This window comes from Labrus bergylta, chromosome 16 (assembly GCF_963930695.1).
Source record: "Labrus bergylta chromosome 16, fLabBer1.1, whole genome shotgun sequence".
Classification (NCBI taxonomy): domain Eukaryota; kingdom Metazoa; phylum Chordata; class Actinopteri; order Labriformes; family Labridae; genus Labrus; species Labrus bergylta.
In genome coordinates this window covers 8,927,488-9,042,657 of record NC_089210.1, presented here as the reverse complement: position 1 = coordinate 9,042,657, position 115,170 = coordinate 8,927,488, and the positions used below count along the sequence as shown (strand labels likewise).

At 42.3% G+C, this 115,170-nt stretch overlaps 3 protein-coding genes, 1 long non-coding RNA gene and 3 other non-coding genes across 9 annotated transcripts in view; 4 read left to right on the top strand and 3 right to left on the bottom strand.

The window, feature by feature from the left end:
- syt3 (synaptotagmin III) overlaps positions 1-3,791 on the bottom strand; it is a gene marked incomplete in the record, with an annotated part of 32,964 nt that extends 29,173 nt beyond the window's left edge. The window contains 1 exon segment of the mRNA XM_065964659.1: positions 3,535-3,791.
- An 18,155-nt stretch (positions 3,792-21,946) lies between these two features.
- si:ch211-51c14.1 (protein kinase C and casein kinase substrate in neurons protein 3) lies at positions 21,947-34,892 on the bottom strand. 3 transcript variants are annotated; one of them, XM_020645705.3, is made up of 10 exons: positions 34,666-34,892; positions 31,281-31,348; positions 26,570-26,726; positions 26,168-26,403; positions 25,263-25,418; positions 24,426-24,601; positions 24,172-24,292; positions 23,977-24,059; positions 23,769-23,848; positions 21,947-23,346 (listed from the first exon to the last, which is right to left on the bottom strand). In XM_020645705.3, the coding sequence occupies exons 2-10, from the start codon at positions 31,338-31,340 to the stop codon at positions 23,237-23,239; spliced, it is 1,179 nt and encodes a 392-aa protein (XP_020501361.1). In that variant the 5' UTR covers positions 31,341-31,348; positions 34,666-34,892; the 3' UTR covers positions 21,947-23,236. The 3 variants fall into 3 exon arrangements, with proteins under 3 accessions (XP_020501361.1, XP_020501362.1, XP_065821029.1); XM_020645706.3 differs by lacking the exon at positions 34,666-34,892 and adding an exon at positions 34,232-34,465; XM_065964957.1 differs by lacking the exon at positions 34,666-34,892 and adding an exon at positions 33,424-33,475.
- A 1,814-nt stretch (positions 34,893-36,706) lies between these two features.
- Positions 36,707-38,516, top strand: LOC109992956 (uncharacterized). Its single transcript, XR_010668852.1, has 2 exons — positions 36,707-36,841; positions 37,576-38,516. It is a non-coding gene; the product is annotated as an uncharacterized lncRNA (long non-coding RNA).
- Positions 37,411-37,507, top strand: LOC114920920 (small nucleolar RNA SNORD88). The gene has a single exon (XR_003809212.2). It is a non-coding gene; the product is annotated as a small nucleolar RNA SNORD88 (small nucleolar RNA).
- Positions 37,985-38,076, top strand: LOC114920919 (small nucleolar RNA SNORD88). Its single transcript, XR_003809211.1, has one exon. It is a non-coding gene; the product is annotated as a small nucleolar RNA SNORD88 (small nucleolar RNA).
- LOC114920921 (small nucleolar RNA SNORD88) lies at positions 38,264-38,351 on the top strand. Its single transcript, XR_003809213.2, has one exon. It is a non-coding gene; the product is annotated as a small nucleolar RNA SNORD88 (small nucleolar RNA).
- Positions 38,517-39,092: 576 nt separating the features above from the next.
- shank1 (SH3 and multiple ankyrin repeat domains 1) lies at positions 39,093-111,077 on the bottom strand. The gene is made up of 27 exons (XM_065964482.1): positions 110,621-111,077; positions 90,616-91,179; positions 79,428-79,631; positions 78,263-78,334; positions 77,903-78,011; positions 74,893-75,047; positions 73,884-74,051; positions 72,342-72,458; positions 71,695-71,772; positions 70,906-70,972; positions 70,451-70,620; positions 69,621-69,742; positions 68,730-68,881; positions 67,119-67,232; positions 66,204-66,279; positions 55,682-55,764; positions 55,420-55,544; positions 54,809-54,944; positions 54,613-54,693; positions 51,192-51,200; positions 50,850-50,876; positions 50,684-50,740; positions 50,369-50,484; positions 49,308-49,431; positions 45,171-48,672; positions 43,181-44,071; positions 39,093-42,424 (listed from the first exon to the last, which is right to left on the bottom strand). Exons 2-27 carry the CDS (start codon positions 91,126-91,128, stop codon positions 42,337-42,339), a joined length of 7,356 nt encoding a protein of 2,451 aa, XP_065820554.1. The 5' UTR covers positions 91,129-91,179; positions 110,621-111,077; the 3' UTR covers positions 39,093-42,336.
- Positions 111,078-115,170: the final 4,093 nt, after the last annotated feature.

Below are 115,170 nucleotides of genomic sequence, written 5' to 3'. Positions count from 1 at the left end.
ACGAGTCAGTCGGCTCTGACAGCGCCATGCCTAGAAATGCACATTCCTACTGTAGTGCACAGAGCAACACTAAACCTCCCACAGACACTCCATTGACTGCTGTTCTGCCTGGGATCAATACTCTCGGGGAACGGATACACCACAACACGGACCAGTCGACCAGTAAGGTCACTGTCCGATTGGGGAGAGGAGACAGGACAGAATGCAAGGTCACTGTCTAATCACACTACGGAGAACAAGAAATAAGTATTGGAGGTCATATCCAATCAGAGACAAAAGGCTCTGGAGAAGGTCAAGGCCCAATCATGGGAGAGGCAGCAGATTATGAGCGGGATGTCTCAGGGATAGAAGGCCAGTTTGACCAGTGGGAATGATCTGCTACCTGTCAGCTATTTAAAAACCAGATTCAAGGATCTTTTGGTGAGAAAACGCCTTACATACAGTGGGTGTCCTTGACCAAGTCTCTGAGCCCCTCCAAGGCTAGCCCCTCCTGTTAACCACTCAGGATCCGCTAAATGTCTCATTTTAACTGGTTCACTCGAGCCGTTACATCCTTAATCTAGCTTCTAGGCGAAGAAGAAGATGAGGTGTTTACGTTTGTATCCCCTTATAATGAAGGGATCATTCCTGTATTTGCACAGAGGAGGGGGGATTTGGAGCCACTCTGAGTTGCCCAGAGAGCTGTGAAGAAGAAGAAAAAAATCCAATACAAATTAGAGAAAGACAGCACATCCAAAAAAAAAACAAAAACATGACACCCAGTACTATTATTTCATACTGCTGCATGAACCAATAAATATTTATCTAATATCGAATGCACCCTTTTCTGACCGACAGTATTAGATTTTGAAGTCCTCGTCTAAAAAAATTCCAGGAGTTTTCGTCCTTGCTCAGATATTCCACCAAAAAACAGCGGCAAACAAACAGAGATTCTCCAAGCAGGGGGGCTGATGCGAATTTGATCAAACCTGTGGGGGGGGGGGGGGGGGGGGGAGGGGCAGGTTTTTCAGTAACAAGGATCTAAATCCAAAATCTGTATGTGCAATCTGTCTCCCAGCAATGAATCACACACCTCAGCTGGGTCTGGGAATTACAGTGATAAGGCCTTTGAAATGCTGCTGTCGGCTGAACAAGAAGCAGAAGACATCCGGATGCTGTACCACAAACCTGTGATCTATTGCAGCTCCATATCATCATCTGGCATTTCGTTTCCTTGTCTAATAAAATATTTGTCCATGTGTTGAGTGAAATATGAATAATGTGGGTCTGCTACAGTTTTAGCTTTTACTTCGTCAAAAACACTGAATCGATTTTATTTATAGGAGTACTGGAAGTAGAGGAGATAGTAGAAGAATCGGCCTTAGGTTCATTTTTAGAGTTCTCCTCATCAATCATCAATTCAAGATCATATTCTTCTTTTCATATATTTTCATACCTATGCCCTGTATTCAATTTATACTAATTGGGATTATCGTTTATTGCTATATTGTCATGATATCTTCATTGAAAGAAACTGAATACCTTCATAATTGCAACATTTCACTGAGAACAGTAAGAGCCTTTTTTATGTGAGAGCATAAAGCGTCTGCAGACAAAGGAGACTAATCCATTGGATATACCTAATAGGATGTTTCAGTCAGATCTCAGTGTACCTGCTTTCAAGACTTCCTATCAGCTGCCATGCTCATTTGTTTTCATCTGTACCTGGAAGTCATTATTCATGACTTTTGCATCCTTGCCCTGGAAGCATTCTTTTTTGCTTTTTGTTTCAAAGTCTGAATATTATCTTAAGTATTTAAGCGAATTCCACACTTCCCATATCTGATCTTGAATGAAATTTATTGCATAAACACTATTTCGTTTTTTTTAAAGGTGACTTTTCCTCTTGGTTGTCCTCATCAAATTGGCAACCAGTGTTCTCAGTTCCAGACTTCGATACTGTCTGGTCTGATGGACCCTGCTGGGCCATATCATGTTGTGCATCGTCTCAATTCGATGCACTCATGTGTCCTTAGATCATCGGCCCTTCATCGGGACCATACCCGATTCAAACAGGTCTTGACCTCTCTCCAACCGACGCTGGCACATCCTGCGTTTCGTTTTGCATCACTTCCTTTTGAGGGCACAGTGGTGTTTACCCGAGACAATGCCATCATCGCTCCTCTGTGCTCATTGGGCTGTGACAGATTGATGCACAGGGGTAAACAGATACGGCTACGACAACACGTCTTTTTGGTTACTCCAGGACGGCACCGTATGAGGCCAAGATTGAGCGTGTGGATATTAATGTCTATTGACTAGAGGTAATAGCTTTGCTGAGCCTTAGCCTCGAGGTTGTTCCAATTTCACCCGTCCTATAATAGCTTCTGGACACCCTTACAGCAAATAAATAACATGAAGTGGGAAAGAGTGGGCCTTAATATCTGCTTAAGACCATATATCTCTATAAACATGCAATCAAACACCCGTTCACAAACCAGCAGACGTTGCCCCCCCTTTTTATCTCTACCTATTTCTAGCCCACATTCACACATACCAAAGGTTGCTGTTCAGGATTTCACAGCTTCCTACCGATTCGGGCCTGTTGTAACTGCAAGTGTCTAAATGATCTATAACATGGGACAGGAAATAGAGAGCAAGTGGCCAGCCAGTAACCCTGGGATATCTGTGCTGCTCTTCCTGTCTCTTGCACAGCCAGTGGAGCTGCAGAGCCGGACCTATTTACAGACAGGGAGTGTTATAACACACACACACACACACACACACACACACACACACACACACATATACTACAGGCTGCCCTCACTTCATTTTTCACCTGCCCCTATGTCCCAGTCGGTGAGTCAGGGTGTCTCAGTGGTCGGGGTTTTTGGTATTTTAGCATAAGTATGTTTCTCTGTGGTAAGGAAGATGGAGCAACTGGATGGTAATGGGTGTGTGTGTGTGTGTGTGTGTGTGTGTGTGTGTGTGTGTGTGTGTGTGTGTGTGTGTGTGTGTGTGTGTGTGTGTGTGTGTGATTGGGGGGGGGGTGTAGGTGGGGTGTGGGTGGAGGGGGGGATTACGCACGTCTTACGCACGTCAACCTGTCTTCTGTGTGTTTTCTGCGTGCTCGTGCGCGCACCCCGCTGTCTGATCGTCTTATAAGCCTGTATCAAATAGCGTTTTCAAAAGTTAAATATCCATCATCAGTGTGCAGAGCTGCCATAGATACACTTGAGCCACAGAAACGAGCTACCCGCTAACACAGCCTGTACAGCCTGCCTCCACATAACATGCATCCCAATGTATGCTCGAAACAGAAACCTTCCGCTGACTGAAATGCAATATGGAAGCGCCAGGGTGATGCACAAATAATATCCATTAAATATTAATGGAAAACAGACACATGCTGCTAGATTTAGGGCACATTCAGCAGAGCCCAGTGCGGGATACAGGAGATCAAAGGAGATGTGACGCGAATAACGCGCACATCGCAGGTAGCACAGACCCGAATTCATGTTTGCTACAGGAGTAACAAAGGGAATTTCCTCCTACCTTGGCGTCTTCTTCTCTGACCAATTTCCAATTTATGAACCGCTCCGCTGTTTTAGTCAGATGCGACGCTTGTAAAGGGGCATTCCGCCCTCTTCTAGCTCGTCCACCCCCTCCTGTCTCTGTCTTTTTCTCCAAGACGCACCGAGATATAAGCCCCGCAACCGGGATGGCAGACTGAGCGCGAGAAATGCACAATATGATATCCCTGCCCTCCCCTCTTTTCCCTCCCGTTTCCCGTGTTCTACTCTTATATTTCCCCCCCTCCTTGTGTGTTTTTTTTCCCTTCTCTCTATTTCACTATCCCCTCCCTCTCACTCTCTCTCTCTCTTTCGCTGCTTGCTCTCTCGCTACCTCTCCTTTTTTTTTTCTCCTCCTTGTGCTCTGAATACTAATACTCTGTCTCTCCTCTCACTGCCTGAGCAGCCCGGTCAGTGCTAAAGACATACTGATGTATGTGAGGTGTGTAGAGAGAGAGATGGTGTGTGTAAGTGTGTGTGTGTGTGTGTAAGTGTGTGTGTGTCCTGGGGGTGTCCGAGGGTAATGGCCACTCTCAGCCTGGAGGGTACATGGGTGGGTTTGGTCTTATTAAAGCGGTGATTAAATAATGATACTTCTGGAAATGCCCCTGGAGAAGTGGTTGGTGGTTGGTGGTGGTGGTTGGTGGTGGGTGGATTTGTTGATTGGTAGCTTTTGGGGCACATAAAATGTTGCTCTTTTTTATGTAGCACACCTGGATCAGAGAGGGATGAGTTGAAGGTGGAGGTTGGGGAGTGTGAGGAGGAAGTGTTGCTTGGATGTCAGATGGTGGAGAGCAGAGATGAGGGCCAATGATGGCTCCTGTTGGCTCTGAGCCAAGAAAAGGACAGCTCTTAGCATGTTTGTATGTGTGCTGGAGATGTGTGTGTGTGTGTGTGTGTGTGTGTGTGTGTGTGTGTGTGTGTGTGTGTGTGTGTGTTGAATGTGTATATGTGTGTCCACCATGGAAACCTCAGTGAGCAGCTGAGGCATACAAGGACCATGATCTAGTTAGAATGAGACACAGTCTTACTGAAGCAATGATTGGATTATGATATTCCTGCAGGCCTCATATATGGAAAGAGGGGAGCACATGAAAATGTTTCTCTGTTTTATGGTCACTTTCCTGGCAGGGTAATGAGGACACTCCAACCTAAACCCGTAACGGGGCGGCAGTAGCTGGGAACTGGAGGGTCGCCGGTTCAAGTCCCGGTGCAGACCAAATATGGAAGTTGGTCTGGTAGCTGGAGAGGTGCCAGATCACTTCCCCTCCCCACCACCAGCTCAGGAGCGCCCGCTGTGGGCAGCTCCGTCACTCTGACATCTCTCCATTAGTGCATGTCCGTAGGATCCTGTTTGTGCATGTGTAAATTGGCACAAATAGTGTGTGTGTATGTGTGTGTTGCATGACTTGTGTAAAAACTGAAATTTCCACTTGCGGGGATCAATAAAGTAAATCTTCTTAACGCAGTACGTTCACTCTTTTGAGTCTCACATGAAACAAAAAATGAATATTGCGTTATTTCTTAACCAGCCACATCATATTTTCCCTAAATTCAGCCTCTTTATTCATCATGTTTAACACTATTTGAAAGTGCTAGTTGGACTACACAACTATAACACTGGGAAAAGGAAGTCTCAGCTGGAAGTCCTTAATTGCTAACCAATGGCCACACTGGTTGCCCTTCAGAGGTACACCACTGACTCAAATGCTTCTGAAAAAAGAATTGTAAATGAAGCTAGTGAGGGGTTGAATCTAAAATATAGCTTTGATTTCCAGAAATCCAATTCTGTTGGAATCTCTTCAAATAAACGATACATGATACAAACCTATTCGAAGATGGTCTGTGGCCTACAACCAATGTTATCCTTTGGTTGAACGTGATGAGGCCCCCATGATGTGTCAGCTCCTCCCTGCTTTACCACTTGTACTCTGCCTGCTGCTGAGACTGTGCCAACTTTAACAGTTATGTAAGGCGAGTCATCCCTCTGCCCCTCAAGATGTTCATTACATATGGGCCTGCTGCCATACTGAATTAACACTGTGAACAGTGCTTGCTCTTGATTTTTGTCCTCTAAATGGTATAAAGCTAAGTTTCCTGTGATTACAGATAAAACTCTTTCAAACTGTTGCGAGTCTGGTTGTTTTACTGTGCGAAGAAAAGGAGGACACAGGGTAAACCAGGAAGCTTTTGCAATGTCTTTTAGGTTTGTTGTGTTTCTTTTTTTGTTTTCCAAGTGATCATTTCCTTTTCTTCTTGCCTGTGTGGATTTGTACTAGGCCCTGATTCATCTGACCTGTACTTGATTAGCCTCTCCTTACCAGTGTAATTAGTTTCTGTGTTTCTGTGTCCCTGTGCCAGCTCGTCCTTAAACCATGTGCCAAGCTTTCAAGCCTTTAGGAGTTTTTGGCCAAAGTGCTTTTCCAACCTTTCTCTCTTTCATCTTAACATTCGACCGCTCCCTTGGTTTCAACATGTCGACATATAGGTACTATACGTCAAGGGAAAGTCCTCCTAATCAAGACAGAGGCAGACACCTTCATATTAAAGGACATCATGATGAATTTATCATTCTACCAGACACCTGATGGGCCGGACAGAGCCAAGAACATCCAAGACTTTACATACATTTGTTTTAAAATCTAATGTAACTAAAACATTATTAAGAAAATAGATAAAATCAACCTGTAATTTATTCATAAAAATGCTAATTATGGCCATCAGAAATGAGTGTAGTGGGGCTGAGGGCTTTTGCATTACATTAGCCTAAGTGATATCTGCTCTTGTTTTTTTATTATTATTATGATAATGGCGAGCAAAGATCAAGACAAGGATTAAGAAAAACATTTGAAATCTTCAAAACTTTTTGCAACAAGAGAACCAATAGGACTAATGCTCCTGCCATGAATTAAGTGGTTTACATCAAGGTCCGATCACACTGACAAAATAATACAATCTTTTCAGTCCTTAATTTTACAAATGGGCTAAATTATAACTCTAGAATCCCTTCTGTCTAATTATTTATTACACTGACCGCATAATAATGGATTCCAAGCCCCATTAATTATACATTGTCACGATGACAAAAATAATATCTTGTCAGCCGTTACACATTTCCTGAGAATTTAAGCAGTATTGGGCTCATGGCAGGCAATGATACAAAAAGAAAACACTTGCAATGTACTAAGCTGAATTAACACCCCATAATATTATTATATAATTGTCCAGGAAACTGTGGGGATAAAAGCGGGACAAAGGGTAGTGTTTGGAACCCTGCAGTGGCCGATGATTGACTGATAAATGCGAGTAAACAGTGACCTCTGTTAACTGTCACAGCAGAGCACAGAGAGAGGCTGAAACACAAAACAGAAGGAGACAGGACCACATAGGGAGGGAAATTGGGATACAGAGGAGAGGGAATGAGAGGAGGAGAGGAGAAAAGGAGAGTTAAACAAATGGGGTTGAAAGACGAGACAACTAAAAGCTCGGCCAGCGGCAGCAGCCACTGTCAGATCAAAGTCTTTGTTTCATATCAAACAGGAGCTGGCGTCGCGATATCTCTTGTATATTTTTTGGGGGAAATTATCCACCCTTGCAAGTGCACGCAAAATACAATTGCATTCAATAAAGCAATGAAAGTGCATTCATCTAAACATCACACATGTGCAGACATATTAGAGAAAGTAGAACACGAGATGCTGGAGGGGGAGAAGAGCAAACACAAAGAGATTAAGAGTGACTAAGGCCACGGGTGTCAACACAATAAGGCAAAATGTGTACGAGTCCAGATTTTAATGTAATGTGTTAAGGATTAAGAGCCTAAAAGAGCAAAGTCAAATCATTTGTTAAAAGTCTTTTTTGCAAATAGAAAACGGTTCTTAAAAAGGTGCTAAAGGCAGGAAGTGTCTCCCTCGAATGCTTCCTTAAAGCTTGGTACCCAAAAATGTCACAATGACCCACATAATAGATCTTCGTGAGTCTTGACTCATTTGGGAGGACAGATCTCACTGTTGTTATGCGGCTTCTGTCTTTTGCTTGCTCTTCTTCATCTCCAACCAGTATGTCAGATCTAAACCCAGAGGACAGAGCAGATGGGTGTATTATGAAGCAAGATAAATGTGTAAGTAGGAAATGCTGAGCCGAAGCCAGAATTTTCAGGGTCACATCACAGAAACTTATTCTGCACACCTGACTTGGTCCAGAGGAGGTTCTGTTCAGAGTGGTGGACTTCATTGGAATGTGGAGAAATTTCCTTTCATTAATTCTACACATGACTGCGAGCAATAAAGATTCCCAGCTAAATGAATGCGTTAAGTGTATACATAGAAATAAATTGCTGTCCGTAACGTTATGCTGTATTTGTCAGTGGAGGGGAATGTACCAAGCATTGGGCTAGAATCAATGATTTGAATGAAATATGTTTATGGTAGGTGGCGATATGCCCCCTTTCAGCTAGTCACCAATGAACCTTCCTCAGGGTTTAACTATAACGTCACATAAGACAAACATGACTTTGTTTTCCTCCATCCATGAACTAACAACTGTCCTCTCCTCTGTCCAAGAATACGTTGTTCTCGCTTTAGCACTCGCCATGTTGATACCTTCATTATTTTCTCGGCTGTATTCTACTAATTTATGCTGTTTAACTTGGGGTCAAAGCACGGCTCAGGGGTTGTGCAGCTTGCGCACAAAGCTTAGGCCAGTTTGGGTCCGATTGAGGTGTTTACATGCACGAGTAAATCAACCAACCTCTTGCTTATCTACAGTAGGTGTGTTAGTCCGACTTCAAGAAATTCTGATTAAAGTTGATAAATATCTGAACACAGTGAGTCCAGTTTAAGTTGAATTCTTTACATTATGTAGGCTATACTTGTAGTACACTTAATAAGCACTGTGATACCACTACCCTTGGTTGAATGTCATGTAGTGAGCTTAAGTTACATCTATCTCCTTACCCTTTAGATTTAGACTGTCAATTTAATAACCTTTACAAACTTTAAGGGTTCAGAGGGAGTTTCAAGGGAGATGGCTTTCGTTCTCAGAGATTTTCCCTAAAATAATGTCTCTCTCCAGACTCTTCAGGTGCTGTTTCGAGGGTAATATTTCCATTGGAGAGGCTTTTGGAATGCCTGGAAGTCTAATAACGAGACTCAATGTTACAATTAGTTTTCAGGATGAACGTTACTTCATATACATTTTGGCAAAAGGATAGCTCGCTACTGCACACATCTCTAGTTTCTTTCATACTGCTATGAACAGTTACGATAACATTTGTCAAAATTAAACAGCAGCTGGAGACAAGAAAAACATGGACATGTTGATTAATGAGATTTTGAATTGTTTCCTTTATGTGATCTTCTATCTCCATAAACAACACAAAATGGCTTTACCTTCAAGAAGGAGCAAAAAGCAACAGTCCATGTAGAAAAAAAAAGATAGTTTTCCACAGAGGTAACTGAACCAACACTGTTACCATCCATACAGACATCACACTAAACAGCAACTTACAGTACAAGCAGCTATCTGCCTTAAATATCCTCCCTGCTGCAGGTGATCTAGTGGGCTGGAACCATCTGGTGGGAGTACAAGCAATTGAAATTACAAATACTTCATCAAAAACAACATCATGCAGAAATTTGGTTAAAAAATGGCATTTACATAAAAAAAAAAAAAAAAAATGTCGAAACAAAAACAAAACCCAGAAAAACAAAAAAAGTAAAACATAATAATTAGTCATGCTACCCCCCCGTCATCTCAATGGTTCGCTCCTGGAGCTCTTAAGCAGGTGCTTTGGCTTTCCAACTGCTTTGACACCGCCCCCCCTACTGAGGACACAACCAGGAAGTGGTGAGTGCTGCAACTGTTAAAACTTGCCGTTTGCAATGGCTTGATGACTAAAATTGAGAGGAAATCTACAAAATAGTCGACACTGAACTGTGACTATGACTGATTGTGGTTATTAAACAGTCAACAGGGCTCATCCCCTGTGCTTGTTCTCTGTCACATATCTCACATGGATTGAATAAGGTAGTTTTAAGCAACTATAAAGGCCCTTGTGCTCCTCTACCTGACTATCTTTGTTGTTTTTTTAAGCTATTTTACAGTAAAAGCAGGGTGAATAATGCATTCTGCATCTTAATGGCTTAAGAGTGTAGAGCTAGCCCTCTAAATTCAGTGTTGCTCAAATCCCTGTTCATACACATGATATATGTTGGGTGATGTAAGCCCAGAGGCAGATTGTAGTTTATTACCATCATTACCTCACCTCGCAGGGGTCAATGGGGACAGGTTCCTTTTTCCAGGATGTATTTAATAATAAGCTTCTTCCCTATAGGGCTCTGTCCGCTGGATGCTGGCCCTCTTGATTGCCTTTCTTTGACTTTTGCCTTCATCTTTCTTTCCTCCACTTCCAACCTTGTATTTCCTTATAACAGAGACAGCATAATGCACTGACATCCATGACCAACCATTGTATTATCCGGGATAATTACAGCCGAGATGAATCCGGGCCTTGAAAACACCAAGAGATTTTGATTATCTCATCTCTCGGTAGGAGTATAGCTCATTAGCTCTCCGAGGTCCTCACATTTTGAGCAGCTATACCAACAGGATAACAATGAAAGTGTAGATTTGACCTTATTATACCTTGTAAGGTATGTACTGGTACCCTGCTGCATGGTCTTACCTAACCTTACTCTTTTGCTGTTTTTCCCCTGTTATCTTTTTGAGCTCCCTTTAAATACAAATGCATATCCCGACCAAAGGAACTTTTTAATAGATGGATCCCATCACCTCTTTTCTTTTTTGAGTTGTAACTGCAAGAAATGGACATAATTCATCATATTGACACAGCAGCCATTAGGTTAGAGTAACACTGCTACATGGTCAAGGTTGTTGGTTGTAAGTGAATCTGTCACATCAACATCATTCCATTGCTCCTCAATACAGCAACTACCAAATGCACATTGAAAGTAGGTAAACTTACCAATACTTAAATTAAAACAACATATTTGATGGTACATTATGTTACACAGCAGCTAAGCTAGCATCAGCAACTTCCTAGCTACCATCGGGTATACTAGGAATTTAATCACTAGCAAAACACTATGTAAGAATTCTTCTCCTTTCCTGTAATCGTGAACATAACCAAGGTGAAATATGAGCTTTAATCTATCCTAGCTAACGGTAATATTAGTTATTCGTTGAGGGCTAATGTTAGCTATTGTCTGACCACAGCTAATGGGTTATCAAACATGTTGTATGGCATTAACAGCATTTCAGCTTCCTGTCATTGTGAGTATGGTCACTTGTAGATCTTAACAAGACGAATGGACTTTTAATCCAGATGTTCAGTGTATGTTAACTTTTTCAAACATAAATCCATATGTAGCTATTTTTAAAAACCTGGGTTACCGGTAGTCATAGTTCACTTAATAATTGACGAAGGAGATAGACAAAATCTGCATTTGCATGTTTCCTTTCCACTTCTGTTATTTTAATGAAACCCATGCACAAACCATTCAGTTTAGTCTTCCATGTTGTTGTTGTTTTTGAATGAGGTGTCGCTAAGGACTGCCTGCTAGCTGTCGTCACTCTACCATTACCTTTGGCAGTTCAATGCAAACTTGGAGTTTAGTTCTTTGGGAAGAAAAGTTGTCCGTCGGTTAAGTATTTGCTAACTTTTTCTGCACCATGGTTTTTACCCTGTAAGTCATCCATGTTTCCAAACCCAAGACTGCTTTTCTTCAGAAGAGGTGGTTGTCCCTCTTAGCGAGGCAAGACAGAGTAGACAGACACAGACATTATTTAAAATGTAGAGTCAGTGTGTGTTTGCTCCGTCTTGTCTTGCCAGAGGGGACAGACATTCAAAGTCGCCTATAGCTCACTAAGTTTTATTTTCTCAGCAGCAACAGCAAAGCAGAACGTAGATAAAATTCAACTTCTGCCAAAGAAAGACCTGTGGCCAAACAATAAGACAGGAGCTCTCCAACAAGAAATAAACGGCAAGCAACGGTTATTAACTACTGGAATTCAATTCTGGAAATCTAGGATTATTTTCTATATGAAAACAATGAACTCACCTTAGTTATCACAGAATCTTAGAAGAACAGGCAAACGCCTTTTTTAGAGGGGCAAATTTATCACACTTTTTTTTATATGAAGTTAAGCTGTGGCATTAAGCAAAAGGGAAGCTATAACTGTCCTGATTGTGTGCTTTGGCATGGTCATAGTCATAGATTTTAGTATAGTGTTAGCACTTTTGAGATTTTAATAGTAAAGTGCGTTATAAATAAAAATGTATTATTATCATTATTAGACGCATGGTACGAGTTGATGGTGAAAACAGAGTGAAAAACTTCTACGCCGAGTTATCCTGGGTCAAGTGTAAGGCAACAAAAGGTTAGGACAAGATTATGGTTTAAGTAAAAGGTTAATTATGTAAACAGAATGTGGCTCATGTTTTTTTCAGTTAAAAACCAACACCACCATCCCTAACCCTTGGCCACACAGCAGCACTTACACTAAGTGCTGTGAGTTTTTTTCAAAATAGCCATGAGAAACAGCAGATATTGTATTGCAAAGGTGGATATATATATGTTAGGGCAATGAAAAAAGCTAAGATGTCGGTGAAAAGTTTGAAAAAACATCCTGGTATCACGATTTTGCAATTGCCAAATATGTGGAAAATTATAGTGAGAGCATGGAAATGAAAAGCAATATAACTGCTGTATTATATTTTGACTGAAATATAATCACTCTTTGCTATTTTACTAAAGAAATTGTGCCCAGTTACGCATCTTAAATAGATTTCTGTCTCGCCCTTGTGTTATATTATAACCAGACTGTTGGTTCTGTGGGATGGAGTGTGTGTCCTGTTTGAATTTTTAGTTTTTCTGCTGTAACAATGTTTATGCTGCTCTTAAGATAGAGATTCTAATCTTAATGAGGCCTCTACCTGGTTAAATTAAACGTAAATCTTGAGGAGCAGAGGTCGGAAAAGTCTGCTCAGTATAAAGACAACGCATGCAGCCTGTAACTCAATATTAATAAAGATCATCTGATTGGACTTGCAGACATATTATTTAGCAATAAAGCGTACATAGCGCAAAACAAACCCTCACATCATTTATGAAACTTTGATTATTTACTGAAGCAGTATCTCTCCTGAGAGTCGCTGCACTGAAGGTGGATCAGATGTGAATTCAACGGTTGTGCAATCTCAAGTTTTAAACTGAACTGAGACGATAAACTGTTGAATCACTTTCCATCGCATGTTGCTAACTCTTATCTAATTCTGCCCTGTGTCAGCATGTCTAATGAGATTATGTTGCCTCTGTATGTATTTGCACTTTCTTTTCAAAAGTCCTCTCTGATCATTTTCAACCTCATCATGATCAGCTGTTACCATGACAACTCTCTCATAGAACCAATCGCCCACCTCTCTCTCTCTCTTTCCTACTCTCTCTATCTCTGTCTTCTTCTTCTTCTTGTCTCTCACTCTTTCTTAAATTGCTCCTCACTGTCTTTTTCATGACTCCCCCTCATCCATCAGCCACAGCTATCACCAACTTTAAATTCTCACCAGAGAATTTAATTTGTACTTTTTTCTAACCAAATGTATTCATCTTTCCCTGGTCTTTTTTTTCCATCAGATACCTAAAATGGCAAAAAAAAAACTTTGCTGTGTAGCATCACACGCTAGAATGGTTGCAGCATTGTAGCAGTTTTTTAAGGCCGCATACGCAGCATGGTTTAGTGTCAGGAACCTCAAAGTCCTGTGGTGAACTTGAGTTACAGTCTCTCATGGATCTGGTTTAAAAACAGTTGGAGAAGCAGAGTTTATGCAAACAGCTAGCTCCTTCTAAGAACTTTGAGTTATTTAAAATCCTTTCAAAATATTTTTTTAGCATTTACTTTAGAGAGCGGCCTGCACTGTTGAGATTTGTCAAATTTGGAGATTTATAAGTTGCCCTATTGGTGAGGCTGTATTGAGTTCTTGTGCTCCTGAAGTTGTTCTAACAGCCTCAAAGAGGGTTTGAAAATGTTTTTCAGCATTTGTATAGTCTTACATTTTCTATACAATACATTTTATTGGATTTCTTTTTTTACAATTCTTTTGGATTATGATTTCCATATTCTGCCTGTAAGCAGCTAAAGCTTGTATTCAGTGAAACACAGAACTGTGTGTACTGTATGATTATCCAGAAGATTTATCACCCAGCTCTCAGCCTTTGCAGCTACAGTAGTTTGGGCTGTCGCGGTAGCCGCAAAAATGAATTACGTGATGTGAACAAGCCAACCGCAGAACATGGGAGCAACCATCACAACCATCGCATGAAGTCATCTCAGCCCAGCTCGTGTTCAGACAGAAACGATGGCAACTGTCCTGGCGCCCTAAACCGAAAGTCTCTTCAGCCCTTTGGAAACAGTTCTGCTTCCAGCCAAATGGAAGTTGGATGTAAAATCTATATAAAAAAGATCCCTGTGAAACGAGGAAACACATCCAATCTGAACTCTCGCCTCGCACGTAGTATCTGGCCCCGCAAGATTATTTTGATTGTGACTTTTATTTATTTGATTCTTTTCTTAACAACAACGCCATGACAATCAGTGACAGACACAAACATTCTCTCGCCACAGAACAGTGTTTGAGCAGCGCTGCAGACAGTCGACAGCCCCTGGGGCTCAAACAAAGCACCGTCATGGCAGCGACAGTTATCACCACGTGCGTATTTAAAAAACCTGGACAGATTTGTCAACAGAATACAGAACGTCAGGCTTAGTACTTACTTAATGTGGAAACTGGCATCTCCCATCTCTCTCTCTTTCTCTCTCTCTCTCTCTCTGTCTGTCTCATGCAGGTGTGTTTCTACTCTCTTGGCTTTGCTGCGTCTTGATAACGAGCCTCCCCACACGAGGCTCACCTTTTGTGATAACAGAGTTTGTTTTGTTGTGTTGCATGCCAGAAAACAACAAAAAAAACCTTTTGCAGATCCGTACCCAGGGTTTTTGCATTGGAAATCCGTGCACACAGTTTACAAATCTGTGTGCTCAGATCAGTGACAAAATGATATCATCATGCGTGCCAGATATGATTTCTGACGGGCCGGTTGCCGACGCCTGATGAACAAACAAATGTGCTGATTAAATAGAAAAATGGATGGTGCGATAATACGGCACACCCTGCTATTGAGCCACCCTTGATCACCGCAGGGGGTATTCCTCCTCCACAAAAGCCCTAGAGCTAGTCATTTTTACATCACAGTATTGTTTTGTGGCTTTTTTAAAATAATTCCCGTCATACTGTCATTAACAATCAAACATGACAGTTTGTTATAACTCACTAAATATAAGAACAAAGATAGAAACAGCTGATACAATCAGGACAGTTGAGCAGCTCGAGATTCAGATATTATAAGACAATGCTGCAGTGTCTTATTACAAATCAGATTTTTGACGAGGTTTTATCATTCTGTTTCCTAGTGCGGAACAGACAGATTACGATGAGCAATTAGCGTTTGGTCAATGAAAACAACTTGCTACGAGAGTGACTGTGTGTGATTGTGTCTGAGTGATGAATACCTACGGGGTGCAAACATCACCTGGTATGCTGGGAGAGAAAGCTCTGACTCACTGTAGACTGTGTTGCAGGTTAGTGAGGTTCATTTTAGTGCAATTCCAGTCTGTCTTCCTTCCTTTTTTTGTACCTTATCATATTTACTAGTTCTTTATTTTTGTGTGTCGTACCTCTTATGTTGGTGATGTTTCATCCCATCCCGAGTCTCAGCGATGTAGGAGCCACGGAGCCAGTAGACTAATCTAATCATTTAGGGCCTGCTCCTGGGTAGTAAATAATTTCTTGGCATATCACAAAGTTTGCAAGTGTGTGTGTGTGTGTGTGTGCATAACTACCATTGTGTTATTCTGCTCACTCTTTCTAGCGTTCCATCCCCCGATGCCCGCAGCAGCCTTAGACCAATTTTTTGTTCTTTCTTTCTTGCTCTACAGTGACACACTATGCTCCATATTTCATGTCACTCTGACTAAACTGCTCTGCTGTTGAGATGTCCACTTTAAAGCTTGATGCACTCCTTGTGTATGGATTTGGCCGCCATGCCAGCAAAGCACTTTGCCTTGAGAGAGGAATTAAACCCCTGAGGTTTTTTTTTTTTTTTCTAAGATAGATTAAATAGGGAGGGGAGCTGCGAAGGCTGGGCTCCTGGGAGGGGCGCTACCCAAATATAGAGGACCTGCCAAATGCCAGCGGGTGTGGGCGAGGAGGCTCACCCCTCTGATGTGTGTGTCTGCACAAGTGGGTGGGTGTTTGAATGCGTTATTAGGATTTCTAGGCTGTGTGTAATACAGTACATATGTCTTTTTATTGTGACTGTGTGAGTTATATGTGTGCAGAGAAGGTTACACAGCAGTAACAGTAATATTTAGAAAACAAGCATAAAAAAAAGGAATGTTTGATAAGTGGTTTAAATATAAAATGTTGCTGTTGATTTGGTTTACTTTGCACTCACTCACCTCTGCTTTTCAGATGTTTTTCAGGGTGAGTGAAGCGACAAAGTGAAAGATGAAGAGAGACACAGACGCAGGTATTGCGCAGAAAAGGAACCTGGTATGGGAATTGCGATGGGAAAAAAAAAAAACAGTGCCGAGACGAGCGAGAACCGGAGGAAGGTTTTGTTTGCTACGCATCACATGTTTGGTTACTCAAGCTAATGAGAAGCAATTAGACAGCAGCCAATTAACTCTGGCCATCAGACTGAGACCGAGGGAGATGAAAATAGGAGGAGCAAGGAAGTGAGAGAGAGAGAGAGAGAGGAGGAAAGTGTTGAGGAAGGGGGGTAGAGGGAGGGTAATGACCTGGGAATTACAGGCGCTGTTATCTGCCAGAGATGTTCATGTGTGCGTTTGCATGCTAATGAGTTCTGTGTATGTGTGTGTGTGTTGGGGGGGGGGGGTTCCAACAGGGGGAGCTGTGTAGGCCCATGTCACTGTAAGTGCTCTACATGACCATCTGGCTCTCTCTGTCAGACTGGATGCTGAACTTAGGCTTAACTCTTTCACTGCCAGCAGCTCCTTCATGTGCCTGGAAAAGGAAAAAGTTAACTCAGCCACACCATTCTTTCCACTGAGGACAGATGTGAAAAAGGCACATGACTGGCCAGTGTGATGTATAAACTCAGAGAATCTGAGATATGAATGATTGATGATGGACTGATGTTTCGCTGTGTGGGTTTGAATCTTCTCACTGCACTGACCAGATTGTGTCTCAGCTTCAGGCTGTGGAGGGGAGAAAGCAAACAGTTAATTTCTCATTCTGACTGCTGATGCAGTGTTCCAGCTGAACCCCTTGGAGAGGCTCTCGCTCTATCTCTCAAACACACACACTGGCACACACACACACACCTACAAATACACACCATACAGAAGTGCTTGCCATCCTTCAGAGTAGCCTGCTGCCCTCTCTCTTCTAATTAGGCTAATTGAAATGCGAGAATAACCGTTTTCTTGATTGCTCATTATTTTTGGGCAGTTTAAAATGAAAAGAATGCTTGCGTATTGAAAAGGCCAAAAGAGGTGGGTCTGATTCCTCTGTCCTTGGTTGACCCTGTTGCCTGGTGCGAGATTAGTCTTCTCACTGCAGACCTGGTCCTGAGAGCCTTAGCTGCAGGCCTTGGTCTAGAGGTTAGATTTGCTGTAACCCAGAAACAGAAGAGCGATGAGCGGTGAGTAACGCACACACACTCACACGCAAAGTCCAACGCAGAGAAACGTGTAACAGCCGACAGGGGACGTGGTCTGTGAAGCAGCTGGTTCGGCAACAGGGAAGTAGTCCAGAAGTCTCAGAAGGGGGAAGGCGGTAGACAGGTCAGAACCAGGCGGAGCGTCGGCTGGCTTTCCGGCAACACACGCAGGGACATAAAACCACAGGGATCCACAGCTCCGTGCTGAAACACTCACACTGATAGAGCTCCGCTTAGACACGCCAAACTGCCCGGGAAACAAGCACACAGTTTGTTGTCTTCATTCATTTATTACGTATCCTAATATATACGTTGTTTTTTATATAATACAAACCTTATTTGCTTTGTTCATTAGGATCTATCTTCTTTGTAAGAACTAACTACAATGAAAAAATATCTTGAGAAAAGAGATGGCAATTATTTGGGTTTCATAGTTTAACACATGTCCTACAACGAGAGGGCAGAGCTTATATCCGAAACTGGGGCCAGTAAGTAGGGGGAGCTCCAAATATGTTGGTTTCACTTTTGGTGAACTGCCTTGTCATCCATTGTTTTTTCATACAGCCAATGGGTATAATCTATTTAAGTAAATAGCTGACGTATTTATACATTTATGCATTTTCTTTTACTCCGGTGTCCTGTGTACATGTATAAGTACATTTTGGCAGGTTTCTCCACATCTCAATTTTTTTTATCTCGATATCTGTGGAAGTTAATTTCAGTTTTCTCAAGATCTCTAAGCCAAAAACTTGAGTTCTTGTGCTCCCACAGTAATACCAGCGTTATTATCCTGAGAGTATGGAAGATAATCTGTTTGGTACTTCCATAGAAGTACCAAACATATACCATATCAGAATGGAAAAACAGCAGAATACCACACCAATTTCACCTTTCATGCTTTATTCTTTGGGGACTTGAAAAGAAGTATCTCGTCAATTTAAAGCATAAACAACAAAAAGGTTCCTCATTGAGATGTTGCCTCACAGCAGGTTGCAACATGTTGTAAGTTGGTTTGTTTTTATGTACCACCTCTGGACAGGCAGATATCAATCATAGGATGGAACTTCCATGGGGTGATATGGGGGCAATGCCAAACCCTTGCCACCTCCTGGACGTGCTCTGGTCCAAAGTGTTCCCTCCTTGAACCTTTAGCATTCTAGTTGAAACCTTTCTGATGCATTTCAAGCGGGAGCGTCTCCTCTCAATCACCAGTGGCCTTACTGTTGTTTACGCAAGACAGTCAAGTGGGATTTCCAGACATCCTTGAGACAAATTGTGAGAGACGCTTTGTGCTTAAGTGCTCCCGGCATGTCTACAGGTGGTTGTGGCGGCTTTTCCTGTGTTCTTAGCAACCCTGGGAACCCCTGAGAAGGCCTTCTGTTGGCCCTCAGGTGTGACAGCAGCCTCCCCAGGGCAGCTTCAGCTTATGGAGAGCGAGGGGAGGGGGGAGAGAGACAGAAAAGAAACAGAGAGGGAGTGGGAGACGCCAGAGTACATCTGGAGCGGGAGGCTGGGGAGTTAAGTGTGTGTGTGTGTCTGACAGCTTGTGAAAATGTTCATATGTTTTGTGTCTCGCTGACAAGGCGGTGAGTCATTTCCTCAACACACTCCAACTCACATTAACGCACCCAACCAAGCATGCACACACTCATAAACACATACAATCTTAAACACACACACACACACACACACACACACAGGTATTGACTAGACTGCTCATCATTAGCCCTGCAGACCAGCACACAGTAACATTCACCTCATGATGTGACATTTATCACATGTACACATTACACACAGACGCAGCAGTCGTTTGCCTTCGAGGAGCTGTGTGATTTCCTCATTAACTCTTCCAAATGTAATGAATCATCGAACCAAGTTTCTGTGGCTCTGTTAATTATGGCCCCGTTTCAGCAGCCCTCGCCATGGCAACCTAAAGTTCTGCCTGTCACTGCATGAGAGATGAGGGAATAAAGACATTTTCCCATTATGCTGCCACCCCAGCGTGCATATTTCTTCTCAAGACAGGCCTGCTGCGGGTGGAGCTGCTGGTGCTTTAGCGCCCTCTGCTGGGGAACAGCATGACAAACCTTGATCGACATTACCTGTACGGATGTTGACCGTGCAATGCCAGTCCAAATATGACGTGTACATGAGCAAACAAAGTGTTGCATGTGATTTTTTTTTTTTAAAAAAGCATGTCTATACTGGCTGAAATATTTGTGTTTGAAACCTCAGTGTATGAAATAGATTATCGTCAGGCTGTTGTCGTGCTAATAAAGTGTTTCCTCTTGTTGTTGTTCAGGCAAACAAGCACTGTTAAAGGGGGTGTTTGCACAGCATGTAAGTACTGATTTAGCTTGTTTGTCAGAATCAGAATCTGTCAAGAAATAATGTTTATGATGAAAACTGTGAGGTCTTTGCCCCTCTGTATTGCCCCCTTCAGTTCCTTTACTGGTGTGACAGAAAAAATAGCTCTGGATGTAGATCAAGCGTCTGTCTTGTGTCTAAAGTGGCCTCCAGGTGAGTCTGCCATTTGTCTGTCATTTGTTTCTTACCGTGCCGTTTATTTTTCACATTTCTCAAAGTATGAATGAAGGTCAGATTCACGTCTCCCACCTGCAGAGAAACATTCATTTGAAGTTATGTGTGGGATCTCTCAGGAATGGTAGTGTTACCTTTTCTCTTTTCAGGGTTTGGTGAGACAAAATACAGTCTACACCTTAACAGAGCATAACACTGCAGGACACGAGCACTCAGACCGTCCACTCGGTTTGTCATCCTCCATAAACATGCTCCATGTGCTACTTTGAAACAAGATGAAGGATGACTTGTGATAAAATATCCTTTTTCCTATACCAGTCCATCAGAGCCAGGAGCCTTTATTCCTCTGCTCTCTTCAGTGCATTCTCAGGTGTTTATTATTCAGGTGGGGTTTATTCTTCTTACTGGCTGATTGGTGTGAAGCTTCTTTATTATCCCTTGATAGATAAAGTGTCAGCCTTTGTAATCTGCACACAGGTTTCCATTGATGTATACACCAAAAATGACAGTGATAATTCCAGATGTTTTCAGACATAAAGGCATGGCCTATTATTAGAACTACACACTTAAAGGGAATGCTGAAGTTGCGCTGTAAAAGCTGGAAGTGTAGAATGGCAAACTTAAAGCACAACCTCATTATATCTGATTATATTTCTAATCTAAGAATTGTGTAAAAAAAAAAAGTATTACTTTGCTTAGCTGCAGCATCATTATCCTACAGCTCTCACTTATCAACATGCATTTATTAAAAGCTTAAACACTTTGCTAGCATGTAAATGTACAAATATAAACATTTTTCAACTAAAATTCCATTTTAAACATTGTTTTCCCTGTAACGCTGCTGACAAATAGAATATCGGGAAGATACTCCAATTTTGGCAAAGGTAAAGACAAGCTGTAACCAACTTGTTTCTGCTGCCACCTAGTGGTCAGAAAGTCTGATACTACTGCTGCAGGTATAGACAAACATTTTAAATGTCAGGCTTTATGTAGAATTTACATTTTTGTAAAACTAATAGAAAAAATCTTCACACATTCATTTCATAAGATCTGTCCATCAAAAACTTAAAGGTAAACTCCCGCACACTGTCTAACTTGCCACCAAACATTTATTGGCAACCTTTCGGTACTAGACCTTCATCAGGCAAACGGCGAGACGCTGCCAATAAATGTTTGTTTGCATGTTAGACAGTGTACAGGAGTTTACCTTTAAGTAATACATTGTGACGCTGTCAGTTTAACTTCAGAAGAATCTGAATACTTTTACCCCTAAAACTGACCAAATGGATATTCTCACTAAAATCCTATTTAATGCCCATCAGCATCCTCAGTGAAATGTTTGATACCTGTTTACCGTATTATGCAGTAGGCCAACATTGGTTTCTCAAAATGTTCATATCATCCAGTATTTAGTCAGAGACATTGTAAGCTGCAGAGGGAAGGATTGTCAGAGCTCAGCTTAGACCGTCTTTGTGTTTACTTATCAGCCTGCTACAAGCAAGAAAACTGTCATCAGGTGGAGAAATTCCTTCCAGGATGACATCATTATCTCCGTTACTCCTGTGGAAACAGACATTCCTACATACCGCTGTCTGCTTATTTACTCCAAAAACTGTGTGTGTGTCCGTGTGTGTCCGTGTGTGTCCGTGTGTGTGTGTGTGTGTGTGTGTGTGTGTGTTAGCGTAACAATATACGAGGATTTGTCATTGCATTTCTTGCTTTCAGTCCACTCAAACAGTGTATTGCTTGGCTGATGTAATGCTGCTTCTGACTCTGTGGTGGCATCATGGGGATAAAGAGCAGCGTTTGACCTGCACACATTTCTCATGACACAGACACAAGGCCTTAAAGATGACTGTGGTGTGTTTGTGTGTGTAATAGCTGCCTGACAACTCGGTTCATGCAATAACATCTGGAGGGCATGGACTTCGGGACTCCAGAGGATGATGGCATAGTGATTCACAAATTCTGACACACACATAGAAAAACAATGTCGCTGAAGCAACCCCCCCAACACACACACACACACACACACACACACACACACACACACACACACACACACACATAATTTCCATCATAAATTCAAAAACACTATTCTTTGTGCGTAGCATTTTCAACTTTTATTTCCAAAAGACAGACGGTTTGCAAAAAATATATATTTTTAGGGGCAAATGCTACATTTTGACTTGACATAAATGAACATATGTGTAGAAAGAGGAGAAAGAAAACTAAAAAGAAAGTGAAGAAGGCGCAGGACAAAGGGAAGGCATAGCCAGCAGTTTCCCGAGGCTCTTTCTTTATATCAAGCTTCATGCAGAACAACAACTGATGATTAGATATTACACATAGCGAGGATAATATGTTCACCAGAGGTTAACTTAAAGGAACAGTGACACGCTCAGAAATGTAACTGCGTGGTGTCAAATTGAGAATCTGATTAAGAAAAGGATTAACATGTCTATAGTTTAGGACTTTGGGGGCTATTTTAGAGCTATTTGAGCCATTTTTATCTGGAAAAAGCTAACAGCTCTAGTCGTGAAAAAACTAAGAAACCGAGACAAGACGGAGCCGAAATGTTAAAGGGATAGGAAACCAAAACAGTTAGCGAATATATCTCTTAAATCTCTGTAGAGCTCCAGGAATTTGATGTTCCTCCGTTGGCACGATTGGGATCTTTAGCATTGGAGTTCTTGGAATGTGTGATAATGCTGCTAAGCTAGCAGTTCTCCCTTTCCTGACATATGGAGGATGAAACTGATGCCCATCGTTTTATATCATTGTGCATTCCACAGCAAAACCAGCACATTTCAACTGTTCCTTTAAAGCATGTAGACGGGCTAAACAAGTATCTTTTAAAGTCATTATAACAAGCGGACCTACTCACTGCTCTTGATGAATTACAGTCACAGTTTTGGCATCACATTTTACAATACAATAAGAGTCTTTGTGAGCATTTTATTAGCAATGTGTCCAGAAAAACCAGCTCAAAGAATAAAGCAGTCCTGTAATAAACTCTCAGCACCAATGGCTAGTTATATAATGTACCACACCAGCATTTTATATATTTTTTTAAAACATTAAAGCGCTGTCTGCTATATGGCTTTAATAGAAGTGTTCTTTGCATACTGTATATATTAAAACATTTGTCAAATCCTTCAAGAGAAAACACAACCTGTGTTGTTTAACAAAAAAAAAAAAAAGCTCAACTCAATCCTCCTCTGTTCACTGACAAGATCTTTGGCTAACAGCTACGTGATGTTTTTTTTTTCTTTACAGCATTGGTTTGATGTTTCAGAGATTTAGACATCTCACACAGGTTATAACGTCAATGAAATGAAGCATGTGATGTTACGTGATATCTCATCTCAAGTCTTAATGCGTTCACTACACCACCTCCACATAGTTGGCAGGGTAAAGCCCCTCCCACCCGTCGTCCTTCATCCCTCGACACCAGCCCTGGTCATCCTCATCCTCGACCTTCAAAAACTCTTCCCCTGCAGGGACAGACAGCCATTACATTTTGACAGTAAAGGTTGCAGCTGGGATTCTCTATCCTATCTAATAAACGCGTGTCCATTTAATCATTTAACAGCTTGGGTTATACGTGGGGGAGTAAATCAATCAATAAGTATTTTTTTATTTAAGTCCAGTCCATGTAAACATGATGTAAACACAGTTCTAACAACAGTGCTGGCGAGTCTTGCACTTCTCACTCATTGTAGACAGTCCTGACTCAGAGAGACATGATCTCTGCTGTATTTATGAGTGAAATGTGGCACATTATGCCTTTAAAATGTTTTAATTTTATTAGCTTATTGACTTTTTTTTACCTTTAAAGAAGGCAAAACATTTGAGACAGACAAAAAATGTTACCTTTTTTGCCACGAGAGCACTGTGTGTGTGTGTGTGTGTTTACCTGCTTTAAATGACAGCTCATCTGTCTCCTGGCCAACATAATCATACAGAGCTCGAACTCTCACACCTCCAATCATCACACTACGTGAGGAAACGGAGACAAGAAAGACACAAGGAAGAGACAGATGGATGTTTCATCGGCGAGCATTGATCTTTGTGAGAAGACAAACTTGAATAGAACATCTCTCCTGTGGGGTAAATAAACTCACCTCTTCTCTATTGTTCCTTTCTTCTTCTCTATGACTTTCTTGGTTTCTTTCCCCTTCTTGGTTTTCTTTTCAGGCGTCCATTCCTAAAAAAAAAAAAAAAAAAAAAAAAAGAACATTTGAATTTGAAGAGGATAATCAGATAAGAAAAACATGAAGACTTGAGATTATTTATAAAGAGAAAAAAAAGCTGAAAACCTGGAAGTGAGGCCAGTCTGTGGGCATTCCAGGCCCATGAGTGTTCTTCCACCAGCGGAGATCCTCGTGCTCGTCGATGGCCATCAGTGTGTTGTGGAGCTCGTCATACACGGCCCTCACACTTATAGAGAGGAGGGGGAAAAAACAAAAGAACACAAAATAAGATGAGGAGAGGAGTAAGAAAGATGACAAAAGTCAGGGTGTCAGAGGACTTGGACGTTCAACCTCTTTCCATGCAAAGCTCTGTGATTCACCTCTCATTGTTGGTAATGTCCAAATGTTTGTGGATGGAGTGAAAAGCCTGTTTGAGGAAGACGATTCTCTTCCGCTCCTCATCCTGTGATTGGTCGAAGATGGACTCCATCTCCTCCATGTAGCGTGGAGCGTAGCGGTTCACCTCCTCGAGGACTTTCTCATAGCGGCCACGGACCTGTGAGGGTGGAGAGACACTTTCACACACTGCTCAGGGACTCACAGGTCTCATTATATATTCAAGCTAATACCAAGTCACCAAGGTGTGTTTGGTACCCATACCAAATCTTAACCTAAACCCTCAGACAAGAAAAAGTGTTCCCCCTTACTTTAGTGTGAACTAAAGTAAAGAAAAATGTGTTGAAGTATTGATGGTTTGAGACTTTCATTATGATGCAGTTATAAGCTGCAGACTGTCCTCCTATTGTTTCTTCTTCTTGGACATTCACCCCCAAACTAATAAACTATTCTTTTTTAATTCTCTCTCCAAAAATATATTGATCACATTGATTTTTCTACCAAGCCAGCCCTGCTATTTTCTGCCTTTGTGGGCATCTTTAGTTTCTTGTTTTTTTTCTCTCTTTCAATCTATGAAAAAGTCTCTTTGTTGAGATACAAACAAGTATGAGACAATTTAAAAAAACAAAAAACACTGACACATTTTCACAGATTGAAAGTGAAAGAAACAAGAAACCAAAGACTCCCACTGAGGCAGGAAATAGCAGCGCTGCTAGGTGATGTAAATCTGGAAACAGATGGAACAGATCAAGACGGATCAACAGTTCCAGTTGAGAATGATAAATATCCGAGTAAAATAACATGTAGATGAGTTTGAGTACCTTCTCAGCCTCCTGCTGAGCCAGCTCCCTCTCCTCCTGGATTCTCTTCTGTTTGTCGATGGCGACGTCTGGGTTTCCCTGAGCGTGTGCTTCTCGCTCCCTGGCTGCCTGCTCCTTCCGGCTCACTTTGTGGTACGCCCTCCTGGCTTTATCCAGCTGTGGACCAACGACACATAACCTTAAATCCAGAGATGTGACCTTTGAGGACACATATGCCACAAAGAATGGTCCCTCTGCTATATGTGCAGCTTTCTTTCTTTCTTTTTTGTCAGTTGTGCTTGACTTTGAAAATCATCCAGCAGATACTCAGAATAAATCAGTGCTGCTTTATGTCTCTGTGGTCTAAATATAGATCTTGAATTGAGGCCATTTACATAATGAGGGTCCATTTGTGCCCTTTTCACACATATAAAATATTGATTCCCTTTGGGACCCAAGTACATTTCTGATGCAAATATGTCATGTAGCTTTCAATGGAGGTCCTCTTGTCCTCAGCTGCTCTTAAATCACTGGAACGCAAAGGTACATTCTTTTGAACATATTAGAGCAATCTTTGTGTTCAGGCCATGTGAGTAGTCCATTTGTGGCATCCATGTAAGATAGTGACCTTTCCATCAAATGAATCCATCACAAGAGGGGCCTTTCACAAACCAAAACGATCAAATCTGAAGTTCTCTCTTTTGATTTCTGATTATTTTCTCTAAGAGGAAAAAGTAGGGACGATTATATTTCAGTGCACAGTTTATCAGACATTTTTTTTTTATCTTGGAGATAAACAGTCATCCTGAAGTAAAGCCTGGATTCTTCTATTCTATACCAGTTTTTCAAAATCACTTTTAGATGAAAAGTTTACTGTAGTCCTGTCCAGAAAACAAAAAGGCTTTTTGCACTTGAATTAGTCTGACCTTTTTCAGACGTTTTGCCCATGGCTTCTGAGCCCTTATGAAGCCGGTTTCAACATCCTGGGTCTCCTTAAAACCTCCAAATAACTTCTTGTGAAAGGTGTCCTTCTGCCATGTTCTGACCCTGTCTCCATCCTCCGACACCAGGGAGCGACAGATGGACGCGTGCAAGGACGCCAGCCGGTCAGCGGAAGACAGAAAACACTGCCAAGCCTTCATAAGAGATCCGTAAAGAGGACCTAAAGGAGACGAGAAAAGAAGAGCAACATCCTAAAATGTTCTGATATACTTTGTTCTGCAGATGACTAAAACAGACGATCAAAACTCAATGGTACATTTAAAAATCTCTTGTCACAAACAGTAATATTTATGAAAACTAGCTGGACTGGCAGGTTCAGTACTTACTAGAGTCCACTACCGGCTTCCACTTGTTGCTCCATTCACTGAGCTGCTGGGCGTACTGCCGCTCCACGCGAGCCCTCTCTTGGAAACATGCCACAATGTCATTACAGGCCTGGAAGGCATCTTCTGTCCGCTTCACAGTGCGCTGATAGTTCCCAGGCTGCCAGGACACAAAGAGAGAGGAAGATCTGCTGTTAACACAAAACAAACAGAGCGAGGCTGGAGGCTGGAGCAGAGTGCTTTAAATCTTCGTACCAATATCAAAGAACCATGTTTCTGCGGACTGAAAAGGGTAAAATGACAGAAATTCTTGCCAGTATACAAAAGAGTTTTTTTTAGTTTTTTTTCTTTGAAATATTTTTCGGTGCCAGAGAAATCCAAACGGTGCCTCTGCTCTCAGTTTGTTCCTGGCAGAGGAGGCAGCATGTATCATGATATTGACAAGCCAAGTACAAGCCAGCAAGACTATCCTACCAATTGTGTGTGTGTGTGTGTGTGTGTGTGTGTGTGTGTGTGTGTGTGTGTGTGTGTGTGTGTGTGTGTGTGTGTGTGTGTGTGTGTGTGTGTGTGTGTGTGTGTGTGTGTGTGTGTGTGTGTGTGTGTGTGTGTGTGTGTGTGTGTGTGTGTGTGTGTATATATAACGGTTTACAGCGAGGGATATTGACTGATAGGACTTCACACACACATTTCCAACCCTCTACTCCATATTCCCTATACATAGTCCTCTTAGTGGGTTATGTAGTGCACTCATTTGGCCCAATAAGAAAAACATTTCAGCCATTACCATGACACTATAATAAATAAATATAAAGTACTGCGTATTTTATATAGAATGAAATGTATTTTTGCACCAAACTAATATTTGTGTTTACTCTGGTCTCTTTGCTTTCATCGTCATAAGGAAAAAAATCACTTTAATCCTTTACGCTTTATTAAAAAGACTTCTAGATTTCGCCACAAAAAAAAGCCCTTTTTTTTTCTTTCTGTGGTCTGTGTTCACGCTGGCCGCTCCTCCTGTCTGCATTGTGGGGTATCATGAGTTCAATATATAGGGTATGATAATGCTCACTCAGAATTCTGACGCCCCTACATAATGGCATGGTCACTTTATAGTGAACTATATAATTAATAGGGAGTAGTGTGTGATTTCAGACACAGCCACAGTCTTCTAACTTGCATCCCAGCCGCTCCATTTACAGCCGAACAATTGAAGACAAGATACTATAAACATTTTGAAACAACATTCAAACAAATATTCAGAGGTTAAACGTACTTCTGGTGTAGGATTCTGCTCCATATTGATTTTTAGGATGTATCTGTCTTGTAATCTAAAAAGGAACTAGTTCTTAAATGCTCTGTTCCATTAAGGTGTCTTTGAACTAAATGGAATGGAGCCATTCTTAATATTCACGTGAAATGTCGATGAGGAAGACTGCTTTCATTCCTTCTCGTCCTCTAACGACTGCTACCTGTTAAACAGTCATTTGTTGGTCTGGAGCACCTTCTCTGTAGGTCATAACAAAGCCCATCTTGCATCCTCATCTTCTTTCACAGCTGTGACACCTCTGCAGCCATCTAAGGTCAACCCCCACGTGCCACCACTGACATTTTACTGGCATTACGTTTCCTGTGGTAAACTTTAATACCAGCTGCAGAGCGGGGTGTGGTCAGGGAACATGACAAGCCCTGGCCGTAAAAAAAAAAAAAAAAAAAAGGCCCAGACAGTTAAGGGGTGGTAAGAGAGCAGCAGAGGAAGGCCCTGAGTATAATAACATATCTGAAGCAAGTGTGTTGTTTGTAGATGTGGTATTTGGAAATCTCTACAATTTTCCTGGCAGCTGCCTTCAGCTCTTACTCAGCACTCCCTCCTACTCTCTTTTTCACTTCTGTCAGGCCCGATCTGTTAGACGATGACACATTTAGACAGCTGCTTGAACATTTGAGAGAGACATTATAAATATATTTCGATCTTAATATTTTGAATGTGTCCAGACGAAGAAAAAAAATCATTTTAAAATTCTGCCAATAAAGTCTTCAGCCTCAGCTGAACATTCTGTTGATATGACAGGTTGATAAGATTCCACTTCATCAAACTCAGATACACAAATCTGACCTGAAAGTAAAACAGTTCCCTCTTGGATTCAAGTTCAGTCTTATTACAGACAATAGTGTTCTGTAACTATTAGTAAACCTACAGAAAAAATGGTTCACGGAAAAGTCTCGCTTTGCTGTTCAGCACTAGCATGTCTCCAGACTGTGTAGGCATGAGCAGATGATATCTCTCTGGTTTTGATTGACATCCTGCTCCGCACATTTGCAGCGCATGTCACACGAGATCTGAGTCAGTATTAACAGAGAACACAAAGACCAACAGAAAATATCGATTTGATTTAGTCACTGAGTTCTGACCTCCAGAATGCTGTTCTATCCAGGAGTAATGTACACACATGCGCTTTGCATTTCGGTGGTGACTTATCTCTGTACATGCAGGAAAAGACTTTGGTATGAGAAGTGTTCAGATGTGTTTTGTGTGACACGTTTGTAGTCGGAGTAGTTGTTGTTTTTTTAAAGCTAATTGACTGGCTGTTCAATCCTAACTGCACTCTTAATTGGTAGTTCATTAAACGCCGGTGCATCTGAAAGGTCAAGCAATTAAGGTCAACCGTGTTGTTAGAACAGACGTTCAGCCACAGGTAGCTCCAGTTAGATTCATCTGCGTGGCATCATGAAAAAATATCAATGAATAATTAATTTTTAACTTTGTAATTTAATATGACATGTAGTTTTCTAATTGTAGCTACTTGTGTTTCTGCTTATACAGTAGTAAATGCATTTTAATGAAGTAGTTTTGCTTTCCACTGTAGTCATATTGTCAGTCGTCCCATAATTGAGATGTGTGAAGACAGCGTGTTGAGAAGCTTTCTCTCATGTGTGCTTTTAATGAAACACTGAATGTGTGTAAACGCTTTAATCCCAATCAGTGTGTGCACTTCTCATCAGTGCCCCCTCTGTTTCTCTCTCCCTCCTTCCTCCTCACTTTCTCGTTGCTTCTGTTGTGGTTCGTCTGAGTATTAAACAGAAACAGCTGAGGAATCCACTTTGAGGCCAATGGCAACGCTGCTGAGACCCAGTTGGCCAATCTCTGAGGCAGACGCAAATCCGCTACGAGCGAATCTGTCCAAGCAACAAAAATTCTGCAGAAGAAAATGGCCACGATCCTACTTTGGAGAAAAAAAATCCCATTCTGCATATATTTAAATAATCCTATGCAGACTGTAGAGCATGTTACAGTGCGCAGAGAGGGGGCTGGGAAACTCTCGATGTAATACAGCATCAGCGATAATAATATTAGCAGATAGCAAGCTAAAAATAGTTTAGATGAACTAATGGAGGTGTTTCTAGCAGAAGAGGGATGAGTGGTGGTACAGGAAGTTATAGTCAGAGTAAAGAAACAGTTGTAGTAGCAGTCATATCAATAGTTGACACCAAATCCTTCCAACAAAACAACATAAGGATGTGTTCAGAAGACCTTAATTAGCTGAAAATATGAGAGCCTGATCAGGAAGTAGCTTGTCATTGGAGACAGTAATATTGTAATATGGGACCCAGGAGCAGGTCCAAAGCGTCACAGCAGCATGTTTATATCTGTTATTATGAACATTTGTATACTCTACAGCCTACTCCACTGTAATTCTCAGCCTATTAAAGTGGATGTGAATTTGCAATCACAAAAAGAGCTGGATTTTGCAGTATAATGACAGACAGCCCCTGAGCATGGCAGTTGGATGACACAGAACAGACGCTGGCATGGAAAACACATCCGGCACAGCAGGAGGCCGCCAAAATTACAGGAGGGAGGCGAGAGATAAAAGTGGGGCAACTCGTCGAGGCCAACAGGAGACAAAGCCAACATCAAAGTGGCAGCACACTCTCAATTTGACACACCTAATGTTGGAATTGTTTAGGGCCTTAAGACAAAGAGGTTACACACGGGGGAAGAGAGCAGAGACATCCAAAGAAAGGAAAGAAGAATAGCATGATGTTTGCTACTGGTGCTGAATTATAGTAGTAACAGGAGAAGTTATAAGTAAGTTGTAATAAGAATACAGTTGAAAATATTTCAATACAATATTACTGCTGAAGCCGTAACCAGTTTAAGTTTCACTGTAATTTTAAAAATGACACAACACAGTACTATATAATATAAAACAACACGTTACAACATGATAAAATACAACACGATTGGATATACTTTTTTGTCTCCTTGGGGAAATTTGTCTTAGACTCCAGTGCTGTTCACACTGAGCTGACTACAGTAAAAGAGACAGAAAGCAGCAGCAGCAGTTGACATGAGACAGGGTCATGAATAGAGCCGCATCATCTGCAGTTTGTCAAGTTAAAGACAGTTTTATGTATCGAAATGGTTGAGATATTATTTGAATTAAAACCCTTTTGTTACTGTCTATGTTTTTCCTCTGTTCTCACGTCTTTTATTTCTCTATTGTATCTGCCTTCTTTTTTGTTTTCTTTATCTTTTGCACCAGTCTACATTAGGGTAGCAAACACAGAAAAGGGAATTTCTAGTGCTTTTGCGTCTATAAATAAAAGCCCAGCCTTGGACACAGATATGTAGCCTGAACAACAAAACAGGAAGGTCATTCATCCTCAGGAGAGCAAGGTGAAAAGATAGCACAAAGCACATGCAAAGTCTTACCATCCAGAAGCTGCGATTGTTGGCATCTTCAGGACTGTTGTCTGATGGTAGCGTCGACATCCTGTTCTCTGAGAGAGAAAGAAGAATAGGATTAGTTCAGGGAATGATATCACTCCACCTTTTAATCTGCACACTGACCTTTCTGTAATTACCCTCTATGTGGTGGAAATAAGGCTTTGGGCTTTGTCGCTATAGAATGAACAATGTAATGTTACATAGTAGGTCAGATGTTTCTAAAATGACACGTACTTGAGGGACTATCAAAGCCCTGACATTATGTTTCAAGTCAGCAGATAACTTCACATGAGACTGTAGACTTTGTGACTTAGTTCAGAAATTGAACATGCATTCTGGAGAGCTCAAACATTCAGTCACAAATACTTCATCCATTTTCATGCAAAGATCCATTTGGGAGTCAGGAGGGATCACATCCTCTCCTTTTTGTTGACATGCTCTGCAGCTTGTCTGATGAACACATGCGCCCATATTTGAAGAAAACAGTGTGTAATTATTTGTAAAATGATAATGTATTCATTTTTTGTAAATTGATGCATAGCAGCCTTTTACACATTAAGAAGTGTCAGATTTATAACTTTTGGACCACTGTTATTCATCCATCACTTTAAGGTTACAATTCCTTGTACTAGCTTTGCCTACTCTTACTTATTCTTTGCCTACTTCCTTTCATAATCCACTTTCAGTTAAAGATTTCAACTGTTATCAATTAGACTTTTTTTTAGTTAAACATCTCGACTGGTTATTCCTCATTTTTTACCATTTTAAAAGCTAACTTTCAAATGTTAAATCAATCATAGGATAACTATTTCAACATTTTTTAAGGTTATTTCAAAAGGTTTTGCATTATTTTTGCAGTTAGCTAATGATCTTATAACTATCATTTCAAAAGGTTTTGCATTATCTTTGCAGCTAGTCTGTTCTTAAAAGTTTAATGATCTTATAACTAATCATTTCAAAAGGTTATCAATAACTTCAAACCTACTAATTTCACAAAACTTTCAACTGGTTTTGTTCAATTTCAAGCTAACCATTTCAGATTTAGCTATTTCCAACGTTGTTTCGACTTTTAGCTTAATCCACTGCTTAGTCAAGTTTAAGCTCAACAATTACCTACTTTAAGCTATATAGTTCATCTTTGACTGTAGATTTAGCAAAATATTTCAACTGCTTAATCTAGTTATCGCTAACTTTTTCAGCTAACTGTATGTATTTTATCAATGTAGGCTAACCATTACTTTTAGCTAACTGTTGCTTCTCGGCTGGCTTTTAGAGCATTTTTAGTATTGAGGTGTGACAGCTGAGACCAAATCTGGACATTTTCATTCAAACTATTATTTGTATTACTTTTATAATCTTCACGTATCCATTGGCTATCAAGTAACCCCTGGGTCTCTGGATGGGAATCATTGCTCTTATACTGGAGGGTCTCTGAAATGATAGCGTTCAATATCCCCTGAAGTAAATCACTGACACACTCTCATAAGCACTTATGTGAAGATATACTGCACGTGTAATGTGTCGGTGTCTGAATCGTATAATGGCTGCCCTGTAAACCCATTAGGGAGCCACAGTTGCTGTTGTAGGTTGACGTGTACAGTAAATCTGAACCAGGTGGTGTACTGTAAACCTGGGCAGCGTCTCTCATGCTGTAACATCAGTAAGCATGGCGTATCTACTCCCAGCAATCCCAGTTTTGAAACATGAGCTATCCTAAAATAAACTGAGGGTAAAGGTCGACACATCCTATCGTTTGCACTCACTTTTCATCCAATGTTGATGGCCTTGTCTGCCTTCATGTTATAATTAAAAGGAACACAGGCACTCAAGCTCATTAGCTCTTCCAAACAAGAGGCATAGAGGTGATAGAAATATGTTAAATGCTGTTTCTTACTCGAAACCAAGTGATCTAGTTCAGCAGGTGTCCATTCTTTTTTTACATTACTTTATGCTCATTTGGTTCCTCTTTCAAAACAGAAACATTTCCAGTTAAATATGTAAGCATCCAGCAGCTTTGCCTTCTGCTATGTCTAAATCCTTGTTGCACCCAAAGTTGAACTCGACCCAGACTCAGCCTTCATATCTGCCTAGTTTTTTCCTCCCTGCCGCCATCGCTTGCTTGACTCACACAATTAGATTCAATGATTTCCCTCTCGGCTGCTGTTCACGGGGCATCACATGCTTCTCAGAGAGCATAATGACATGCCTCTCTCCTCTGCCTGCGCCTTCCGTCTGACAGATCACACAACCCTGAGGTCTGCAAGGGTTGGGAAAAAATAATGAACAGCCGCCCCTTCAACTTTTGACCTCAACTTCCTGTCCCCTTGCTGGTTGTCTTTCTCGCTGGGTAGATCTCTGTCATATAGTTGTCTTGTTACTGTGAGGTTGGGGAGATCTGTTGTCCATGCCCTTAACTAAGATAATTCAGTGCATTTTGCAAGTTTAACTTAGTTATCTCCAATGTTTTAACACAATTAAACCAGCCCAAATCGTATTCAATATTTACCCTGTTAGTAAAATCGCCAACCTTGGATCTACTATCTTAGCTGTGTGCTCTACTTGCATGCCTCTATAGGATGTTCTGCTCTATTTTCAGCATTATGCTGTAGTTTATGCTGTATCAAGAAAAAGTTTGCTGTAACCTCCTTATCTGCTGGCGTGCATATGGCCCTGTAGGCTTTTGAAATTGATTTCATAGACTTTATAATCAATTGAAACTCTTTCTAAACAGCTGGATTTGGCCTCGATTTTGCCGTACTCTTAATTTGACAATGAAATTGTTATAATAAAAGCCTGAGTCAAACTTTCAAATGGTTTTCTGCGCCCTCTGTGATGTTTTGGCTGTATATGTTGATTTTCAAACATTTCAGTTGAGGTTAAAGTTACAATCAAACGAGTCCACCACAGAGCATACTGTACTATATCTTACCACCTACCAGCACAGATCTAATTCCACCATGAGTCCTCCAGACTTTTTATGACCTCCTGGCAGCTCAGACAGGAAATTAGTTCCACCAGTTTTCAGAAGTCCTCAAGCGTTCTACTTCCAGTCCTTTCCCAATCTAAATCTCTGTCTTAACATGTAAAAACGTTCTGGAAACTGGAGAAAAGTGAAGCGCAGTTTGGTCAAAAGAGCTTCCAACCAAGCAACTCTTTCACCCCAGTATCCCGCTCCCACCCTGGCACGCACGCTCACTCCTCCCCCTGTCCTCGTTTCATCTGTCACACATAACTCCCCACGCACACACATTGCATAGAGGAAATATATAGTAACAAATGAACACACAGAGCAGAAATAGGAGCTTGATCACTCCTTTAGATCACTGTGACGTGCCACTGAAGGGCTAACAAGCAGCTTGCAGAGCCTTACCTCTCTAAAAGTTGGGGCCCTCTTGCTTCAACCCCCTTTTTCTTCTCGTTCGACAGGTCAAACTTTGTTTTTCCTTAGTTGAATCTTCTTACAGACTTTCAGGCTCTTTTTCCTCTACGTGTTGTCTTCTTTGTACTTCTCCAAATTTGATTTTCCACTCGCTGTGGACAGTGCTGCTCCTGCTCTTCCCCTTTCTTTGGCCCACTGTTTGTGTCAGATGAGTTGGCTTCTTTTTTTTTTTTCCTCCCTCCTTCTCACCCTCCTCTTCCTCCCTCCCTCTCTTTCCCTCTCTCTCCCTCCAAAACAGCTGCAGGGGACTTCTTCTTCTTCTCTTGTTCTTTGTATTGCACCACTTGTTACTTTTTTTCTCCCTTTTTTCCTTCCCTTAATCACCCTGCTCTCCTCTCCCTCAAAGAAGTGTCAATGAAGTTGGCCAGTGTTTTTTTTTTTCTAGGTGAGTCTGACTAAAGCTGAGTCACTCATCCAGAGTGTGTGTATATACGTATGTATATATGTTTGTGAGTTAATTAGTCCATTAACCGTGTTTTACTCTTTGACAAAGACGCACAAAGCAGCATGACCAGATAAGGGAAACTGCATCCCTCTGAGCTTGTTTTTATACCCCCTCTTTCCTCCACTCCACGTTCCCTCGGGATCATTTGGTAGGCCTGCCTCCACAGCTGGAGGATACATCCGGTGTGTGTGTGTGTGTGCGTGTGTGTGTGTGTGTGTGTGTGTGTGTTTAAAAGCAGAGATTCTTTGAAGTCAAAGTCCCCTGAAGAAGACTTGTTCCCACTCTTGCTTCATGCTATGCTGAACTTGCGAAAGTCTTGCCACGACATGCCATGTAAACACACAGCTGTTGTACACTGAAATGTTTACGCCCAGATACAAGCTGCTCTGAGCATATAGTCATCCTGTAGCAGTGATCCTGTCATCAAACCTGGCTGGATAGTATGATATCATGATAACACTGTGAGATATTAGAATAATGATAGACAGAAGACACTAACAGGTGGGGGGGAAGATCCATGTTAGGTGATTAACTCTGTTGTAAAGGTCATTTTCTGCATTGTGTACTTGTACTTGTAATACTTTCAAACACATTTTCTGAACGTTACATACTTGTGAGTACTCGTAGTGTAGTACTTTTTACATGAATTGCTGTAAATGCTCCCTCCACCAGTATCGCATCTGTCAATGAGTCACAACGTGTGAAAGTACACTCTTCAGTTTCATCTTTTGTATTTTGTTAAATTGAAAATATATTTAGAAACAGAGTTGCTTCCAAATCTTTTAGCAGATTTTATAGTCCATATGTAAAGACAGCAGCATCATTTCTTGGTATGTGTGATATATTTACTTTGCTCAAATGATTCATTATTGACGCATTGGTACATCAGAGCTCAAAACATCCAGTTTAATAATAAATACTCTGTCAACTTTTCTGTTTCATGTCTCACTTAATTTATCTTGTAAGCATGATGTTTATACACTTGTTTCTTTTTTTTAATATAATTTTGTAAAAAAAAAACAAATTTGCTAGAAGCAGTTCAAGCCATGTCTTTGCTTCCCTCTAGTGTTCACATATAAAACTGCCTTTGAATTTGAAATTGTCACTGGAAACAGTGCTGAGTAGCTACTGCACTAAAGTAGGAACCACCACCGCCATACCCTCACTTAGGACCAAACAAAAACAAAACATGTGATACATTGCTGTCAAAATTGACCAACAAGAGTATTTTTTTTAATGAGAACCTTTTTAATTAGAGGCAGCTAAACAAGTAGCCTAATATTATCGAGTGAGGAAAAATATATTTTTTACAAAGTACTATCTGCAGAACTTTGAATAAACTATAATTGTGTCATGATTTTAGTTTATTTGTGCACATCTACTTTGGAGTTGTACTGCTACATAACTACTAATTACCTTTTCATGTGTGTATATTTCAGCCTATGTGTGTGTGGCGCATGACTTAAAAGAGTGTAAAAAACAGAATTTCCACTTGCGGGGATCAATAAAAGTAAATGTTAATTTTACTCCAGTCCACCAGGGGGAGGAATTCAGTTACAAGTTGTCTGCCGGTCGCCGCCGCCATTTAAAAACGAGGGAGCAAGTCCGGCGTGAGTCATTTGGACGCTGCCTACCTCCAGAAGATCATCGACTGTGGGATCGGTAAGAAAACTCGACAAATACTGCTAGTCTGTAGATTTATAAAGTTTAACAAGGCTGCTGTGTGATTACTGAAACGTAAAGTGTAGCCTAATAACACACTGCCTTTCTGTTTTCTGCATGAATACGATAATATATACAGTAGAGGATAAACTCTGAAGATGTTTTATGTCCTCGACTCACTTTTAAAACCTTGCAACTTGCATTATTTGTCTCGTTTATGGAAATGTAAGTTGTCTCTGGATGGATTTTGAGCTGAACTTAACACAGTGACACGTGGGTGTAGCTCGAACTTGTTCTCCCTCAAAATGATTAATTTCGCAATGTTGCTCAAACAACATTAAAGTAAGACTTTTTGTTTTTTTTTAATTGGATTTTGTTGTTGGCTATTTCTTCAGTTTATCATATCATACACGTTTAGTTAACTCGCCACATGAGACTGCAAAACTTCGGGCCCATGAACACGTGGTTAGCCTAACGTGTTAGCCGTCGGTGTCATAAACCAGGCTACAGTAAAGCAGTTCGTTGCTGTAGATAAGATGATCTGTCCAAACCGTGTTAAGTGTAGCCGTCCTCTCCCCTGATGACTTGCACTGGGCTCTTACATTGTTTTTGTGGAGATAAACGTGCACCTTTTGGCCCTGACAAGCCAGAGTATCTGAGGAGAAGACAGTGGCGCGGTGGTTACCATGTGGTTGCCTTGACAACACATTAACTAAAGTTTTGTCCTTTTTCAGGTGACGCAGAAGAAGTGAAGCATCCATGACTGAACACCGAATTTGTTAGAAAGGTATGTTTTGGACTTGTGCATCCTTAGAATCAGATTTATAATCTAAACAGCAACTCAGACCTTTTCACCTTTTTTTTTTTTTTTTTTTTTTTTAAAGTGAACACCTTCTAAAAAAAATGGGAGATAAAAGTGTACCTATAATGCAAAACAAAAGGTTTTAAACTCAAAGATGTGGATCTGGAGATTAGGTCACACTAGCACTTGAGACACTTGACTTTTAAGCTTACATTTTTGGGCAAACGTGGAAATGGGTTTATATGAATCAGATATTTGATGTTGCAGCAATCCAGTGACGCTCATGACCACAGTGACTACCGTCAAACTCTTAATGTGATAGTGTACACAGCCTCCCCCTCTCTCTCCCCTGATGACTTGCACTGGGCTCTGACTGTGAGTGGAGATAAACGTGCACCTTTGGCCCTGACAAGCCAGAGTTTCTGAGGAGAAGTTGAGCTGTTCATTCATTAGCTGTTGATGCTTCAGGGTGCTGATCTGACACTGACATGATGAAAAGATGCTGATGAAATCTTCTGTTTTTGTTTTTTAAGGTGTTTGGGAGGGGGGAAAAGTGAAGCAACTCCTGTACTGGACTTGAAAAGGTTTGTTACACTTCTACGACACACTAAAATACATGATCTCTTGTGATGTTTTGCACTGGGCTCAGAATATCAGTGGTGAGAAAAGTGCAGCTCTGCTCCTGACATGGCAGAGTCTGAAAAGAGAATCGTATACTTCACTTCTATTATGCAGATTTCTTCAACAGTTTTTCTGATTACTGTTCTCTTTCTTTCTTCAGGTAATGGTGCTTCGACAGACGAAATCTGCGCTATAGCATGCTATGTTTCTGTTTTAACTCTGAATAATCAATAAAGTAATTGATTTCCTATACGTTGTGTAAGAATTTTATTTTTTTATTTAATGTCTTGTTGCCTGTCTTTTGAGTTTATAAATCTGGTGGTTTGTTCATGGACATACTAACGCTCGGATTACTTTAAAATCTGAATGAGACCACATGCATTATGAGAAGAAAGTTTCTCATATTTCTGTGTAGTAAGAAATAGTGGGAAGTTTAATGTTGAATTAGAAAATGTCACATTCCTTTTGTGACGGTTTAAAGACCGTAAAGTCTGAGCTTTACTGTCCTGTCATTAGAGTTTGATGGGTTAATAAGAGATGAATGTATTTGTAAATCCGTCTTTTATATAAAATCACCACTTTCTTATTCCTCATACCCACTTCAAAATGCCTAAGCAAACTTCAGTACACAATGTACAAACTGAAGCATTACTTAACGGCTATCATTCATAGATTTGAAATGCTACATAATCCATTGGACTCCCTCAACGCTACTGCACGATACCTTCTCACTGAGTGCATGTCATTCGGGCTGGACAAAGAATCTGATATGTCAGAAAAACAAAATACATTGTAAACCTGTAAATTCAAGAAGTCAGAATGCATGAATTACAACTTAGTTTCTGTATCTTTATTATAATTCTAACAATGTATTATCTCTTAAAACATTTGAAATTCATATGTTTATATGAATGTGTATATGCTCATCACATATACATATATATTCTGTAATTGACCTTTCATCAGTTTATATTCTCATTTTTTTAAAAGATCTCTTAAAGGAAAATAAATGCTTTCTATAGAGTGCGACCAGTTCCCAAAGATCTTTTCTACTGACGGCGACGATGAGCGCTCACTCGGATTTATAATTTGTAAATGCAAAGAAAGACTTAAAATCCCTTACGGGTCACTTGACGAGGAAATTATTGTATCCGCACTAGATGTTATGGTAATGTTTTAAACGGCCCTTTTTACACTAGCATCTTTGTAGAGCCCTGATTAAAAACAAGACGAATCTGGTTGCGGATTCTGCTTGTTCACTTGTTCAACAACAACAAAAAAACCCGAACCTCTTTGGCTTCTTTATAATCTCTAAAGGGAAGCGTGAGAAGCCGTAGTTGCTAATGTAAAAAGGGACATTGCATAAGATGCTTGTCATAAACAATGAGCCTGCAGGGGGCGCTCTGCACACACAAGAAGCTTCAATGAATGAATCCTGTAAGCCCGTTAACGATAGGAAGGATCAGGTGGTGCAGAGAACAGGTCCAACTGTATAGAAAGCAGAACAATTAAATAAATACATTGTACCTTCTTCATGTTAAACATTATTTGGAAGACAGAGATTCTTTAGAACTTTTGAGACTTTTTTTTTTATACATCTTAAACCATAATTAGATGACCATTATTTTCATCGTCCTTATTGCTATTTCTCTTGCATTCAAATATAATCTCTCGACATAAAATCAACCCACGAGACAAATCCCCTTGAATGAGCTTTTACCAAAGTAGCCTTTATATATGTATCTGTGTGTGTGTGTGTGTGTGTGTGTGTGCACTTTAAGCAACATGATCTATGGAAACTAATTTATCTCCTCAAAGAAAGAAATTGAGTTTAGCCGGGCAGGAAGGAGAGTGAACTTGATGTAAAAAAAAAACGCACGCTTGATATGTGTTTGGAGGACTTGGAAGCAGCAGGAGAGGTGAAGTGTTGTTCAAGGTAGAGAGGTCATGAAGAGAGCCCTTTAGATTTGATCTCAGCAACAGTGAGAAAAGCAGGACTGAGCTTGTCATGGGATGGAAGTGTGCAGTGAAAAATGACAGGGAAATGAAAAGGAGATCAGTGTGAGCAAGCAAGCGATCAAAGAGGGCTTTTATCCGGTATTAAATAGAGTCTTTTTGAAATGTATTCATTTGAAAAATAGATTATTTACTTGCCTTTATTGTGGGCTACATTTTAAGCATTCGCATGTAACAAAATCACTTTTAAAGTTGTGATGAAATCATAATTTGAGGCTGATATTTTGATTAAAGCTTGTAGGTCTGACTAAAAGGAAAACGGAGTAGAAGGCAGAATAAGAAATGTGCTTCACATTAAGAGTTGCAATACTTCTTGACAGGAAGAAGCTATGATAAGGGTACAGTGCACAAAATCAAATGCATCTTTCGATTCAAAAATACCTACATATACATATATATTTCTTTATTTATATCCGATTATCCTCACTAGACAGTCAGAAAAGACTGCATGAGAGTGCCGGGGAACTCTCTATAATAACATTAAGGACGATGATAGTAATGAGAAATAGTAACAATAGATTCTTTTCATATCAATATTCCAGTATTCCCATTTAAAGTTTTAAAAATTGTAAGAAGAATCAGAGTATTAAAACTTGATAGAAGCGTTTCTCTCAGGTCCCCCTCTTGGCCGGGTTTTTTTTTTTTCCTCCAGGATTGAGTCGAGAGTGAGAGGGGGGGATTGGGTGGGAAAGAGCAAGAAAATGGCAGTTTTTCCTCTTCCCGTCCCCTCTCCTTAATTTCAGTCTCCCTCCAAAAAGCGAAAGGTCTGAGCGGGCGAACAACAGTTGCCTTGACGCTGAGGAAGTCTTTCTCGGTGGGTCAAATCCTCAGGGAGATTTCCTTTTGCACATTTCTCGCGTATCCCGTCTTAACAGTTGAAAGCACAGTCCGTCTCCTTTTTGTGTATCTTAGATCCGAATATAAAGTGTGTGTTTATATATAAGGTGTCCCATAAACTCTTAACACAACCACTTGTGAGTGCTTGTGTGTATATGTGTGTGTCTACATGTTGGTGTATGCATGCAGGCATGTATAGGAGTAACTCAGGTGCCTGTGTGTGGGTGTGTTTCTTTTTGTTGTTTTTCTTTTTGTTGGTCTGGGCACTTATTTTTGCTACAAATTTGTGATACAGTGACCAGTCTGTATATAGTCTGTCATTATAAGACTTAAGATGATAAAGAGCTATAGAGACGCACATAAGGACCTGCAGTGAGGACAGAGCCCTGCCAGTGGTGAGGTAAAAACAAGACCTAACCAATCGAAGCCAGACACATTAGGACACGAGTTATCTACCTGTGCTGACCACTCGAACAGACGAGGAGGCCGCCACGATGTGTCGTTCTATGTTCACCACACACGCAGACAGAAAAAAAGCCCCACTTCCTGCAGACATTCATTCTTTGATATTCTCTCAAGCATTTGTAAAACAAAAAATCCACTCATACGAGGAGGGTTTCTCATTGATTGCGTTCTTTTTTTCTTCTTCGTAAAATTCCATGCCTTGAACCTGAACAGATTTAACCGGCGAGCTGAGGGGACAGAGGATGACTAAAAACGATGGCACCACGATGAACCTTATCTGCTCCAGTTCTCCCAACAACACAACCAGCTTTACCTTAAAAAAAAAAAAAAAAAAAAAAAAAAAAGGGGGGGGAATGAAGTGGCTTTCGATTGTTCCTCTGAAGTATTTGGTTCGGTTTTATCGCCAGCCTTCGCTCAGGGTTTCTGCTGTAGCCAAGGTTTTCTCATTTTGGATGAAAGTGTGCGTCTTTGTTGGTTGGTGTGGCCATACACACATGTTGGGAGTGTGTAAATCAGCCCGCCACAACTAGGGAGGGCAAGCCAGTGTGTGTATGGATCGTCCACCCAATTTTGACTTGTTTCCATTCCCCTTTGGACCCTGACTCCCTCCTCAGTGTGAAATCTGTTCCCCCCTCATTTGTTGTGTGAATCCACCATGAATACCAGCAGTTGTGTCTTCCTCCCTCATTGACTCCAAACCCTCCTTCTCTCTCTTTATTTCGCTCTCTAGTTTGTGGCTCGGTATTTTGCAACTTCAGCTTCGGCTCCCGTCGTCCCTCCTCCTCTCAGTCTGTCCCTCCCGGGGTGAGAGGACAGAAATGGGAAATGGGCTGCTGGACAGCCTGAGGACAAAAACGAAAACAGGACACAAGTCAGTTTTTTAGTGGGTGGATGATGAGTGGTATTTGTGGTTTTATAACATAGTTTTAAGTTGTTCAGTTAGACTCTAATAACACTGCAATAACTGTCATGACAAGCTTACAGGTGGGTTTTTCTCAGGTGTGATACTTTTTGTCATAAATGTTGAAAATTACTGAAATGCTTTACAGCACAAAACAGGCAGAGGGCGCTGTTCTTCCACTGCACACAGAGCTTCTGATGTGTAAAAGAGAAGGGCAGATTATGAGGAGAAATATTCTCGCCAAAAGGGAGGGAGTGGTTAACCAATCAAACCTTTACCTTGTTGGCCGGTAATATCGGCTGGCTGATTAATCGGTCGGGCTCTCGTTTTTACTCATATTTATTTTAGGTTCAACCTCTAACATCACACAATTTTATGGTAAATTAGATATTTGCTGCATCTTCATTCAATCTAATTGCAACTACACATTTTGATGAATCCTTATTGGGCTTTAAAGCACCAATTATATTATTATAATATTATATTAAGCACCTCTATGTTAAACTGTGCCAGGTGAAGAAAGGGGGCAAGAAAGTAGAAAGTCATGGAGAGCAGTGCTGTATATCTAAATCTGAAGCTATCGTTTACATACATGTTTGTATCATGGATCTTTACGTGTTTGATTCTAAAAAAATCCAACAGAACACTTGCCGTGGTCATTTGTGTTTCTCTGCAGCCTCTTTATCTGAAGCCATACCTGTCCATTACACTTCTCAGGGCCCGCTCAATGTTCATGCGATGGCCTACACGCGTCACACCCAAATCCAGATAGTCATCCTTAGTTAGAGAGGGCAGATGGGTGCCATCGATCTCATTGTCCAGGAAACGCTCTCTGTGCTCGCCCAGGTTCAGGTATCCTAGCCAGTCAGCGACGTCATACTTGGTCCAGTAGGGCAGTGGCTTGGAGGCAAAAGGCTTTGTAGGGGAAGGGGGAGGTAAATGGGGGTAACTCAGGCAGGTAGGTGGAGGGCAGGGATGCAGGGGCGGTGAAGAGGTCCCAGATAAGAAGTGAGTTGGAGAGAGGGACCGAGACATAAGTAATGCGGCGTTTGGAGGAGGAGGGGCACCAGAGGGGGCGAACAGGGGAGGAGAGGGCGAGAAGTAAGGATCGCCGAGGGGGTTCCCGGGTGAGGGTGGAGTGATTGAACCTCGGAGGTCGTAGAGGGCACTGTATAAGGGTGTGGTGGGGAGGAGTGGGAGGGACGATGGCCGCGGTGGACCCAGCTTGGGCCTCTCTGAAGGGGAGATCAGGGGGCTGGGTGCTCGCCTACGCTGCAGTATGTGTGATTCTGCTTTACGGGACTCTCGACTGGGGATGAATTGGAATTCCAGGGCTTTGGTCCGGTAGACGGGTCTGTGTTTGGGGGAAGTGGGGTAAGGGGAATAAGTTGTGGGAGACAGTGGGGAATGGGAACGGGGAGGCTGAGAGGAAGCTGGAGGCTGAGGAGACGGAGATCGTCCCCAGATTGGATACTGGGAGGCGGGGGTCGGGGACGGGGATAACGAGGGCTGGGATAAAGAGATCGGAGATGGTGACTGAGAACGAACTGAGGGGGGGCTCAGAGCTGAGGCGGAGTCTTCTGAAAATCTGTGAATGAAAAGGGAGAAAAATAGGTTAGACAAGAAAATCGTTACAGAAAACAGTAAATTAAAAACATGCACACATTCAGAGAATTTTAACCTGGAACTGAATTGATTTGGAAATCCTTTTTTTTTTTTTTAAACCAGTTTTAGGTTATCAATTTTAGATAAGTGCTGTTGTTTTTCAATGAAACACCAGAGTGAATCACCCTTCTCCAGAATCTTTTCTAGATTACCAAACCGAGATTACAGGTGCTCTTGATGGGACTAGATATCACAATGAAGGGTAGCCATCCTACTTCATGTGTTTGAATTTAATGGTACAGAAAACAGCTAAGCTAACAATAAAATGTCTATGCTGTCTTCTTAATGCCGAAAGTTGTAACACCAATAAGCAAAAAATATAAGAAATGTTTGAAGTATAAAGAAGGATAGAAATCTTTCATCTTTTGAAAGAAACAGAAGGTGTTACTGTCTCCCTTAGAGCACCATTAAACTGGGGCCTGGGTGATAATTTGGTGGTTATAAGTGATGGTTTAATACCAGTTAAATCCAAACTGGATAATGAGTACATATCCTATTTCAAATGACTCTTTTTCATTTTGAACAAGCAATTTTTGAAGACTTGATCAATTGTAATACCTTAAATCATATCAGTTCACTTTTGACCAACTCCCAGTATATTAAATTGATTATAATGTCACATGTTTGTTGTGTCTCCTCAGTAAATACAAATTAATTCTAAATGTTCTAGGTTTCCTCTCCTCTTAACACTTTAGGAACAGGCTGTGAATTACACAAGGTGTCAGTTTTATGTTCTTCCTGACAGAAGAAAAAAAAGACAAGTGTGGAAGTGGCTCTATTACCTGTTTCTGCTTCTGAGAGAAACACGTGGAAAAAGCCAGAGAAATAAAAGAGCAAAGGTTTACAGAGTATAGACAACACTTACACAAGACATAAAGATGGAACATAGTTCCCCACAAAACATTCATTGTGAATGAAGACTTCACAGGTGGCACTCTGATACTAAGGACGACAATGCCATGCATCAAAAATAACACAAACATGTTGATCATGCTGTGACAGAGACCAGTTTTCATGACTACCTGTGCCTGCCCAGTGTTCTCTGGCTGCTCCAGCTGTCCTTGGTTCTTTGCTGCAGTTTGTTGTTCAGCTCATTTATGATGCTCGGCTTCATACTGGATGCGGGAGGATAAATCTTCTTCCCCCCCATAACTGTCCCTGACTGGCCGCCGTCCCCGCTCATATTCCCCTCATCCCACATAGGCTTCATCTCAGGAGTGCGTGGGCGGTCAAAGTAAGGCGAAATGGGACGTCCCAAATTCTGCATGTCCCTAACCCCATACCCATCATGGCCGCTTTCATCCTCCGTCACTCCCTCCTCGATCTCATCGTCCTCCTGCTCCTCCCTCCGTCTGTGGGAGTGGAAGGATGCCGGAGCGGTGCTAGTCTGTCTGTGGAAGTCACTTGTGCGACTTCCCTCTCTAAACCTGTTGCTTTTCGGGTAGGTGGAGGCTGCTGCTGTAGCGTTCTGCATCTCAAAAGTCTGTCCGTCTAGGTAGCTCATGTAGGACTCCAGAAAATCTCCCCCCCTTTCAGATTCCCCAGCCCCACTTCCCATGCGTCCGCCTCCTCTCTCCCCCCGGTCAGGCCTGTCCCCCCTGACACCAGCCAGGATGCTGTCCAGGTGGTGGTCGCTGCTGCTCCGACTGTCCAGCTCTTCGATCCCAGAGTCCACCACTGTCTCCTGGGACTCTCCTTTCTTGGTGGAGGGGGGAGGACGGTGGTGCTCCCCTGTCCTACGACTGCCTGTGATGGCGGCGGAGGATGGAGTATGTGCGGTGTGCGTTCGCTCATGATAGAGCTGAGTGGAGGTGCTTGTTGTGGTGGCAGCGGCGGTGGTTGTGGCGGCACAGCTAGCGGTCGTGGCGTGTGAGGCAGTGCCCCTAATCGGAGCAGAGGTGGCAGCGGTGGAAGAGGGCACGTGGGGGCCACGGTACGCCGGGGGAGGGGCAACCGTGTGTGGGGGAGGCGTCGGGGAAGAGCGCCCAGAAGTGTGAGAGCTGTTGTAAAGGTGATGGGGGTGCGACATAGAGAAGGGTCTATGATATCCGGGAGGGGGCGGTGGTGAGACCGACGGGGGAGGTGGAGGTCCAGATGTGGAGGTGGGCTGCAGCATAGAGGGAGAGTGAGAGGGTTGGGGGTTGGGAGACGTTTGGGAGGGAGACGGGGCAGACTGAGTCAGGTTAGCCACCTCGCTGTCGTACGAAGTGAGGCTGGAGGCGGTGGAGTCCCCAGCCTGCGGAGAGGGCAGGGGCGTGTGAGCGGGAAACCCACCTATAAATGTGTCTTTCTGAGGAGGAGGGGGAGGTGGCGGCGGAGGGGGAGGAGGGGGCGGAGGTGGGACCTGCTGTTGGCGGGAGGTCAGACTGTTGGCAAGCATCGCACGCTGTGAGTACCCTGATACTCCCCTGTCGAAGCTGTTCGCAAACTCTAACGGAGGTGGGAGGGGGTCCGCGTAAACAAACTCGTCATCGGCATCAACTGAAGGGGCCGGGGGAGGAAGAACCATCATGCCTGTCCCGGAGCTCCCAGTAGTGTTCGTCTGCTGAGTACTGGTAGGTGGAGGGGAGGGAGGGGTGAGAGACAAGATATAGGCATCAGATTGACTTTCCATCCTGAGAAAAGTGGGCCGCCGAGGCTGCTGAGACTGGGCTGCCTGCTGGGCAGAGCTATCAGCAGCAGCCTGCTCTGCCCTCCTCATGTACCCCTCCCTCTCTTTGTCCCTCTCTCTTTCTCTCGACAGATCCCTCTCCCGCTCCCTCGACCTCTCCCGCTCCCTCTCCTTGTAGGTCGGCTGATATGGCTGAGACTGGTAGTGGTGCGTGTGGACGGTTTTGTCCTCGGAAAAGCGAACCCTGAGCCCCTCCCGAGCCCCTCCTCCTTCCCGCTCCCTCTCTCCACCGCCACCACCTTCCTCGTTCCACACGACTCCTCGGAGGATTCTCGGTGACGGTGGGCGGCCAACGGTGGGCGTGGTGGCAGCCAGAGAAGACGAGGTGACCAGGTAGGAGGAGCTGGAGGACTGAGCTGAGGACGATACGGGCTGAGCGGTGGCAGTAGATGAAGGAAACACGACACTGGACATCTGGCGGGTGAAGTGGTGCTCTGCTCCCCTCCTTAACCTGCTGTCATCTCTCAGAGCTCGCTCTCTGGCAGCCAGGGCCAGGCCAAGTGGGGATGTGGGGTCAAGGGCCTTTCCTGTCAAAGGGTGAATGAAGGTGGTGGTAGTGGAGGGAGCTGGCTGTCTGCCTGAGGTGTACAAGTCAGTGGGCACAGACTTGGGCTGATAATCCACGGCAGCTGAGGAATACTCAGGTAGTCCAAAGGCTGGTGGCATACTGCGGGTGTGATGGATATAGGTGTCCCCAGAGAACATGCCCTCATCAATAGACTTGGACGGGCGCAGCCGTATGGATGAACTCTCAGTCCCCGTGCTAAGTTGCTGCTGTGACACCTGAGTCCTGCTGACTCCCCCTAGCCCATCACTCAATCCACCGATCGTCACGTCCTCCTCAGCGGACATGAACAAGGAGGCACTCTTCCGGCGGGCTTCGTGAAACCGCTCCCTGTCTCGGCGCGCCGCACCGACGATCGCGGCCCCAAACTGGCTGGTGAAATCCAGGTTTTCTTGGGCTCGCATAGAAGGCAATGAAGGAGGTGGTGGTGCCGGGATGGAAGGCGGTGCAGGAGGCTGAGGAGCAGGAGTCGAGGGAGGCGGACCGTGGGGTGTTTTGGATTCTTCTGCCTCTCCTGATGCAGGAGCGTCTGCCTCCACACTGCTCCCCTGACTGCTGCGTCCACTGCTGCTGGTCGAAGGGGCCTTGACGATAATAGTGGGGATGGGGATGGAGCTTTTCTCGACCGAGCCTTTGCCCCCTAGTGTGCCCTGGGTCAAGCGAAGGTCCTCTACCTTAGATTGCTTTACCAGGGGGCCCTTACCTCTTCGGGCCCCTCCTTTGGGACCCCCTGCTCCAGCCCCTGCTGCACTGCGGTCTGCTCGCTGGGGTTGACTCTGGGTGGTCTGTTGTTGCTGGGGCATCACAGTGGCAATGCTGGATGGAGGGACAGCGGTGCTATAGCCTCTCCTGAGACCTGCGGCCTTGGCCCCTCCACCTGCCCCTATGCCAGCTCCAACAGGCTCCCCAGTATAGGCAACCTTCCGCGAAGCAGTCCTGCTTTGAGCAGTGTGGGCTGCTGCGTGTGCATATGGGACCGTGTGGTCGGCTGCTCCACCCCCGGGGCCTGTGTTGGCACCACCAGCCCTCTCCCTGCCCCCATGTGTGAAGTGCACCGATTGGGAGAAGGGCTGGTAGTGCGAAGATGTGGCTGTGGACTGGGACACGGAGACAGAGGGCTGCTGCGACGTCTTAGTTCTCCAACCGAGTGGTGGCGCAGAGGAAAACGGGGGATCCGGTGGAGCTGTGGTGGGCGGTGGGGGGATGTCGTCTGGGCCGGGCACTGACAGACTGCGAGCAAACTTCATGGCTGGAGGATGCAGGTACTGCCTTTCCTCCTCAGGCACCCCTGCAGTACAGCATTCACATGAATAGAGAGAAGAAACAGTGTGATGAAATTGAGATGAACAGGTGGTAGACCTGGTGTCAAGTTAGAGAGTGAAAGGTTTGCGAAGAGAAAAATGGGGTCAGAATAAAGTAAGATACGGATAATAGTGTCAATGATAAAAAGAAAAGAGAGTGTCTGTCTAAATCTGCCTGCCCGTCTACTTGTCAGCGAGTCTGTCCTCAGTTCTTATGCATGGTGGTTAGTAAGTGCTCCATAATCCACAAACAAGTAGCAACTTGTGTCTCACAGCAGCATTAGTTAAGTCAGTCACCAGAGAGTGTATTACTATTTCAGAGGGAGAGTTAGCAGAGCCTTAGTAAGCAACAAGCCAGAAGATAAGATATTAAGATAACACAAGGAGATTAGAGGCATTAACAAATAGAATTAGGGTGAGTATAAGACAAACGCCTTATTTTTACAGTACAGGAATAGTGAGTATGTGATCAGCTACACATATACAATGTGCACATTTTTGGCAACAGACAACACATTGCTTTCTACAGACAAACAGGTCAGCACAGTGTGGACCTCTACTGGCAGAGAGGACAGACAGACAGGCGGACGGAGTGGCAGACAGTAAAAACAGACAGCCTCACCGATGGATTTCTGCCGCAGCATACCGTGCGGAGGGGCGTGACCTGAGGTGTACTGGCTACGGTCATAGCCGAGGCCCAGCCCAGATGACATCATCCCCATCCCGGACTGATCCCCATAGTTTGTCTGAAATTGGGAAAATGAGCACGTGAAAAGATAAAGGAGAGAGCCATGAGAATTAAAAGTACAATGCAGGTGTCAAGACTGAAAGATTGAAATCATATTCTAATTGCCAATATCCCTGATTGTAAAGCTGATGCACTAGTACTGATTGGTTGTTCAACTAGCAACATTTTATGCATATTAATGCTTTTATAAGAAACAACAAATATTACCATGACATCACCATGTAAGAAATTCTTATTCAGTGATTGCAGTGAATGCAGAATGTTTTCGGATTTTTGAGAGCTACACAAATGCCTTTAGATGCTTCAGTGTGGGGAGCAAACGAGGTGGAATGCATTGGCTAGAATGTAATCCAAGTACCCATCTGTTATCATTGGACAACAACTTAGCTTTGTATGAATGCAAACAACAATCTGGTGGCTGTAGACGTCGCCTCTAAACTCCAACTCTACTCTCACGACTGTAAGCAAAGTCCAGAGGACCAGAGAGGAAGTCTTGCTTGAACAACTCAGACCACAGAAGCCCCAAAATAATGGCTTTCGGATAATAGGGACAATTTGTTACTTAATGGGTTCTACCACGGCAAATGTACTGGACTTTACATTCTGTTAGTGCCTTCTCTTTTTGTACTGATGTTGGCTCATGTGCATATAACAGGCAAACTAAACATGCATGCTACATTTTATATATGTTCATCTATAGAGGTCGCAGTGATCTTTAACTTTTCAAGCTTTCTGATTATGAATGGACTTTACATTTATTCTGCCCAGTGAAAGTTTCAAATTAATTTTTTTTTTTAGATCTATATTACATATTCCTTGCTACAGTTTGATTTCATGACAGGGCATTTTCTCTTTCATATGCCCGACCCAGTCATGTACAGGAACAGGCTTATCTCAGATACATGTAAACATCCTTTGAGTTTCAAAATACGCACCTCATTGCCATAGAAACTCCGCCCCCTGTCTCTTTTAGGCCCCTGTCCCCGTGTCCCCGGTGCCTCATTGGTGCTGATTGTCTGCTGAGCTGCTGCAAGAATTTCATCTAGTTTATCTGAGAGAAAGGAAAAAACAGGAGAGAAAGAGACAGAAAGACGGAGGAAGAGAGAGACACAGCAATAAAACAGAAATATGGACATCGACGGGAATGAAGGAAACAACGCGTGGAAAGGGACACACTTGATGGAGGTAGATGAGAAAGAGAGGAGGAAGAGATTCAGGAAACATCCACTGACAAACATGAGCTCCCTTACTCAAAGCCATCTGATAGACTGTCCTCTTCTTCTCTGTAACTTGGGAGGATTCGAATTCTAAAAAGAAAAAAGAAACTCAGAATACGAGGGGACGGAGCTGTCAGTGCCAAGTCATTTTGGACAGATATAAATACAAAGCCTTCAGTGTGAGTGTACCAGAGCATACCTGATTTTTTTTTCCAAGGGGTAGCAGCTGGAAGGAGGACAAAAGGAGACTTAAGTTTTGGCAGGAGCGAAAGTGCGATAGTGTTGTTACAGTGAATACTAATCATATTCTCTGGAGCCTGACAAACTGAGTCACCTCAACAGGTTTGGATCTAAAGGACGTACATCACACACATACTTAGAGATGGCTGAAGTGCCTGCACACTAATGTTACAGGGAATATGCTGCACACACACACACACACAGTACACACACATACAGTATGCTGCTGGTTGTTACCCTCTCTGACACACTTTAATACCCCTGCACACACACACAAATGAGGAATAAGTCTGACTCCCACCTCGTTCCACTGTAAAATGGTTAAGATCCCGCAGCAGTGAAGTGAGGACAAAGAAGACAAAGAAGAGACAGAGTTAGTACTAGGACCAGTGAATAGTAAAGGAGGGGGGGGGAGGGGGTGACAGCCATAAGGGAGTGACAGGAGGAAGAAATTAAACATGACCTTCAAGTGTTTGCATCCACTGGTTTGAGTGAGTGAGCTTGCGTGTGTGGACTGTACAAGGGAAGGTTTATCATCCATACTTAAAACGTGTAGTTCCCTTCCAGTCGATTCGCTTGATACAACACATTATGTACAGTGTGGGGAAAACATCCCCGCCTCATGGCCTGACAGATGACTCCTTTATTCAGGACTCAAAGGGAGATGATCTGAGCTCCGGCTAAAGCTAGCTAACTCTGCTTTTTCATTAAGGCTACTGCCAGCTTGAAGTTAGCCTAACAGCCCCGCTTTGCTTTAGGCACTGCTTCTGCTCAGTGTGGCTAACGTAGAGCGTTTTATTCTCTGGTTTGTGGCTGCTCTGTGGGGCATGAATACATACGGCATGTGAAGTATCACATAAATCAACTGAGAAGGGGGGGAAAAAAAAGGGTTTGACTGTAATTTGTGTTCCATGAATGAGAGGAAAGAGGTTCAATATTTTCCAAACTTCACAACCACTAAGGCGTGAAAAGAGGAATCTTGCGTAAGGCCACATAGCGATATCTCATACTGTATATGCTGTACCTAGTTCCTCTCTTTCAGGGAACAGAGGTAAAAGTCACAACATTTGATTTTGTGGAGCTTGTTTAAGCACAAATTAAATTTCAATGTCTGGTGCTTAAACCAAGCATGAAAGGGGTTTTCTTTAACAACCTCACTGCTAGAATCCTCTGGAAAAATAAGCCTTGTTTTTTTTTTTTTTTTTTTTGTCAAACCATGTCGGTGAAGTGCGCTGCAGAATCCTCTCCTGTTTTAAAGTCCTTGTTATCTTGCAGCATGACTTCTAGGTGAACTGGGACACTGCACCAATCACAGAGGTGAGATAGTTTAATTAGGCGTCACAGCTAAATGAATTCGAGTGCATTAGAATAACCATATGGCCGAGCCTGACACGAGGCTTCCTCACACATTGTGCTCTTTCTCTCCTTGATCCAGAACCAGACCAAAGTAAAGACAGTCCAGTTTATGTCTGACTGCAAATAAAGCACCCACATATTAAGGAACCTGGTATATTTATTGGTAAACTCTAACACTGAGTCAAAGTTATTATTTCATAAAAAAATAATCATTGTGTTATGAATATAGAAGTATACATACCAATGCTTTTGATAATGATACCACTGTGTGACTCTTAACACATGGTGTAAGCTAATAATATTGATCCCTTGGATATGTTTTACCTTTATGACTTTAAATGTGCTCATGTTAAGTGTGTTCACAACTGGAGTTTGTGAGGTCAAAGTGCTCATTTATACCTTGGATGCGAAATTCTTATAAATCCCTGAGTTGTGTTTTTGACAATGTTTTAACAGATGTAAAGTTAATATTTTTTTTGTCTTAATTTTATAATGAGGAAAATGTAGATATTCCTTAAGCCTTGTCTTGTGTTCTCTGTAATTATGAATTATGAAAGTTCCTGTATTCCTTTACCTGCTCTCTATCGTGTCCACCGGAATATCAAGTACTGTATCTTGTTTACATGATTCCCCATGTAGCTAACCAGTTTCCTTTTAAAGAGGCAACATGCTAAGGGGACATTTTCCAGTTTAAAATAAAAAAATAAATGCGTCAGATTACTGACGGACAAACTTTGCAATGTCGATAACCTCAAATTTAGTTTGGCATTTCTATACACCAACTTTCTTTTTATTATTTGCCCACATGTACACCCATATGATACATCTGCATTAGGGTAAGAGCTGATTTAGCTCTAGTCTGCATCATTATGGTGGCTGCTTAATATGTTGTGTTTTGTATACATACTGCAGTAAGTTAGTTGCAGTGTTACTCTATGTATTGAGATAACGCACACAGTATCATTGCAGACATACAGTGCTGAAGGTTAGATAATAGTGTCTATAAAGAGTAACAGTGGCAGTAAGAGGGGTGGGTTGGGGGTTCAGGACGCTGGTACCTGTGTTTCAGACTGGGTGCTCATGCTTTGTATTGCTCAGGTGAGGTCACACCACACAAAGAAAGCGGGTGAGGGAAGTAGATGAGGGTAGGAATAAAGCAAAGGTCTGATTCCTACACTCAGGATACACTTAAGTAAGATCCTGACTAAGCAGCAGATCCCCCTCTCCTCCTGCATCTCCACATCAGCCTCCATACTTCATCAAATCCTCACTGGACATGCATCATAACAAGACCACAGCTACAGCGCCAGCAAACACCTTAAATGTTTAGAAGCAAGAACTCCATCAACAATAAACCTTCTCCAATGTTCTTATCTGCGAATGGGGGCGTTGACCCTCATCATGCACTCTCCTCCCACTATTTTGCCTCAAATAGAGTTGGAATAAGCATAGCCACACACATAATTGCTGTTACCATAGAAACAGACGTGGAACAAAGTTGTTGTGTGTTTTTTTTTCTTTAAAAAAAATTACTCATCTCAATAATTGTATCCTTGGTGTTTTTTCATCCAAATGAATCCAGTATTTAACATATGATATCTATAAATACAGGGACACGTTCTGCAACTAACACACCAACACACGAGGACCGAAACACTTTTCTGTGATGTTTATGGCAACTGGAAAAACTCTTCTCAGGTGACGCCCATTCCCCCTGCAGTGTTACCTTGGCAACAAATACTTTCCAAGACTGTGTGTGTGTGTTTTTATGTGTGTGTGTGTGTTTGAGAGAGAGAGAGAAAGTAGAGCAGAGGGGAGGCTGGACCGCTCTGTGGGCACTGGGGTTAAAGCTGTGGGCGGGGCCAGGGAGCGGTGGAGGTTGCAGGGGGGTAAGAGGGGAGAGGGGCGGGCAGTGAGAGGGGGGATCACAAAGTGGATGGCGACACTTTTTCTGGGAGGGGGGTTACCTGTAGTGGGGGTGCTGGAAGTGACAGTGTGGAACCTCTGAAAGAACAGTGAAATGGATTGAGACCGTCATCCAGAGCGGGAGCCAATCTTCTTCTTCTCTTTCTTTTCTTCTCCTTTCTGTCACTGGGTAACTACACTATCTACCTCTCAACTTCCCTGCTGTCTAAATTTAGCCGTAGCTCAGCTCCCCATCACACTTTCAGCATCTTTAGCAACCCCCAACACTCTGGTTTCACACTGTTTCTATCATCACCTCAATCTATTTACCTACTTTTTTTTTCTCCTTTTCCTTTAAAACACACTCTCTTTATTGGTCTACATCGTCCTGTCTGTCTGTTTCTTTATTCTTGGTACTGTCTTTTCATCTCCAAGAAAGTTTATCTCAGCTGTTTGCTTACCCATCTCCTCCAGCTCAGAAGTCATGGATTTGGATCGTAGTGCAATAGCCGGCGTGCTCAGCCTCTTGCTCTGCTGGGGGACTGGAGAGAGAGAGAGGGAGGGGAAAGAGAGGCAGAAGTGGAAAATGAGACTGTTCAACAGCAGGATTCAGCTAGCGCCATCATTTCACCCAAAAGTGCAGGAACAGGCTCTTACTTTTCTTCCTCGAACCTTCCTCCATGTCAGGGTTGCGGGTCACCATGACAACTTTGACCATGAGGCTGTTGCCACCTTGCCGAATCATGTTGACGACCTGTCGGTGACCGACCTTCACCACGTTCTGACCGTTGACCTGAAGCACACACGGAGACGGACACAGACTTTCTGAGTTCTTCATTCATTTGAAATCTGAAGCCGTATTCACACAGGGCTACTGCAAACATCACAACCGCAAGTGATTTAGCCACAATGACATTGTCTCCACATAATAACTGATGACTCTGTTGCACAAGCTTTAAAAAGTTCCTTACAACATGCTGCCCTGCAGGTCATCCATCTCGTCATTTTAAAGATTTGCTTTTCTGATTAAATGCTTTTTCTAAGTGTGGGTCTACATTGCACATTTTTTCAAAAGCCTCCAGAAAAATTAAAGAAGGTAGAAAAAAGTAACATAATAACAAAATATCCTGCAAAAAATAAGTTGACCCCCTAACCACAGAGATATTACTTTTAAGTTCAGTGCTAGTGTAAACTTAAACGTTTTATACAGAAAAAAACAACCCTATGCAGCAGTAGTTATGCAGTAATGCAGTAAATAATGACAGTACTTCTATCAGGAAATCCCCCATCCTGAGACCAGCTCTCCAGGCGACGCCTCCCTCGTCCACTGACTCCAGGTACTGCAGGGCGGGGAACGCGGGGGTGGGTGTGAACTCCTCGATAGGAGTCTGAGCTGGAGACACCACGCAAACAAAAAGAAAAAATGCATTGGTGCTTCATTTCAAATAACATGTTTGGGTGTTTTTAGGGAACGCAGACTTAAATCAGTGAGTGTAACTTCAAGGCAGAATGTTTTTTGTTTTTTTTTACCTTTGGCCCCTCTCAGCACAAAACCAAAACCCTCGCTGTCTTTTTTCTGCAGGAGCACCGACTTCTCCTTGATTATGTAGTCACTAACGGAGAGGATGCAGAGAGGGACAAACGAAGAGAGAGAGTAAGACATGACACAAGAAAGACAACAGACAAAGAGTGAAGTAAATCCCAGCATGGCTGGATTCCCCCTCTGTTGCGTTAATGGAAAAAGAAAAAAAGGTTACGTTTTAGATGCAACAATCAGCCTTTAAGTTTCCACACAGTCGATCTACAACCACCTCTGATCACTTGTTGTATGTATGCTGTATGTTTCTGACAGCGAGTGCTACTTTCTACCAGAACATCAGTGAAGAAAAAAAAGAAGCTATATACAGTATGATGGCGCTGCTTGTTGCCTGAGCAACAGCTAAAACTAGACGCAGGTTTAGACCAGAGCCGAGCAATGTAATGGAACAACAGTAACAGACGCTGCATGCTCACAGGCGGAGCTAATATAGGAATGTATCATTTCTGTACATTCTGTACAAACTGATGGGAAAGACAACTTAATACATTCATTAAATTATTGTATATACTTTACAACCATTTCTGCTGCTGCATATTTCTAATCAACTGAAGTAAAGTTTGATATAATGGTTTACTGATGAAGTGTCGTTTTTTTTTATGCTAATTGTGTAATTTACCTTTTAAGTTGCTGATACTAAAGCAAGTTAAATAGATTGTAATTGAGTTTAATGTGATCTACTTAAAGATCGCATTAAAGCAAATGACAGACTTCATTGGATGACGATGTTAAACTTCCAACAATTTGAATAATCTTTTTTCAAACTTATTGTGTAAAAACCAACATGCACAGGCCCTCGTTCCTTTAAACGCTCGAGGGTGCGATTTAAAAAAAAAAAAAAAAAAAGCTAAATTTTCAGGCGTGTTGACTAAGAACATGAGAAGAGGCTTCACTTGGACTTGCATGAGAGGTCAGACATGTCACTAACATAGATGCTTGGCCTGTTGGACTCCCGTGTTATGAATGGAAAGGACATCCTGGGAGTTAAGTCAGTCAGTGAGTCAGAGAGGTGGATATATACAGTGTCAGCCGTAACATACTGTAACCACATGCTGATGATCCCATCGTGCACCAAAATAGTCCCAACCCACTCCATCTGTTCGTTCCTCTCTGTTTCTCTTTTCCCCAGCTTTCTTCTTTTTTTTTATTTTCCATCCTGATGGCCCCTCCATACCCATCTCTATACTGGCTTCCTTCCCTTGTTCTCCAAACTTCTTCCCAATTTTCTCTAAACACATTCCCCCTAATGAGCTTTTTCATTCAGCCTATTGAGTGCATGATACTCTCGGCAGCTGTGTGAGGCTCTCTGTCTCTGCCAAGGCTCGGTCTCTTTGTTATTCTTGTCCTCTTCTGTGCCGCTCTGCCACCCAGGCCGGACCTCAAATGCCGCGACGGGCCGAGTGAATAAAGGAGCACATACTGTACGAACACATCACACAAATCTGAAAGTCAGACTGAGTGGTGAAAAATGTGTAACGACTGGGAGTAAAGCAAATGTTTTAAACATGCAAACACACACGTCACATTCCCCCTGCATAAGCAACAATTCACCACACGGATTTATACCACGTGTTCAGGCAACGTACATGCCACACTTCTTTTTCATTAGACGTCTTTTGTCCTCATTGATGTTTAGTTTTATAGAAAGTCGTTCTTCCCGGCGTAAACATAACGGATTACTGCAGCAAGTTTTTTTTCCCAATCTTGTTTGAGGGGCTGCATGATTACACACTTAAAGCAACACTCTTAAGAACTCCTACACCCATTCTGGAGCGAATATAGATATCAAGATAGTAATTTAGATAGAAGATAGATAGAAACAGTGCCTGGTAACATGCCATATCTAAGAAGGGGAGTTCTTCTCACTTCTCACAAAGGCGCACGCAGCCAAAACAACGACAGATAGGAAAACTAACAAACCCACACACTTACTCCATGCCACACAAATATCTTCTTATCAGAAACGTTGTAATACCACTTTAAGTCTTGGTCAAGTGAATATTGAAGGAAAACATGACTTTATATAAATGCAGATTTGTCACATCAAATGGCAGACAAACTCTCTGATTGCAGGCGCTCTTAACAATCTGCACGTCTCAGAATGACAAACAATAATTCAATTACAAAGCACAGGACATATACACAAAAATATATAGAATTATAAATCATGGAAACATATGAAGCTGAAACATTTGACTATTCAGAGTGACAAAACATCACGAGCGTTCATATCAATGCAGACAAAGCAGAACGCGCTTGATTTGAACTTAAGATGCATCCAGAGCCTTTTGCACAGCGATCGCAGCAACCTCGAGAACAAAGTGACACTTGCAAAAACCAAGTCATCCCTGGTGTGAACGAATAATTATGGAAACTGCTCCACAGCGTTTTCATTGGGAGATGTGTCAGATCATAGCTGTCATGTTTATGTTCTTTTCTATCCACTCATGTTTGTATCCCTCAACATCTCATCCTACCAGCATCTATAACTAACCTATGCTTCACTGTCTTGAAGGACATCATCAACTTTTTAGCATCATTTTCTATATCTCAGTTTAGTTTACAGCGGGGGGGGGGGGGGGGGGGGGGGGGGGTTGATCTGCTTAAGGACCGAATTTGTGTGCACATTAAACAAACGATACTTTAGTATAAATCCATGTTTTTACACCATGCAGTCAGATAAAGTTTGATGCCAGGCATACACTGTGCTATTGCATTAATGCTGTTGTGGAATGTCGTCTCACACTGCATTAATAGTTTACAATACACAAACAAAGCTCATGATATATGTGCTCACACTGGACAGTCCGGTTGTCAAGCAGAATCAGGGTGCTCACACTGAACAGTCCGGTTGTCATGCAGAATCAGGGTGCTCACGCTGCATGTTGAACTGGGATGGACACATTGCAATTGTCAAAAAAAGTTTCTTTCTCCCAAAGATGGCTGTTGAAATCAGATTTGATTTATTCATTTATCTAAATGTATTTAACCAGGAGAACCTCATTGAGATTAAGAATCTCATTCGCAAGAGTGTCCTGGCCAAGAGGGGCAGCAGCACAACAAAGAGTTACAGACATAAGACACAGAGTCATTACAAACACAGTTTAACATGTCCTGAGTCACAGAGCACAAAGTCGTCAGTCAAAGCATCTACAAACTGAAGCATCTTCCTCACACACCTTCAATCTACTTTGAGAATGATTTAAAGAGACTAGCTCCCCCAGACACAGATCATCCTGCAGGAGATTCCAGGCCGCCGGAGATCTATGTGCATCTCTATTGTCTCAAATACGAACATCGACAAAAAGGCGTTCTCACATGCACAGATACCATAGACTGTAAATAAAAGAGAGGTACACACACACACACAGTATCCCCAACAAGCTACCTTGCAAGCTAACCCTATAGTCTATTCACTGGCAGCTGCAGCTCTGCAGCCAGTTCCTGCCAACGTTTCTGTTCACATCTTTCCTGATAAGAGGGGATACCACATCAAACAGGCATGTCTGCTGCTGCCATGGTTCTTTCAAACGCTGTCTGCCAGTTTGCACGACAGAATCAGAAGAGCCCTGGAGTTGGGGAAACGGCTCATGGCTCTGCTCTCACAGTGCAAGTGTACGCAGTTATACGACCAAAATTTCAAACGTTCAAGAAATTCATCTGTGGAAGTAAAAAAAATAAATAAAATCAGGTACGAAATAGCCTGATGTCGCATAGTGCCTAAGCTAGCAATCGGCTAAAAGCTGAAATGGGGAAAATGTGGTAATCATTTCACTTTCCCTCACTTCACTTTCACTTTTTGGGGTGCTCTAAGAGCTGTTCTCTTGTGATCCATTTTGAAACTTTGAAAGTTGAGCAGCTGAACACACCATTCGTTTTGCTCTTTGTGCTGCTCCATCATCCAAATGACAAAGACGAGCAGGTCCAGATCTGCAGAGTCTCTCACATTGCAACATCATTGTTTCCTGCACAATTAGTTAGTTAACAAGTGCTGTCATAAGTAGCTGAGCTGGACTATCCAGCACAGCACATAGTGTGTCTCATACTGCTTATGTATTCAAGGTTTTATAGAGGTTTGACCATGCAGGCTTCCATAGAGATGTCAGAAGGTAGCTGGAACTTGTCATGCATGCTGCATCGTTAAACCCCCCCCCCCCCCCCATACACTGTTTCAAAATTTTCGGCAGTCTCCCTACTTCTCTCTCTTACCCACTCTCTCTCTCTCTCTCTCTCTCTCTCTCTCTCTCTCTCTATCAGACACACACACACGCGCGCACATACGCAGGTAAACATACAGAAGCACGCTACACATAATGCATGACACAAGAACACATGCAATTAACCAGCCAACAGAGGGATCTCAAATGTTGGTGGACAATATCAAACACACCATCCATGCACACACTGACACACACACACACACACACACACACACACTCATAGGCATGCGTGGACACCAACAAACATGCAATCACTCCGCACATCAGGAAAAGCAGCAAGCGTGTCTTGTGCCAGTGCAGCATTGCTCGAGGACGTTTGTCCAGAGAGCGATTCAAAGCAGAGAGAAACAGAAACCCCCTCACGCACACACGCACACATGTTCAAACAGCGAACCACAGAACAGCTGCACAGCTCATACACCAGGCTGTGCAGCAGCAGCAGCCTTCGTCCGTCTTCACACACATACGACACACACACATACACACACTCTCTCTCTCTCTCTCTCGCTCTCTCTCTCTCACACACACTGAAACACTAAATCAAACACATCCACCTTCCAAGCATGCGTTGCAACATCTGTCTATCTAATCGATCCTTCCTGGCCATCCATGATGTCCACATGCATGCATCAATACCCCCCCCCCCCCCCCCATCTCCCCCGGCAACTGAAGGGAGAGAGGCAGAGCAAGAGAGAGAGGGAGGGAATGGTATGGGGGGGAGGTATAAAAAACCATGGCAGGTACCTGTAAATGAACCAGACGCTCCTATTCACAGGGCCAAGTGACGGCCAGGAAGAAGAGAGAGAGAGGGAGAGGGAGAGATCCTCCTCGCTGCATGCCCCCATCGCCATTTCCTCCCCTCCCTCTCCTCCTCCTCCTTCTCCTGCTCCTTCTCCTTCTCGTCTTCCAGCGAGAAAGCAGCGAGCCCGAGCCACGAGAGAGGAGGAGGAGGAGGAGAGGAGGAGGTAGAGGAGGAGGAGGAGAGATAGATGGAAGAAGGGAAAGGGAGAGGGCCGAGCTCTCCCAGCCCCTTCATTCTTAAGACGGACAGAGAGAGTGGAGGAGAGGGAGAGAGAGAGAGAGAGAGAGATGGAGATGGTTCATTGTGACTGCGACACAAGGAGAGAGAGAGAGAGAGAGAGAGGAAGAGAGAGAGAGAAGAGGGGCAGAGGGAGGGGGAATAAGGTGGCTTAAAAAAAGAAGGGAAAGAAATGAGGTAATTTTCGAAAGAAAGAGAGAGAGAGGGGTGATTGGGTTTGTTGGCAGGGGGCTACATGCACAAACATACACAAACACACACACACATACAGTCAAAACATGCGAGTCAAATCAATACCACATACTCTCACTGTGCTCTCCATCCTCCTCCTTTAATGGTTTACATATGGGGTATTCACTCCTCCTATCTGTCACTGTCATGGCTTCCCATTCATAAAACAGATGAGACTTTGCAATGCAGTCTAATCTGAAACAATTAACTTAAAGGGAGCAGAAAGCAGGACTTGAAGACTGCACAGGTAAGTGATGAAATAGTAGAAGACATGTCAAATTGTTATTACATAAAATAACAAAAAGGGAAAACAGTAGCTGATTTGGCATTTTTTACAAGAAGAAATCGGATTTTGTGCAGATTCTGCTGCGGTCTCTGACTCCACATGCCTTCAAATCACACATAAATAACCTCACCAGCCCTTTTTTTCCCCCCCTTGCTTTCTTTTTTCACACAATGCACGCACACGCAAACTTTAGCCTCACATTGGCTGTAAACATAATATGAGTGAAAGGGTAGAGCAGAGGAAAGGCGAGAGGGGGTGGGAGGAAGAGAGAGGACAGAGAAACAGCTGGTGAGTGAGTGGCGGAAGAGGGAAGAAGAGGAGGAGGAGGAGGAGGAGGAGAAGAAGGGAAAAGAGGGACAGATCCTCTCAAATAGGCACTCACATCATCTCTTAGTCAGAGCCTCCTCTCCATGTATGTCGAAGCTGTCGTCCCTCCACTCGCCCTCCCCTTCCTCCCTCCTTTCTTCCTTCCCTCTCTCCGACTCTCCCTCCTGCATTCGAGGACGATCACAGCTCTTGTCCCCTTCTCCTCTCACATCCCTGCCTTTTTGTTGCCCTGCCTGCATGTCAGGCTATACCGCTGTGATTCTGTGTACAGTGTGTGTGTGTTTGTGTGTGCATGCATGTGTGAAAAGAGAGAGAGAGAGAGAGAGAGAGAGAGAGGGAAGGAAAGGGCATGGCCAGAAAAGAAAGAGAGAGGGGGAGATGGGGGAGGGAGTCGGAGAGGAAACAGAAGGTCCACATGATTGTGTTTATCTGTTTCTGCATGTCTACCCTAATGTCATCTGTAGTTGTATGTTTGAGTGTGTGCGGGCAATCTGTGAATCTATTTTACAACGGCCAAACACACACACTCTGCGCTGCAGTTGTTTGAGCATAGACCCCGACGTGACGCTTGACTGGATCACTGTGGATGAGGATCTGAGACACATGGTTGGGAGACTCCTGTTATCTAATTCATACTTAAGCCAGAATTAGTGGAAGTCACAGATACTCCAGAAACAGGAAAAAAAAAAACGTAAGTTGGACATGCAAAAGCAAGAGGCAATCCTAGTGTTTCACACTCAGCCAAAACAAATTATTCTGCCTCGTCTCCAAACTGTCTGAGCTCACTGTCCTTATTTGACCCTCTGTTGGCCCAAAAAGTGGTCTCCATGTGGGCCGGGAGAGGAGCAGCAGCATGTACAGATTGAGTAAAGTGACTGAGATTCAATGAACCAGAAGTTGAAAGCGTTCAACACTTTGGCTTACAACAACGGTGTTATTTTAGAAGATAGTTCAACTTTGAAATGACATTTTCATCGCACGGAACAAAACAACAAAAACAGGAAACAATTCCTGTTTCCGTGAGTATATGAACTGGTTGAGGACATAGACATAGTTTAATAATATTGTGACATCATATGTTCTCATGTGAAGAGTCAGCTGGACTCCTCTGTAGACTGTCCCTGCGAACTTATACAAGCAGTCAGGTCTTTCTCCAGTACACAATTCAACTTTTGTTTTGGAGAGAGCATTTTGCTTTTAAGTGTTTGCAAACTGGAGCTGGGGGAGGAGGGGTCTGCAACTTACAGAACACAAAGCAAACAACACCCATGGAGCATAAAGCGTAAATCAGAAGCACAAAGACACACAGAAAACTCAGTTTTAACCTAATACGATTTTGTTGGTCACCCAAAGCTGATAAACAATGACGTTACTCGTGAAAAGTTCATTTCACTAGATATCTAATATATAATGCAAAACCTTGAAGACTTAACACTTTCAGAATATCTGTAATTAGTTGAGTTATTTATCCATGTGTGATTTCTTGTGTTGCAGTGAGTTGAGCTGCCTCAGCCCCCCTATAGATAACTTAGTTAATTTTTGATGAAACATCCCATCTAAGATGCAAACGTGTCATCAGAGAGCTTATCCGAAACAGCCTCATAACCCTGGTTAGCTCACTGACCTGAACTTGGCTGTTGAGAGCCTTCATACATTAAAAAAAAAAGATGCGCCAGGCAGAACAAAGAGCTGGGACAATCGACAGCCAACGCAATCCCATCCTAAATAAAATTATTCCTATAAGTCTTTGTTTTCAGCCTGTTAGACAGAGGATGAAATTAAAACAGAGGGCATCCTACAATACCTTTTTTTTCTGCCCTGTTTATGCCCCCTGTTGCTTGCGCACACACACACACACACACACACAAAAAAAGCTCTTTTATCCACTTGAAACCAAAGAATGCTTTCCTCTTCATCCAAGCTCTTCACCCCTCGCTGCAACCCTCCTCTCCCTTTGGAGTGCCCTTCACCGTCTGACCTCCAGATGGAGACTCCCCAGGGGACAGAGGGTGATAGAAAGAAAATTAAAAAAGAACAGGGGGTTTAGTAATACAGTGATGAGTAAAATAAAACGAGGGGAGGGATGCAGAGACGGTCAGGAGATATGCCCAAATATAGAGCGATGAAAGGAGGGGATGGGTGAGATATTACATGTAGTGATAAAGGCTGTGAAAGTAGGCCCATGTGAGGGCGGCTCTGAGTCAGCTGTGCCTGCCTGCCTGGCCAAACAAACGGGTCTCAGGCTTGGTCTCTGCTGCAGTACACGGCTTTAATTATCTATGATGTGTGTGTTAGCGGCTGTGCGCACACATGTGTGTGTTGTTTTTGCATGGCTGAGTGCGCCGCTTGCATGAAATGTCACTGCTGATGAAAAGCTTGTTAATAATAAATGATACTGTGTGTGTGTGTGTGTGTGTGTGTGTGTGTGTGTGTGTGTGAGGGAGAAACACAATTACAGAAGGACATAAAGAAAGGAAAACACAAGAGAGAAAAAGAGGAGCAGGCCTGAAAGCTGGAAAGTTGAGGAATGATAAAGAGTGATGATGAGGGAGGGAGGGAGGCAGAAGGCGGGGCTTCATGTGAATAATACATGTGATTGATAATGGCTTTATTTCTATGTAAATAATGCTCTCTTTGCTCAGTCCAAGTCACACAAACCAAAATGAGTTTACCTCAGAGCGACACAGAGTTCACTCTGAGGCAGATGCAAGGCATTAAAATGAATGTCATTATATTGGGCAGGGGTAATGAGGAGAAAACACACAAAGTCAATACAGGAGAGGTTTCCCCCACTCAGGTGTCAACAGATCTTCTCCGCAGAAGATCCAGCAAAGATTCAGTTCTGGGTCTTTGCTCAACTGGAATTACTGCTGCTTGATTATATGCCTCCACTATCCAGTGAACGATGCAGTTTACATGCGTCAGTGTTTCCAACACAAGGGCAGTGACATGATCTAGTGTATGATGATGTCTGCAAAATGTCTGTAAAACCAGAGAAAACTCTTCACCCAGAAAACAAAATCGATGCAAAGGAAGGCCTTTTATGAAACAGGAGAATGTGCAACGCAATCATTTACAGCAGACGCAAAGTTACACAACACATATCTGTCTCTCATCTTGTGTTTGTGTTTCTATGTTGAGCAAGTGACCGTAAGAAGACCCCTCTAGGGGGCTACTGTTCGGCTCAGTTGGTAGAGCAGGTGCCCAACATGCAGTGGCTAACGTCCTGGAAGCATTGGCCGCAGGCACAACACTCAGCCTTGGCCTTTTAGTGCATACCAGCTTGTCACCCCCCACACGTTTCCTGTCTCTCCATCAATACATGCAAATAGGAAAAATATATATAAATGTGTTTTTTAATAAAGACAGAAAGAGAGAAGAAGACCCCTCTTGTGGCTGCAGAACAAACCAATGTGTGTTAGATGGAGCAAGATTGCAGTTGTCGTTAAGGGGCATTTTTATACTTCACTTAATCGGATATGTATCCTTTTATGATTGTCTTAGAACTTATCCATTATCTCAGAATCGCTGTACGATGATAAAATCTTTATCGTGGGCCATCTCGTATCACACTGTACCATTTCTTACCTTGAGTTACTGTCACCCCTGCTTAGCGCATATAGATCATTGTGTTTCAGCCACAGTGACCCTGACCTTTGACCTCCCAAATCTAACATGTAATCCCTGAGTCCAAGAGGAAATCTGTTTAAAATTTAACAAATATTGCCTGTTTCCTTTCTTAGAATGGAGTTCAGGAGCGCTGGGACACAGAGACACACGCAGGGGCAGATGAACCGCACATTACATAAAGCCTGAGGTCGCAGCGGTCTGTATCAGGAACAAAATGAGCTTCTACTAACAGGTTAAAGACCTCAGGAGCTGTTGGAAGATAAGTGGTTGTTATTCTGTATGCATCAGGTCAGGAAAATCGGTCATCAAGGGCAGTGATGATGAGCACAACATCAGTTAACACAAAGACATTTCAGACTGAGCCAACCAGAGTTATTTTTAAAAGCACCATCACCGATAAGTTCATTGCACCTTAAAAACCGCAGCCTGGGTCCATGCATCTCAGATCCTAAAACAAGACCTGTCCCTTCATCGGGACATCCCTTCAACATCACAACACACTAATCAAAACACAACTGGAACGTATGAATCACCACATGAATCATCCTATGTGGATTAGATGTGTGCAGAATGTCACTGTACAAACATCCACTCTCCAACAATGGAGCAGAGGGGTCGAGAGTGAAGGCCAACAAAAGAAAGCCGTGTTATTCTTTCCCAACAATCTGAAGGTGACATTTCTCGTCTCTCTGGTTGTAGTCCTCCAGGATTGTAGTTCTTACCTTGGAGCATCGAAGCTGTCATAGGATCCCACAGTGTAATGGCGGAAAAGCCTTTTGGCTCGTTCTCCACGGCTCTCTGAAACACGGAAAAAAAATACAAAAACACAATCACAACGACGTCAGCAAGCGGTCGTCTACATGAAATCTTTAAACGCAGCAGAACAGTAACCGTATCACTGTAACTATTTTAATAGAATATCATCACAGATGAACCTACTGTGAGACGAACATGTGTCTACCTGCCAAAACTATTTCTCACTCAGTCATTAATAGAGAATCAATCGCCCAGTTTTAACAAAAAAAAAAACAATAACAGATGTATTTACTAATTTCAGCTTGAATTGAAAATATTAAATATTGTAACTTTTTATTCAAAACAAAACAATCAATTCAAAGATATCACTTAAAGGGAAAGTTCAGATTTTCTGAAGTTGAGTTGTATGAGGTAGTAAGTGTATAAACCACAGCAGAGGCCGATCAGCGAGTGTCAACACTGAAGCAGGTACTAATGCATATAATGCTTTATTTAAAAACAAATGATGTATTGTACATGACAGCAACCGTTTGCCTTGATGAGTAAAACACTTCATTTCAATCCTGAGAGTTGGATGAGATTATTGATCCCATTGTATGACTGTACGAGGCCACAGTCTGCAGCATGTTAGCTTAGCATAAATACATAAAATCTTGTTCATAGATGATACAAATCCAGCTGGCAGCACCTCTACAGCGTACTGTTGTCCTAATAATAGAAGTGGTCACACAAAACCAGTCAGTTAAAATAGTTATTGGAAAAGTGATGCTGGGTGTTCTTTAGGATGAGCACGCTGCAAAATGTGTGTGTGTGTGTGTGTGTGTGTGTGTGTGTGTGTGTGTGTGTGTGTGTTTTTTTGTGCGTGAGTGTTTTGTGATCACCTGATCGGTTGTCTTGGCTTCGAAGCATCACTTCCTCCACACAGTCGGAGGGGAACCAGCCTGTGCGACCCCTGACCGTCCCCTCCCAGTACCCGCCCTCGCCAACACTCAGCACTAGAGGGGGTGGAAGGAAATAGCAGCATGTCAGGAGGACAAGGAAACACAACACACACACCAGCACACACACACAGAAACACACACGCACACAGAAACCGAAGACAACACACGTAAAAAGACAACAGCATTATACAGACAGAAAATAAATCATGTAGACGCACAAACAGACATGCAAACCCTTCTACATACTAACCAAGACATACATACCTGGCAACACCTTAGACTTACTCACAAACACACACATATTCATACCTGCAGACATTGAATACAAACATACAGTATGTAGAGACCGAACACACTCACGTCAGGACATTTTACAAAGACATGTGGAGACACCTGGCTTGGGTTACATCTGGTGATAACAAGGTAGTATGAATACACTGATGTTGTTTTTAACAAGAAACTTTTCAGGAAACGCCGATGTGGCATCCCATGCTGTTCATGTGCCGAGCGTGACAGATGATGTGACACATCGGCCACAACACTAAAACAAGCAGATTATGTTTAAAGCTCATATGAGGAGTTTTTAACTGGTTATCAAATTGAGTTAATTTAACACTCATGCTTTTATATTAAAAAGTAAAAAAGACCATCATCTTGAATTCCTGAACCTGCTGCAGCATCCTTTTTTTTTTTTTACATTTTCAGCAGCAAATTTTCACAGAGTGAGGGATATCTTCGACTATTTAGTGAGGGCTGGATGAGATGTTTAGTCGGTAAATAAACACTTCTTACTCATCTACAGGATTTTTTTCAGTAGAGAGAAAGAGGCACTAGCCTGCAGGTCGCCAAATCTTAACAAAGCGAAAGTTCCTCACAGGCGCTTGAAGCTTTTGGTGTTGTGGTCACTGTAGTATTAGGTGATGTCAGGTAGATTGCTATGTTCGTGTTTGTTAAGCTCACTATATCAGTTAACTTTATTGTGTTAGCTTAAAAGCTGCTAATTCAATCTCAGCTCTGAAATTGTTAAACCCCTGCAGTCAGCAGCCTGTATTACTTAAGTAACTTTTTGGGGCTTTGCCAAAGCCTTAAAAGAGAGAGTCTGAACAGAACTGTACATGTTGGTTGTTGTACTGTAGTATTCAGTTTGCCTCTGATGTTTCTGAATGTTCCTGTTTTTAATTACTACACAGGTTTGGATTTCAAAGCGGCCCGTATGATTATAGTGGAGTTTTATTTTTATATAAACAATCTTGTTAAAGAGGGAAACACATGATCACACACCTATCTAGTGTCTATTTTTAGCAGAACATCATTTTCATTTCATGTCACTCCTGTCGTGTTAACATCTCCTCACAAACACTGACGCCCAAAAAAACAGCCACTTTTAAATCACATGGAAGACAAAATGCTGCATTATGTTCCAGCCAACACACGAACATCACACACACACACACACACACACACACACACACACACACACACACACACACACACACTGAGCATGTGAAAATGTACTCGGTGCTAAAACTATATGAATGCACATTTACTCACCTTTGACCCTGTCTCCCTTATTAAAGCTGATTTCTCGCTCGCCCTGGGCGGAGTGTGATCGGGTAGCTACAAAGACTCGTCCTGGGACGGCGCTGTAGAGGCGTCTCCGCTGGCCTGCAGTTTGTACAGCTGTGCTGGTGGGGGGGGCGGGCCTGTGGGAGGGGGCAGAGGGTTTGTCTTGGGATGTATGAAATTAACTTATGAATGGAATTTTATCATTGAATTGTTTATTTGTTTAGCGTTAGGGAAGTCTCTGTTGAACTGACTACCACAGATTGGAAATTGGAGGATTGGATTGGATGTTTGTCCACCACCTGGTTCTTTTAGTAAGTCACATTTCAACACTGACCTTTGTAGGTATGTACATTCACTTCCTCCACTTCTAAAGTAATAATATAAAGTATCTAAAGTACTAAGTATCACGTTAAATAAGAACTTAAATAATCAAACGACGTCTCAAGAGCACTTTGGTCGGCGTAGATGAACCTTTAGTATTCTGAACAGAGTACAAACTACCCAACTCCATTTGATCTGCAGAGTCCTTTTGCACCTTTAAGAAAAAGCTCTTTCATGAATACATACGCACTTAATGATTTTGATGATGATGATGGTATTGTTTAATAATGATGAGGACTTTTAGGATGGTGTTGATGCTGCAGTAAGAACAGCTGTTGATGTTGTGGTTTTTCTCTGTGCACTGCCTGTCAGCACCTGTGTGTCCGATCAGACTTAAAGCTGTTTGCACTTCCTGACGTTGTTTCCTCCTCTCTGGATCCTTGCTTGTGTTGTACTTACTCTCTGATTGTTCGTTCTGCTAAATGAATTGTAGAAATTGTAGACAGTGCAGGAGAGGTTCTGGTTTAGCCAAGGATTTCAGTCTAAGCGTCTCACCCCTGCCTCCGACTCTGCCTGCTGCGGTCCTCCTTGTCTCCGATCCGCCCTCTGGATGGGGATCGCGTTCTTGCACCTCTGGGACTGCTGGAGCTCCTCAGGGTGCCTGTATGCTTATAGCCCTGTAAGAGACAGGAAATGGAGAAAAGCAGAAAACATATGTAACAATAGTAACTAATAATAATAACATTAAAGTTGATCAAATATACCAAATAGAATAATACCATTCTGTCTCATTAATCATAGTTTTATTATCATCTTTTATCATCACTGAACAGAAAAATACATCTTAAATCTTGACTTCCTAACTTCCTCATGACACATTAAAACTGCACTTAATGTACATGGACAGTTTGTGGAAAAGAACAAGATATATAGGTTGGTGCAATGAGTACTGTTCACCACCAGAGGTTGATAAAGGTCATGCTTTATATTGTATCAAACAGTTAAGAGCTCTTAATTTGTCTACAAATGTTTTGATGCAACTGTTCAAGCCTCCTCTGATGTAAAAATTACAATATGTATTTATATCATTCTTCTTTGAGATCAAAATAAATATACTGTTGACTCTTTTTTTATTGGATCCTTCAGAAGTGAACAAACCACTTCAACATGAAACAGTAAAATGTAGAAAAGCAGATTTAACATCAAAGTGGACGAACAGGAAGTGGATAAAAACAATCTCACACTCAGAAGCATCAGGCACAAAACCTTTCTCCACAAAACACTGACAAAATGGACTTTGAGGTTCGATTGTTTTGTTCACTGTTTGTTTGTTTTGTGGAGAATTTTGACGTCTAATCTTGTGTTTCAGGGACACAAACACAGACCTGCACAGAGACGATGTTGGTCCCCGGAGCGTTGGGCACTGCCATCCAGTCTGGCAGGTTCATGCTGCTGTCGCTGTTGGCTCGGAGAAAGGGATGTGGGTGGGGTATGGTGAGAGTCCGGGCACTCTCCCGCCTCTGGGGGGCGTACTTTGGAGACTCCACAAAGGGAACTGGGAGGTGAAAAAAAAGGGGGGGGTCGAGGGTGAACATAACCTATTTCTCTTTGACTGTTGGTTTTCTTCGTAAATACATTTATTTACCCTTTACACCATAAACAAGTATTTTTCATAGCGATGACCACATGCTGTGTCTCTATAGCAAATGCTTTGAGTTATAGAATTTGTCATATCTGTTTCAATGTATTTGTTGATTTAAGTCCCAAATCTCCTCCATGAATAAATCATTTTAGAATATAAGAACTAAAGCTACTTTGATAGCTACTTACTGCTACTTACCCACATCTGTATCCCGATGATTCTTGATTATTTCTCCCAGCTCAAAATGGCCAGACACAACCGCCACCTGATAGAAAAACACACACACACACACACACACACACACACACACACACACACAAACAAATCAGATGAAAATGAAATATGGGGGCTTTAAGAAAGGTTTTAATGAAGGATTATCGATTCTCTGTAAGAACCACATTTTAAAGAGTCTAAACTTGTCGCTCTACTAGGAGAATAAGAAGTTGGTCTGGTAGCTGAAGAGGTGCCTGATGCAGCAAAGATGGATCATCTATACAGAAACACTCAACTAGTGATTCCTTAAAGTTACAGGATATCTGGATCTAAAAAGTCAGGTGAGGATAATCCCCTGGTGTCTTAAACAAGAATGACACAAACATATGAGTGCTCTCATATGCAAAACACATTTTTGTATTCTTTCCACTTTTGCACTAATGCCTCTGATAAACTGCACAGGTCAGCGAACAATCCTGCAGACTTCAGTGCCCTCTCTGTGTTTTCTCCTCTTTTATTCGCCACCTCACACCCAAACACATCAGAGAGTCTCAGCTGGCTCTTTGTGCTCCGACAGAGTTAATGTATCCACATTCTGGGGTCACACACAATCACTGCCACCTGAGACCTCTGCATGCCTGCATGCCTGCCAGCAGAATAATGGTTTAAAGTGAAATTAGGCCTTGGCACTTTCTGCTACGTTAACTTAATAAGACACTCAACAATACAAACAGTCAACATGCATAATTATCCAGCCACGCAGTAAGCCATTACCTGAAAGGGGGTCTGCCCACTGTTGTTCTTTGTGTCTTTGTTTGCGCCCCTGTAGAGGAGAATTCGTGCACAGCTTTCCTACAACAAAAAACACTGATTAACATATATGATCATTTAAAATATTGTGTTTAATCACTCTTTAGTACAGAGATGTATGTGGTGTATTCCCATGTCTGCACTTTGTAATTCAGTTATCTCTTCTTTGACTTTATGCTATTAATGCTCTTACAGGCTAACTGTTGAATATCAAATATTATAGAAAACATGCTTAAAAAGCAGAGTGGAGCAAATATTCAAGAATTTTAAGTCATCATTTAAAAGCTGTTTGGCAGACATGTGTAGTCAGTGATTTTTTTTTGCAACCACATAGTGGCAAAACATGTAAATATTCATACTTAATCGCCCATGAAAAATTCAAATACCACATTTTAGAGTTATTAGAGTTATGGTTTGTTTATATTTTTCTAATCAATGTATTATCATCTTCTTTTTTGTTACTGTAAATAAAAATTGAAATTGGATATCAGGATGCTGAACATAAAAGGTAAGAGTGCCTCTTCTGTTCCTTTTATTTTGTGTTAGTATTTATTCCAAGAAGGAAGAGGATATATCCGAACATTTTCTCTTGAAGAAAAAACTTGCTGTACCTTGTTGTATAAAGCACAGATGTGCAAGGCAGTGTTTCCAGAGGCATTCTGGGAGGAAGAGTCCGCACCATAGAAGAGGAGATGCTCCAGATGCTGCGAGTTTCCATTCTGACAGGCCTGAGTGATGAAAGAGAGAGAGAGAGGGAGAGAGAGAGAGAGAGAGAGAGAGAGAGCACAGAGTTAATAAGGAGGTATAAAAAAAAAAACCAAGATGTACTGAAGAGTGAAACAGGAAGGATTCATGTGGCTGTTTAATAAAGAGGACAGAGGAGGAGAAGCAAACAAGGATGTAGAAGAGACAGTGACAGAGTCAGACTGTTATAAAGTGACACCACATTTAATTAACACCACCTCCAAAACCAGAGGGTGAGAAAACAGTCAGGGAACATCGGCCGGGTCCAATAATGACAATATTCTTAGAGCAATCCTAATCATACTGAAATGATGACAACAAGGAGACACACGCTCAGAGACAGTAACTTTGTTAAAGAGTCATTTGACTTAACAGTTTAATACTGTTCAATCATAAGCTACTGAAGTTATTATCATTTGTACTCAGGCCACATTACATCATCATCTCATCTCGACACATTATTTTATTTTTATGGAAACATTGATGTGTGTCACCATGATTATGTAGTCTACAGGTGGCAATAAAAGAAAACTAATTCTGGTTTTATTGCTCTATCTTATTGTCATTGTACTTATAATTTAGGCAACCATAGAAAAATACACATTTAAAGATATTAAGTGTGTGTACAAATATTAGCTTTATGGATATCTGATCAAATGTCAGTTTAAATGCTAAATGTAAAGGTGAAAACTTAACTCAACATACATCCACACAGACAGTATACCATGGAGGCTGATTGGAAGAGGCTGATACCTTTATTTTTCTGTCCACTTCAATGCTGGAATATGAGGCTAAAGAAGCAGGGTGGATGGGTGAGATGAAGGGTGAAGGGTGTCCGAGATGAGAGGTGTGGTGTTTCACGGCATGAAGGGTTTTTTAGACGTAAACATGCAGACGCTGGAACACAGAGCACACTGGTACATTACAAACAGGAAGAGAGGAACACAAGCAACAGAAACTGAAACTCCAAATCAACCCTAGTCTGATATTTTGCCCTGTGCTGTAACATCATTGTGTTCCCAACCTGAGGTCCACAACCCCTTGAAGGGCCCTAAAGATCTAAGGGGTGGGAGGAAGCTTTATCTGCTCTGCGTTTGTCATGATTGTCGTCAATATGTGCAAATCGTATGTTGACATCACATTTACTGCATAGTTTGGTAAGAGTAAGTGTTTATAGTGTAGGCCCATTCTGTTGGGATTTTATCAATGGAAAAAAAAAAGACAGCAATGCGTGACTTTTTTTATACTAGGAGGTCCTAGGGGGGCTCAGGACTCGTTTGGGAACCTCTGGTTTGCAACACAACTCTTAAATAGATCTAAATCTGTATTTATATCATCCTTATTCTACTATCCAGCTAAGACTCTCCACCTGAAGTCTATGAAGAGCCAGAGCACACACATGTATGTACCTGATGTGTCTCGTCCCAGCCGTTCTCGTCCCTGATGCCCAGCTTGGCGTGGTGATAAAGGAGTGTTTCACAGCAGGAGGTGTCTCCCCCTGTCAGCACAGTGTGGTACAGCGGCGTTAGCCCCCGCCGGTCCTTATAGTCAGGTGACGCACCGAGAGACAGAAGGACCTGCGAAACGACACAGCAGAAACGATAAGGCCAATCTTAAATACCTGCAGCCATGAATACAATAACACGGAATAATGAAGCGTGCAATTATCACTCTGCAGTAAACTTACAGTGACGTCTATTAACTAACAACACAACAATAAAAATGCAGCAATGACAAGTTTCATAATGGGGTTTAGAATTTCAAGTCGGGGAATATTCATGGATTTTATATCAGGTTTGGCGCTCACAGCCGGGGGTTCAGGTAGGTCATTAAAGACCTCAGGGAAGAGAGAATAATGTATTCAATCAATCTGCTGCTCTAAGTCTTTTTTGCCGTTTAGCAGCTGTTTCTTTTCTTTACGGGAAACAAAGTCTCTGACAATGTGGCACATGTCATTATCTCCCTCTGAATGACTTTCCCCTCTTCAGGTTGGTGCATGTCTTCCTGGCTGAAGATCTGGACGTATGCCTAACAGCAGACAGCTTTAAAACCTTTAAGCAATATGACATTTTTTGGGGGCATTTTTGCCTTTCATAGATAGGAAAGCTGAAGAGAGACAGTTAAATGCCGGGAGGAGAGAGAGGGAATGACATGCCGCAAAGGGCTGAGGTTGGATTTGAACCCACGGCCGCCGGGACATGGGGCGCGCGACACAACCGATAGTCCATTGGCGCCCCAAGCAATCTGAATTTTAATGTCTTTCTTTTCTTGAATAGATGAATGGGACTTTGGTCCATGTACATTTTCTGCATTAATAACAGTATTTCTGGATTCACTCCTTTTTCAGGCACAACAATGAAAATGTGATATGATAAGTGCGTCTTTATCAGAGGACCACTATTGTTGGTGAGTATTTACCAGCAGGGCTGTATGGCGGTGGCCTCGAACAGCCTTGTGTATCGGAGTGAGTCCATCTTTGGAACGAAAGTCGATATGAGACCCTCCCTCCACCAGGACTCGAATGGACTCGCCTCCACCCGGCTCACATTGCACTGCCAGGGAAAGAGGAGTCTCTGACGGACACACACAGAAAAACAAACACAGCTTTTAATGGTTTAGAAGGATTGTGATACAGCAGGGGTCTGAAAATCACTTCATTTAGAGGTCAAACTGTTTGCACTTAGAGGGGGGTGCTGAAAGACTAAATTATACATTTGAACTTTTTACTCTTCTGTCTTTGCTTCAAGGTTATGCTCTTTGGACACCAGCAGCTTTCTCTTTGCAGGTTAGACAGAAAACAAACATAACAAACTGTGTCAGGTTCACAGCAAGGGGATTTGTTTTTGTTTTGTTTTGTGCCAAAAGTCGTTATTCATACCCTTGATGTAAACCAACCTCTTAAATGCTTCTTAAGAAGACAATATATTAAGATTCAAGGGTACAAGCCAACGACTGTAAAACAAAAAAAAAGGGTATATAATTGCAGCTTTCTTCATAAACTTTTTTGATCATAAATCTGAAAAAAATATATCTTTCAAAAAATGATCTATAGGACAGACTGAAAAACAAAGTTCACTCCTTTAAATAGGAAAGAATCAGGAATAGAAGTCTTCAGGTAGGCGAGCTGCACTACTGTAGGCAGTGTTCTCACTTAATGCCTGCATGCTAACTAGCTCTTAATGGCAAAGCTAGCATGAGAGCAGGTATGTTTTTGAAGCTCGACATTTAATTCAGCAATTAAGCATGCTAGCATCTTCATTAGCTCCAAAAACAGAAAAACTGTCCTTTTAAGAAAGTTGAAGTCTGACTTTAACCGGTTTTATCTTGTGTTTTTAAACTGCTGTTTATCTTATTAGTATAATCAGTAACTAAATCTACCTCAAGGCTCTAAAGATTCTTAAGAAGACAGTGGAACTAAAGTACCATTAGGAGATATTTCAGAGACTTAAAAGAGGACACACTCTGTATAAAGACATAAGACAGTTACCCGGGGATAGAAGAGACCTGCCATCATAGGGAGGATTTAGGTATTATATCAGTTTGATTCTGGGGATGCTTAACTCCACACGCTGATACATTTCAACAAACTGTCAAGATTCCTGCACATGTTCAGAATCATCTCTGTTAAAATAAAATAAAAGCCTCTCTGGAGAGTGCCTCTGATCATTGGTTTCATGCAAACAGGTTGCGTCGTTAGCTTCCAGGTAAATGCTGACAAAATCTGTTTTCTCCAATGGATGCACTGGTACTCTTCCACAACTGCTGACATCAAAGAAATCAGCAAAGAAAAAAAAAGAAAAAAAAACTAGTATTTTAAAACGTGTGTAAAGCTGTGTCACAATACTTTCAATCACACTTAACCCACTTGAAAACTGTTGAGCTGCAAAGTTCAATGACACCTGGAAGAATGAAGCATTCAGAGTGTTCCCAGCCTAACAAGTTACAGAGCGCTGGCTGCCATGGCGACAAGAGTTTTTGGCAGAGCGGAAAACGACTGAGAGCTTTTATCTTCCAACAGATCTCAGGTAGTCAGATAATTCGGGGGGGGGGGGGGAATGTTGTGACTACTCTTTCTCTGAAGTTGCCGTGTCAGGATGACTTGGGGGATGCCCATTAAGCAGTTCCCTTGGCAAACATGGAAGTGAACATGGAGCCGTGCTGAATGTGCTAGAATTATTTTATGATGCATGAAAGACGCTCGGTGTGAGCCTCCTGCTGGATGGGAAAGCATGAAAAAGAGTTCTGGGGAGACGAGCCCCAGCACATGGAACAAGAAGAGATGTTCAAATAACACCTTTTTATCCCTGCTGCTGATGATTCATTTGTTGGCCGACACCAGCAAGAATCAAACTTATTAGAGTGTCATTTATTACCTTCAGATTCAAATCTTGTACCAGCAATAATATAAAAGTTATGTTTAAAAACTGAAGCCTTGCCAGTTGTTCATACAGTCTTTTTTAATGGTGAGATTTTCCTCAGTAAAATATTGCCAAACTGCCGACTTTTTAATAACTCTGACTAATGTTACATCCCTGCAAGCACCATAGTGTTGTGTCTGCTGGCATCACATGATCAACTCCTGCATATAGATACAGAGAGATATTTGCTGGTTCATTTAGTATCAGGCAATAGTTTTACTGTCCAAGTGACAAATCGACTACTTCTTTTCTACCCTTAACTCGCCTGATCTTTGTGTGATCACCTGTGAGTACAGAATCAGAAACATCACACTCCAAAGCCACGTCTAATTCTCAGCTGTAAAGTGTGTACTGTATCTTATCTATCTGTTTTTCTTTCTTCCTAATATGATGTTGGAGGAGTGAGAGAGGCTCAGCAGTGCCCTCTGTTGCCCCCTGGTGGTAAACAGGGGACGTGAGTTTCACACCCGAGATGACAGGCTGTGTTTTGTGTGTTTTGACACTTGCTCCCAGAGCTGCTGGAGTGACACAGAGCAGCACACACAAACTGTAAGTGAGCCGTCTGCTGCGCCCAACCCCCCCCCCAAGCACTAAAAGGATCCGAGCGAAGCCATCAAATAGTGAACAGCACTGGCACAGATCCTGGACCCAGTGTTGGACCAACACACTGCAGAGCTTTAACGTGCAGAGAGTTCATACAGCAGAGCGGCACGGAACAAAATCTGCTGCAGCAGTGAGTTCATGTGGCTGTAGGTAAATAAAAAAAGAGCGATGAAATGGCATTACGACTTAACAGTAAGTGTGTGTGTGCAGAAAGATGCATGAAAAGAGATGCAGAAAGTGGACATCAGTATCAATCTTAACTAGAAATTAACACTAGTTGTACAATTATTTTTCATCTGGTCTTAAAATGAAAATTTAAAAAAAATGTAGTTTCTAAAACATCCGCTGTACATCAACATCCCCTTTTTGACAAACTTTCAACAATCTTTCGATGTGGTCGTCCTTACCGCCGGTGTCAGAGTCCTGGTAGTTGGGGTCAAGGCCTTTGTCGATAAACTTCACCATCTTGTCGACAGCGCTGGTTTGGATATAATCCATAAATTTCTTCAGGCTGGCCTGTGTGCAGAGAGAAGAGTGCTGCTGTAAAGCTCTCATCCTGAATTACAAATGCTGTCCGTGCAAGCGAAGCACATTTAACCATCACATGGCACAGTGTTCACATGCACATGCAAAGGAATGCACACTTAGTGAAGCTCATGCATACAATAATGGTGTCATGCATTCCATACAGTATTTATTTCAAGTCAACTGCATTTATATGAATGCAACATGCAGCCTGGATCCTTCAGGACCAATGGGTTTCATACCTTAGTGTGCAGTTTGGCCAGCTGCTTCTCATCCAGATTGGTCTGTTTGTACACCCTGGTTTTGTATCGAAACTAAAAAAAAAAAAAAGAAAGAGAAAGGAAAGGAAGAGTTAATCCTAACACAGAGGGCGTCTGTCCTTAATTCTCTTAGCTTCTGGCCTAGATCCACAAAATAGGGCCTCCTGATTTATTGTACAGAGAAGCTTTAGCTGGTTTCTTTTACAAAACCTTCCTCCCCTGCTTCACTGAAGACAAGAATAGTGAAAGGAGTGGTCGGGCATTACAGGAGTTTCAAGGCGGTTTAGAGCCTCCGCTGGGTCAGAGTATAGCATGAAAAGGAGGAAAGTGAACAGGCTGGATGAGGGATTAGCAGGTGTTGCTCTGAGCAACAGGGAAGGGGTGTATGACACTTCTTTAATGAAGCTAACCTTTTTAGAACATGGTCTTTGTTGCTGCGGACAAAGCAGTACATGTCATCTCTTCTGATCCATACCCTGCACATGCTTGTGTAGAATCCTCTAAAGAAAGATCTTCTCCTCCTTCTTTTTTTACTGGCTAACATCTTTATCATTAGACCTGACCGGTTTAGTGCTTGTCTGATGTTAAAGGACAATTTTCTGTCTCTCTATTTTGGATGCGTTTGACCCACTTTCTGTTTCATTCACAGAATCCCTATAATGCTATGGCTCTGCGTCTCTGTGCCACGCTGAGCTGGAAAAATGTATCAAAGGCTTCCTTGGTTTTCTTAATGTGAATCATAACAGGCATTAAAAACAGCTTGATAGTCAATGTTCCTATTGAAGATTGTTATGAAATGGAGACTGTGTTATAGTAAAAAGTAGGTTGACATCACACCAGCAATATTTAAGGTGGAAGTAGTCTGACAGTTCTTCTAAATATATACAGAAAGCTGGAATAAAACCTGCTCATATGATGTGAGCCATAAAGCTGGAGGTAACAGTAAAGCAATCTGAATTCCTGTGAGGTGGTGCACTTACGTCATAAAATAAACAACAGCTTTTTAAGCTTATTCAAACAAGGTTTTAAGACAGTGTCTCTAAATCTATTCACAACTTTTTGAAGTGGACCTCTAACATCAGTTTCACGTCACTGCATTGTGAAGTAACGCATCTACGGCTGTGTCAAAGCAGGAAAGGAATTGCACCTCCAAATATGGTACCCCTTTCTCAAAGGACTGTGGGTACTCTCTGAGCAGTCGCTCTTCCTCCAGGAACTTGGCGTCATGGCCGTCGGTGGCGGGTTGGAAAAGGCCGTAGTTCAGGACGTCCCGCAGAGATTCGGTCAGGGAGCACAGCACCTGCTGCTTGGCCTTCCACACGGTGGCCTCGGGGTTAAATCGCAAACATTTCTGCAGGACAGACAAGAGACAAGACACTGCTGTTAGATCATAGACTAGAGAAATACTAAACATCAAGGGGTTGAAATGATTTTTACTTACAGTTATAAACATCTAATTATAAAGAGATAAAATATATTTTTAAAAGTGTCTTGAATAATATTTGACAGCATTAGCAAACACCATCCTCCAACACTGTACTCATTTGAAATTAGTAGAAGGGAGTCTTAGAAATAAATAAAAAATCATCATGTTTTTTTTTTTTTCTCCTATGAATCATCTCTTGAACTCTGATGTTTATCTTTAGAGCCATTGAGGAGGTCACCCCCCTGCCCTTTATTCAATCCCGTGGTATGCTCTAACCGGAGTGACTGCATCACATGGAGACTGTTCCCCTTCAGAGCCAGCAGGGGGAGACATTGCCAGAGTAACGCGGGTGATTCCCAGTGGCCTCTTGTTAGCAGCCTGGACATGACTGACAGTTCGGTGCAGCTTTAAGTGTGTCCTGCGAGGTTGTGCATGGCCAAACGCATAGACCGGCTCAGTCAGCAAAGTGGAACGTAAGTCACTACACAGATGGCTGACAGAAGGTTTTTGGCTCTGCTCTCTCTCTCTCTCTCTCTCTCTCCCCCTTTGCTCCTCTTTCTGCCTGACCAGAGTGGAGTTGGGTTATTCTCTGACCTTGAGGCAGCAGCAGGATGATGATTGGCCCACGCAGAGAACAGCCAGCTGCAAGGATTCCTGCTTTTTACTGCAATGCTGCTGCTTCTAACCCCGAACAATCCCTCAGTAACTGTCACTCATCTTAAACCTGCAACACATACCCATTGACACACTTCAGTGTACAGTATTTATTGTGTGTGTGTGTGTGTGTGTGTGTGTGTGTGTGTATGCACGCCTTACAAAGCAGATATAAAAATCCTGCACGGCGGTTTTGTGCAGAGGAGTAAAATAACATTTTCTCCCTCTTTTTTATCCAGTGTCTCCGTTAGCGCACAGCCGATTCCGGTCACCACGGCAACCAGTTCATTAGAAGAGCAAGCTGCTTGTTGCCATAGAGACATCCCTGTGTTCCCTAGGAGATGTGGGGTACTGGGAGTGTGTGTGCATCTGTGTGTGCATCTGTGTGTGGTGTATGTGTGTGTGTATGTGTGTGTGTGTGTGTGTGTGTGCGCATTTGGTTGTGCGTGTGTCTGTGTGTGTGTGTGTGTGTGTGTGTGTGTGTGTGTGTGTGTGTGAGAGTGTATGTGTGTGTGTGTGTGTGTGTGTGTGTGTGTGTGTGTGTGTGTGTGTGTGTGTGTGTGTGTGTGTGTGTTCAGCGTCGCGAAAGAGAAAAAAGAAAAAGGGAAAAAGGGAGAGGAATCTCAGAATTTCTCAGACTTTGAGAATGAGAGCGAAGGAGGAAGAAAAGGTGTGTCTGCTTGTATTAGATTAGGTTTCACACACACACACACACACACACACACACACACACACACACACACACACACACACACACACACACACATTAGCCTAACTACTGCACTACTGCACGACTGCATCAAACATACTCTGAAATGAATCACAATCCCAGCAGTGTTTAATTGAGTGCTTAAGATCGGGTATCAGGAATATTCCCTCAGTCAAATAGAACCCTGATCATTATCATTCAATAATAGAAATTCACATTTGCTTAACAATTGTGTCTTTTACCTAAGTTACTTGAGAGTGCCATGCTGCTTATTGATCACTGTACCCCCAGAGATGTTATTGATCCTCCAGGTTTTAACAGTTCAGCCAATTAGGCTGCAACAACTAATGCAGCATGAACCCTTTATAGTGCTTTAATGCAGAGGCACAGCCTGCACACATTACTTCATTCAAATCATTGTTACATGGGGGTTAAGTTCAGCTATGCAACTTTAAAAAAACCCTTCAATGGTGCATTTTCAGAAAATGTAGACTTTGTGGCGCCCTCTAGGGGCCAAAAGCCTTTTTTCTTGAATGACACTGAATGGCTTCTGAGTTATTTAGGGAATGTATGTGTGCAATGACCATATGTTTTTTATTGTTGAATTCTTCACTGTAAATGACAAAGGTTTTTTTTCTAATAATTGTTTCTAATCACATTGGCTTAACAAGTAAAAAGCATGCTAACACTCAGAGCTAGAAGTGCCATTAGCACTACAACAAAAAACTACATTTTTATTTTTTACTTCAGTCAGCATTTTGTAGCTTTTTTTAAAAACAGGATGTGGGATAATTGCAACCTTAAACCAGCATAAAGTACCTACAGGAATAAAACTACATATTTACATAACTATTGCTCAAGTACTTCAGTTTACTTGAGTAGTGTCTTCTTCTGTTTCCACTTACACTTCATTGCCACCACATACTTGTTTTTTTTTCTTCCGATTTTAGAACCTTTCATTGAGAATCCAAAAAGACTGAACATGCACTTCAGTAGAATAAAGAAAAACAAGAGGAAGGTCATCTTATAAAAAGAGAAAACCTACACTTAAATGAACGCAAATGTGCTCTACAGTAATTCCTTGCTTGCTTTTTGCTTTTCGCCATGACAGCATAAAAACAAACTTTATACTTGGTCTTCTACTTCTTCTTCTTCTCTTAACGTTTAACGACAGATGACCAGCGTTAAGGTGCATTACTTCCACATACAGTGACCTCCTGAGAATGAATAAACAATCCTACCACACATGTTCTTTAAAATAAAAGTGCATCATAGATAAAAACGACCTACTAACACCACTTCCCAACGAACTTCTGGGTCCCGACCCACCAGTTGAAAATCATGGATCTAAACAGTTTTATCAATACATTTTTGTTGAATGAACTAACAACATACAAAGTAGTTAAAGCTGCAACTTGATCAAGTGCACTAAAGTGAAACAGCATATTAATGCAGGCGGCTTGTTTCTATATAACTAATATAACAGTTGATGTTAATGTAGCTGAAAATACATCCATACAGTTCACAGAGTTTGAGTGTGGAACCTTGTCATACGGTACTTTGACTGTGAGGTAATGCTTCTTTTAATGAAGAGCCTGATCCTAGTCCCAGCACAGAAAGCCTCTGACTGTCACAGCTTGTGACTTTTATATGATTTTCAGTGTCACATTGAAATCTTAGCACAGCTTCTGTCTCTCTTGTGGTTTTTTTATCATTATGCAGACCAAATTCCTGTCTTGCCTCCCAAAGCTGTGATCACACTTTCCCACTCGCAAACGCCCACTCACTCTGTCCGTGCTGCTCTTCATCATCTCCTGCCTATCTCTATATCTTATTCTCCCTCCTCCTCCTCCTATCTCTCTCTCTCTCGCTCTCTCTCTATATCTCTTTCTCAAACGGCTCTGTCACTTATCTTTGCAGAAATAAGAGTCGCTAAGAGTCTCTCTCTATGTCTGTGTCGCTCTCTCTATCGCTGTCCCTCTGGCCTTTCTTCTGCAGGCCAAGAGCATTGGGACTAGAAGCCTTTAATTAGCTCTATAGGGAAATAACCCCCCCCCCCCCCACCAGACACACTACACACACTCGCACACAATTACACATGCCAGCCATGTCACCATTTAAGTCAACTTCCTCTCCAGTCTTCTCTAAAACACCCCGTTCCTCTTCTCAAAAGACAACCAATTTAATTTCTTCTCAGCATTCCTGTCATCCTCTCTTAGCCCTGTTTTCTCTTCCTCCATTGTGTCTTCCTCTCACTCACCCATGCTGCACTCCCTCCTACTATACTTCCCTCTCTATTATCTCAAACCCTGCATTCACCTCAGGGACTCACCCCTTCATTAACATACAACCTCTCTGCAGCATCGAGTACACTGTGTCATGTAGTCTGAAAAGTTCACATTTCTTAACTAGGAGTTTGAGATATGAGAGTGTTTCTCTTTGTGTGTATGTGTGAATATGTATTTCAGTGTGTGGAAGTGTTTGTCAGGCCGAATCGTGCCTCCGGGGGCTGCTGCATATAAACTTCAGATTTTTGCAAGACTTCAGCTCAAGTCAGACAGCGGAGAGAAGCGAATTTGCTTCACGCCGTTAATGCATTTTGCAGGCAAATTCCAACGTGACTACATGTGCGTGAGACTGCCGATCAAATAGGACTGCGACTTAAACTGCCTTCTTTTGACCCCAGGCTGAGGCAGGATGATAGCAACAATTTGTGTCATGGAAATCCGACTGACTCTAGTCTGTACACACGAGTGAGATAACTGACCCTTTTCAAGTCAGCCACCAGTGGAAGAGGAGGTCTGTCTGCAGCACAGAAAGAAAATCCACCTGAAAATCTTACTACACTAATTATTCTGTCAGAAAAAGTCTAGATTGTTGGAATATACCTGAATATACCACGAATATTACTGCTATCAGAAGTAACCAGTTTGTTTGTTTTTGAAAAATAAAGACATAAAGCCAAATTTAAAGTACAGTATCAGGGGTATTTCATGACATCACAAAAGGCAGTAACCCCTCCCACGAGAGGGTGACTCTCCCACAGCTAGGTGTTTCTTCTGTCCTATGGGTCTGCCTTGCAATCTCCTCCCAGAGGGGGGGCGTGGTCGAGCACAGTTCACTTTGTATTTAAAGCTACAGACACAGAAACAGACTGTTCTGAGCAGGGCTGAAATAGAGGGGTTTGTAGGCATGAGTGGATTTTGAGCAGAAACATTTTGAAACGTGTTTTGGGGAGCTCTGAGACTTACTAAAAAAACTTGTTGAAGGCGGTATAATATGTGACCTTTAAAGTCAAAAACTGCAGTTCCTGGTGTGTCAACTTCAGGCTGGTGTGAAAAGCCAAGGAATCCTTAAAATGGCCATTTGTACAACCAAAATGAACGCATAACACAGCCTGGTTAAAGAAATACTTTTGGTCTCAATAGCTCATATATTTATTGGTAAAAACTGTACAGGGTTTATTTGTTTGTTTTGTTAGTCATCTGTTTTGATGACATTCAGGGTTCAGATAATTTTGCATAATTATGAGCATGATGATTTGACTGACAGGAGGGTTCATCGTAGCTGTCTGCTGAGGGGCTAAAGGCCCGCCTCAGATCCAGTTCCTCGCCTGCTTCTCCACTGATTAAAAGTTAGGTTGAGATGGCGCTTCCAGTATGGTGAACACCATCTTCGGGCTTCAAATGGCTCATTCAGACACCAATGTGGTGATGGCACTTGAGACTACGTCTATGTTATACAGTCAAAACTCATTAAATAGCATGTAAGCAGCATTTAATTATTGAAGTTAATCAAGATGGATTTTATCTGAACTAATCAACATATTGTGGGACCGTCCAGTCTATTAGATAATAGAAACGCATAAAAGAGAGCTCTGAGAGTAGATTACATAGAAAATTTCAATCACAAGATTTCATCACAGCACAGGGTCACTGTATTGGTACAGCCATTCAAATGCTGCTGATATAAGAGCTATGATTCAGTCACACTCTCTTTTAAAGAATCAGCTTTAAAGTTTGGCCTTAAAATCACCAAAGTGGTTCTCACCGGGGTCACTGAAAGTTGTGTTAGTGTTCTTTAATGTTTTTTTTTTAGACAAAGCGCCTTTAACCTTGGGTACACAAATGAGACATGACATCAACTGTCACCAAGCTAAATAACTGTCTACATATCACCCTGGTCTGGAGCAACTAACTAGAGAAGCTCGGATTAATACTACACATAGCGATGTCCCAAATCCCCTCCAGACAATTGCGGTAGACTGATAGCACTTGCAGATCTCTCCCTGTCAGTGTCCCTGCACCAACAGTGCCATCTCGATTGATAGTGACGTGAAAGAGATCTGCCCAGTAGGCTCGTGCAGCTCAGTTTGAACAGCAGAGGTATATTGAACTTAGGGAGGCATCACCAGCTGTTTCCTCTGAGGGCTTTGTGGGAATGTTTCAGGCGAGAGTAACAGGCACTGACCTCTGGTCCAAGGGCATAACCATGTCACCATTTATCTTATAACCTCATTTGAGACAAAAACCCAATGAACACAGGAAAGTATCCATCTGCTAAATATGACAAAACAAGGGTATTACAACCAACCAAAAGGACTGTGGCTACCTTTTTTGCAATGTTCAATAAAAGGAAATATTGCCATTTTTCAACTTATCTCTGACTATTAGGGTGAGATGTATGGAGGGAAAATATGGCAAACCAAACCATACAGATATTTCTGATCTTCTCTGTGACTCTGGGAGCAGCCCCGCTACCAGAATCCAGATCCATCATTTGACGTCGCTGGCTATTTCAGCTTGGGTTTCCAGACACTCATAGCTAAGAATATTAAGCTACAGAAAATGAAAAATGGTCTCCTAAATTGAGACAGCAGAGAATGTCACAGATGAGAAAATGTTTTACAGTGCTTTGGCTGACTCTGATAATCAGCGGAGCTAAAGTATCCATCTGATACAATGCATCTTGGTTCATGTAGGCACTGCTTTTATGGCTCTGCAGTAAGTCATCTCTTTTAACAGGCTGGATTTTGGTGTTAGAAGTGTTCTGGTTCCGCTGTAATTTAATCCTGTAACCCATCAACATTCATTAGGCTTTAATTATTATCTCTAATCGGATATCTGCAGGCAAGTTCAACTGAAAGGATACCCCCAACACACTTCTCAAGCTGCTGGTAGGACTGTAAACAAAGGCATTGCACAGAAGAGGAGGTCTGGAAGTCTTTTATTGTTTCATGCTGGCTACACCTGAAGTCCAAAAAGCTGCCGCAGTCACAGAGGCTATAATGTCTTAAGATAATAGCCGATGGGTTTCATGGTATGTTTGACTTTAATTTACCATCAAGTCTGTTTGAAACTCCATTTAGAGTTGGCAGAAATTCCCTTTGAGTGCCTGTATTTGTTGAGCATGTCTATTTTTCTCAGTGCAACTACCATTCTTTGTCACAGAATATCCACCTTCTGGTCCAATAATTATTGGCTGTACCTCTGCAGTATTGTGCTATATAAATGTAGCATGACGTGCATCAGCCCCACCTGAACCACAACATTAATTGCTATATCAAATTTAATTGACCACGGTGGATCTGTAATCAAACTGAATCAAATTGGATAATTTCAGTGATATCAAGCGCAGATTGGTTTAACATCCAACATTGAGCTATACAGCTACTGTATACATTCTGCAGCATATTACACAAATTACCAGTTTTGTTTTTATTTTCTGCATGTGAGTGCGCTTTCGTCACCGGTAATCCTCTTCCCCCAATTCATAACATTTGCATTTGCGTGCTACATTCACTCCCTCGTCTCATTACAACACAATTAACAAGCAATTAGAGTTTATTGAGGGTGAATTAGCTGACATGTAGAACAGACCTAATGTGCTGGGAGTGTAAAGGGATATTACCCAACACCAGCGAGGGGATGGAGGAGGAGGAGGAGGAGGATGACGATGACGACAAAGGACAGGAGATTGACTGGTAGGAAGAAAGTGAAGAAAATCACAGGGTTTGTATCCTGAAAGGGAAGGTAGCGAATGACAGAGTGAAAGTGCAAAATGTCCTGAAGAGGTTGAGTCAGGTAAGGAGGAGGGTGGATGACAGAGTAAATGTCACAGGGAGGCTGCGTTATACTCTCACATCCTTGGGGAACAACGCAATATGTACTGAGTCAGTATGTCTTTGCCAGGAAGTCTGTGAGGTCACGTTTTTTGTATTTTTTTATGTTTATCTGCACCGGTCAGGTAGTAAGGTTGCACAATTCTGAAAAAAAAAAAGCCCAATAAGAACATTCATATTGCACATATTCCTGTCAGTTTCACCTGCGTCAGTCATTTCCAATAAACAGAAATTCAAATTCTAGTCGACTAATCCGGATGTCACAATTTAGTCCAACTTATCTTAATTTAAAACCATATTGTGTGTAGCCTTTTTGATTGCTATTTGAAACTGCTCACATTCTTCAATAACAAAAAATGATGATTTTTATAAATGCAGCTGAAACGTCTGACACCAGGCGACATGCATTACTCTGAACAAGTCAAGTTAGTTTGTAGATATTGGGCAATATCAGCATTTCTAGCCAAAAACAGATGATGCTACCCAGATAACAAACATGAGACTTCAAAAGGGAAGTCAACAATAAAAGGTAGTCAACAGCAACCCTTCAGCAGACCTTCATCGCTGGATTTAAGTCGTGTGAAATGAAGCTCTGGCAAAAGTTCAGTCAGGACGACTATATTCTGCTAGTTTAGTATTCATTGTTTATACTGTGTTGTCTTCACTGCTCTGCACAGGCTCACTCATATTTTCCTGGTGTTTCTCAGCTGTTTTCATCACCTGGGTCCTCATGTATAAATGGTGTGACGTATAAAATCTATGTGCCGTGAGAATGTGCAGACCCTGTCGTAAACTGTAGACCAGCCGTGAAAATGTGCAGGATCCACTGCCCTCTTTGACTCCCTCGTCACTTTCCCTAGCCCCCTAGTTCAATCATGCAATCGTTGCGTGCAACCCTCAACCTCCCCGTCATCGCCCGGTCTTCTCAGACAGCTCATCAGCCGTAGAGGAAATGATCGGCCAACACCTCCACCAACAGCTTCTAGACTCTTGAGTGGGGGGAAGGTTTTGCCGCCGCTAAAGGCAGACACCCTTCAAACTCCCTGTCGACTTTTAACTCCAAAGACTCTCGTACAATTATCATTGATTATTCACAGAATCTTTGTGAAGTAAATGTTTTATCTTCAATTCATTTGCACATCTCTCCTGACTGAAGTGGTGCAATTTGCTTTTTTTTAAGGGAAGTGTGAATATTTCGATTTCTAATGAGGAGTGATCATGGTAAGCTTAAAAAATACAGAAAATCAACAAACAGTTACTATTTCTATTTCTCTGAACCTTATCCTTAATCTAGATGTTTTATTTCTGTCTGCTTCACCGTCTCCACCTGGATCTCTCCTTTACAACTCTCGTCATCCCTTTTTACCTGCATTTCAAAGCCACCTCTCTCTCCACGTCCATCCCCTTTGATCTTCTTCTGTTTATCTTTATCTCTACCTCTTCACTGTATTTTTATCCACTCAGTCTGCACCCTTTGCTCAGACGCTCGTCCTCTACTGTCAAGCAAGCAATTTCCTCCTGAGCATTTATCCATCTCTTCACAATTAAACTTTGATGCCGATTTGTTGGAATAAATAGGAGGGGGGTAAATTATTTATGGTTGGATTTTTAAAAAAAACATTGAATCGACCACACACACACATACCACTGGAAACACCCATGCAGAGATCAATAATAAATCACATGGCAGTAAGAGGGAGGAAGGAGTGTTGAGCGAGGCATTTATAGTGCACTGGGATAGTAAATATGAAATATGGACACGCATACAAACCGACACTCACATATACATTTATTCTATTTGCCGTTCTATTCTTGCTGAAGATTTATAGAGCCGACATCCTCAAAGAAGCCTCCATTTTTTTAATAAAAGGAGGAACGAGGACAGACGGCTCATGTCTGAGGGAGAGGCCTTCTGTTTGTTGAACACAAAGGCAGTCTGCTTTAGCTTTAATCTGCCGATGAGAAAGGGATACACACTCTACTATCTTCCTCTGTCCTCCATTTTCTTCCCCCTGCATAAAACACTCTTGGATGCAGCTTCAGTGCCTTGAAGCCCTGATTCCCTGTTCTACATAATTCAATTATCAGTAACTATTCATGATTCACTTCAACAGAGAGAAACACAGAGGGAAGAAAAAGGCAGAAAAAAAAAGGCCTGGTTGTCTGTTGTCTGACTACTACCTCATTTTTCAGGAGAGGCTTCATTGAAGCAGCTGCATCTGGAGCCTGTGGAGCTAATTCAGACACGCTGTTGATGGAGGCTTTCGCACAGATGTGATGTAAGACCGACTCAGAAAATGGAGAGCAACAGCAGATCGGTCTATCATGGTTCTGGATGACCCTCTTTAAACTGTTACACAGAAAAGGGCTTTTCATTGCATACTTTATTGCGCCATTCAAAAGCTCTTGGGTGACATTAAGTCAGAGGCAGCGGTTCCCCCCCCCCCCCCCCTCCCCCTCTGCCACCCTCTTTTCCTCACTTCAACTCCCCTCTCTCTGACTTTCTCTGTATCCTCTGTGGCTCCGAGTGTTTTTAAAATCAAATTCTTGCCCACATATTCTCATCGTGATTGCTCTTGTATGCAATTTTCGCTCGGCCTCTAGCTGTCTCTCTCTCTCTCTCTCTCTCCCCCTCTCTCTCTCTGGGGCTGGGTCACCTTGAAAGTCTCTCTCACCCTCTCTGATCATTCACTTTGCTGACGAGTGATTGTGCTTCTCACAGTTTTCCGTTGGCAATGCGGACAGATAGAGAGAGAGAAGAAGAAAAAAAAACATCCTCTGAGACATGCAGTTTTTCTGAAGCACATGCACATCGCAGGTTTTGACTGGACACATACTGTAATATACCTGTGGACAGATTGTGAGAAGGTAGAGCCGTGAACAAGACTCCCTCCTACCTAACATCAACCCTCAACACCCCTTATCTGGTGAGGCATGCTGTAAACATACTCTTCTGATAGAGGTGCTATGAAGGCTTCCTTGTTGTTTCCTCTTGAAAGTGAAAGCTACGTCTTTGCTTCTTCAGGAATACTTTTGACACAGTCGTTGATTATGAAATGAGTTCTCTATCCACTAAATGTTTCTTAGGATAGCTAGACAAGACAATTGATACCTTATGTGTGTCAACAAAAAAAAATACAGACAGAAGCTACGAAGCTTTGCAGAGTGACTGAAAATAGAAACCGAAAACCAGCATTATGAAATCTGTGAGTTTGATGCTCCAGTTTTTTCAACAAATCTTAGTTAAAGCAACCAAATAGTTATGGATTGTTATATTAGGACTATGTTAAGTAAACTCAAGGCATTCTGACTAATTGGGGCCGTGGCGGGGATGGTGTTACTGCAGCATTTTGTGTTTGTGACTCTAACAGGCATTGTTGCAATGCTGTTGGCAGAGAGAGTGTGTGTGTGGTAACAGCACTGACCGTTTGCTTTATGTCTGGGATGCCAATGCGAAAAACCATCATGGCAATGTGGGTGTCCTCAGATGGCACAGAGCTGGAGCTGCGCTCCTTCAGCCTCCTCTGCTGCTGCTGCTGCTGAATGTGATTGGCTGGCTGTTGGTGCGTGGGTCCCGGGTTGGAAGAATAGGGGTTTGCTGTGTGTCCGGGGTTCCCGGGCCTGATCTGTCTGTCCCCAGGCGGGCGTCCGGCCGGTTTACCTGACTGCCTGTGTCCTTCACCCCTGCCCCCTCGTGATAGACCTCCCCGCCTGACCTCCTCCACCATCTCTTCCTCCTCCTCCTCCTCCTCTTCGCCCTCCAACTCGCCATTCTCCCCTTCCTCCTGGTCCTCGTCGCGCTCATCCTCTTCCATTTCCTCCTCCTCCTCTTCCTCCTCCTCTTCCTCGTCCTCTGCACCTGGATAGAGATGTCGATTGTTTCCCAGCATCCTTTGTTGTTCCTCGTCGCTCGACAGGGGGCTGAACGGCATCGTCATGGCGACAGGGAGGGCGGCAGCTGTGGCAACACCATCATTCCCAGAGAGACACTGCAGTGGAGGGAGGGAAGAGGAGAGACAGTGAAGAAGTTTTTAAGCAGTTTTCACTAACAGTATCAGGGCCTCCATATCACATCACTCCAACAAACTCTGGTCTCTATGGTAACAGACAGCTCGCAGACATGCAGTGCTTCTAGCCCTAACCGCATGATGACATACCATTCACACCTTGTGTATAAATGAAGCCACTTGTGCTGTAAGTATTCAGCTCTCAGGCTCTCTCCTGTCTGTGCTGTTAACCACCTGCAGATGATTTATGCAACAGTGACTGACGCCTGTGATGACCAACATTTGACTCTGACTGATAGTACTACAGTTGGAAATATTGTACTTTATAGGAATATGTTCTAAATCAGTGGTTCACAACTGGTGGGTCGGGACCCAGAGGTGGGTCAAGACACTTAAAACATTGAGTATCCCTTTTCACTTTGGCTTGGTTACGTTACACAAAGTGAGAGATTCTCTTTAGAATTGAATGAATAAATTAATTAATTAACCATAAATTAAAATAAGATGATAAAAAAACACACAAAACAAATGTAACAGTGACTGAAGACGAGTAAGTAGACGTAAAACTTGTAAATATCTACACCTTTCTCACTTCTCTTCTATTAGTTCATAAATTATTTGTTGGAGTTCTAGGGCTTATAAAGACAGTTTGTTTCAAATCAGTTGCATCTACAAACCGAGGCCAAACTACTTGATTACAAAACTTGAAATAAAGGTCACTGTCACTTGATGAACTAACATGGCAGTAACTTAATCAAATCCTTTAAAAATGGCCAATTGGTGTGGAGCAACATTTTTTTAAAGCATTTAGGCCCTTTTAATCTACACTAAGCTGTCACCAAAGTGACCGCTTGCGGATTTCAACATCTTGTTTTAGCAAAGCACAGAATTAAAGCTCTTCAATTTTGTCACCATTGTCACCACAGGTAAACCACCGATATGAATATCATAACTTTTCTTCAAGCATTTTCAACCAGACTAGACTGCACACTGTAAAACCCTCTCGCACAGACGCTGCTGGAGCTGCTATTCAATCAATACTAAATAAAAAAGAGTGCAGTTTCTTGCTGCATTATGAACTTAAATGGCATTTCTTTTTATCCAATCCGTTGAAGCGTCTTGAAAAAGCCAGCACTATCCTCAATAATCTAAAACATCAGCAGGTGAGTCATCTCTGCCCATCAGCCATATGGACACTCGAAATGCACAACAGCTCTTCATATGATCAAACATACACTCTTCTGCTCATGAGAGAAGCCTCTTCAGAGCATCAGCGATGCAACGCTGCATTCATGTACAAGCTGAGCAAGATAACAGATCTGTCCCTGGTGGCTCTTCGTCGGCAGTGCACACTGTTTCAGGGTTTTCAGCACCACTACATTCTGGACAGCTCCACACAGATCCAAACCGCAGGATGACAAACTGTGACAGACACAACGCTCAAATTCCCATAAAGGACCAATGAACAGGAGAGCTGATGTAACACTAATGAAACTACTGATCTGACACTGTGAGGTTAAGGTAAATTACACTTGTAGTTAGTTTCCCTGCAGATTGAGTTATGACAAACACGATGCTAGCAGTGAATGGAGCAGTGATTTGAAGAGACTGAGCAAAACGGAATTTAAAATTACATTGTCTGATCTCTGGGAATAAAATTTAAAAAAAGTATCATTTTTCTTTCACTTTGAAAAAATATCAAGTACAGAATAATGATAACGCAAGTTTAGATAGTAAAATGGAGTACAGGGAAAACAGTGTCAGACATGAAAAGTGTTAAGACTTCCCTCATGGGACTCTGAGATTACACCACCAGCTGTCAACAAGAAACATGAAGGGGGAAAATGTGCCATAACAAATGAGAAAGAAACAGGAGAGCCAGCCATGGGGCGGAAATGATGCCTTTCATTGTGTCGATTTGGGGCTGTTATTATGTTATTTAATCTATCACTTCTTGGAAAACAAAAAGATTAAAAAAAAATTTAATCACCTCTACTATCACTAAGAATTTTCCACATTTAATTTATTTGATGCCAATAAAGCAATCTGCTACCACTCTGTGCTATTAGGAGGCAACAACAGAAAAGAAAAAAATAAATGACATGAACTAACAAAACCAGAACGAACCACCACAATGTGAAGCTAAACTGCTTGTTAAACTTTCTTCTGTTTAGAGAATTGCTATTGTTCTTGTATCAGTCTCCATTTGTCCTCACTTCACACACAAGCAAGTAAACAAAGCACAGGACTGTTTGCAACAAACAAACAAACACTGTCTCTCTGGCAGCATCTCAGCCTCCAACTTTTGAAGGCTTATTAGGAGACAAACTTCTGTTCACAGCAGAGACACATAGTGTGAAGAGTTTAACAGATCGAACATCCAGATTGTCCCCAGCTGACAAAGACATGAACGTCAGAGAGAACAAACCTTAGAGTCTTGACAACCAAGAACCAATGTAGAATGATTTATTATGTAAACTTTCTAGCAGGCCTGCCCACAGAGATGGCTGGGCCCACCGTAGATGTCATTTAATAATATCAATGCATGTTGGATCAGCAGCAATGGCGCTAGCCTCCGGGCCAACATTGATCTCTTGGCTTGGCTCCAAAGAAAGTTTGTTGGGGTCAATTGCCTTAGGCCCCGTGTCCACCTCGCGTTTTTTTTTTTTTTCTGAGCGCCAGCTTCTTTTTCAAAATTTTCAATGAGGAGAGAGAGCGTTCGCAGCAGAAAGCAGATGCCTAATGACAAAGAGCATTGCCCAGCATCTTTTTTTCCGAGCACTCCGCCTTTTTTTTTGAGCGGCCGCTTCAAGCGCTCTGGATGAAAATCTATCAACTTTTCAGAAAGGCGCTGCTGATGTCACCGACCCTCTTCTCCAAATGTGTAATACTCTCTTTAGATTTGCCGGGGAATTGATCGTGGAATCAACTAAAATGTAAAACATACAGTAAAAAGTAACAGAGCCGTGTAGGTAATACAAGCGGCCGTTGTCAGCAGACTGTTGTCATAGAGACAGGACGGATGTGCAGCGCTTTTCTTCTCAGTGCACAAACGCTGTGCTAGCGCTCCCTGTCAGGTGGACACGGGGCCTTAGCCTCCTTTCTTTTCTGTTGTTGTCTTTTCATGACAGACTTATTTCAATTTCTTGTAAAAGTTTGGAAAAGGTTTAATGTTAGTGTGAAAAAAATCCCCCTTAAAACAAATGATATTAACATTTCAAAATGACAGAAAAAAGACAAAAATTAACGTGAACTCGTGAGACTAAACAGAAGAAGGCAGGGGAGGAGAAAGGGGCTGGGAACCTAATTGTTAGAAGGATGTGATGAATAAAATAGACAAGGGCACACAAACAAAGGAGGAGAGAGAGTTGCAACGTTCTTACAGTCTTGTCAGAAAGCGTGACCAGCCGGGGATAGGAACCTACAGAAGATTTGATTATAAATGGATGTGAGCTATCGGTATTTTAGCATAATGCTGAGTAATCAGAGATAGGGGAAGCTGGAGAGAAGGGGAGGACAAAAAGGGAGGAAGCAGTGAGGTAAGAGGGGAGTGATTAGAGAGAGAGAGGAGGGAAAAGGTGCCCGAGAGACGAGAAAATGACAGCCGTGGATGAAGGCGGGAGAGCAGAAAGTGAGATAAAAGAAACAGAAGAGATTGCGATGGAGCGGGGGGGGGGGGAACAAAAGAGTGAAGGAGAACAGCGAGGGAAGGAGTTGAATATGAGAGGTGGATGTGAGATCCGAGGCGTGAATTCACAGGGCTGGATGGAGGAAAGGAGCAGAAGGAAAGGAAGGATGAAGGCTGGGTCAAACCATGAAACCACTGCCAATATTTTTTGGTTGAAGCAGCCAAAAGCCAGAGCTAGTTTTGATGTTCTTGTATGTTTGGATTTGGCTTTTCTCTCCATATTTGTATGCAAAAAAAAAAAAAGATAAAAGCCCTCATTTGATGAATCTTATTTTTGTGATGCTTTAAAATAGAATGTAGACAGGGTTGGGAACTGATACTCCTAAAAAGGTAGTTTATGGTAAATAGACTTGAGCTTGTAAAGTGCTTTTCTGGTCTTCTGATCACTCAAAGTGCTTTTTACACCGCAGGTCTCAATCACACTTAAACCACACACTGATTTCAGAGGCTGGTATGTAAAGTGCTCAAACAGTATTATGTATTCCCATTCAAACACATTCCCACGCTGCTGATGCAGCAGCAGGAGCAATTTGGGGTTAAGTGTCTTGCACAAAGAACCTTCAACATGCTGAAACCCCCAACCTTCCAGTTGCAAGACAACCGACTCTACCACTGAGCCACAGCTAACCAGTAATGAGGGCAGAATTAACACATTTCTTCACTGCAATTTAGTCTCAGCGTCCCCTCTTATCACGCTTCATCTCCTCATCTTCTTCATCTTTCATCTTCTAACTTCTTTGAACCTCTGACCGACATTATACCACTGTCCTCTTCTTCGTCTTTTACTCGCTGTCGACTTCTTCAATGGCCTATGAACTCCCCTTCCTGGTACACACTCATTCATATCATAAGCACCACCGTAAGGAATCATTACATTGTGAAGGTTTGAGTCATTTTGGCAGAGAAATCCGATCAGAGTGCTGTGTTTTTTTTTAAAATTAAAATATCGATATTTAGCTCCAATGATTCTGTGTTTCATATGAGTCAGGACGATGATACATTGCTGGATCCAAATATTTCCCCACTTTATGTCATTGTAAAATATAGCGTGAGGATGTCTTTAAAGCAGACACAGGTAGGTTTTCTTCACAGTTTTATAAAGAATGGCAGGTTGAGGCTGCTGAGTAAAATCCACCTACACAGCACCGGGATCATCATCCCTCTGAAAGTGGCTGTGACAGACCTGTTTGTCACGCATTCTTACTTCTGTTCATATCTTTTCAAGGTTGGTATTAGAAAGATTATTGTCTGATCCGGAGGGATTAGGCAGAGCAAACGAACATGGAAGTCAAATCCAAACTTTTTGAGACACACTCAGCGTCAACTTTAGGACACAGGGAGAGTTATGAGAGAGGGAACTGATAATCTGTCCCTGAGAGAGAGAGTCATGACTCACACTTAAAAGACTGTCGAAATGAATGTTGCAAGTGTGTGTGTGTCTGTGTGTGCGAGAATGAAGAGGGCGATGGAGCGATTAGATTTTGCCTAACGCCAACATGTGATAATCATCTCCTCCGCTTCATACCTGGCTGTCTGTATCTCTCCACGTTCTCCAGTGAGAGCTGTTTCAGGTTCAGGTCACATCATTACCGCTTTCAGTCAGCAAGGCAACTTGAAGCTTCATTAACCCTGCTAACCCTCACCTTGTCGAGCAATCAGAGATGTTAGCTCCACCAGGGAAGTGAGATCGCCCAGCATGAAAGCGAGACAACTCAATACACTGATTCTCAAATAAAAACCCAAGCGGGTGCATCAAGAACACTAGACATGATGCGTTTATGCAATATTACATGTTCAGTGTCTCGTGTTGTTTAGTAGAGGAAGTCTGTCATTTCAGGGTGAAGTCCCACATTTAAGATTTCTGATTTAATGTTTGGTTTGGCAGTGGTTTGGCATTTGAGGAAATCGACTTATTGCTACCCCTAACGAAGAGGTAGAAGAATAAGAAGAAAGTAGAAGTAGGCCACCCTGTGACTTGTCCTCAGCCAAACAAACAAGCTGTAGAGAGTGTCTCAAGACAAGACATATCTTCAAGCTCATGGTTTGATTTGCCAGAGCTGATCAGCTGCAAATATTTGACTTAAAATGCATTTGTTATGTGCATTTTGAATTTGCATATTGTGTATATATTTCTATGCATTGTTTCCTTTTCACCACTGGGTGTTAAAAATATGAAAAAATGTTGCAAATATGTGTAAGTACAATGATCGGAAACGTTTATTGCAATAAAAGTATAACAAAAAAAAAAAGAATACTATAAATTCACTTTGACTTGACTTTGAGCTGCTACTAGGAAGCCACCTTTTCCCTGTTTTTTTAATATACCTCCATGCAATGCTAAGCTAATGTGTTCTGGTGAATGCTACATATTTACAGGGCATACATGAGAGATGTACTGCTCTTTACATCTAACCACGAAGAAACTGAAAGCGCTTCTTACTAAAAATGTCTGAAACATAATACTTTAAACATGTCTTAAATGATATCGTTAATGACTGAGAGGGCAGATGCTCTGAGTTTGAGATGTATGCTACAGTACACGGAGCAGTGGATTAACTTTATTCATCTGATAAGCTGGTTTGAATGCATTACTCCCCCTTGGCATTCATCGTAGATTCATTTACGCCTGCAAACATCTGACAGCTTTTATATATATATATCCGTTCTGTCGGTGATGTCGCTTTTTATAGCGTTTGTTGTTGGGGCTCAGATTTAGCACAGCAGTGTGTTATGCACACACAGGCTGTGTCATTCCTGCTTTTTTATGATGTGCTGTAATGTGATTCCTGAATTTGAATTAATCACTGGTCGGCCTTTTTACAACATTTGGAGGAGGAGGATTTTGATCATTTACTATAAGATGGTTCTAATAAAACAGTTGATTTGAACCTATTCTGTGTATGATGATATATACTGTAGATTATTTGTGTCGCTACATGCACACTTAACTGTTCACAGTGATTAATAAACAGCGGTTTGAAGCTAAGAATCTTGATCATAAAGTGTATGGAAAGCATTTTTAACATTTAATTCAGTGTTTCCTACACAAATACCTGGGCAGGTCGCCCAAGTATATTTATGGCTGCCAAGGTATTTTTGCCGACCCGTTTTTTCCGGGTTTTTTTTAATCCATGTACAATCATCAGCCGAGGGGAGAGAGAGAGAGAGAGAGAGAGAGAGAGAGAGAGAGAGACAGACGTCAGCTGGTACATCCCTCCTACTCCACATATTGAGGTGCAATGTCTCATGATAAAACTGAATCCTCCTATGCTGTGTTTTAATGGTTTTTTTTGCAGTTGTTTGCTGTGTAACCCTGCACTAGGAGAGTTGTTGGGATACATCATAATCAATAAGCCTCAATTGAGGAATAAAGTACTTTTAAAGCCAGTCATTTTATTTGAGGGTCTTTACAAAACATACTGCTGATGAATATTGTCTAAAGAGCTAAAACGCAAAAAATTAACCTACAGAATTAGGCGGGGGGGGGGGACAAGCCCCTGTGTGTATTAAGATACCACCACCACCTCCAACGCACAGCGACATTTTATGTCTTTTACCCCCACCATGACCCAGCACTGGAACCTGACATTGGTGGCAAAAGACGTCAGGAGGAAAATTGGGTTATGAGGCGGTGTTTCTTTTTCTACTTGAGGAGTTTTTATGTGACAGAAGCGAAAGGGAACATGAGGTAACTTTGTTGGGTGACTTAAATGAGTCTTGACCTGGTTCTACCGAGCTTGAGTCTATCATCTGTCTGTGTAACGGCTTCAAAAGACCAACGTCCCACCAGCATAGTGACATTTGACCTCCCTCGCTTTCTCCTTTTATCCCTCCCAAACACACGTGTCTTAATATGCTCTCCCTCCATCTCTTTCTCTCTATCTCTCTGGTTCACCGTCTCTTTTATGTAGGACATAACGTGTATAGATAGATATTTTCAGTGTCTTGGTCCCCAGGAAATTTCACTGGGAAACTTCCAAAGAACAGATCGCCCCACTTTCCTGCCACTAAACTAGAACGGCCAATTTCCCTCCCTCCTTGTTTGACATCTTCACACAAAATGGTCATGATACTGTATGCACACACATGGACACACCTCCCGTAGACTTTAACTTGTACAAACATCAAGTGCGACAATCTCCAAAGAATGTGTTGATACAGAAGGCTAAAGGCTAATAATGTGTGTAAACTTTGACCCTCTTGTCAATTTAGCACATGTGTAATCATCGTCCAGCACTAGGGCGCTCATGTGGAAGCTTTACGTCACAGACGATGTTAATCGAAACAGTGAAGACCCAGGGGAGCTAAAGCAAAAGAGAATGAAGCCATGTGTTTTACGCACATTCTGATGTAACCATCCCTCGTGCTGCTAAACTAGGCTAAGAATTGTTGGCTAGAGGTTGACAGTAAAGGACGAGCTGTGCAACGTCTTCACCGGTGGATAAATGAACCGCAAGAAAGAGGAGCAGCACATTTGGAGCCTCAAAACCTCCCCTCTGTGAACTCTTCACACCCCCAACTCAACAACATACATCCAGCATGAACACAGGAACAGTAAAGGCCACTGCAAAATGTGCTCTAAAGCAGAGATATGAGCTGAAAGCATGCTCATGATGATCTTGCCAAGATTTAATCTGATGCTAATCATTTATCACATGTACCATTTTACCTCTTAGAATGTTAAGCCGCAAACATTTTAAGTCAAGCTTTAACACAAAATAAAGCTTAATGTTGGTGGGAATAGATCATAGACTGTATAAAATGAGGATGTAGTCTCTGTAGCATCGCCCATTGGTTTAAGAAGAGGCGAAGAGGTGTCGCCATATTGGTTCCAGGCTTTAAAGCTGTCTATTTCTGCTTTTAAAAAGGGGATCTTAATATGGGCTCTAAAAGGGATTCCTTGGTTTTTGGAGTCAGTCTCAATGGGACACTCAAGAAACTGCAGTTTTTTTTGCAAAACTCACATTGGCTAGATTTTTTAACATCCAAGGTATACTGAGTGGAACACAGGAAAGTCTGAAAACCACACCCAACGCACACCGTATGCAACCAAGGGCCAAAACTTTTGCAAAGTGCCTGTAACTAGCTGAAAGGGGAAAAAGTCATTTTTATCTTTCATCGTCTTCAAAGGTGGACCCTCAACAACAAAGTGAAGTGGCCCTCCATAGCATAGCAAAATGCTACCATGGACAACGTGCCTCTTACTTTAAAACGTCCTACTCTGAGACTATCAGATCATTTTCACTCGCTCATAATGTTTAACAAGGCCAAAGCAATCCATCACTCACCGAGACATTCAGGCTAACAGGTAATTCAAAAATCAGATACAATAGACCAAAAGACATCTATCTAAATCTGTGTCTCTGGTTGTTGAGCGTAAAAGAATAAATACTGTTGAAGAAGTGATTCAGAGTCATGTTGGGGAAATGCAATGAGAATAAAAACCTGAGGACTCATAGACATCAGTGGATTATAGTGAGGATGTGAGTGGGTGTACAACTACTACATAAAGACAGAAGAAAGAAATGCATGTATGAGCTCTTCCTTAGGGGTAAGCGTGACCTCATAGCCTATTTCCCTGTGGTTCAGTATGGAGTTTACCTCAGGCTATCAAACCTTACAACAAAGCATCATGTCTTTAAGGTATTCCCCAGTCATTATCATGTTAAACAGGCTCAGTATTAGAGCAAGATGTAAGCAGGGACTGCAAAATGAGACAAACTATTATTTACACTAGTAATAAATGAAGATTTCTTTTCTCTCCTGCCTTAAACTTGTATTGTCTCCTCCATTTGTGGACTGCATAGGTCACCTGCCATATTAGTCTGTATACAAATGTTGTTACAAGGTTGCTGATGTCCCCTGAGGGAGGAGGAGGAGAGGATTGCTTATTCGATGTGTGGCCATTTACGAGGAGCTCTAAACCTTGACAACTGATGGATGTCAGAACCATACACAGAGCAGTCACTGTTTGGATGAGCTACAAGCTATGACTCCAGTTTTGGAAGGTTTAACTCGTAATAGGAGCACACATAGTAAACGATATGAATGGTTATTGTTTAACCATAAAAGCAAAAATGTAATTCAGTTAAAAAATAGACACCTCCGAAACATTTTACACACTATATCCAACTGGTGGAGGTTCGATTGAAAATGGGAAAGCAATCCCTGCTGAAAATGTTTTGGTTAATTCAATATCTGATGCATTGACTGATGCTTTTTTTCTGCACTTACTATTAAAGCTTTGTGTACAAGCACAAAGAACGTTTCTTTGCATACATGTAGGAGACCACAGTGTTGGTTTTAGCTCTTCCATTCTCCATAGAAGAGAAGAAGATAAGGAATCAGCTGGGGAAACAGAGAGCTGAGATCACATACAAATAGCCTGCTAATTAATAAGCTTTACTCGTCATCGCCTCTAAATCTCTGTAGGACTGCTCAGGCACTGTACTTGTTTTATGGTCGTTACTACACAAGCTGCCTTTCTCAGATGGCTGAGTAATATCCTAAATCACACAGACTTTGGTCCCTTGTCTGGCTGGCAGGGTTGACAGAGAGCGTAAGGACCCACTTGCTGTTATCTGGGGCCATACCGAGGGCCAAGTTGGGACTATTAGTTGGCAGCGCAAGGGGACCTCATGAATAAACAAGCCACAATGGGAGTTGCTGTAGGGGATGACACTTCCTGAACATACGCAGGGTTGTAAAAAATTAAAGATGGATGCTGTTTCATGGCTGCAGGCGAAAAACAGGAGCCGGACCATGCTGCAACCTCCTGGTTATCCTTTTTTTTGTTTGTTTTCTACAGCTTCAGATTGTCTTATAGGTTCACTTTCAGTGCTGCTGCGCTCTTCAGATCACATCCATTGAAGTGCTGTCAGAAAGTACCATCCGTCAGCAGAGTCAGCGCAGCGATGTAAGTTTTGATCTTGACCCACTGGGAGTTGACCAAAGCTAGGCTTTTGATGAGCAAGCACCCCTGACAAGGCTAAACACCTTGAAGCAGGAAACCCAATGGGAGATGTGATTCATACTCAGTCAAAAAGTCTCAAATAAGAAGAGGAACAATCAGTAGAGGGCCCAAAAAAACAGAACAAAGCTGTCACGGTTTAAAAAAAAAAAAGGCTTGTCCCCAAAGCCTCAAGTGAGCGGCGCTTTTAGCTGTCTGAGATGAAATAACAGCTGAATCAGCATTTTTCTGAGGAGCTTCTGTTAATACATGTTTCAGGGCTTTTGAACGTCAATACTAGTCCCACAGACAGATACAGCATCTCAATCAGATACACTTATAAATACAACTTTGCCTCGCTATTCATTATTCGTGATGGGATGCTTTAAAAAAATAAAAAAATAAGTAAACGCAAGAAAAAAAAAGTAAAACTTAAATTTGTAGACGATCACATTTGAATCTGGAGACAGATATAAGTGAAAAGCACTAAGCGGATTTACTGTCCCTGTTCATTTCCATGACTGTTTGCATTGGTACTGTCATGGAATTGGAGTTATCAAGTGTCCAATCTGTTTGGTAAATTCACCCCAAAACCAGGGATAAGGCAACTTCATACTTAAAGCAGCTGACTTTGTCCTGTTAGGGCTCTGAGTGCTGAGTCTTTACCGCCAATTTTTGGACAAAACTACGCTTTACAAAGAGCCTAGTTCATTGACTCCAAACCAGTTAATGGAAACAAGCCTTATTCACGCTTTTTGCAAGATTTAAAAACGTTTGCTTAACATTTACTCGACAATTAAAAAGAAAGAAAGAATATTCAATCCCATTCAATGCATATACACTTGTTTCAAAAGCATTTGTACAGTAATGGGTTTAAAATTTAGAAGGAAACAATCCAGTTCGTTGAATGTCATCAATATAATATGCCTTGGTTCCTCACATCCCTGCCGTCATGTACAAAAACAGGTTCACCTCCTTGTCCTTCACTCGGATGATCCACTGGGATTTGGCCACTTTTGATGTGCACGTTTGCAACTGTCCTCTGTGTTACTTCCAATCTGGTATGAAAGTGGCATAAAAGTAACAAAACTAGCCATGGGCCTGATGATTGCCAGTCACGGGTCCATTCAGATATTATTAGTTCTAAACACTGCTTTAGAAAGCTGTAATGCATCACTGTTTTAATCTAAGCAATGTAGGCCAATCAATATGGCTTCACATCAAACAACTCCTATAGGCTCCTCTATACATGCACTCCTCCCTACATTTCTAATTTGTGAATACATCTTCTTCTACTTCCCCTCCTTTAGCTCCAACTGCCAATCATCAGTGGTACTCTCGTTTTTTTTTTCTCCTTCTCTGATGAAACACTTTCACTTTGCAGGGATCCAAGGACATATGTTATATTGTGTGTGTTCTTAATACACATTGTATGTCCGAGCATGTTTTTGCAAATGTGTAAGGGTGTTTGACTGTCGCCATCCGATCGCCCCTCTGTCAGCCAATTTCACATCCGACACTGCCCACCGTGCGTGAACTCACACTGTCTGAAGTCCAGGCAAGCTGGCTGCTGGTCTGCATCTCATTTTTCACGTCCCATTCAAAGTGCCATGCCCCCCCTTCCACTGTTACTATAAATACTGCCAGCTGTGCTTTCATTATTAATGCAGCAAGGCGCCCAAGCCCTCCCCTGCGCTGTACATCACAGATCCATCATCTCCCATAAACTTTAAAACACCCACAACTGCCTACTGCTGGCCAAACCGGCACACACAAACAAACTGAGAAGGTTCACACACCGACACACACTTTTGTCCATAACAAGTTCATTGGTGGAGGAGGAGGCCAGCCTGGAGGGAGAGTCAGAGAAATGAAAACCAAAAATAACACTTTGCATATCTTTATGACTGATCAGTTGGAAAAACACTGTAATGCAATATGGAAGCAGAGAGCCACAGCTCAGTTGAGGTGAATCGAATTAGGCTCTTCTTTGCCGGGAGGCAAGTTGAAATATAATACTATTATTCAAAGAGGTTGCAGAGGGAGGGTGAGGGACAAAGAGAGATGCATTAATGAACTGTTTTTGTTCTGTCAAAGCTAATTATTGCATTGAAAAACGAAGAGTCGAAACTGAATCAGCAAGAATGAATTTTCCATCAAGCTGCAGCAGTTTGCACAAAGCGACAAAAGATATCGGACCAAACTGACAAGATAGTTGACATCTTTTTAAACCACCACACATCTTCAAACTAATCACAGAAACATCACAAAACTTCAAATGTATTCAGCAATAAAGCATGATTGAGAGGACCTCTTCTGCAACACCTTATTCAAAAGTGCAGTATGGTTCATCAAACACAATCCCACACTAACCAAACATTACTTGATTTCAATTGATGCCATGCTTTCAAACAGGTCTTACACATTTTCAGTGTTCTGTTGAATCCAATAAGGCACTCACAGATAAAAAAAAAAAAAATAACATTAATGGATACTCTCTGAACACTGCTCACGATCCTGTTGTGCTCCAGACTGTAGTGCTGCACTCAAGGCCTTATAGAAATATGAGTCACAACAAATTTAGGATTTGCATGAAAACCCGACAGCATTAGTGTGTTAAGTCATTTGAGGTCACAAAGAGAATTAAAATAGAGGTTTTCTGGATTTTTTTTCACAACAAATTGTCTTAAGCTTTTAAGATATGAAGCCTAAAATAAAAACTACATTCCTGCCTTTCCTGTATGTATCAGAATGTTTATAAAGCTGCCAACATCAACTTCCAATACGTATTTCTCCCCTGGAAGCCAAAATGAACAGTGCTTTCAAGTTATAAGTTCTGATGTACCATCTTTCCCATAGGACCTGAAAGCAGCATTACATCCTACGGCCGATGCTTATGCTGCTGCCTTTAATCGTGCGCAAACACACGCACAGTCGCACACACACACACACACACACACACACACACACATCACACCCCACCTTACACGTTCCAAAGTAACCGTGCATCTGCTGCTGCTAAATATAGAAACCCCTCTTTGATGATGCAGTGGTGACTGTTGGGAGAACTGTAACCCCCCCACTTCAACCCCCCCCTATTCGACTCTCAATGGCGCAATTACCCCCAATAAACTGAGAGTGGAGTCATGATGCATGGAGGAGTCTGGCCAAAGCCCGCCAAACTCCCCGCCCCCTCCTCTCTAATTACCATGAATGGTGTCTTTGGATCAGGACAGATGTGATCAGTTTGTGAGGCGACGAGGTAGGAGAAAGTGAGAGAGCAGCATTAGAGATACATCATAGTGATACATTATGAGAGTGGTTTGGAGGGTGTTCCCTTGAGAACGTAATCCTGAGACAAATGCACACACTGACACAAATACAGATTCTTCATATGTACTTATATCGCAAAAGTACTGAATGTCTTCATAATGAGTCAAATATCTATTCTGGTCATTTTGTTCTCTTAGTCTTAACGTAAACTTTCATAGAGTTTGAGGCCAATACTATGAAACTGTAGAAGACTAAACTTGATAATATTTTGAGAAACAATATCTAAATACTTTGATTAGCCAATATTCTAGATTAGGTCATCTCTTGATTTTGAGGTCTATCATAATGTCAAAACCCAAGTACTGTAAAATGTGTTGTATAAAACGCACTTTTCATACTTATTTTTTCATACAAAAGTGGGCTGCGTCCTATAAACCAGTGCAACCAATATATCAGTATCTAATGCTAAGATAAGCGTCGTCATGACAACAAGTGCAACCACCACCAAAAGCCACAGCATGCGACCTGATGGGATTAAAATTTCGCTCCACATGGCAAGAACTAATAGTACTAGAAGGTGCAGCTGCAGAGAGACAGAACCTTATGGACTGCGTCTTACATAACAGCGTGACTTAGAGTCCAGATTTAACAGCAGGTTCAATACTTTTGTTCATTTCCATCAGCTTCAGCTTGTGTTTAGAAATGACCAAGCATAAAAACAATCTGGAATAAGATATTGAACTTGGTAATTTAGCAGAGAAGCAGTAGCCATCTTTTCTCTACAGAAGGAACAGACCTCAACACTGCAAGACAATTTGAAGAAAAGGACTGATAGTATACAACAATCATCATGAGATCTCAGGTATGTTAACCCAACAGGGGGATTTTACTCATCCAACAGAGCACGTTAAACATTTCTTATCATGACCTCCTCTGTTCGCATCAACAGAGACTTCACGGCAGTAAAGCATCAGTCTTCTACATCACACCAGGTCGAGAAAAAAGTCGAATTTCTAATGACAGAGCCTGCGTCTCCCAAACACTCTGACAGCCTATTAACAGCAGACAGAACCATCGCTCTGTTTGATGAAACAGTCACAGATGGTGAGATGATTGATAGGGACTGGTCGTCAGAGCGACTCGCTGAGATATAGGTTGAAAGAAGTAAACGACAGGAAAAAAAGAGGAATAAGGAGAAACGAGAGAGAGGACAACGCTGAAGTAGGACAGAGCGCAGGGGAGGCCCGTCTGTCCCAGATCAGCCGTTTACCGCCGGCGAGAGAGTGAGAAGGAATGAGTGAGATGTGAAAAAAATGAGATAAAAGGAGTGAGAGAGTAAAAGAGATGGCTAAATCTGGAGTTATGAACTACATCCCCCTCTGAGCACAGTGGCAAATATTGGAAGGAATGTTAAGCTCTATTCCCTGCACAAATATAGAAGAGTGAAGACAATACAGGAACATAACTGAGAGAAGAGACGTCTCTTAACGACACAAGTTATCAGCACAGCAGCAACTAAACACAGGGATATTGATCCAAAGAAACACCATTTAATATTTGTCTCTCATTTCCACGTCCCTGTGAGAGAGGATTCCTTAGAAACATGGTTTGAATTAACCCAAAAGAATTGCTATTATTTAATATGTATGTCTATCAGACCTCTCTTTCATATTTGAGACAGGTAAGTCTGTGCCAATAAATCCTCTTTTTAATCATCTTTGTTGATTTGAATGAGCGGCCAGGAGAGAGTTTTGATCCCTTGAGCCCCAAAGAGGGACCTGAAGGGATGGAAATGTCAACTATGTGCTGCGTACTCTATGAGTGTGTGTGTGTGTGTGTGTGTGCGTGTAGTGAAACTTTAAGTGTGCCGTTCAATAACACTTCCCGAGCGAGGAGGAATTAATGGTATTTCCCCGCTTACGTGGGCTGAATGTTAATTCATCTCTTTCGGTGGAGCATCACTGGCGTGTGCTGGACCTTGACTCACTTTGTTCCAAAAAGCATCTGAAGTAGAGACAACATGACAGTCGGTTAATCAACACAGGACAGCAGCTGTATCGGCCTGTTGGAGCAGATCAACTTCACTTCTACAGGCTGAATTATCCGAGCTCACGGGGAGGAAAACTAAACAGAGCTGGATTCTAAACTAAACTGGGTCAAACCTTAAGGACCATCTCACCATATCAAACTCTTGTTTTATGTTTTCTTCCAAAGACATTAAAGATTATGGACTGTAAAGCGGACCAGCTGGAGGACTAGCTACGTGATCGACTACATGTTCAGCATTGTACCAGCTTTGACAGTTTACTCAAAGAAGAAAATTCCTGTATATTACTCCACTGCAAACTCTTCTTTTCCACCTATCAACTAGTTTTTCACAATTGGCTTTAACACCATAAGAATTTAAAAGAGTTTATCAGCTCAAAGCATTGTGAGCAATGTCATCATACATGCATGATTGGACTAGTAGCTATTGCCAGAGAAAAATGAACCATACAAATTGTCAAAGAAAATGACTACAACAGTGGTTGAGAACTTTGTCAGTCAAATTTGTTTGAACTGTTTAATACAATGATTTTAACTCTTTTATTTTTTCCGGTTCATAGCAAAACTATCCAGGAACATGAGGCTCATTTTTCAACTTTAGAAGACAAGTTCATCAGTTTTCTACAAGCCAACACTGCCAGCCTGATGCCCAGACATTTCAATATTTCTCGTTGCTTCCTCACTAATTCAAGTAACATCAACACCGTTTTTTGTTGTTTTGTAAAAGCAGATGAAGGACTTAGGTCGTAGCAGATGTGGTTCTGACAGAGGAACAGAGGAATAAGGAAACCAAAGACCATCAGAGAGGTATTAGTGTAATGAGGACACCTCTGCGGATATTAAGCACCTTGTGAATGATGAACACTTGAAGGTCATTCTGAGACTTGATTGGTCAAGTTTTACAGGCTGCTGTGATGTCGCTCTTTCATCGCTCTGTGTGCGTGACGGCACAGAAAACAAAAGTGAAGAGATTCTTGGCGTCCTTTGTGGCAATACAAAGTCTTTAAAAGACGCACATATGATACAAAAGTTAGACAAGCGGTGAAACAATATTCATCTTGACCTCTATCGCAGAGCACGCTCATTTCTATGATGAGTTTATAATGAGCCTAAAAGTGAGGTGAGAGCGAATTACACGGGGTAGTGATTAGTTGGACTACAGCTTCCATGAGTCATTTCTACCTAAGAAACAGCAGAATGATCAAATACATGTCAAAGTAAGTGCACTGCTTTGATCTAACATGCTATTAAATATGTTTGTCAGATTGAGATTTCTTTGTGTGTGTGTGTGTGTGTGTGTGTATGTGAGGTCCCACTGAATAGGATCAATGGAGAGCTGGTAGCCCTTATTTTGTGATGAAGTGAAAAGCGGCGTACATAGCAGAGCGAGTCATGTATTTGATGCACACAAATACTCTATAGATGACTGAGACTGTGCGCATTTAAAAGACATCAAACTGTCTGCATTCAAAAAGATCATCTGCTAGGTCATCCCTTTTAAAACATACCTTGCTTTAGGGTCTTTTTTTTTTACTCTAAATTGGATCAAACGAACATTGTGCCGTTTTGAAGAAGACTTGAAAACCAACAATCAATACACTTCACTCCTTTAGTGAGGTGCCCTTCAGTGAGAATGGGCTTATTTTTTCCCATCTTTTGAAACTAATAGTGTATACAGTCCTCTTCAACACTGAACCTCCAATAGACTTCTTTTTAAAGTACATGAGAAACGTCACTTTCATCAAGAACATAAGGTCATTTAAGTTCTTTATTTAATTTAGTCATTTGGGCGCCTAAACTTAACCAAACTGCAACAATTCCAAACATTTACCATCTTCCACATTTGTTCCCAACAAACAAAGGCATAAATACGGGGCATTAAAGGCATCGCCTGCGATTGGCCGGGCTGTAATTAAGAAAAAGGTTCTTGGGGGTCTCACGGGGGGGGGGGACAAACACCCTATGTGGCCCCATGAATTGAAGGACTTGATGGATAAATAGCTACAAAATGTCAAAAGCTCTTCATGGTTGTTACATCAACACAGTCTACACACTTCTCCACATCCAGCATTAATACACTGATGGTGTCGCTGCAAGTTACCACCGTTACAAATGACACTCTCTTCTCGATGATTCGCTCTGCCATCCTCTAGATCCATGTCTCCCTGAGGCGACGCATCAGCAGAGCATGACTAGCATCTGCATGTATGAGTTACTATGACTGAGGTGTGCAGGTGGGTGGGTGGGTGTAGGGCGGGGGGGGGGAGTTGTTTGTACTTCAAATCGTGCAAAATGATGCTGAAATCCTCCTCATCACTTTGTGAGAAAGACGATTTTTTTTTTAATGTGAAATTGTGTTTGTCATGTGAAGTGACCCACCATCACCTTCCTATAGGGGGGCTGTGTTCAATGGAGACAAAGGCGTCTATAGATATACTACAGTCAGGTGGAGGGATAATGACAGGGAAAGAGCAAACACATGTTCCCAGCTGGCAGAGTGACCCTACTTGTGTAGAGGCAGCCATTCAAGTGAGAGGGCAGCACTTATGAAATCCATCTGGTGTTTAATGCATGGCAAAACACTTGATTCTAAAGCTGCACCTTAGAGAGTCCAGCCGAACAATTTTAAAGGTAAAGAGCATCTGTGTGCTTGCTCATCCAAGCTTACCTTGCCTTACACGCTACAGTTATAATGTCAGTGGAGCCTAAGTGTGATGTACTAGGTGATTTTATGCACTGGTTAGCCTTTTAATGTGAACACGGAGCAGTGTGCTGCTCTGTGCACCAGATCAACAGCAATCCTTTGGCAGCCATGCAAATGTATGTGGGAGGGATTATCAGTTTGACACAATGATACATTCAAGAGCTGACAAGCAGCATCTCTCATGAATCTACCTTCAGCTCTGTTTTTTTTTTTGTTTGTCTCGATGATGACAAATGTCTGATTCCCTGTCTTGTCCATCTAAAAATATGTGACCTGCCTCCTCTTTTTACTCTCCCACTTTCTCCCTTATCCTTTCTTCTTCTTCTGCTGCTGCTGCTGCTTCTCAGTAAACCTGTATTCATCTGCTGGCATCAAGGAGTAATCCACTGCCAAGCACTGTTTGGTTTGCACTGCCTCAGCGGGTCCCCTTCAAAGCCGTTCTCCTCTCGTTTCATTTTTATTCTCATTTCCAGTGTTTGTTCAGTGCATCTGCTGTGTATGTTGATTTGAATCTGGAATACTGCACACACAGACTACCATGTGAGGGATGAGTTCATGTTCTACATCAATGCAGTAAACTTGAACATGCAACCACCCCCCCCACCCCCCCAACCCTGCTGCACACATGCACACACACACACACACTCCCTTATGACTGCAATTCCCTCCACATATATAAAACCCTTAGCGTTCCAATGCACCATCTCCATGCATGTTTCCTTTAGAGAATAGAAGAAAAAGAAAAGACAGAAAACATTCTTACTGTCTTCTACAATCCCTGATGAAATAGAGAAATCCCTCCTCTGGAAGATAGGGACAGAAGTAGAAAAGAGAGGTGGGGGGGGGGGGGGGCCCCAGCGGTTGTCAGATGCAGAGGAATAAGGAGTGAGGAGGGGCGAGCAGAAGGATGTAAATGAAGACTGTGGTTAAAGGGAAAGGAAAAGATAAAGAAAATCACTGCTGCAACAAAAAAAAAAGAACCCTCCTCCTCCTCCTCCGCGGCTGCCCGCCGTTGCCACGAGAAATTAAGAGGTGTCCGGCGTGCGGCTGAACACTGAGGGATGGAGCATTATCCTCGGCTCCCAGTCCCGTCCGCCAGCAGCAGCAGCGGCAGCTCTGTAGTAACACTTCTATCCGCTCAGTCCAGCGATCTTCCCCTCCCTCGCTCACTCTCCTCCCTCTTCTCTCTCTCTCTCTCTCTCTCTCTCTCTCTCTATCTCTGCTTGCACTGGTAGGTAGGTTTCTCTCACTCACCCCCTTCTTTTACCTCACTCTCTCTCTATTGTCACTCCACCTCCTTCCATCGCTCTTTGCTCCATCATTACCCGGATACAAGGCATAGCCCTCCCTAACTCCATTCCTTTATCTCTCTCTCTCTCTCGCTCTCTCTCTCTCTCTCTCTCGCTCTGTTTCTCTCACTCTCTCTCGCTCTCGCTCTGTTTCTCTCTCTCTCTCGCTCTGTTTCTCCCTATCTCTGTCTTTGATGTTTCAGAGTTAGACTCTTAGCTGTGGGAAAAAAAAAACTCCGCTTTTTTTTTTTTTTTTTTGGTTCTCACTGAGATGAACACGGCACAGAACACAGCACAGAACACAGAGGGATCCACCCAACAGTGCAGAGACACTCACACACACAAAACGCTCACGCACATTTTAAGATTAGCCGACAATTTAACCCCCCAGTCTAACAACAAAACCAAACACATCAATGACAGCAACATCTTCTCATTTTCCAAGTATCCGAATCGAAGACCCAGAACGGTGCAGTGACAGTCTGCAGCGGTACACCCAACATGTGTGTCTTCAAACACACACACACACACACACACAGAAATATGAATAAGAAATGAAAGAGGTGTGTATAAGAGGATGAGGGAAGCCACTGCTGCAATGCTTATTACCATATGGGGGGGGGGGTGATGGAGGGTTGAGTGTGGGAGGAGAGGGAGCCTTCTACTGACAAGCTGAACTGAATAGCAAGTAGAAATCAGCTCAATTATGCCAATCATTGCTGAGTGAAGCATGCCCAACTCACCATATTTGCTATAATGAGCTAACACCCATTTAATAGTTGGGGATGAGGAGAGGGTGCTGCAGGTCGACGTGGGGGTCTTCGTGGTTGTTTATAAAGATCACAGAGAAAAACAGATGCGTTAATTGCTGGAGGGTACATATAGAAAGTCTGTGCTGATTTGGTGAAAACTCAGTATGTAAGACAGCATGGATATTCAAGCGAGATACCCAGAACAACCAAATAATCCACAGCTGCTGTCAGGTTACAGAGCGCAACGCTGCATGTCAAATGTTGACAAAATATCACAGAATCCAGTGATGACTGTAAGAGGGCAAAGCTCTGCTGCATCAGGCTGATTCACACTGACAAAAAAGAGCGCTTCATCCCAAACGCATTTTTGTTAAGCAGTCTCGGTGTGTATTTGAAAAAGACTGTCTTGTAAATCTGGTATACTTTTATTTGTTTATTCTTCTGCAACTTTTAAGCCATGTGCTGCTGTTCAATCTTGTAGGTCATTATGTAGCTGTGATGTCATATACAATGACACATCTTTAATAATGTTATGTCATATAGGGCTTTCACACTTGCAGGAAACTCCTGAAAAACTCCTACTGCTGCACGGTGCATAGAGTGTCTGCATGCGACCGCTTCATTCTCTGTGCATGTAATGAAAAGGCAGGATTATGTTTTTGTCGATAGTGTCATTCCGTTGAACTACACATGGCACTGATATCAAGGAAAATATTAGTATTACAACACAGTACAGCGGAGTGTGTAGCTTCATCCGTTACTTCTGCGTCTTTTTCTTACTTGAGGCCCTGACAACACCAAGGAGATCGCTGGTCCTAGTTGGACCATCAGTGAGCGTTCATTGCCCTAGTTTTTGCAGTGTGTGCAACACTGTAGCTACCTGTCTGCCCCTGTCTTCATTTTTTCCAGCCGATTGGACATGATGATATTTTCAGGAGTGCATATGTGAAAACAGCTGTAGTAAGTCTGGCTTGTTTTACATGAAGCCCAGGTTGAAGTCGCTTTCTCATTTTGCATCATTTGCCTCAATTATAAGAGTGGGCATAATCAAATGTTTATTTGTCAAAAGGAGAGACTTGATGTCTTTGCATATTTGCAAACGTAGGCATTAAGAACTATAGATTCAAAAGATATCACATATTAGTTATCAGCAAATATCCAATATCATGCATCCCAGTGTCTGACAACAAAAGGTATTGCCATCAACATTTTTCTTATCTGTCCCTCAGTTAAAAGACTCCAGATGTCAGTACACTCCTCTTTTTAGTTCTGCATTTCTTCTGCTTCCTCTTAACTGTATCTGCTGTAAAAGAAAAATGCCGTGTCATGGCGTCATGTGTCAGGCAGTCTGTGCTTCGATTCAAAGGCTGCACTGACAGGCAAACCACACAGCTTTTAAAAGTGGAATTAATAAGTAGAAACATCACCTTCCTTCACTCTTTTCTCTCTCCTTCACATTACATTCATACGCTCAGAGGTGGGCATTTACAAACGGATGTGAATGAATTGAAAGCTCTCACAGCGGGGGCTGACCACCTCTTCACTCAGCCAGTGACTCATGCGGAGGTAACTCTTTCACACAAACAGCACTCCATGTACTACACCATCTGATCTATGGGTTTCTTTAAATAAGGTTTGCATTGATCAAGTCAGTGTGCATCTACCAGCAGCACGTCTATTTTGACTGATTGAGTCCCATATGTTTCACAGGGCGTGCTTAAAAGACGTTGTTCATCAGGCTCAGACTGGAACAGCAGTATTAATTGGAAGTATGTAAGCGAGCAGTTGCAGTTAACACAATGGGATTGCTGCGCTTTATCAAAAGCACACACGCGGCTGTGGCTCGCACAATGAGACGGGGGAGTCACGTTAACAGCACACGGTAAGGCTTAATAAAGAAAGATAGCCATAATAATGATAAGAGCAATATCCCTGTCTGTGCAGCTGACATATTTATACAGCCCCCTCTGTAAGACACACAGGGCTTAGTTACAGTCATAATTTACACTAATGCACTGCCACCTCAGCCAGTAGCCAATCACTCAGAGCCTCTGCCACCTGTCACCTGGGAAATAATGTGCAATGCCTGTATGTCTCTCTAAAGCTCTTACTCCTAAAGGTGTTTTCCTCTGTCCTTCCAGTCTAGGCTCGTTTCTTACAGCACTACAGACCATTTGTGTTCCACTGCTCCTATACCTCAAGGGTGACTGCTCTACTGCTCGTGTTCATGGTGGTTCCAGCAATCAAGCTTAAGATCAAACAGAAATGCAGCACAGCCATTTAAAACACACTCCTGTGCAAGGCTCATATCCCACGACAGATTATAATCCACCAAAGTCCTGGACATGTGGAAGCACAGAGTCCAGTGGCTAAACCTGCGTTCAGTAAGGGTTTAAACAGAATGTTAACATACAACACCGTTAGATAAGGAGAGAGTGAAGTCTTAAAAATGTAGAAAACTAGAAGGGTTGCCAAGACGTGGCACAAATCTAATGTAAAAATGTTTTTTTTACTTTTAGGCCTACTCCAATACATTTCAGTGAGGAATATTCTGCTTTAAACTCAATTCACATATCAGACAGATGTGAATTTTATTTTCATACGAAGAAAAAACATCAAGTTACATAATAGTTATATCAGATGTCTCTTCTAAATTAAGGATTCATACATATGAGTTCCAGCTTTTTAGACAGTAATGGCTCATAAATAACCAATGTTTGAGGCAAAGGGATTTTTTTGCAGGCTTACCCTCTTGTGCTGGAATACTTACCTTCTTATATTTTCTGACATTGGGCAGTGAAAATAAAAACACTGTAATAAATGCATGTAGCACTGTGCAAACAGTAAGCAAACAGTAAATTAGTTTTTTTGTTTTTTTTTGAGTTAGCACTTTATTTGTGTAGGCTAGTGGTTTTGCTCTCATACAGATTGAGTAATTGAACCATTTAAAACTTCCAGCATCTAATATAGATTAAAAATATTCTTTTTTGATATAATGAATATAAAATAGGCTAAATAAATAAAGACTGTTTGAATTTTGTTTTTGTTTTTGTTGAAAAGGGCTGGGAATCAGAAGTTTCAACAGACCATCAGCACTTGTGCTAAATGTAAGTTCATGTAATGACAGTTCTCACCTCAACATTCAGTGAAGATCAAGGCTGGTTCTTTGTTGATTCTGCGGAGGATGAGGATTGGGAGACTTGGAACCTGAGCCTGAAGCTGCACCTGTTGGGCCGGGAAGGTGAGAGCAGCAGAGGAAACTGACAACCGCA

What these genes read in the sequence shown, in the direction of transcription:
- si:ch211-51c14.1 (XM_020645705.3), bottom strand. Translation starts at nt 31,340, where the DNA reads ATGTCGACGCTACCATCAGACAACAGTCCTGAAGATGCCAACAATCGC. An exon ending in CTCAGCAGGAGGCTGAGAAG is followed by an intron (nt 24,602 to 25,262) that starts GTACTCAAACTC and finishes CCACCCTCACAG; the next exon opens with GTCCGTGGCCGCTATGAGAA. An exon ending in TGAGCTGTCATTTAAAGCAG is followed by an intron (nt 23,347 to 23,768) that starts GTAAACACACAC and finishes CTGTCCCTGCAG; the next exon opens with GGGAAGAGTTTTTGAAGGTC.
- shank1 (XM_065964482.1), bottom strand. Translation starts at nt 91,128, where the DNA reads ATGACGATGCCGTTCAGCCCCCTGTCGAGCGACGAGGAACAACAAAGG. An exon ending in TGGCCAAACTGCACACTAAG is followed by an intron (nt 78,012 to 78,262) that starts GTATGAAACCCA and finishes CTCTGCACACAG; the next exon opens with GCCAGCCTGAAGAAATTTAT. An exon ending in GTGGGCAGACCCCCTTTCAG is followed by an intron (nt 70,973 to 71,694) that starts GTAATGGCTTAC and finishes TTTTTCTATCAG; the next exon opens with GTGGCGGTTGTGTCTGGCCA.